The following is a 121,896-nucleotide window of genomic DNA, read 5'->3' as shown; positions in this document are numbered from 1 at the left end:
AAAACAAATCAATATAAATAAGGTCTGGTGTCTGACAATTTATTAAGATCCGGCTGGCATCACATCCACCAAAACTGGAAAATGGTGAGAAAACCTGCATTCCATGGAAATTGGTGTGAACTTTGAAAAACAAAAGATCATGAAGGGGTACAGTAGGCATCAGGAAATGAACTTGGCTATTAAACAGCAGTGCAAGCTCTACAATTGTCGATGGGCTCGTTGGAGTCCAGGCAGCGAGTACGGATAACAGAAAAATTCAGAGCACCTGAAGAAGACAGATGGTTCTGTCATTGAAATATAATATAGAAGCAACAACTTCAAAAAAAACACCTGTAAGCACACCATTCATACTGTGAAAGCCTGAGAGCTCATATACCAGAGGGTATATCTAAAATGGATAACTCTTAGTATCGGTTTCAGTTGTGAAATTGCAATGTTACTTTACCATCTGTCATTTTTCAGTTACATTTTGTTTCTGATTTTTACCCTTTCTTTGAATGAAGGAATCTGTAATTCTAATAGTTCAGTATTTCTCTTTGCTTCTGAATCTGTGTGTTGCAATTATTGTTCTTCTTGATGATAAACTATCAGAACTGTACCTTGACCCTGTTTTAAAAATATTGTGTTTGTGACTGTCATAACCTGTCTATTCTGTACAGGCAATCCTACACACAAACAGGAAAGGATAAAGTTTTGTGTTTCAGACCCTGTTGATGATGAGATCACTAGAGTTGGAACAAAGCTTCAGACTGAACAATGATCCATACTATTTTCATAAAAGTAACTATCTTACTGAGTATCTTCATCAAGAAAGCTAATAAACATGCTTCAAGAATGTCAAAAAGCTTGGCAAGAACAAATAAAAACATGATAGATCTCTGTAAGTGTACGAAAGAACTGTAGCCCAATACACCCTTGATATTTACAAATTCTTCATAATTCAGAGATATTCTGTTTAAATCTCTTAATATGTAATAAAAATAAAACATTAAAGTAGTTGCTGTTAAGGACACACACAATAATGAGTAAGGCTAAATTCATTAAAATGCTTTTTAACATACCTTTAGCTTGCAACTAACTTACATGAAGTACAAAGACATCCCAACATATGGATATCTGTTGTTAATCCTTAATAATGTACATCATAACCCCTGACTACCACTCATTGCTTGATATGCCTTAAGTGGTGCTGATAATGTTTCTTATGCTCTTCTATTCTCAGCCTAACTTTTATTTAACAAATATGTAACATTATTTTAAAGTGAACAAAATTTGATGAGGTGTTTGCCATTTGTTTTTACTGTTGGATGCAACTTTTATTCTCATTTGGCTGTGGTAAGAAAAAGAAATAATTATCCATAAACAGTGAAAACTGTTTAAATCACTCCGTTATGTGTGATTATTTATCAAATACTGAGAAAAAAATTCATTCTTGCTACTGTCAAACTCAGCAAACATGAGGATTACTTTAAAGCCTTGTGCAGTTGAAGGAATGAATAAAATTCTCTCTCTCTCTCTCTCTCTCTCTCTCTCTCTCTCTCTCTCTCTCTCTCTCTCTCTCTCTCTCTCCCCCCCCCCCCCCCCCCCCCCAATCAAATCTTTCTTATTTGCAGAGACTTACCATGCTGTGTCCTACTTCACTATTTCTTCTGTGTCTACTTATCTTCTTCTTTGTCATGGTGCATATTTGCTACAGAAGGAAAAAAAAAAAACTACAAATCTGAAAACATTTGCTTCACTGCTAACTTACAATGTTTCTTGCTATTTTATAAGCCTACCACAACTGGTGGATATGGTTTTTTTCAGCAATCATAATGTACACTGATGCCATAATTAACAAAATCTCCCAATGTTCGTTTCAATATGTTACTCTTTCCACAAGTAAATCATACATCATGTCAGTTGTTTATGTCTGATACAACTGATGAATCACTCACAATTTTTACTGCCTCAGGTTGCATTCAGCCTGTACACACAATGGTTTTGTGAAGACACATTCTGCATTCTGGAATGAATGTTCTTCACATCGAAATGTAATTGTGTTGCCATTTAAATAATAGTTCCAGATTCCACTTCCATGTTGAATAGCAGTTTATCTCTAAATAGTTAAGACTTCAGAACTTCTTATGACTAGAGTTGTTCTGCTGAACCAACAGTAAAACAGTACATACATTTATGGTCGTAACATTGTTGGTGAAGGTTCTGATACAGGAAACTATGAAAAATGAGTCTCTTTCAGTCACTTGTCTGTAACATTTCATATTAGGCCATTAACAATTTGGGATTGCGACTAATAAGTTTCAGACTACTGCACACATTGCTCCAAGTGTATGGGATATATAACCGCTATACAGTGAATCAATGTGTCACTGTCTGAATGTAAACATAAAATGGTAAATGTGTAGAGATTCATGTTTCACAGTTTCTTATGGTCACTGCAGTCAGACTTCTTCCATTTTTCCAATGGATAGAAATTTTCCTACTTATGTAGTAGGTCTCGCAGGTAACCTACAAATTCTTCACAAACATAGTAGCTTTTTTTAAAAAATATCATGCAGTTTATTTTGTACTATTTGGTCATAATATTGATTAATTTCAAAATTACAAAATGTTTGTAGCAGTCTTCATTTCTACAAAATTGTAGCAATTTAATGTATGTGATCTGAGCCATCAGTATCTGATGAGATAGGAATGATTACCATTTCAATAAATTTTCAAAGGAAATGCTAACATTGACTATATTTGCACAATAGGCAATGTTTGATAGATAAAATATATATTTATCTGTATTAACTAATTAAAATTGCTACAAAAAGCAATGTACCAAAACATTCATAAAAAATTGCCTCAAAGGGGCAATGATCAAACATATACATAAGTCACTTTTGCTACATTCAGTACACAAATTAAATATAAAATTATCAGTTAACAGTTTATGACAATATTTGAATATAAATTTTAGTCACTAAAAGATTGAAAAAAAGTTCTAACAAATGTTAGATCCCTGCCATTGTCATCAGTCGATATAATGGTGAAGTGCTAGCAGAGCCACTTCCCAAGTCTGTTAACATTTTTCACAGTTTTTAAAGCAAGAAGTCACTTGAGTAACAATCGTGGAGCATGGAGGGATGAGGGAAGACTCTGGAAAGTTCTTTCTCAATCCTCTCACAAATGCATTTGTCAGACACTTGTTTCTGATCTGGGGTTTCCTGTCATTGGGTTTAATTCTTCTTCTTGATTCGACATCTCTCTCTCATGTTCCTCAACGAAATTTATAGAGCCCGCTTTGTACCACACAATGACATCTACGAAGAAGGCACATAATAGAATTGCTCCAGTTGTTCCTGAAAAGTAATGGCCAAAGTTACAACAATTTCAAGAAATATGGAAGCAACAAAAATTGGAAGAAAATAACATCAGTGAATGAGAATTATTCCTAAGAGCTGTAGTTGAAACTTGAAATGATATCCTTCTAATGTATTTAGTTAAATGTAGGAATTGGCATAAATGCCGAAATTCTCTAACATACTGCACTAAAAAGAACAAGGTTTTTATTTAAAATACATACAGGGTGTTTCAAAAATGACCGGTATATTTGAAACGGCAATAAAAACTAAACGAGCAGCGATAGAAATACACCGTTTGTTGCAATATGCTTGGGACAACAGTACATTTTCAGGCGGACAAACTTTCGAAATTACAGTAGTTACAATTTTCAACAACAGATGGCGCTGCAAGTGATGTGAAAGATATAGAAGACAACGCAGTCTGTGGGTGCGCCATACTGTACGTCGTCTTTCTGCTGTAAGCGTGTGCTGTTCACAACGTGCAAGTGTGCTGTAGACGACATGGTTTATTCCTTAGAACAGAGGATTTTTCTGGTGTTGGAATTCCACCGCCTAGAACACAGTGTTGTTGCAACAAGACGAAGTTTTCAACGGAGGTTTAATGTAACCAAAGGACCGAAAAGCGATACAATAAAGGATCTGTTTGAAAAATTTCAACGGACTGGGAACGTGATGGATGAACGTGCTGGAAAGGTAGGGCGACTGCATACGGCAACCACAGAGGGCAACACGCAGCTAGTGCAGCAGGTGATCCAACAGCGGCCTCGGGTTTCTGTTCGCCGTGTTGCAGCTGCGGTCCAAATGACGCCAACGTCCACGTATCGTCTCATGCGCCAGAGTTTACACCTCTATCCAGACAAAATTCAAACGCGGCAACCCCTCAGCGCTGCTACCATTGCTGCACGAGAGACATTCGCTAATGATATAGTGCACAGGATTGATGACGGCGATATGCATGTGGGCAGCATTTGGTTTACTGACGAAGCTTATTTTTACCTGGACAGCTTCGTCAATAAACAGAACTGGCGCATATGGGGAACCAAAAAGCCCCATGTTGCAGTCTCATCATCCCTGCATCCTCAAAAAGTACTGGTCTGGGCTGCCAATTCTTCCAAAGGAATCATTGGCCCATTTTTCAGATCCGAAACGATTACTGCATCACGCTATCTGGACATTCTTCGTGAATTTGTGGCGGTACAAACTGCCTTAGACGACACTGCGAACACCTCGTGGTTTATGCAAGATGGTGCCCGGCCACATCGCATGGCCGACGTCTTTAATTTCCTGAATGAATATTTCGATGATCGTGTGATTGCTTTGGGCTATCCGAAACATACAGGAGGTGGCGTGGATTGGCCTCCCTATTCGCCAGACATGAACCCCTGTGACTTCTTTCTGTGGGGACACTTGAAAGACCAGGTGTACCACCAGAATCCAGAAACAATTGAACAGCTGAAGCAGTATATCTCATCTGCATGTGAAGCCATTCCGCCAGACATGTTGTCAAAGGTTTTGGGTAATTTCATTCAGAGACTATGCCATATTATTGCTACGCATGGTGGATATGTGGAAAATATCGTACTATAGAGTTTCCCAGACCGCAGCGCCATCTGTTGTTGAAAATTGTAACTACTGTAATTTCGAAAGTTTGTCTGCCTGAAAATGTACTGTTGTCCCAAGCATATTGCAACAAACGGTGTATTTCTATCGCTGCTCGTTTAGTTTTTATTGCCGTTTCAAATATACTGGTCATTTTTGAAACACCCTGTATATTTAGTACATTTTGGTAAACACATATTACACATAATTTTAGAGTTAAAGGAGTATAAATGAGACATAGAACTGACAATGAGAAAAACATGATATCGACATATTGACAATACAACTATCAGTTAGTGACACACACACACACACACACACACACACACACACACACACACACACACACACATATACATACATATATATGACCACCAAGGCCAAGGCCATACTGCAAGCAGCAGTGCAGTGGATGATGGGAGAACCAAACTGGATGGTGGGGTCAGGAAGAGACTGGGATGGGGAGGGGGAGGGATAGCAGGGTAGGGGTTGGGGATGATAAAGTGCTGCTTAGATTAGATTAGATTAGATTAGATTTACTTTCACTCCAATTTATCCGTAGTGGAGAGGTCCTCCAGGATGTAGAACATGTCAGAAAAACAGCAATACATGACAAATATTTACAACTCAAACAAATAAGCTAATGTTCCTTTCCACAGCTCCCAAGTGGAATGATCGTCATTTTTTAATGAACACCATATGAAAGAATCATTTTACAAATACTAATGTACTGAATTTAAAACTAAAAAAAGTTTTTTTAAATTTATTTATAAAGTAATAAACGTGTAATACAACTACTATAATACTTATTTACAATGAACACATTACTGCACTGAAATTGAGCAGAAGTTACAAATCAGTTGGTTCTACTGAGAAACTCTCCCTATGTTACATCATTTGTTCTTGCAACCCTCCAAACCTCAACCTTCGCTAGTCCCTGAGCCTTACCCTCCACCTACCTCTTCCCATCCCTGATCCCAATCTAGCCTACACATACCTTCTATCACACCAGCATAGTCCTTTCCATCTCTCTACCTCTCTCTTTGCGACTTCCCTCCCACTCCCTCCTTTGGATCATCACAGACTTTGAACACTGCAACTAGCAGCCCACTATTGTGTCTCAACCACATACCTGCCTACTACAATAGGCAGCACTAGCATTTTTGTCCACCACTACCCTGCTATCCGTTCCCCTCCACAAACCCCTCCTCTTCTTTACTAACTCCAGCAAGCATGTGTGTGTGTATGTGTATGTGTGTGTGTGTGTGTGTGTGTGTGTGTGTGTAACTTCTGCACCAATGTTTTCATTGTAAATAAGTATTGTAGTAATTCTATTATATGTTTATTACCTTATAAATAATAAAAAAACATTTTTTAAATTTTAAATTCAGTGCATTAATGCAATCTTAGTAAATGAGTGTTTATAAAATGATTCTTTCATATAGTGTTAATTTTTTAAAAAATGACGATCTTTCCACTTGGAACCTTTGGAAGGTACATTAGCTTATTTGTTTCAGTTGTAAATATTTGTCATGTAGTATTGTTTTTCTGACATGTTCTACATCCTGGAGGACCTCCTCACTATGAATCAATTAGAATGAAAATTAATCTAATCTAATCATTTTTCACATGGAGTCACATTACATATTTAATTTAAGAACTACAGTATCTATGGTTGAATTTATCAGAACCTTGGGCTTTTCTCCCTCACTATTTACCAGTGATACATTCTCCTCTGCTGTGATCACTATATTTAAGGGTTCCCACATGTGATTAGTGAAATGCAATTAGTTGGTTTGATTTCTGCCAATATGAACTTCAGTTGAAGAGCAGTTTGATTTTGGAACCATTTTTGTCATCTGACTAGTACTAATATGTCTCAGACATAGCAACTGTTTATAATTGGTCAGGGACTGTGTGATTGCCTAACAATAAAATATTCCTAACATAAAAACTCTTAATAGTTTATCCCATGAGCACATTTCAGAATGCATCTGAAATTGATGTAAAATTTTCAGAGATGGTGATAAAGTTATATATTTTCTATACACAAAATATTGCTGAAAATACAACATAACTAAACTACCCACTTGGTTGTAATCCATCTGTATCTAATATGTATGTTGTTTCTGGTAAGTCATCCCTTCACACTGACTTCTAGCAAATTTGGAACACTACCTTTACAACAAGAGGAAAAATCAGAACAGTGAAAGTAGTGTGGAAAAGTGTATGACACAATGCAGTTTCAGTGCTGTCTGTATGAAAAACTGTATATTATAACCATTCTGACATACTGACATGGTAACAAAGAATCTGCCCCTGATGGGCAGTCTCTCTGTTGCAGTCTGTAAATTACCAGAAATGAATTCATTTGACTGAGAATAAATAAATTCAGAAAAGTAAAACTAAACAAATTCAGGAAGTGAGTTATTACTTTCTTCACTTGTCCACACCATCAAAATCCAAGAAACACTGAACATTTTGTGTAGTATATAATAAATTAAACAAGCCATAATGTGCAAAATTAGAGATTGCAAATTCAAACTGTTACAGAGTTAACATAGATATTCACAATTCCCCACACCCTCTCTATACTCCTCAATTCAACCCCCTTGTCAAAATGTCTTAGAAGAGAAGATTGAATAGACCAACATATTTCGGATAACCATATTGCAATGACTTCTAGTTATACCAAGCAGACCACCTTCACAACAAAAGCAGTTTACTGTATTATTTTATAATTTTATGTTCTTCTGTAGGCCATATCAGCCACATCGCCAATCTTCACTCATATTATTTATCATTAAACATTTTGTGTTCACCTTTTTGCAGTTATAGTTTAATCCTTAATTTAGTAAAATTGCAATGAAATGGGAAGACATGAACAATGACCACACTTGAAAATAAAATGAAAAATGAAGAGTATGATTTCTGTATGAAAATTGTAGCAGGACTTTGATGATAAAAGAAGCATGTGCTTACAAAAAGGTAAATCAACAGTTACTAACTGTAGTTGATTTGATCCAACTCACTTCCCTATCTCACAATCTAATACAATGCATGTAGCAACAAAGTCAAATACATTGTTTACAGCTGTTCACAGATTGATCATTTCTGTTAATTTTGTATGAGTCTTCATATGTAGAAGAAACTTAAAAAAGGAAAACATATTAATGAAGCATGTATCTGTAGGTAAATGCATAGGAAAAATAAGTGATTCCATCTTCAAAACCATATCAAATAAGTCAACCATTAATCAATAAATCTCTTTACTAACCTGTCTTCAGTCAACACTTGTCAGTACGTGTAGTACAGTTAAACATATTATGTGGAGGAAACCGTGGCAAAACTATGAAATAAGTGAGTTACTAATACTTGCCATGATAAAACATTCTGAAGATATTGGCATCATACAACCGACATGCACCATTTTCACCACAAGCTGTTTCCCAAACTAGGCAAGCAGAGTCTACGACAGCTCCATACACTATAGGACACGGCACATTACCTGAAGCAAAGAATAAACAGTAGAGTCAACAATCAAACACAAATGTCAAAAATGAAGAGACAGTTCATACAGAGAGAGGCACAGAAACTTACTCATCAACAAAAGTACAGCAGCTAAGACTTGGCTAACAGGAATGAATAAAGAGTAAGGTGCGAGGTACAAGAGAGAATAAAAAATAAACAAAAATGAGGAAAGAATACAATCTGCCTGGAAATGACTGACATTTGGTATATAAGAGATCTCAGAAAAATTTTGGTGCCATTTTTCTGAGCTGTTGTGTATATCTTCAAGCCTTCCCTCATTTTTGCTTGTTTTTTCGGTCATAGTGTGATCACAAAGGGGGAATCATTAACAATTCCAATTCAACGCTACGAGAGCATACAGTTAGAATGCTGTCGTGGTTCTCTTTAGTCTCAACCTGTTGTTTCATATGATTATTTCCTTTCTCTGATAGCTTTTCTACACTATTTCCTTTATCTTGGCTTGTATTAATTTTCTTGCTATGAAATGAATGCCAGGTTTCAGGAACTAGGTGTTCACCAGGATCAGTAATCACTGTGTAAAGTGTCCTTGAGCTATTTGCACAAATTTTTATGGAATATTTACATATGTTGCACAATTTAAACCATTATTTCACTGGAAATATACATTTCAGTTTGCAGTTGAATAAGTTTTTGTGAAAGCAATATGTTATGAATAATAAGGTACAAGTATGTAATAGAAATGCTTAGTCTTTTATCTGAAATGTACTTACCAAATAGGCCAATGGCAAATTGTATGAGGCCCAAGGCCATTGCTTTGTCTCTTGGGTCAACACAGCGTAAGATAAGTAACATGCTACCAACTTCAGAGGTAGAGTGTATGAATACAAAAATTGAGAATAACAAAATATAAACTATAAATTTGTCACACTTCAAATCACAATAACCGATGTGTGCCATGGATAAAGCATCTTGTTCAGCTAATGTGTAGTTGTCTCCCTCTGGCTTCATACAGATACAATCTGTAAACTGAAAGAGAGAAAGATTTTGTTAGATCCTACAGTATTAAAAGATCAATAATCATAAAGTTGAAATGGAGTCCGTATTCTTAGTTGGAATCTCATTTCATAGGTCCTTTATGAAGTAAAACATATTATGTACAAAAAGTACAGTCAGTTACACATTCATTATGCTCAGAGTAGAATTACTATTGGGAAGTGATTTAGTACACAAAACTGTATACAGTTCTGCAACCCGACAAAAGATGTGATTACAGATATCCCTGCCTGATACACACCATACACTTCTATAGGAATTTATCCAAAATTAATTCTTTTTCATGCTATGTTGATACATGACAGAGTTTTTTCTATTATTGGATGCATTATCACAATGTTTTGTGGCAATAAAATTAAATATTTCAAGAACAGAAGAAGATTGGTCATATGTTTGTGCTGGCTTCACTACTGGATTAAAACTGGAATGAATTATTTTAAGTTTTAGTAACCCCTTCAAGCGAATTGTTTATTAATGTAAAACTGAGCTCAACCCTGGCTAGAGTAACTTTCAGGCAGGAGAGTGACAACTGAAAGGAGCAGCAAACCTTATGACGGTACTGTGCAAAAGTAAGCTTTGCCCTGCTTATAACTATCAACTGTAATAATGGGATAGGCAGTTTTGAAAGAGACTGAAATACATTTACACAGATCAGCCAGAAATTATGACTACCTGCCTAATAGTTTGTATGTCCAGTTCGGACATGAATAACAGCAGCAACGCATTATGGCATGGAAGAAATGAGGCCTTGGTAGGTTGCTGGAGGGAGCTGGGCACCACATCTGCACACAAAAGTCACCTAATTATCACAAATTCTGGGAAGGGAGCCGATGAGCTCTGATGCCACATTCAATCACATCCCAGATGTGATCAATTAGGTTCATATCTCGTGAGCCAGCATATCAATTGGAACTCGCTACTGTGTTTCTCGAATCACACTTCTGGCTGGTGACAAGGCACATTATCTTGAAAAATGCCACTGCTGTTTGGAAACATGATTGTCATGAAGGGGTGTACATGGTCTACAACCAGTGAAAGATACTCCTTGGCCATCATGGTGCCTTTCACAAGTTTCACTGGACCCATGGATGCCCATGTGAATGATCCGCAGAGCATAATGAAGCTATTGCCAGCTTGTGTCTGTCCCGCGGTACAGGTGTCAAGGAGCTCTTTCCCTGGAAGGTGACAGATGTGTGGCCTCCCATCAGCATGATGAAGACCATGCAATGCTCTGTCACTGCACTAACATGTAGTGCTGACGGTCACGTGCATATTTCAGTAGTACCTGCTAATGTCTTGGTGTTAACATATGCACACGCATGGGTCACCAGCTGCGAAAGCCATTACTTAGGAGTTTTCAGTGCACTGTGTTCAGACACATGCTTACTCTGCCATCGTTAAAGTCTGATGTTAGTTCTGCCGCAGTTCACCACCTGTCCTGTTTTACCAGTCTGCCCATCCTACAACATCTGACATCTGTAATGAGGGGTTGCCGCCCAATCCCATGATGTCTGGACATGGTTTCACCTTGGTTTTGCCATCATGTGATGAAGACACTCACCACAACACTGGCAAACACCCAACAAGTCGTCAGTTTCCGAAATGCTCATGCCGTGCCTCTGGACCGTCACAATTTGCCCTTGGTCAAACTCAGATAGATGACAAGTCTTCTCCATTCTACATGCAGACAGCACCCTCACTGGTACTACATGCACTGTGCTTGTGTCTGACTAGCAATCATTCGAATGTACTACAATTTAATTATCTGCAGATGCATACCTCCGAAAATACTGACAATGCAATGATGTTACACTTCCTTGCTGTTAAGAAATGAGAGTGTTGTTTCACAATTTCAGAGAGGAGGCCATTTTCAGAAAATAATCCTATTTTTAAGTCAAGATTTCTCAGCCGACACCTGATTGTTGGAATAATTTGTGATATTTGCATCATTGGAAAAGAACCAGGTCAGATAAACCAGAGAGAAAAATGTCCTCACAGGTGAACCCACTGGGACACGCTTACAATTTCTTCTCATCTAAAGTTATTTCTTTTTGGAAGTTATTCGGCCCACCTCATTTAAATACCTGAAATTTTTGTCTGATATAATGTAGTCTATCAGCAATGCAATGAAACTGAACAATGGAAAATTCAAGATGGAGTAACATCAGTATGGATAGGGTAGATTGCTAATTACCACATAGAGGTGGTGTTAGTTGCAGATAGGCTGCTGGAAATATTCAGCTTTTGGACTAAGTTGTCCTTTAGATGTAGAGAAAACACATTCAGTCAAGCACACACACACACACACACACACACACACACACACACACACACACACACACACACTATCTCTCTCTCTCTCTCTCTCTCTCTCTCTCTCTATATATATATATATATATATATATATATATATATATATATATATATATATATATATATATATATATATGAGGCCGCTGTTATCTCCTGATGCTAAGGCCCAACTGTGAATTTTCTGAGGTGAGCAGCAATGTAGCTGCGATGGGTAGTGGGTGTCCAGAAAATTTATGGGGTGGGAAGGGAGTGGGATAGCAGGGCAGGGATGGGAAAATACACTAGTGCTGTCTATGAGAGCATGCTGTGATGTGATGGGGACAGGATGGGCTACTAGGTGCAGCCCTTGGTAGGCTGTGCTGGTTGAGGGGGAGGGGGAGAAGAGAGAAGTAAAGAAGGGAAAAGGCCCATGCAGTCGTGTATGTGGTATATAAGGAATGTGTAGATCTGGAGTGGAGCAGGGAAGAATATAGGCAGGTGGTGAACAGGGACCAGCAAAGGTTGAGACTAGGGGGTTGTTGAGCATGAAGGACACATTCCAGTGAGAGTTCCCACCAACACTAGCTTGTCTGAACTGCACAGGTGGGAACTCTCCTTGCAACATATTCTTCATTGCCATAATCCCCTTGGCCTCAGTCTTTGCCAGTCTCTGTTCTCCACCTGCCTATCCCGTTTCCTGATGCCACTTTGGTATTACACATGCCTTCTATCCTGCCAATGTACCCTTCTCTGCTTCACTCTCAGAGCCTTACCCTCCACATCATGGCACTGCACCTAGCAGCTCATCCCGCCCCCACTATGGCCCTGCAGGCTCACACAGGTAGCACCAACATCTTCCTCCACCCCTACCCTACTATCTCTTTCCATCTTAGCCCCATGCATCTTCTGTACTCCCACTACCAACCCCAGTTAGACTGCCACTCAAACCAGATAAACTGCAGTCAGACCTTAGTGGCCAGAGGTGATGATGACTATGCGTGTGTGAGTTGTGCTTGCATGATTGTGTTGGAGTTTTCTACATCTGAGGAAGGACATAGTCAGAAAGCTGAATATTTCGAACATTCTTTTTCAATTCTGTAACCCAATACCTCCTCTATGTGGTTAGTAGCAATCTATTCTTTCCATATTGTTGCAATAAAATTTAGCTTTATATTTTCAAATGCCTTCCAAACATTCATTGTGACTAAATTTTGTGCCAATCACTTTTAATTTTTAGAATTTTGTCAGTTGAAAAAGTACTGGGAAATCCAAACTGTTTGCTAAATATATACCATTTTCTACGAGATGGGAGACTAACTGTGTCACAGTGCACTACAGGAAATTGACAAAAAGATATCTTAATCTCTCGAAAAAATTGCCATCAGTGCGCAATGTTACATTTGGTAAATGGCAAACAATGTTTTCTGTCAAGTGGAACACAGTCTTAGCATTCTGTTCAAAATGGCATCAGTCACATAAAAACTTTTGTTTATGAGGTAGTGTAACATTTTAATGACAATAGAAAATCCTGGAAAAGGATATGAAATGAACAGTTACTTCCCATACAAAGTAAATTTTAATCTAATCATAGAAAACTGTGATGGTTGTTTCTCTACTGAACTTGTTGTCAGGAAAAACATATACAAAGTACAGTGCAAATAGTTTGATTGGTAATATTAGATGGGGATGCTGGAAAGATAAAAATAAATCAAAGGGTAAAGGATTCAGAGAAAGAAGTGAGGCCCAAGGATGACAAAGTAAGATGCAAAGCTGAACATAAAACAGTGTGACACAAGAAGTGTAAAGCTACCAAAATGTAAGGGAATGAGAAATGAGGTGAAAACATTGGTAGCCAGGACAGGGGCATGGAAATGAGACTGAATAGCTGTAGGACATGAATTAATGGGGGTTGTGGCTGGAAGGGGAGGATGTTGACAGGACCACACGACATGTTGACATTCCCACCTGTATGTTTCAGAAAAGCTATTATGGTACAAAAGAGGATTGGTTCAGGATAAAAATTAATTCATTGTAAAGCAGCTGTAGAAGTCTACTGTGCTGTCCTGACCAGCAGTGCTATACAACTGGGTTTCTGAGCGCGCAGAGTTTAGGGTGGCTGTGCATGTGACTGGACACCTAGTTGATGGTTATGCTCATAGAGCTGTACAGTGATTACAACAAAAATGATAAATGGTAGAACTACGTTCACAACTGGTCCTGCTCTGATGGTTGGGTTGGATTAATTTCTGGGGAAGAGACCAAACTGCGAGGTCATCGGTCTCATCAGATTAGGGAAGGCTGGGGAAGGAAGTCGGCCGTGCCCTTTCAAAGGAACCATCCCGGTATTTGCCTGAAGCAATTTAGGGAAATCATGGAAAACCTTAATCAGAATGGCCGGACGTGGGATTGAACCGTCGTCATCCCGAAGATATGCTGATGACCAGCATAGTACAGGAAATTGTGTTGGATTCCATTTCTTCCTGTTGTTAATTTTCTTTACTACTTCAAAGCAGTGGCCACTTACTGTGTTCTAAGTTCATTAACTATAATTTGTGAATTTTATTCAGTTTCTGCATTTCTTTTAGATTCTCTTAGAAATGGGCTTAAATTTGGTATCACAGCTATTTATTTTATATGTGGTGGAGGGCCCTCCAGTTTTGTAAACAGTTTTTTTTATTATACTGTAATTATATGAGTCTATTCAGTTCTTCTCTCCTCATCACATATATATTCCTTTGTTTCTGAATGGGTAATTTAATACATTTGTGATATATAATTAGTATACACAACTACAGTCACTGCAATTAGGGAGACTGTTTACATAGTACTATAAATGTGGACTTTAGAATTTCTTGTGATGAGTAAAGTTCAAAAACATATCACACTCCAAAAGGTACTCCAAAGAAGCTATAAAACAAATATTCATATAATTTCAGTTATGTGCATAATTCATTCATGATTGTCTGTGTAAAACTTAGAAGATTGAAGGAGTAATACGTACCGAATTTATGTTTTCTTCTTGATCTTTGGTGTAATTCTGGCAACCAGCATGGCATGCTGAGAAATAGGTCCGACCATCATTTCCACAAATAGGGCTGAATTTACTTTCATCACACTTGCAATTTGTTTCACACACTGGCTTAAAGCTTGGTGTCCTGAAAGCAGAATGATTCTATACAGTTATTTCAATAATGCACTTATTACTTTTAGGTGGTTGATATTGAAATTTTTTGTATTGTAACACAGCACAAGATTGTGTTCTGAAAATCTGCGAGACAAGCTGACATTCCCGAGAGATGTATTAGTTCATTCAGGACCACTGATGCTTGCATGTCTTCATACTGGTGTAGAATTTTTTGGAGCATTTTCATACAAAATTTGCATTTAATCTTCTCCTAAGACAGCATAAATTTTTCACTCCTGCTCTAGACAACAGAGATTAAGTCTTATAATTTAAATTTGCTTATGAGTATATGGGTATCTTGATCAGATGTATCAAATATAGTGAACAGAAAGAAGAAATGTTCTTTTTTGTCTTATACTATCATAAGGAAACTCTTGACTGTGAGACAGCAACAGGAAGTAAACTGGAACTACAGACAAAGAAACATTGCTGCCTGTGGTTATGTCCATACAGCACCAATATTATAAGAAAAAACATGAAAGAGCAGAGTGCTGTGAATGTGAGCAGTATTACAGAAAAACATGACTGTTGGCAACTATAGTAACTTATTTGATAAGGCTGTTTCTGGATTGCAGTATCTTATCTTATTTTGCTACTTTTATGGTTTGCCATCATCTTTTATAAATGGTACCTTCACTGAAGAAACACCACTGTATGTGACTGTGCTGCTTCTAGATGTGAGAATTTTTTTAGCATTCTGGAACACATTGTTTTGTTGATGTAGTAAAGTATTTCTTGGATGAAATATTATCTGATTCAGTGTGTACTACCCAACAATAACTGCTCTAAGATTAAGCTCCTACAAAGGAAGAAAGATAATAAAATTTCCCTAGGCTTTCAGCCTGCCAAGTGGTTTAACTCCTGGCAGGTTTCTGCTGAGACTCCTTAGCCACTGACAAGTAGTAAATGAGGGCTGTGTCACTGAAGACATTGTGCTTATATGGCTTGGTTGCTGGCTGTAATGTCATAGGCCACTCTGCCCATACCCAAAAGTAAGACAATATTAAAACGAGCCTTCTTCAACCAGAATGAGCCACACACTGTACTAATTTACAAGCTGCTGTCTTTATAAAGATAGTTAACTGGCACTCAAATTTCAGCTGCTTCATAGAAATCATTTGTCTTTGTAAAGACAGAGGTGTTGTCAAATGTAATTCAGTGTCCCTTTAGAAAGTTGTGTTCTGTTGATTTATTGGTACTGTGTAGGTGTAAACACCTCTCATTTTTTAACTCACCTTGTTCTACAGTGGACATTGTTTGCCCTGTGTAACAGTAGCCACAGTCACAACTTATACATGCTACACATTGTGAGGCATATTATCCTTCACGGTATTTTTTCTGGAAGATGACTGATTCAGTGCCATGTATCTTCAGGAGTTGGTCAATCTTCCCTGATGCTGAGCCACAATATGACAAAATGCAAGATTTTTTCTCAGTTTTGTTTCCATGCCTCACAAGAGATGGCCTGTGATATTTGGTGGTACTTACCACCATTTTCATTGTTCACATTTTACATGTGACTCCATTCACGATGATGACATTTAAAGTCTCAACAGTGAAGTCATTATGAAGTCATTAGAGATGAAGCCCACATTCAAAATGGAAAAGGGGAAGGGAGGAAACTGGTAGCGGTCTTTTCAAAGGAATCATCCAGTAAATTGCTTTTATTGATGTATAAAAACTACAGAAAAACTAATTGTGGATGGCCAGATGAGAATTTGTGCTATGAATTGGAAACTTCAACACAAATTAAAGGATAGAGGTGCTAAAAACAAGTTCACTCTTGTTTTAACATCATCTTGAAACAATATCCTCCTTGAAAGAGTACTTCACTGACAATAAGAGTGCGGCAATTTCTCAATTGTTGACTCATTGCTTGATCCAGGCCAAATAAAAACTTTTATTGCGATTTGTTTTATGGTAACTTCTAATGTATGTGAACCACTAAAATTAGGTGTTTATATTTTATATTTTTATATTATAAGTATGAATGGCAAAAACATCTGTATTTTTTGACAATAGGATGACACACTCTGTTATTGATTATGTATGTGAAGTAGATGTACTTTTGGCCAGGTACTTGGATAAAAGATGCTGATGCAATGTAAAATTATCAGGATGATAAGGAGCAACATAAATTATTGTAGGTGAGTAGCATGTGTATCAGCCAGTGGTGCCGAAAAACAATGCAACTGTAAAAAATATTGGTTTTTTGTTGTTTTCTGTGAAGTGCTTGTGACAAACTGGTGCTCCCCATGAACAAAAACATATATTCATGGTAGATGAATGGTAGTTCCAGTGTTATATTAACTGGGTGACCGGATGGGAAGTAAAGTGGTGGATGTGATTTACACGTACAGATAAATAAATGTGGACGATTTACTCAGGAGAAAGAGCTTCATAAACTGAGCAAGTCAATAATGTGTTGGTCCACCTCTTCCACTTACAGAAGCAATTATTTGGCGTAGCATTTCTTGATAGAATTATTGAATGACCTCCTTAGGAATATCATGCCAAATTCTGTCCAATTGGTGCATTAGATCATTAAAATCCTGAGCTGGTTGGAGGGCGTGACCTTACTGGCCAAAGTATGGTTTGGCAAGCATGAGACAAGCAGTAGAAACTCTCACTTTGTGAGGGTGGGCTTATCTTGCTGAAACATAATCCCAGTATGGCTTGCCATGAAGGGTAGCAAAACACGGTGTAGAATATCATCGACGTACCACTGTGCTGTAAGGGTGCCCCAGATGATAACCAAAGAAGTGTCGTGCTATGAAATGTAATGGCACCCAGACCATCGCTCCAGTTGTCAGGCCATGTTGTGGCAGGGAACAGTCAGGTTGGTATCCCACTGCTGTCTGGGGCATCTCCAGACATGTCATTGTTAGTAATTGGGGCTCAGTTCAAAGTGGGACTCATCACTGGAGACAATTCTACTCCAGTCAATAAGATTCAGGCTGTATGTGCTCAACATCACTGCCAATGGTCTCGTTGGTGTACAGAGGTCGACGGTGGTCAGCACGAGGTGAGCTCAGCCCCTATTCTGTGAGCCACCTATTAATGGTCCTTGTCACTGAAGCACCATTTGCATGTCGGGTCGATAGTAATGATAAATCTGACACTCAAAGTGCATCTCTGATGACTCTTTGGCCTCCTCATTCTGTTGTCTCTCTAGGTCGACTGCTTACTTCTTGAACCTGTGTTCAGCTGTGGTTCACCCATTGTCAACATCGTTCAGTAGTGGCATTGCACCTATTCATATGTCGAACAATTAGCCACTTACTCTAACCATCTTCTTTGAGCCCAACTCCACGCCCTCTCACAAATGCTGACATCTGCTCACATTGTTCATGCACCTGCCTGTGAGGCATAGTTACTGCCCAACTGAGTACATGGAATGAAATTCATGAACAGTTTATGCCCTGGTATCAACATATCCCCTGTTTACTATCCTTCCCACCTACGCAGTGAAATTGCACTGCAGTGTCACACATTCATTCATCGGCATACAATTTTGTATTTTCCATTTATATGTGAATGAATAGCAGTTTATGATGATTTTGCATAACTCCTTTGTGATGCATTGTTTTTTGGATCAGAATGTACTTTCTCATTGTTGATTACATTATTAATGATGTGTAAATTTTCTAATATTAGCGTTTCCACAATATTTTTTCTTTAACTCAAGTCTCCACTGTTTATAAAATTTCTAACAGCAGATAACACAAACATTTCTCATCTATCGTGCTTTTACACCTCACACATACATTCTGACTATTCAAGTAACAAGCAAGTGCATACCAGCAGACTGTTTACAGTGTGAAAATGTGATCATCCAATTGACATACATGTTTTTTTCATCTCATACAAGATCAAAAGTTCCAATGATTTTGGTCACTGTATATTCGATTTCTTTTCTGTCTCCACAAAATCTTTCCTTAGGGTTGCTGTTTTAATTTTAGAATATGTTAGTCTCTGTAAACCCACTACTAATTTCTATCCCCTGTCTTGTTAAAGCATATCACTCCTACACTGAAGCGCCAAAGAAAGTGGTATAGACATGCGCCTTCAAATACAGAGAGATGTAAATTGGCAGAATACAACACTGCGGTTGGCAACACCTGTGTAAGACAAGTGTCTGGCACATTTGTTAGAGTGATTACTGCTGCTACAATGGGGTGTTATCAAGATTTAAGTGAGTTTGAACGTGGTGTTATAGTCAGCACATGAGCGATGGGACACAACCTCTCTGAGGTAGCCTTGAAGTGGGGATTTTGCCATACGCCCATTTCATGAGAGTACCGTGAATATCAGGAATCTGCTAATATATCAACTCTCTTAATAGCTGCAGCCGGAAAAAGATCCTGCAAGAATGGGACCAATGACAATTGAAGAGAATCATTCAACATGACAAAGTGCAACCCTTCTGCAAATTGCTGCAGATTTCAATGCTGGGCCATCATCAAGTGTCGGCGTATGAACCATTCAACAAAACATCATCGATATGGGCCATCTGATGAGTGCATGACACAATCAATGCCTTGTGCCTCGCCTGGGTCTGCCATCAGTGACATGGTACTGATGATGACTGGAAATATGTTGCCTGATCAGATGGATCTCGTTGCAAATTGTATAGAGTGGATGGACGTGTACCAGTATGGAGACAACCTCATGGACTCTGCATGTCAGCAGGGGACTGTTCAAGCTGTTGGAGGCTCTGTAATGGTGTGAGGCATGTGCAGTTGTAGCGATTGTAGTGATATGAGAGCCCTGATATGTCTAGATATGACTCTGATGGGTGACACATCCTGTCTGATCACCTGCATCCATTCATGTCTATTGTGCATTCTGACAGACATGGTCAATTCCAGCAGGACAATGCGACACACCACACATCCAGAATTGCTACATAGTGGCTCCAGGAACATTGTTCTGAGTTTAAACACTTCCACTGACCACCAAAATCCCCAGACTCGAACACTACTGGGAATATCTGGGATGCCTTGCAACATGCTGTTCAGAAGAGATCTCCACCCCCTCATATACTGACAGATTTATGGACAGCCCTGCAGGATTCATAGTGTCAGTTCCCTCCAGAACTACCTCACACATTAGCAGAAAATGCGCCGCGTTGTGCTGTGGCACTTATGTGTGCTCACAGGGGTCTTACACGATGTTAAGCAGCGTGTACCAGTTTCTTTGGCTCTTCAGTGTACATCAGTATTCTAAACTGAAGTCTTTTTGGTTAGATAAAGTTGTTTATTTATTCCCCACCAGGTCTAGTACAGTACATCTGCTATTAACATTTTGACAACTATCAACCATGCATTAGTATGATAAATCATACAGCATTTTCACTGTTGTTGGTAAAGAGAGAAATATTTACCAATGTTATTCTGTTTCTTTGACAAACAAAACCAAACCAAAATTAAATATTAGTCTGAGAAATACAAATCAAAATTTCTGTTGTAGCACATTCATAGATAAATGTTAACACTTTAGATACCATTAACAATTTTCCTTCTTACCTTCCTATTTCAAGTCCAGCAAAATCATCCATTGGACAGCCAATAAACATTAATATCCCCATACCTGTCAGAAATAAAAAGAAATAGATAACATGTATATAGCTATAAGTATAAGAAATTCATTTCTCCATCTTACAGTTAATTAATTATACAGAAATATAACATCAGAGATTGAGCTTTGCTTCTCTAATAAGAGCTGCTATGTTTGTAATATCGACAATATATTACTAACCACATTTGCGAATTTCCTCTCCTTTTGAACAGTCTAAATCTGTATTGATACTGTGTTTCTGTCAGGTAAATCTATTAATGATCACTAATTGAGCATTTAGCTATCACACTTCGTGAAGGAAAGGTACCAGTGTGCGGAAAGTTAGGGAAAACCTTTCCAATGCAGAATCATCACACAGAAGATGTTGCGAGGAAAGCAAACCAAAGACTGCATTTTACTGGCAGGACACTTACAAGCTGCTGACAGCTACACTTTTCTATCCCCTGCTAATGTTTCTGTGTGGTATTATATCCTACCAGACAGGATTGACGGAGGACAACAAAAATGTTAAAATAAGGGCTGCTCGTTTTGAACTGTTGCAAAATAGGGTAGACAGTGCCACAGGCATGATATGTGATTTGGAGTGGCAATCATTAAAGCAAAGGTACTTTGATATCTTTTCACATAATTGAATCATCATCTGTCTCCTCTGAATTTAAAAATATGTTATTCACTCCCACCTATACTATGTGATCAAAAGTTTCTGGACACCACCAAAAACATGTTTTTTATATTAGGTGCCTTGTGATGTCACCTACTGCCAGGTACCCCAAATCAGCGACCTCAGTAGTCATTAGACATCATGAGAGAGCAGAATTGGGTGCTCCACAGAGCTCAAGGACTTTGAACGTGGTCAGGTGATTGGGTGTCTCTTGTGTCATACATCCGTGCACAAGATTTCCACATTCCTAAACATCGCTAGGTCCACTGTTTCTGATGTGATAGTGAAGTGGCAACATAAAAGGACACGTACAGCACAAAAGCGTACAGGCTGACCTCATCTGTTGACCGACAGAGCCTGCCAACAGTTGTAGAGGGTCACAATGTGTAATAGGCTGACATCTATACAGGCCATCATCAGTATCCACTGCAAGTACTCTGATAGTTCAGCAGGAGGTCAGAAAAATAGGGTTTCATGGTCGAACGGCTGCTCATAAGCCACACATCATGCCAGTAAATGCCAAAGAACGCCTTCCTTGGTGTAAGAACCACTAACATTGGATGATTTGACAGGCTAAGGTGGGCCAACACCATACTGAATTCCAGCATGTTGTGTGGAGTGACGAATCACAATGTGGCAATCTGATGGCAGGGTGTGGGTATGGTGAATGCTGGGTGAAATCATCTGCCAGTGGGTGTGGTGCCAACAGTAAAATTCGCAGGTAGTGGTGTTATGGTGTGGTCGTGTTTCTCCTTGAGGGGCTTGCAACACTTGTTGTTTTGCATGACACTGTTACAGCACAGGACTACATTGATGTCTTAAGCACCTTCTTGCTTCCCACTGTTGAAGAGCAATTTGGGGTAGCGACTGCATCTTTCAACACGATCAAACATCTGTTCATAATGCACGACCTGTGGCGGAGTGGTTACATGTCAATAACATCCCTGTAATGGACTGGCCTGCACAGAGTCCTGAACTGAATCATATAGAACACCTTTGGGATGTTTTGGAATGCTGACTTCATGTCAGGCCTCACCAACCGACATCAATACCTCTCCTCAGTGCAGCACTCTGTGAAGAATGGGCTGCCATTTCCCAAGAAACCTTCCAGCAGGTGTCTGAATGTATGCCTTTGAGAGTGGAAGCTGTCATCGAGGCTAAAGGTGGGCGAACGACTTACTGAATTCCAGCATTACTGATGGAGGGCACCATGAACTTTTAAGTCATTTTCCACCAGGTGTCCAGATACTTTTGATCACATAGTATACATAGGGAGAAATCATAATAGTAGGAAATTAAGGCACATCACATCTTGTGTGATAAGATTTAGGTGTTATTTTTCCCACTGCTGTTCAAGAGTGGAACAGTTGAGAAATAGTGTGGGAGTAGTGGGCACTTGGATATGAATTGCAGAATAGTGATCTAGATGTAGATTAGGTGACTGAACCTTCACTTGGTGTCCCCCAGCCAACCATGTCATACGACTTGGCTTTTTACTGAATCAGTCAAGTAGCTTTTATACTTGAAGTAGAAATCAATACTATGAGAGCTACTATACATTTTTATTGCCAAAGATGTATAGGATGTATATCATGTTAGGAAGAGCAACTGTGACACTCTGCTGGGTATGCTCAAATTTCTCGAATTTTACAGGCATAATAATTAGATGAGTTGTGTAAGTGAGACTGTTGACACACTGCTGGGTATGCTCAAATTTCTCCAGTTTTTCAGGCATAATAATTACATGAGTTGTATAAGGGAGGAAGTAATATGATTGTTAACGCATCTTATTGCATGAACTCTAAGAATTTGCTGAGCAATTCTTTATGTGATGCAGAGCATCTTTTCTATTGCATCTGCCACTGGATACTGCTGAACATTTCTCAGATGTTTCTACATTCCCAAAACAAACCATAGCTGATATGGGGAGCTATATTAATCTTTTTTAACTCTTGAATCAACCCAACTTGTTAAGGATTCCATATCTTTTACTGATACTCGAGAATGAGATAGACGGGTAACTTATTTTGTAGGCAGTTCTATTTTAGTGAGAATATCACTTCATTATTCTAATGCAACCAATTTTTACACACATATACACTCCAAGAATAATCTCTCAGACAGATACTTTCATTATCTAACAAATCATGTATGTACATTATTACCAGTAATGGTTTTACAACACTTCCTCACACTAGATCATATCTAAGAGATACCCTTTGAAAACAATGAACCAAGTTATGTTCGATAAGTAGGCCCCCAAGCAAATCATATATCTGGCCTAACATTTCATAAGAACTTCATCTGTGTACCAGATAGCAGTGTGGAACTATTATAAAAAGTTTCTGGAAATGGAAAAAGTAACCAACTTGAGCCATTCCCTTGGTTGTCATGTGCATCTTTTGAACCAAAAGGGTGAACTGAGTTTCACGCAACTGGCATTTGTGGACTCTGTATAGACTCTTACCTGGAAAATATTCAGTCTCAAAAAAAAGTAAAAAAAAAAAAAATAAAATAAAAAAAGACTGAGCAAAAGCATCAGGACACCTGATGGTCAACATGAATCCATGACTCACCTTTATGATGGGTGAACTCTGATGGGGATAATTTCAATAAGATGTCAATGTCTGTGGAAGAATGGCAACCCTTTCTTCCTCAAGAGCTGAAACTAGAGAAGACACTGATGTTGGGTGCTGGGTTCTAGAGCAAAATCAATTCTAACTCATTCTGAAAGTGTTCTATTGGGTTCAGATTGGGACTTTGGGCATGCCATTTCATTTTAGAAGTAGTGTTGTCTGCACACTACTGCATCACAGATGCTGCTGTATGACAGATTGCATTTTCATGCTGACAGATACAATCATCATATCTGAACTGTTCCATTACTGTATGTAGTCCACAATGTAGCAAAATTTGTTTGTATCCTTCCACTTGTAGCATCTCCTTAAGCACAATAATGGGACCCACCGTAATTACGAGAAACATCCCATACTGTAACACCACCTCCTCCACAGTTTACTGTCAGCACTACAAATTATTTCAGGCAACATTCTTCAGCCATTTGTCAAAACCAGACTATCTCATGGGATTACTACAGGGTACAGCATAACTCATTTCTTCAAATCATTCCAGTCATTAACTGTCCAGTGGTGTCACTATTTACACCACCTTCAGTGTTGCTTGGCATTGACTAAAGAAGTGTGCTCCTGGACCATTGTACCACTTCTTTTTAACTTCCAACACATATTAATTGTGTTAAGTGAACTGCTGGTAGCACTTTGAAACTCACAAGTGATTCCTTCTACTGATTTCATGTGGCTTTTAATAACTCCCACCCCCACAAATGCTTGACACTCTCTGTCTGTCAATACATGAAATCTTGATTTAGCTGTGGCAGTTCCTTCAAATTTCTACTTCACAATCACATCGACAGGCAGGCAGCTTTAGAAGGGTTGACACATCCCTAAGGGATTTATTGCTAAGGTAACATTCGATGACTAGTCCACATTAAAAGTCACTGAAGTCCCCTGACTGACTCATTCTGCTGTTAGTGTGTCTCTACTGACAACACAATACTTCCTGTCTTCTTCTATATTGGCAGGTCTGCCCCTTGTGACATTGGGTGGCCAGTTCTGTATCACATACGGGTGTCTGGATACTTCTGATCAGGTAGTGTAATTTAGCAAGCATGCTGAATATGAGTCTGTGCAACTGCCCACAAATCTTTGTTAAAAACTTCATACAATCATCTTCTGATGGATCATGGGGTGATAGCTGTTACTGTATGTATATGTAGTAGATATGAGTCTTTCAGCTGTATTTAAGGTCTTATTTTCATTACTACGGATTTTGGTGTTACATTACCCTATCTTGAAGCCCCTCTATGACACCAGGTGGTGGTCATAGGGATACCAAGTAATCATTATTATAGACAAATGTAAGAAATTGATGTTCACTATGCTGAACCTGCAATGCGGTTCATGGTGTGAACAGTGGCAGTACATCAACTGGTTTGTTGGCAGAAAGTAGAAAGAGCCCATCACAGCTAGAAGTGATTTTAGTATTTTTTTAAAGTACCGTGATATGTAGAAGAGTTACTGCTTCTCTTTTACTGATGTCTGGTGTTGGAGTGTGCGTTACCTGTTTAAGTAAATCTAATGTGTCTGATTTCAGCAGTGTATTTAAAACAGAGAAAAAGCTATTACTATATTTATTTCATTACTCATTTTAATACCTACCAATGGCATAAACAATGGCAGTGAATGCTATCCAAGCAGCAACGAACCTTGCATTTGGCTTTATGCGAAGTATGAATACACCGCTGATGATGATACCAAGCCCCATCACAAGGATTCCTCCAAGACCTGAAACATATTCCACCGATAAGTATACAATATTCTAATGCACTGGAAAACCACATAAAAAAACAAAGTTGTATTAAGTATATTGTACAGCAAACTGAAATTAGTAAAGTAAACAAATGTGCAACACTATTATAAATTTGTCGAAAGAAGATCCCAAACACCTAGCAGCACTGTTGCTGGCTTTCAACTGCAAAGCACAAATGACTGCATTTGAAAACAGTAGTCATCTAATGAGCTGTGGTTGAGACAGGTGCAAGAGGAAGCCATGCCCCCATTTGCAATTGTCAGGGATCTTCTTTCGCTGACTCTACTATAGTATTCATAGTTGAGACCTTAATCATTTTCCTACCTGATATCATGTTTGCAGTATGTGCTGCTAACCTGAACTGGCTCTCAAGATATTTTGGCAGAAAGGTGTAGAGACCAGCAATTGGCAAAATATGCAGCACACTACTTGCTGTGCGGAACATCAGTATATCATTCTTCAGCAGTCGCTTCACAGCCTTTGGAAAGTCTGTATGCAAAATGAAATAATGCAGTGGTGATGGTTCATATATTTGCCAAGTTATTTATGGTACTCATGAAGCAAAACTATGAAATAAATAATTGTCATGTAATTGTAATGAAACTTCTTTACTAAAACATAATAGTACAATGATAAACTTACACAAATAATTCAAAATTGAAAGCTCAAATGAAAATAATACCTCTAATAATATTTATAATCAATGGTAGCAACAACGCAATCCTGTATTTCGTGTTATAGGCAATGTTTTGTAAAATGTATCCAATGGAAGTCAGTAGCTTGCTTGAATAAATGTTATAACTCACCTTTGAGTTACTGAGACACAGAAATAGAGTACGGTACTGTTTATTATGACAGAAGCTCAAAAGGATATAAATCTGCTTGGAAGAGCAGAGAGAAGGTACTAGGAGAACCTCACCTCACTTACCATCCATTTACATTACATCCTGTACTTTGTGGTGAAGGATTAAGGTGGAATGAGTCTGGCTGGGGTTGTGCAAGCATAGGCTTATAATTGATAGTTCCATTATTGAACAATATATTATTTGGATACCAAGTCTCTGAACTCCAATTCAATTTCAAGAATAATAATTTCAGGAATCTACTGACACAAGAGACTGAAACAATATGCCAACCCAACAGAAATACAATAAGCTTATCTCAAAAAATAATACACAACAGGACTTATGCTAAAATATGTCCATTAATTATATAAATGTACAATAATTTTGTTTGCACCTCAAATGACTGCAAAACAGGGCTCCAGAATAAAAGGCAACTTGTTTCCACCCCTGATTAACTTTGACAGTGGGTATCGTACAAAAGAATGAACCAGCTTCTGTCCATTAATAACTTTAGAAGGGCACACTGAAATAACTCAGGACAGTCTGCTGGTTCACTGTAATTATCTACATCTAATACAATCAAAACCTGGCTCCTACAGAAACACAACCACACAGAACTACAACTACTACATCGACTACAATAAAACGCAGATAAGTGAAAGATGCAATAACAGAAAATTAGATAAGCAAAAGACACAATAACATATTGCTAGTCCACAGCCATCTAACAGTTGCCTTGCCATATTTACAATTATACAATCAAAATATTACACTCTATGCCAACACAGCCTCACTGTGCAAGCCACTTGGAAGTAGTCCTGGTACAATCATACTACTCAACATCCTTATCATGCTTTCATGAAACAACAAACCTACTTCACTTATTCTGCTACACACTGCCGCATTATGATCTAGTTAAGCTAATGCTGACAACTACCACTGCTTGCCAATACCAAATGTGGCCCACAAAAGCATATAGCATTTTGTGTTCTGCACTGTATTGCTGTAATGAAAGTCTCCATTATATTTCCTCACTGATGTCTTTCCCTGGAAGCCGAGAAGATGACGCCATCTTTCACCGAATTTGACGTTGTGCATGTTACAACCTGCCATACCCAATGCTGACTGTTCTGCATTGCTTCTGTTTTCATGCTTCTTGCACTTCCTTGGCACTCTCCTATTCAGTGTTGCCACTTCCTCTCCATATAGAAGCCTGACATATTCCCTGTCACACTTTTGCAGCTCAGATCGCCATGACATTGACTCAACCATTTGCCAGCACATGCTGCCTCTGATGTGATTTCAATGCTTGTACTGTCTTGCACGACTAGCTGGTTGGGTGGGAACACCAATGTACTGCAAAATTTCAGTTTCCTTCCATAACTTCGATATTAACAATTTATATACCTTGTTTAGCAGCAATTTTTACAAATTGGAGGGTTTTGATGGTTCATGGCTGACTCATTTGAAATTTAGAGAAAGATTTTTCAGTTGTGGTGGATGATTCTGTTGTAGGTAGACTCCATGTCCCAATACGAGCTGTATGACAAGCACAGTGACTTATCACTATGTCCAGGCGAAGTTCTGCAACATAGTTCCCTCCCCGAGCATACGACAACTCTGGTAGGTGAAAAGAGGGACATTATACATTATAGAAACCTCTGGCAATGTCTCATTTGGGTATGGAACTGATTACAGTTACCTACATTATCCATTTCAGTTAGAGCCTCTGGTAGAAAGAGTATACAGATTTAAACACTGTTAAAAACCATCCTATCATTGATATCAGAGAAAGATTTTTGTAAGTTAAAGATTAATGTGATTTTTGAAAAGATGATTGAGAATATTAGGAAACATCATAACATTAAATTAGTTGTTTGATGGTCATATGGAGGCAAAAAAAGTGATTGCCAAGTCAAATTTTATATAAGCTGTCATCTTCGATGAAGAATTTGTCACTCTGGAGATGACAAATATTTATACAGTTTATGAACCATGTTCATGTTGATATGTGTTTATTGGATCTGTCAAGCTTCACATGTACCATTTTCATTTTGAGTTTGCAAAAACCCATTTTTAAGACCTTAAGTTGCATTGTATGGATGTAGACAGTTTCAATTACTGTGTGAAGCGATAAGGTGTCATCTTGAAGCCTTTAACAAGTTCAGATATGAAGCTGATAATCCATATGACATAATGACAGCTAATAATGTTATCAGTTTGATGGAAAATGTGGCAAATTAGTCATAGATTGTGAAGTATGTAGATCTACGAACTAAAATTTTCACACACTGCACAGAATCAGGTGCCAGCTACTTTTAGGCTGGGTAAGGGTGTACAAAATGCTGCCACATGAACTTTTATACAAGGACAAGCTGAAAAGCAATGTTTCCAAATTTTTTTCTGTGCTCAGTATTGGTTGAGGTATTACATATCACCTATATTTCACAGTTAACTTTTCGACTTTTGTGACACAAGTTGTGAACCTCTGCTGCTTGAGGGCTCCAAATTGCAGTGTTTAACTTGACAGGATGTAACATAACTATGTCTGTGCATGAGGAAGAGCGTGCTGTAATTGAGCTAAGCACAAAAAGTTCCTCCAACTGAAATCCATGTGCACATAATGAAGGAAACAGCAGTGCTACCTCAAAGAGTGGACAACTGTGTACAGTTGCCTATGAGACTTATTGGAATCGGATTAATGAACTCATCAGAAAAAATCATCAGGTAACGCAAACGCAGCTCTCGGGTAAATGTGTATCATGAGAGCTTGTACTGGCCATCATTGCAGAACTGCGGTACAGAAAACTGTAAATGTTGGGTGCCTTGAATGCTCACTCCTAACATGAAACAGAGGAGATTGGACATCTGTCAGCAATTTCCTTTGCATTTTGAACATGAGGGTGATGGGTTTCTTAACAACATTGTAACAGATGTAACCATTTTGATCCCAAAAACAAGCATCAGTGGAATTCTGCCACAAAGGATCTCCAACACAAAAAAAGTTCAAGACCATGCTACCAACAGGCAAAGTTATGCTCAGAGTGTACTGGGGTATTCAAGGTGTTGTGCATTTGGAATTCCTGCCTAAAGGCATCAACATAAAGTCTGCAAGGTACTGCAAGACCCTCAGAAAACTGAAAGCATGAGTTTGAAGAGTTTGTCCATGTATAGAGCACCCTCTTCCTCAGCATGACAACGCCATACCATACACAATGCTGCGACATCTGCAACAATCTGATACTTTGGGTTCACTCTCACTGATCATCCTCTATACAGTCACGACTTGGCACCACTCGATTTTCATCTGTTTCCAAAGCGTAAAGAACACTTTCGAAGACCACTTTGATAGTGATGAAGCATCACAAGCAGAGGTGGTGATGTGGCACTGTCAACAAAATCAGACTTTCTGCACTGATAGTATCAACAAATTAGTCTCCTGTTAGGAAAAATGTGTTCGGAAATAAATATGTAGGCATGAAGATTAAAGCTTTAGGATTTTAATAAAGTTTGTGTTATTTAAAAACCTTTAAGAGTTGTCACATAAAAAATTAGGTGGCGTTACTTTTCAGCATGCCCTTGTACAAAATTTGTCTGTGTAGACATGAGCTGTAGCATCGTCACGTAGTTGCCGCATTATTCTTCTCACCACCAAAGGCACATCTTCCGGTAGAGGAGACAGGGTCACCTGTTATGCGCCTCACCTATGAGGTATTGTGGAAGGATGGGTGATCCCATTAGGCAATCTCCAATAATCCCTGTCCACACACTGAAGTTGAATCAGTGCTAGCAGTCTGCTGCCACCACCTAAGGGGATTATCCATAGCCCACAGTCGTGTTGTGAAAGTGGCAGTACTGTCCCTTGTGAAGATAGCCTTACCTGTGAAAAGCATGGATGACAGAAATCACAGCGCCATTGTGGCCTGTATGACAAAATCGTTTCCACAGAGGCAAGTCCTTATGTTATAAAGCTTTGTAAGTGATACAGATAATGGCTGTTGTCGTGGACACCGTTTTCTGGCTTACCCCATGTTGGTAGGGCCACGTGCCTGCTGCTGGTACCAGGGTCATATTCTAAAATATTCAACACCTGTTCTTCCAAGGTATGCACACTTCTAACTTTCATCTTTAGCCATCCGTCTAAACAAGCCTGTCTCACATGAATGAGAAAACAGTTAGAAAGAGTATATGGTGTGGTTACTGATCAGTAAGGATACTTGTACCGAATAGTTGTGCGCCCTTCTCCATTTGCCTGTACACATGTAAAGAGCATATCATGCTGAACCTAGTTAGTATATCAGACTATCATCTCTCATTCATACACTACACAACACATGTCCACAACAGACTGACACCTGGTCTTATTTGAGCAATTTGATGTGAAAGTGGCGTGCCATGGGACTGCATGGACATTTCAAGTGATCCAATATGAAAGGGTACGATGTGGGTACCCTGTTGGGCAGCGTGCAGTGCAGGCGCAGGAGAAATCCCGAGTTGATGTGCCAGCTGCTGTGAAATATTTTTCATCCAGTTTTAAGAAACTCTGTTTGGTGAAACATTGATTCTTTCATATCTGATAGCCTGGTATCTTTGCTCAATAACGTATTCAATTTATTTTTGTCATTTGTCATACCTGCTGTGCTGCATAAAATTAAGTAAATCATAGCATGAAATTTTAAGAGTCTGCAGAGGTGAAAACGCCTTGCATAAACTCCATTTATGGCTCATTTTGGGTCATACTTTAAAGTGTATAAAATATAGCTATTGAGATGTGGAAGTGCATTGCACACATTAATATTTCCGATTTCTGTGTTGGCTGCTTAGCTTTAAACTAACTGCTCCTTAGCTTTAAACTAACCCATCTGTTGTTATGTAACAAAATACACTGAAAAGCCAAAGAAACTGGTACAGCTGCCTAATATTGTCTAGGGCTCCCTACAGCACGCAGAAGTGCTGCAATATGATGTGGCATGAACTTAACTAATGTCTGGAGTAGTGCTGTCCATAAATCTGTTAGAGTACGAGGGGGTGGAGATCTCTTCTGAGCAGTACATTGCAAGGCATCCCAGATATGCTAAATAATGTTCACGTCTGGGGAGTTTGGTGGCTAGCAGAAGTATTTAAACTCAGAACAGTGTTCCTGGAGCCACCCTGTAGCAATTCTGGAGGTGTGAGATGTCACATTGTCCTGCTGAAGTTGCACAATGGCCATGAATGGATACAGGTGATCAGACAGAATGCTTATGTACATGTCCCGTGTCAGAATTGTATCTACATGTATCAAGGACCCCATATCACTCCAACTATAGATGCCCCACACCATTACAGAGCATCCACCAACTTGAACAGTCCCCATGGATTCATGAGGTTGTCTCCATATCCGTACACGTCCATCTGCTCGATAAAATTTGAAACGAGACTCGTCCGACCAGGCAACATGTTTCTAGTCATCTAGTCACTCATGTAAGATGACGCCTGGATTGGAAACAGCAGTGAAGTGGATGCCCTGTAGTTCCCTCATGGACAACATTACTGCCCTCTTGAGCGTGGAGCTAAAACACTAATACCAACAGAACATTCCCACTTGTCTGGTGTGCTTTCAATAATCGAAACCAACACTGTCAAAGATCTGTTATCACCAACTTGAAGTGAATGTACCTTCCTTGGAACGCTCTTCTGGACATAAGACATTTTTGCTCCTTATACTCTAAGGGATCGTTCTTTGCCGTTTGTCCCCATTTCGCGAAATCACCCTATGTATACAGTATGATGTATTTGCACACTGTGTGTGTGTGTACACTCAAATCAACTTCACCACCTGTATAATATTTCACAAATGTATTTGTGCACTATGTGTCTCTGTGTACTCATATGAATCACTTGTTAAACAGCGTCATGAAACGAGGTGAGCGTATAGTGACATTAGGTTAGTTTTTTTCTACTGCTAGCCACAAGTCAGCTTTGTTTTCCTTCTATTATTAAAACGTATGATTTACGTCTCCCTGGCATATAAGCGTTCATTGCCTATGTTCTTATGGGTGGCTGGATTTGTGATTGGACAGCAAAAAAAGACGTCAGCTCGGGTTGCTCAGCGACCGTGCTGTAAGAAATTATTGTGTGAGATCCGAGAAGTTATTTCAATCGACCTAGAATGTCACCAGTGCAGTTCACGCTTGTTCTTAATGGAATTAACAGTGCGACAAATATGCTGTAGGGCTAATACATTGTCATGAAAACGAGACAGATGGAGAGAAAATAAGTAAACTGTTTACTATTTGAAACGTAATCACCGTAACTGTTAGTTCATAACCCCACTATGAGACAAGATGGTCAATACCTTCCTGGAAAAATGTTTGCGGTTGTCTACGGAACCATGACTGTACCCAAGCGTGAACGACCGAAGCAAATCGACGGCCACGAATGTCTTTTTCAAGGCTACGAAAATATGGAAATCGCATCGAGACTGTATGGGAGGGTGTGTAAGGACCTTCCAGCGAAACGTCTGCAGGGTAGTGAAAAAAACCTTGGGCAACGCGTTGCGCTCCTAGGTACATTCTTGCTTCCGTAGGAAACCGCAAACATTTTCCACGAAGGGATGAGCCGTCTCGTCTCACAATAGGGCAAATGTGCTAACAGGTAGGGGGATTACTTTCGTAATAATATACAGTTTACTTACTTTTTACCATCTGTCTCTTTCTCATTTGACTGCACATTATATATTTCGTTCCAAATTCAACACTTTAGAAATTTGTTCCAATTTTTTGTGATGTCAAGACAATTTGTGAATGTAGTATGTTCTTTTAAGGACAGAGAAGTTGATATTGAATAAAGAATTCAACTTACCAGATTTGTGTAGCTTTTCGTCTGTACACAATCTTCCTTACAAAGAAATCCACATAAATCTAACTACTGAAGTTTTGTCTTGGAGATGTGGATTGTTCAGCATCCAGATTTTTTACTTGGCTTGTATGTTTTATTTGTGTATGTGTTGCAACTGGAATGAGTTTTAGTCTGCAGTTCAAACATTGTTAATGCACCTATGTTCAGATCGCATACGATGGCATCAAGCGCAGTGAGACAGCGCTGTTTATTTTTGTAGTCAACATCACTGAAACTCCACAAACACCTACGCATAGAATACACGTTCATGAAGCGAATAATTCGCTCAGTTTCCCGCTTCATATTTAACGTTGCTGACATGCTAACGGCATGGCATCTAGCCTCAAATCACATGCAACTACTACTTTCGTGTCACCGAAGTTGGAATAAGCCGAAACTCTTTGGTTTCGACAGCGATTCTGCGCGCCGCGCTCCGCAATGGGTAGCACAGTTTCGAAACTTAGTTTCGCAACCTAGTGACGTATTGTAAACTAGCCATAACGTTGTTTTATTTTATTATTGAAAATACTGACGAAAACTGAGTTATCCTTTTCTGTCAGTAGCTCTTGTGAAGAAGGTTATTACAGCATGTGTCAAAGAAGTTGTACGGGATCCGGTGATGCAGTAAAATTATAGATCAGTTTAGAAATGTGGAGGGGCGGAAACTGGCAGCCGACGAAACACGCTCGCTCAGATTTCACTTTTCGATGCGGCGTGGCGCTGCCTGACGCTCGTCGACGAACCGGTCACGTGATGCGTCGCTCAAGGCCAAGGTCAGTCGCGCTATACGACCTTGGTGGAGGCTTCCTGGCCGAGATGTGGGCCAGAGCCGACCAGCAGCCGGAAACTGCTTGCGAGGGCGGGGCCAGGTGTTGCGCCTGTCTAGACTCGCAGTCTGCTTTTAACTGGTGGCTGCTCTCCGTTTACGCAGTCCAGCGGGTATTCTGTCTATAGGGCGAAACCTCTGCTTAGCGAGAAGTCATTCAAGCTATTCAAATTTTAAATTACTGGGAAATGTTTTGTTTATTCGCAACCACTGGGCGCTTTTCGTATTCAGGACCCTAATTCGAAAATGTTTTCAGAATGAGATTTTCACTCTGCAGCGGAGTGTGCGCTGATATGAAACTTCCTGGCAGACTAAAACTGTGTGCCCGACCGAGACTCGAACTCGGGAATGTTTTGTTTATTCGCAATCACTGGACACGTTTCTTTTCAAAGGGTGAATATTATTTGTTAAACGCGCGCGCGTATGCGTTTGTGTGTGTGTGTGTGTGTGTGTGTGTGTGTGTCTTACAATGACGGTCATCGACCGACGACCTTGCGTTCAGGCCTCACCTATGGATTTGAGCTATGTTCAAAATATTCCTATAAACTAAAGACAATCATTTAACTGTAAATGAAACTCAAATCGGACTGTAGAACAGAGACATTCTCATTTCTGTATAGATTAAAAGCGAACGAGTTTCATGGGGATATTGAAAGTGGCCATAGAGGGAGGTGGGCGGGAGGGGGGGGGGGAATCTATGACAAAACTCCACTTACAAAACATTCAAATACACGACAATTGCGTCTTGTGTGATACAAGTAACCACCATTAGCTCTTGTGACGACATAATAACAAAATGTATTATGCCCATAGATGTCCTTAAGACCTTCTTGCCCCCCCCCCCCGCCCCCCCTGGAATCTGGAGTACAGATTATTTATTCCTTACAGAACTCTCATACACTTCTACAAATGGTTTTCCGTGGTTCCACTAAACCTCTCGTTTGGCCAATTGCAGCGTTACGTGGCTGATAGCAGTCACCTAAAAAATTCAGTGCTTGTGGCGTGACACATCTCTAAACTGACCAAAATGGCAATTTTAGAGTCATTGAACCTATGGATTAATTTCTGTTGACACTGATGTGCCTGAAGATTAAGTAATCTTCATCGAAACCGATAATATTTACAAAAGAAAATAGTCGTTTCGATCTCTCTGTCAATGAAATATCTTTGTCTCTCATGTTAGTCTCGCGGTTTCACGACAAATGCCTCCGGTTACAGTTGCTACTGGTTACATTTGATCCATGACACGCTCTAGTTTCCTTCAGACTGACAAGGGAACTGATGCCTCGGCCAGTCTGACGGATCAGGATGGGAGTTTGGTTCTTCCTTAAGGGCCGAAGGGTGGGGGGGGGGGAGGTGAGGGGATTCAGCAGCTGGTCCCCTCCTACCCGTCACTCGGCACGCCCTTGCTCACAACTTCATTTCCAACAGAGTAACGGAATCTGTTTCACTGCATCGAAAGGTATACGTATCGCCGAATTTAAGTCTGCTGCTACAGTTCGACACAGGTTTAGAGAAAACAATGAAGAAAAGCAAAAGAGACAAAAAATTTAAATGCAGGTTTTGTAATTCTTAGGGAGATAGGTTCATAAATCGGCCACAAGATCACACCATTGTAATAGAATGTCAAGATAGTCACCCGTTCGACGCCCAAAGAAATCTTTACGCGTTGCAGCGACTGCTGTCCACTATGTTATGTGAAGGAGATTGTTATTAAACGCATTCGACAGCCATGATAATATGGCATCGAATCAAAACGACTGATTGTATCTTCCCGCGTACACCGCAAGTTGGCATGCAGAATACAGATTTAGATCGTCCCAACCGTGTGAGATTCGCAAATGTTACACTTGGGAACATATAGGACCACGATAAGTTCTTATGGGGAAGAAACTTTACATTTCACTGAAATGAGTAAATTCAGGACGGCTGCCACATTTGCTGTTCAAAGGAAACGAATAAAATACTTATTTTTTCGATGATTCGTGTAAAAGTTTAACGTAAACTGAGATGCATAGACAATGTAGAATTCCGTTCGCAGCAAGAATCGTTAAGAGCCTATGCTACCTAGTGCTGCTGTCATCTTTCACTCATATCGAGAAGGAATGAAGTTATGTCGCTCCACAACACTATGGGGCAGCCCCACATTTCATATGGGAATCCTAGAAAAACTTAAGAAGTAATTTCACTGATCTGGATTAGTACGAGGGTATCCATTACACAGCCACCTGAAATTCCACAGTGAAGTTGACTGAAGTGTTATGTGTCGAAGCAAACATTTTCGCGTGGAAGAAAATCAGTTCTGTGGCTGCGAAAAACAATTACTTCACCACAGGTGCGGATACGAGGTTTGCCTGACTCCACCATTTTTAGTAGTATTTCACTTAATAAGATACGGTAAATCCTCCACCGAACGCGTTAAGGAGGAGATACAGCCCAATCAGATGGTCGTGAGCAATACAGCCATTACCACATATATACCTTTTCTGCATTAAGGCAAACGGACGCTGTTTTCAGCAACATCTCTAAAACAATATTCTTCACACGGTAGTTTGAACAGCATCTCAGAACGTCACTAGCAAAGTGTTCCTTTTTATCTCATAGAAACACTTTAAAAATCTGCATATTTAGTTTATTTACAACTTTGTAGGTGCGTATGTGTATGGTTTTGCGTTATTAGGTATGTCTTATTTTCTAAAATATTTATTATATTTTTTAGAATATCGTGTATCGGAGTTGGCTGAGTGGATGGTATCCGGAGACCGTCACCAATAATAATAACATATAGCGCGCTTCAAACTTATCGTGCAGTGCTCAGTTGAAAATTTGTGAGAAAAGTACGTACAGAAACCTTTAATTTTAACAGTGTTGGAATAGTAACGAGAGCTTTGTAGTTGTGCATGTGTTACCGGAAACAGGTGCCTGCCTCAACGTACTTCCTGTGGGGAAGCAGCTTCATGGCTCGTGACCTTCACTGCGACCAAACCGTAACGACCGTCTCTCTGCCACTAGCTCGTTTCGGCGTTCAACGACAGAGTATGATTTCGCTTCGTATTTCATCCACATTTTGTCCGTGAGATGCAAAGCAAGTGCAACAGAATCAAGTAAGCAGTTCATATTAGATTAGCGCGAATAATAATTGTGATAGCGACAATAAACCTAGGCATTTCACCTGACGTGGGACTCACTGGCAACCTGATGCAACTTGTTCCCCAAGTGAAGTATAGTAAAATCGATTTCGTTGATTTTTGGACGAAATGGCGGCTACTGGGTTTAATATATCACCTACAGATAAGGTCCTGTCAAGAGAGTAAGATTACAAAAGGGAGGGGAGGGGGGGGGGGGGTTAGGATTTGGCATAGCATGAGGTAAATTCTGGAATTGATCACGTTTCTAAACAGGGAATACAAGTCTGAAGTCTGACCCAGCGGCCGTGCATTACTTCACGCAGCTATGTCACACACCACACTCGAAACTACGGAATTTTACACTACGCCATGAACAATGTTCACATCTCTTAACAATCGGTTGTAGTGGTATAGTTGAATGGTTGATAGCGATCTCGACGCTTTTCTTTCACTTCAATGGAGGTGGCAAGCATGTGGTGAACGGAATGTTTTTACTGTGCAAAACTATGCATTTTGGGCTACAAACTGATCTTTTGTTGTGTAAATACCTGTAAATGTGTAGAAAACGAGAAGCAACCAGTCAAATTTTATTGTCTTTCTATAGAGTGTAATAGTTTCGAACCAACCACTCATCGTCACGTTCCAGAATATTTACAACAGCGTAGATTTTCAGCTTGCGTTATTTTATGTTCATGTCGTGTTCTCTTGTATTGGTATGCTGACTATGTTAAAACTCTCTTTTATAGAAATTCAGGGTATACTTAGAAAAACACTTTTGTAGCCTATGCTGTCTGCATTTTCACAGTGGGTGAATGTGTGCAGCTGTAGCTGGACAGTCTAAAGCCAACTTACCTTGAATAAAACAAATGCTACATGTGGAGATTGAACATTCTGCACGACATTACGAGAAGATGACTGTCATCACAGTCACTGTGAGTACCGTAAGTGATTATTTAATGCCACGGAGGTTATTTATATTTCTCAAAACTAACAGCTTTCAGCCATTTTAATTAAAACATGTTATTGCTTTATATGTGCAACAGATAAAAATGACACTTATCTAGCATATACAAGAAGCACCGTTCATATTACAATGTGCAGGCATTCGGTAGGTGTATATCTCTAAATAAAGAAAACAAAGATTGAAAATTGTCATCAATAAAAATCCTGGAAATAAATGGACATTACCACGGCTTCCAGAATTTATTCTAGGCATAATAACTCTTAAATGTATTGCCGTTGCTCCCGACGTAACGATTTTTTGCCTCTATGATTATTATTGGCCAGAAGAAGTAACTGGACACAGGCAACTGAAATTCAGAAAATTATTTCTGCATTCTCTATTCAAATGGTACTTTCTGCATCCCAGTATATTGCAACTGACTTTGAACCTGTATGTAAGGACTGCAATTTGAACTACTATTCCCTGAGCACAATAGTATTAGTAGTAATTGTTTATCACTTGCTATCTTTACTTTTCTCCGTTCTTTTGTTCACTCACTGCTTTCTGTACTGCATCTTTTATTACACAGTCCATTCTCATGCAGTGTCCCTTCGTATACCTTCCTCAGATGTCTATTTTCTTAATATTTGCCATTCATCATTCACATAATTTACTATGACATCATTTCTTATTTGCTCCTAATAATTCACATTTTACACATTCTTCAAGTCTCACAGTTAGAAAAGTTTTAAAAGCTCCTCTTTACATCTTCGTTCTTTCCATATCTAAGCACGACAATTGTTTTAATTCTAAGTCTCACACGAAATGTATAAAATAGACAAGAACAGCTTGGGGAACAGAACCAGAAACTGTGTGAGAACTCTCGTACGTGCTTTGTCGTACTCTACAGCTGAGTATACTTGCCCTGTATTTTACTGACATTAACATACAAAAACGTAATTAAGCTAGTCACTACACAACGAGAAAAAATTATTAATACTGAATCATCCTCAGAACAGGGATCAGTTGGCGTTGAAGTGGGTGAATATTTGCTTCTTCTTCCAGTCGAAAAGAACGCGATGCCATCCGCTAATTGTGGGTCAAACGGTTCAAATGGCTCTGAGCACTATGGGACTTAACATCTGAGGTCATCAGTCCCCTAGAATTTAGAACTACTTAAACCTACCTAACCTAAGGACATCACACACACCCATGCCAGAGGCAGGATTCGAACCTGCGACCGTAGCAATTGCGCGGTTCCGGACTGAAGCTCCTAGAACCGTTCTGTCACTGCGGCGGGGGCTAATTGTGCAGTTCTGCTTGTGGAGCGCTGCAATGTTGTTAACATACACTGACGGAAAGAATACCAACACCAAGGAGGACATATGTGACTTAAACGAAAGTTGGTAGGCGCGTTTCTACATCTGAAAGATGTTATTCAAATTTCGCCGGTTTGCTTTAAGTACACGCTGTTAACAGTCGTGAGCGTTACTTTCCTTTGAGACTGGACGTTGTGAGTTGATGTTAGTCAAGAACACCTTTAAGGCGACAAAGTCGCCATTATCGATACGTCAGTGGGTTTGAACGAGGTCATGTAATAGTCAACGAGAAACTGGATGTTCATTCTGCGATACTGCAGAAAGTCTTGGCAAAAACATACCCACTTTACATGATTGCTGGCAGCTGTTGTCACGAGAAAGTAAGGTCGAAGAAGACGGGGCTCCGGACGGCCACGTAGCACTCGATATTCAGATCTGTCTCCAACCGAGCACATGTTGAACATCGTCGGACGACAACTCCAGCGTCATCCACAAACCCCATTAACCGTCCCTGCATCGACGGACCAAGTGTAACAGACAAGGTCAAACTGAAGGCCAAGAAGACAGCTGTGGTCTAATTCAGCAAAAAAGGCCAACATTATGGGACCAATTAAGATCACACAAATTAAATCCACTGGAGTTATTCTGTGCTGTACTGTACTGTACTGTACAAGAGCACCACACAGTCAAAAACACTCTATGACAATAGTGTCTGGGGCCTCACGAGTAAAATCTGTATTAATGAAATTCAACTATTTGTAAATTAATGTTATAGATGGATTTTAAGAGGAATTAGATACTTGAGATTCGTGGGCTTAACCAAGACATGAACATGTTAGAGATCGCGGTTCAGAAGCGATCAACAAATCTACATAGCAAGATTGACCAGGTCCGTGAGACGATTTGCCAGTTGGAACATACTGGCACTAGCATAGGTTCAAAGTATACATGTCGTTATCCCATGTGGCCTACAGAAATTTTAAATCACAGTTTTTGCAGGTAGGCTTATGGAACCTGTGGCTCTGAAAACCCGTCTCCAAAATGAAACAAAATGAACAAACGTCCTCACCTCTTACACGCTGCAAAGAACTGATGGTCACCCAGAGGCGATTGGACTTCATCATAGACGGAAAAAATCATTCTAGCGACGATTGGTCCGCAAAGGAGGAATCCATTGATATAAGCGACTTTCAGAAAGGGCAGGGTGTTGTGGCCCAGCGTCTGGGAACGAGCATCTCGGAAACAGCGAAGCTCGTTGATTGTGTGCGCAGCTCTCATGGGCATCTTTGGAAAGTGATTGAGGGCCGGTGAAACCACGAGTAGGCGACAGGGTGTTGGACGTCCACGTGAAATCGTGGAGGTTGAAAGCTTGCCGGCTCTGTAAAACAGAATAGGCGGCGATCTGTGGCAGCCCTGGCGACAGAGTACAATGTTGCCGCGAGCCCAAGTGTCACGGGACACATCGTTCCGCACACATTGTTGAACATGGAGCTCTGCAACAGACGAGCCTTACCTGTTGACCTAACGACATCATCGATTATAATTGCAGCAGGCAGGCGATCATCGAGACTGGACCATGGATGAATGGAAACGTGTCGCCTAGTCGGATGAATCATGTTTCTCGTTACACCAGGTCGATTTTTAGTGCCCGGATGCACCGTCATGCTGGCGAATAGCCGCTTGAAACGTGCACTATGGCGCAGATTCACGGCTGTGGGAGGTAGTGTTATGCTCCGGAGGACGTTCCCCTGGGCTTTCAAGGTATTGCGACCACCTGCATCCCTTCGTGTTTGATGTCTTCCCCGACAGCGATAGCATATTCCAGTAGAACAATTGCCCATGTCACAAGGCCAGAATCGTACCACAGTGGTTTGAGAAGCATTTCAAATAGTGCCTAATTAACTAGGATTTTTATGTCTTTAGTAATGCATTATAAGAACTAAGAATTTTAAGAAAGAAGTATTTTTGTAAACGTTCAATGTTTTGAATGTACTGCACGCCCTATTTTAGACACACAAAAGGGCAAGTTTTCAGAAAGCAATAAATACCTGATCCTTCTGTACTAGTGCTGTCCTGTGATGGGAACGGTAGTACTACGAAGGCCCAGCTGCAAATTTTTAGTTATACACTTTCTCCTCATCTAGCTAATAAAATCATCCTCTAAGTATAAGCAAAAAATTTCATTAAAAGCAAGAAGTCGAATGTTACTCTTTCGTAAATCTGTAACGTCTTATATAAAAAGATCGTAGCTCGTACCTCTTAGGCTAGGGTTCTTCTTGCCCCTGCGTAGTGATCGGGGCGTTGGCCTTCCGGAACTCAGTCTTTTAGGAAACGCGAACATCGCTTGTGAAGCGAGCATCAGCATTGAAGATACAAATACCAACCCTGAAACATAAAATACAGGCAGAGATGTTAGACTGACGCTATTGTACACTGTCGCTTAACTTAAAAAGTCGCTCAGTATATGAAAAGAGTCTGCTTCTAGTAGTATCTGTGCACTATAATCGTATGTTACATCGGGCACCATAAACAAGTACATGTATCTTTTTATCAGAACAAGACAACTTGAGGCAAGAACATGATTTCAGGGAATAGTGAATTTCAATTGCTTTCAGATCTGGAAGGATTTACTGTCAACACTTTAGTATGATGATTGTAAGAATGTACGACAACATTTCAGTTAGGCATGTTTGGCCTCGGAACAGTTGAAAATGCCCGTGGAAACTTATGCAACGTATTCCCATACATGAGTAAGCGGTAAAATTTAAGAAAATAAAAAATTAAGATTTTATGGATTGTATACCTAACTCGAAGGACTCGGTGGAGGCGAAGCTGTTTTCTTAGTTTGTGTTTATCAGTAAACGTTATATATCTTACTCTCAGCCATCAAATAAGACAAATGATTCGCTTATTTCTGTCTTTACAACACAACGTTGTAAATGTTTGGATGATATACAGTGAGGTGACAAAAGTCTAGGGGTGTCTCCTAAAATTGTGTCGGACCTCCTTTTGCCCGGAGTAGTGGCAGCAACTCGACGTGGCATGGACTCAAAAAATCGTTGGAAGTCCTCTGCAGAAATATTGAACCATACTGCCTCTATGGCCATCCATAATAGCGAAAGCGTTGCCGATGCGGAATTTTGAGCACGAAATGGCCTGTCGATTACGTCCCATAAATGTTCGATGAGATTCATGTCTGGCGATCCGGGTGGCCAAATCATTCCCTCGGAATGTCCAGAATGTTCTTCAAACTAAACGTGAACAATTGTGCGCACTGTTACCCATAGCACAAGTCCATGAGTGGCTGCAAATGGTCTCCAAGTAGCCGAACATAACCATTTCCAGTCAGTGATCATTTCAGTCGGACCAGAGGACCCAGTCCATTCCACGTAAACACAGCCCATGCCATTATGGAGTCACTACCATCTTCCACAGTGTCTTTTTAAACACTTGGATTCACAGCTTGATGGAGTCTGCGCCATCCTCTAACCCTACCATCAGCTCTTACCAACGAAAATCGGAACTCGTCTGACCAGGCCACGGATTTCTAGTCGTCTAGGATCCAAATGATATTGTCACGAGCCTAGGGGAGGCGCTGCAGGCGATGTCTTGCTGCTAACAAAGCACTCGCGTCGGTCGTCTGCTGCCATAGTCCATTAATGCTAAATTTCGCCGCACTGTCCTAACGGATACGTTCGTCGTACGCCCCACATTTATTTCTGCAGTTGTTTCACGCAGTGTTGCTTGTCTGTTAGCACTAACAACTCTGCGCAAATACTGCTGCTCTCAGTAGTTAAGTGAAGGGCGTCAGCCACTGCGTTGTCGGTGGTGAGAGGCAGTGCCTCAAATTTGGCATTTTCGGTACACTCTTCACATTGCGGATCTCAGTATAGCGAATTCTGTAACGATTTCCGAAATGCAATGTCCCATACTTCTAGCTCCAAATACCATTCCGAGTTCAAAGTCTGTTAACTCCCGTCGTGCAGACATAATCCCGTCGGAAAACTTTCCACATGAATCACCTGAGTACAAATGACAGCTCCGTCAGTGATCTGGCCTTTTATATCTAGCGTACGCGATACTACCGCCGTCTGTATGTGTACATATGGTAGTCCCATGACTTTTGTGGCCTTAGTGTAGTTACGTATTTACGTGTGTCGTAGCATCGCGTAGTAACAGATAGCATAGGAGTAGCGTTAGATACTGTAGTAACTTCGAGAGTGCAAACGCTATTTTTTCAAAGTTGAAAGCTGGTGATTGCTGGCTGAGTTGTGTGCCTGGACAAGGATGAAACTCGGTGGCAGTGACACGTGGTTTAAGAAAAACTCGGCAGAAGCGGAAAGATGGCTAAAATATCGTAACCTGTTGGATTTGGCTGTGACCGCGAATAAAGTTAGTATACTGTATAATTAAGGTTTAATTACGCTTTCCTTGAGTTCATGCAGTATCATGGTTGGAGGTTTTCACTTTTCCACTCTCCCGGAATGATGGCCTCACTTTGTGTCCAAAATTTTGATGTATGACAAGAGACGAATACTTCTGGGTAACAGCTACAACTAGAATATTTACATGTTACAGAGCGTTAGGTCAACAAACGTGTCTGTACAGCACTACTCGCGACAAATTAAGGGTCTCTGGCTGGAAATTAACACAGTGAGCGCCGTCTCACAGGTGTTTCGGTGGGTCAGGATCTGAGGAATTCAAGGGCCATTGAAGTGTAGCACTTTGAAGTATTACTTGTGCTGTTCCAGTGACTTGCGGGCAATTTGAATTCTGTGACAAGACGAATTATCTTACCGGAACAACTCACTATTCATAAGAAGGGCAGTCATCATGCATGAGCGAAAGCGATCTCTGAGCAACGATTCGTAACCAAATCGGTCAAGAATGCTTTCCACGAAGATCAACGGTTCTCTAATACGCATGGATTCTGTCTCACGGAAGCCTATTAACCAACGAGCATATGTTTTTGAATAAGAATTGTAAAACGACATTGCACACTTCAGTATAAATAAAAGGGAAATTTCTTTTCATACGGGGACAAAAGGAACTCAAGAATATGTACAACATGTACTAAGTTACAACATTTTGCTAAACTCAGGTAACTTAGAGGTCAAAGTATAGCCCTTGTCATCTACCCAATGAAATGCTTCAATGAAACATGAAGTGTACGGAGGAAGGGGATCGGCACGCCTTCCCACTCGGAAAGCAGCGAGTTAGACCGCGTGGTTAGCCGGGAGGGCAGTTTGGAGTGAGTGAAATGCGTACAGAAAGTATCTCATATATCTTAAATAGCTACTTCACTATCGCACCTTACGTAAAAAAGTGCTCAAATACTTTTGTATCTTTCTGCATCTGTGATAATAACTTCACTATAAAAAAACAACAACAAAACTGAAGGCAGTTTGACATCTATGTGCATCGGTGAAATAAAAGTCTGATGCTAGGCAACATTCAGTACTATGTTGCTCCATCCCGTGCACTGGAACATGCTTGGATCCGCCTTGCCATACTGTCCATGGTTGGATTCAACTATCCTGTTATCAAGTAGACGACGGCAGCCATAGGCTAAGTCGGACTTTAACAGTGGACAGACGGACTGCTGCTTCAGCGCCTCCATCACACTTCAGAATCTCTCTACTAAGGTCCAGTATATGTTGCTGGCTACGGGCGTGAAAATTTCATTTTTCAAGGTTTCGTTCGGAGGAAGCCGTACGCTTGAGTATTCGACGAACGTGTTCTGTCGGCGACCGAAGCACAAACTGTGTCGGAGCAAATGAGATCGAGGGATAGTAAGAGGCACTGGGACAGAACAATAGCTGCATCACCGGAGAACAATACGTCCAAGCGGTGGGACCTCGATACAATTGTACCACGTGACTGCATAATCAAACAGCGGCACATCGGCCAGGAGTAAGAGTACTTTCCTTCCGTGGAGCGGTGCTGTGGCAGCTGCCCACGTTGTGTCATCATACGTTAGTGTTTACAGTTTGCACGCTGGCCGAAACAATTAATGGCTCGGTCAAGCCATCTAGATCCACTCTGGTAATCGTTCTTGGTATTATATACATTCACCTTCAATTTGTGACAGTGTACGAGAGGCGTTCAATAAGTAATGAAACACTTTTTTTTTCTTAGGTCAATTTCGATTGAAAATGCGGAATTTGCTGTGCGACGTAGTGGCATATTCCAGCTTCAGCCCGTATAGTTTCATGAAGTTGCGATAGATGGCGGCGCTCTAAGTAGCCTTCAAAATGGCTTTTGTAACGGAGGTGCATTCCAAGAACAGAGCTGTCAGTGACTATCTTGTAGCGGAAAACCAGAGCATCGCAGATATTCATAGGCGCTTGCGGAACGTCTACGGAGACCTGGCAGCAATAAAAGCACGTTGAGTCGTAGAGCGAGGTGTCCATCATCACCGCAAGATCGCGCAAACCTGTTCGATGTCTCGCGTACCGGCTGACCACACAGCTGTGCCGTCTACAGTGTTGGAACGTGCAATACACGCTCATTCGAGGTGATCGACGGGTCACATTCAATTTCGCTCATGCCGGCCGGCCGCACACAGCTGTGAATCCTGCAGTGTTGGAACGTGCAGACACTCTCATTCGAGGTCACAGACTAACACCTCGCTGCTCAGCTGGGACGTCTCTGTTAGTAGTGCTGACACACTCGTCCACCAGATGGAGTAGTAAAAGGTGTGTCCCTCTTGGTTCCTCACCTCCTAAGAGAAGATCATAAAGGGCACCAAAGGACCATCTGTCCACGGTTGCTTCTACATCTACATCTGCATTTATACTCCGCAAGCCACCCAACGGTGCGTGGCGGAGGGCACTTTACGTGCCACTGTCATTACCTCCCTTTCCTGTTCCAGTCGTGTATGGTTCGCGGGAAGAACGACTGCTGGAAAGCCTCCGTGCGCGCTCGAATATCTCTAATTTTACATTTGTGATCTCCTCGGGAGGTATAAGTAGGAGGAAGCAATATATTCGATACCTCATCCAGAAACGCACCCTCTCGAAACCTGGACAGCAAGCTACACCGCAATGCAGAGCGCCTCTCTTGCAGAGTCTGCCACTTGAATTTGCTAAACATCTCCGTAACGCTATCACGCTTACCAAGTAACCCTGTGACGAAACGCGCCGCTCTTCTTTGGGTCTTCTCTATCTCCTCTGTCAACCTGACTTGGTACGGATACCACACTGATGAGGAATACTCAAGTATAGGTCGAATGAGTGTTTTGTAAGCCACCTCCTTTGTTGATGGACTACATTTTCTAAGGACTCTCCCAATGAATCTCAACCTGGCACCCGCCTTACCAACAATTAATTTTATATGATCATTCCAGTTCAAATCGTACCGCACGCATACTCCCAGATATTTTACAGAAGTAACTGCTACCCGTGTTTGTTCCACTATCATATAATCATACAGTAAAGGATCCGTCTTTCTATGTATTCGCAATACATTACATTTGAGTATGTTAAGTGTCAGTTGCCACTCCCTGCGCCAAGTGCTTATCCGCTGCAGATCTTCCTGCATTTCGCTGCAGTTTTCTAATGCTGCAACTTCTCTGTATACTACAGCATCATCCGCGAAAAGCCGCATGGAACTTCCGACACTGCGTTACGAGGCTGATAATGACAGCTTTTGTCGAACGTCGTCACAGGCGATAAACCATGGCTTCATCCCTTAGAACTGGAAAGAAAACGGCAGTCCATGGAGTGGTCGCACCCTCAGCCAATAAAGTCATGGCGGCAGTCTTCTGGGACTATGAAGCGTTTATTCTGTTCCCTCATGGTGTAACGATTAACTGTGAAGCGTATTATGCTATCCTGAGGAAACTGAAGAAACGAGTTCAGCGTGTTCGTCGCCACAAAAATGCAAACGAAATTCTCTATAACAACGCAAGGTCCTCGTGTAAGCTACTGGGCCTTATCCTGCATACGAATGCTGTACCCGATGGTTACAGTGAGGTGGATGGAGCGTGGCGCCCTTGGGCACCCTCCCGCAGCTTTTGCGGCGTCTCACCTGCTGGTAACCAAGGCTACGTGCCAGACGTGGTGCGCCGTCTGTGTATCAGAAAAAAGCGGCGTGGCCGTGGAATCGCAGCCGGGCCCCTATAAGGCAGGCGAGGCCGCGGAGCCACGCGGCGGTCACGTCGCCGCGACGCCCGCCTCGCACACGCAAATTACGGCGCCGGGCGTCGCGTCGCCGCCGTATCATTACCGCCGTAATGGCGCCTACGTGCCGGAAAACAAATCGACGCGCACAGCCAGCCCGGCCTCGGGTCTCTCGCAAACCAGCGCCTACCGCCCCTGACTCGGGAGCGATCCCTCCGCGAGTCGGCTGACCGCATAAACTACCTCGAACATCCGCTGTAAACGAAACGTGCGCCGAAGGGCAGCCTGAACGGCGTTGTTGGTATAAGCCTGCTGCGATTCAATACAGTATTTTGCAATGAACTTGTGCGTAACTAGAAGCAAATGTGATCACCTTCTGCATGCAGTCAATAGCTCATGAAAAATTGCTGAAAAAACACCACAACACTGCTGCGCAACGTAGTTACGCGCTGCATTTTTGGAGGCAACAAAGGGATGTGTCGACTCATACAGTACAGTCCTCTGTTAGAATATATCTGCGCGGTGTGGGATCCTTACCAGGTGGGATTGACGGAGGACATCGAAAGGGTGCAAAAGAGGGCAGCTCGTTTTGTATTATCACGTAGTAGGGGAGAGAGTGTGGCAGATATGATACGCGAATTGGGATGGAAGTCATTACAGCAAACACGTTTTTCGTCGCGGCGAGATCTATTTACGAAATTTCAGTCACTAACTTTCTCTTCCGAATGCGAAAACATTTTGTTGAGCCCAACCTACATAGGTAGGAATGATCATCAAAATAAAATAAGAGAAATCAGAGCTCGAACAGAAAGGTTTAGGTGTTCGTTTTTCCCGCGCGCTGTTCGGGAGTGGAACGGTAGAGAGATAGTATGATTGTGGTTCGACGAACCCTCTGCCAAGCACTTCAATGTGAATTGCAGAGTAGTGATGTAGATGTACATTGGCGTCCTCTCACAATCAGTTTGGCATGGGTGCAAAGAAGGTGGGCCAGTGAACTCCTGGAACTAATGGCAACGGTTTCTGTTCTCAGACTAGTGTAGGATTTATCTAACGCCTGATGATCGTCGCAGAAGAGTCTGAAGACGACTAGATACCAGTGCACATCTCAGATATGCAGTCGTACTGTTTCACCTGGGAGGTGGGCCCGTTGTGTTTTTATCAGGTGTCGTCTGCGCCTCATCGCTACCAAGGGCATTTTGAGGGCTCTTCAGTATCGGAACAGCATCCGCCAACTTACTGTTCATCCTGACAGTCAACATTTCGGCGATGGGTTTGACAAAAATCGACGAGCAGATAGCACCTAGCTAGTGCTCATCTTCCAGGAAGCAGGAATTAGTAGCACAGGAATGGCCTGCGGTATCTGTTGGCATGAACCCGATTAACACATTGCGGACGGAACCCGAGTAGTACTCACGCAGCGTCAGTTACTCAGACGGACAGCGCCCGTGTCTTGCATGTGGTGTGCGCAAAAGTTCGTAGCTAACATTGTGCCTCCTGCACTCTATAGGCTGCCATCTAGATTGAACAACGCGGGGTCTCTGCATTGTCGTAGCACGTAGTTTTAGAATGCTGAAAATCTGTACTCCACAAAAATCACTTGTCTGTGTTGATTCCCATACTTCTCTCGTCTTATACCTGTATCTTTGTTGGCACACTGCTCATGCGCTACAGAGTTATACCATTGGAAGTTTCGATGATAGCTATGTTTTCAGTGTCTTGGAGGAAGAAACTGGCGATTCTACTTCAGAAGGGGAATTTGATGATTCTCTTATTGATCTCGATTTTTGTCTGGTTGATGCTTAGGTAAGTGCTAAAAGGAACTCGATAAACTTCGGTTCGACGATAAACCAGTCTAATCTAAAAACCGTAAATTCAACTAAATACCTACGTATTACAATTACGAACAACTTAAATTGGAAAGAACACATAGAAAATGTTGTGGGGAAGGCTAACCAAAGGCTGCGTTTTATTGGCAGGACACTTATAAAATTTAACAGACCTACTAAGGAGACTGTCTACGCTACGCTTGTCCACCCTCTTTTAGAATACTGCTGCGCGGTGTGGGATCCTTACCAAATAGGACTGACGGAGTACATCGAAAAAGTTCAAAGAAAGGCAGCACGTTCTGTATTATCGCGAAATATGGGAGAGAGTGTCACAGAAATGTTACAGGATTTGGGCTGGAAATCATTGAAAGAGAGGCGTTTTTCGTTGCGACGAAATCTTCTCACGAAATTCCAATCACCAACTTTCTCCTCCGAATGCGAAAATATTTTGTTGACACCGACCTACATAGGGGGAATGATCACCACGATAAAATAAGGGAAATAAAAGCTCGTACGGAAAGATATAGGTGTTCATTCTTTCCGCACGCTATACGAGATTGGAATAATAGAGAATTGTGAAGGTGGTTCGATGAACCCTCTTCCAGGCACTTAAATGTGATTTGCAGAGTATCCATTTAGATGTAGATGTAATATGTAAAAGAAAAACATGTAGTTCAGCGTTTGTATCGCCTAAATAAGCATTCGTAAAACAACTCAGATAGTAAAGCGTAGAAAGATACGCACCCAACACGTGTCTGCAAAGCGTATTCTGATGTCAATAAGACCCAAAACGGAAAAAGTGCCGAAGTGAAAAATCCTGGTGGTGTCCAATTTGTGAAGCAGCGCTTTGTGCGCCTCAATGTTACAAAACATACCATACTCAGCAGGCAAATTACGTTCAAGAACTTTGTGTAGAAATGTTTTGTTTGTCTGCTAATTTTAATGTTTCATAATGAGATCTTTAAGATTACATAAACGAAGTTTCATCATCTCAAATGGAACACGATACACATGTATTTTATTTAGAGCTACAACTCTATGATTTTCGAAAAATGTGATAAGGACAGCAGTCCAACTGTCCCATCCCGAGTGACTGGGGTCAGCCTCGAATGTGTTACGAATGCTTGGGACCAACTGAAACTTGCAGTACATTGTAGCAGGAACGATCCTCACATACTGGACGACGTCAAGACGGATGCCATCAAAGACTGGAACAGGCTTCATCAGCAAGGACTCAACTATCTTGTAGCTTAGATGCATTTGTATGTAACAGAAGCTGCAATTGAAAACAACTGCGTATGTAACACCAACGAAACAGCCTTTAACTTGATGTAGTGTTCATCCGGGACTTGAAGGCGGTCGGATTGACCAGAACTGGTTGTCCACGAATAAATATACATAACAGCAGCTTTTAGGTTTAAATACATTAATGCCGTGTAGCAATGTTTGCAGAAAATGTTTTCTGAACGGATGAGTTCATACTGGACGCTTGACAGCTAGGCCTATGGGAAGATCAGTGTATGAGCGACTGTTGAATTGGAGAGCTCCATCATGTGGCTCCGACGGCCAGATCGCGATCAATTTTGCTGAGGCATATGCATCTTCTAGTCAAATCTTATAAGATGTGACGACATCGTGGTTACGAGCCACGACGACGTTTTCAAACCATCTAGGTGACGGTACCGCTCTCTGTGCAAAATGGCAGGGGTCACCTGGCATTGTTTAACAGTCTATAAAGCGTTTTATGGGTTCTAGCGAGGTACTTCCGGTACGCGTGTATTCCACGCTAGACACTGGCACATCGGCGAAGGTCTGTCGTTATGTGGACAAGAAGACTCAAGAATTAAATTAGAAGCATTGCCACTGTCTCACCTGCCGTCCTCTTCTCTATCAATATTACACTCCTGGAAATGGAAAAAAGAACACATTGACACCGGTGTGTCAGACCCACCATACTTGCTCCGGACACTGCGAGAGGGCTGTACAAGCAATGATCACACGCACGGCACAGCGGACACACCAGGAACCGCGGTGTTGGCCGTCGAATGGCGCTAGCTGCGCAGCATTTGTGCACCGCCGCCGTCAGTGTCAGCCAGTTTGCCGTGGCATACGGAGCTCCATCGCAGTCTTTAACACTGGTAGCATGCCGCGACAGCGTGGACGTGAACCGTATGTGCAGTTGACGGACTTTGAGCGAGGGCGTATAGTGGGCATGCGGGAGGCCGGGTGGACGTACCGCCGAATTGCTCAACACGTGGGGCGTGAGGTCTCCACAGTACATCGATGTTGTCGCCAGTGGTCGGCGGAAGGTGCACGTGCCCGTCGACCTGGGACCGGACCGCAGCGACGCACGGATGCACGCCAAGACCGTAGGATCCTACGCAGTGCCGTAGGGGACCGCACCGCCACTTCCCAGCAAATTAGGGACACTGTTGCTCCTGGGGTATCGCCTAGGACCATTCGCAACCGTCTCCACGAAGCTGGGCTACGGTCCCGCACACCGTTAGGCCGTCTTCCGCTCACGCCCCAACATCGTGCAGCCCGCCTCCAGTGGTGTCGCGACAGGCGTGAATGGAGGGACGAATGGAGACGTGTCGTCTTCAGCGATGAGAGTCGCTTCTGCCTTGGTGCCAATGATGGTCGTATGCGTGTTTGGCGCCGTGCAGGTGAGCGCCACAATCAGGACTGCATACGACCGAGGCACACAGGGCCAACACCCGGCATCATGGTGTGGGGAGCGATCTCCTACACTGGCCGTACACCACTGGTGATCGTCGAGGGGACACTGAATAGTGCACGGTACATCCAAACCGTCATCGAACCCATCGTTCTACCATTCCTAGACCGGCAAGGGAACTTGCTGTTCCAACAGGACAATGCACGTCCGCATGTATCCCGTGCCACCCAACGTGCTCTAGAAGGTGTAAGTCAACTACCCTGGCCAGCAAGATCTCCGGATCTGTCCCCCATTGAGCATGTTTGGGACTGGATGAAGCGTCGTCTCACGCGGTCTGCACGTCCAGCACGAACGCTGGTCCAACTGAGGCGCCAGGTGGAAATGGCATGGCAAGCCGTTCCACAGGACTACATCCAGCATCTCTACGATCGTCTCCATGGGAGAATAGCAGCCTGCATTGCTGCGAAAGGTGGATATACACTGTACTAGTGCCGACATTGTGCATGCTCTGTTGCCTGTGTCTATGTGCCTGTGGTTCTGTCAGTGTGATCATGTGATGTATCTGACCCCAGGAATGTGTCAATAAAGTTTCCCCTTCCTGGGACAATGAATTCACGGTGTTCTTATTTCAATTTCCAGGAGTGTATTTTGGCCTCAGCACCATTATCACCGTAATATGAACCAGCGAAAAAATGCTCCTGTCGGAGCACAAAAAAGATGAATGTACGCCATTTTCATAAAAGATTCTGGCTGAAAAGTGGGGTACGAGCTGTCTCACTCTACCTTCATCAGCACCTTTAAATTTTTCCCAAAAATTTCGGCATACAAACATATTCGCGCTCTTTTTAACATGCAGCTTACCTCTCACTCCCATAATCTCCCCTAACTAACTCGCTTGCACCCACTAGTCCATCACTGTAAGTCGCTCATACCCATCCACTTTCACTTACCCGTTCTAACTCACTCATTCAACGCAACGCATTGTCATTATATCTTTGTCTCTAACTGCCACTGTCTAATGTCTCACAGCCACCGTCTCTATTATTCTGTCCTACTGTCTCCTCTCGCCGTCACTGCCTCCCTCTTTCTCTCTTACTGCTTCTGTCTCGTTCATTCCTTCCCACCGCTGCTATCTCTTTTCACTATCGTTAACTCTCCCTTGCTCGGTGTTACTATCGAAGACTCTCTTATTATCACTGGCTCCCACCCACTTACGATTTCTCCTTTACTTTATTCCTTTCTCACTGGCCCTGTCTCCTTCATTCTTTTCCTAGCACTGTTCTTTCGCTGTCAACTGTGTGCCATTGCCACTGTGTTCCCCTCTTCCTCTCACGCGGCAATTGTCTTCTTCGCTCTTTCTACACCACAACCACTGCCTACTACGTTCCAGTATTTATCACTTTTTCGTCTGTTTTCCACTACAGCTGTCTCCTCTCTCAGCATAAAAAAGCGCGGATATATTCGCATGCAAAAATTTTTAGAACATTTTTAAAGATGCTGAGGAAGGCAGAAAGAGGCAGCTGGTACCCCACTTTTCAGTCAGGCTTTTAACAGACAAGAGGCAACGGCCTTGCCACAGTGGACCCACCGGTTCCCCTCAGATCACCGAAGTTAGGCGCTGTCGGGGGTGTCCGTCACTTGGATGGGTGACCAACCGGGCCGCCATGCGCTGTTGCTATTTCTCGGGGTGCACTCAGCCTCGTGATTCCAATTGAGAAGCTACTGGACCGAACAGTAGCGGCTCCGGTCACAGAAAACCATCATAACGACCGGGAGAGCGGTGTGTTGACCACATGCCCCTCCTATCCGCATCCTCATCTGAGGATGACACGGCGGTCGGATGGTCCCGATAGGCCACTTGCGGACTGAAGACGGAGAGCCTTTAATAGACAAGAGCATATTCACCTTCTTTGTGCTCCAATAGGAGCATTTTTCCGCTGGTTCCCTTCTTGTCCCTGCTACAGTGGGACACGTAACTCATATAAAAAGAACTGCACGGGGCAGGAAAATTCTGATCTTTTACTTATGTGAAACTGAAATAACGCCCAACTATTTGGATTTTATGTGCACAAAAATTTGGCATGTGCTTCAGTAGAACAACAACAACGATATGGGCTTCCATTAACCCTTCTGATGATAACGGAGACGCTTTACAGCATATTTCTCCGTGCTATGTCACTTTATAAACTACGTTTCCGCAACACACCAGATTGTACGGGCATATTTTATGCGTACAAGTAGGGTAACTTTGAAACTCTGTATCTCGAATACGGATAAAAATACCAAGAAAATTTTCTAGGTTGTTCGAGATCGGATCTTAGGAATATATCGTAAAAATTACAGCCATTTGCTTTGAATAGTCGTGTTTCAGTACCCGAAACCATGTTTTTGAAGTTTTCTCTGGAACCGCCCTTGAACTAAATGGTGCCTCCATAAGCCCCTTAAGGCGCGCTGTAGACCACATCTAATGCGAAAAGAACCAACCCATTTGCTCCATTTGCCTAAGATGGAGCAAATGTGTAACATTCAGATGTTGACCCTGTACTGTAGGATAGTTAGAGTAAGATGATCCTTCTGTCGGTTATACAAATGGTCTCTTGCACAAGAGCTATCCAATACGTGACCCTACCTTTCTATCACAAATACAACTCGGGATACGAACCTCTGAAGACGCCCGTTTTAATGCGCGGCGTTTTGGAACTATTAGATAGCGCCTGCGTACCGATGGTGGATCGGACGGGACAATAGCAGAGGAGCAGCCGCAGATGCTGTGGCGCTGCACTCACCGAGCCACCAGGCGCCGACCCAGCGCGGGTCGGTGGGCTTGATGTGCGGCGTGACGCTCAGGTTGGCGTACAGCCGCGTGCACAGCGACCCCAGAATGAACCCCAGCGCCGGGCCCAGGATGCGCACGCCGATCGTTATGGCTGCCAAGAGAAAACCACACAGTTAAGTTACAATGCGTCCCAGCAGCACGAGAAGCCATAGTCACAGCTGCAGTCATGGCAGCAGAGAAACGCACTACCATATGATGTCGGGAACAATAAAATGAACATTTAGTAATTTATGCAACCACAGAAGATGTAAGATTAGAAAATAATGTCTAAGGAAACAAGTACATGGCAGAAGAAATAAGTATATTAGCTATAGCTTGCAGCACTTTATTACTCTCACGACAGAAATGTCTGTGTGTGGTAATGAATGCAGATGTGTAGTGATGTAACATGCAAATTATACCATTTATGTGTGACATAATTACAGGCCTGCATATGCTTACGAAAGACCAAAAAATTCAGCGAATGGAAATATGTAGGTACCTGCTGAAGGCGCCAATTTTCTAAACACCAGCATCACTAGAGATGAGACGTGGTGTCACCAGTACGAGATTGAATCAAAAGCATAGACTATGGAGTGGAGACTTGTGAATTCTCCAGCTAAGTAGTTCATGAGACAGCGACTTCCAAGCAGAGTGATATGCGCGGTCTTCTCGGATTGACAGGATATGGTTCTATTGAATGTCTTAAAGTATAATAAAACTGTAAATTGAGAATACTACAAGCCGCCACGGAATGGGTTGAAAGCACGAATTTCGAGAGTCAGGTCAGAGAAGAAGATTAAAATGGTTCAAATGGCTCTGAGCACTATGGGACTTAACATCTGAGGTCATCAGTCCCCTAGAACTTAGACCTACTTAAACCTAAATAACGTAAGGACATCACCCACATCCATGTCCGAGGTAGAATTCGAACCTGCGACCGTAGCGGTCGCGCGGTTCCACACTGAAGCCCCTAGAACCGCTCGGCCACACCGGCCGGCCAGAGAAGAAGAAGAAGAAGAAGAAGAAGAAGAAGAAGAAGAAGAACTAGCGCTTGCAACACGAGGGAGTTTAGGGGACTTCAGTGTTTAGCATCCCGTCGACGTCAACGACTGCACACGGTAACGCTAGGCTCCCCAACGGACTTGTGACCGTGGAACTCAAGGAAAAATTTGATTAGACTGTCCTACCAGATTCACTGTACACTTACGATTCAGTATCTTCAGATTTCCACCTCTTCTGGCCTACGACATGGACTACGTGATCGACATTTTCGAGACTCAGATGCTATCATCAGAGCTATAAAACAGTGTGTATCCTCAGCTGCTTCACTTTTTTTTTTTTGCGAGCACGGGGTAACTAATGGTGGTAATATGGGGAAAGCTGACGGTTTGTATGCCGTATGTTCTCTCTTTAACGGTGTTGTTGTACTTTCTGTATCTGTTGTAGTTTCCACGACAATAAGTGCGGGGCATTAGGTACGGAATGTCTCTCGTTATACCAGAATAACATTTTTTCTTTTTCATTTTGTGAATCACAATAGACTGTTTTCTTTTTAAATTCGATATAGAAAACACAATGAATCAGGAAAATGGGGCAGTAGACACGAAAGTTGAGTATGTTTTGAACTCAAATGTCAATAGGTCCAAATAGTCGGATGTAAATGTAATTTCGGCAGTACCACAGTGGAGAGTTATAGGGCCATATATGATATAATTTCAACAGCAGTATTTCTTTTCTTCCCTCGAATTGCAAGGTGGAAAGAGTTTCCTGTAGACTTCCGATTAGCAGTTAGTCAGAAGATTGTTTGGTAGACCACTGTAACCTATTCACTAGACCCTGTATTTGCATACAAAGAAGTGCGTGGGACCAACATGGACACTGAAGGTATAAAAAGAAGGTCAGAACGAATGTTCGAAGATTTGTTTGACCCATTGGAGTGCGCTACGGAGAAGCTGAAAAAGCTGAACTGGGAGACACTTGACGATAGAGGAAAACTCATGAAAGTTTACTTACAAAATTTCAAAAACCAGCTTTAAGCAAGGGATTTAATAATATACTATAAACCACTACGCATCGCTCCCGTAAGCAAAATGAAAACAAGGTTACACCAATTACAATAAGCAGAGGAACGTTCGAGCAACCATGGGACAGGAAGAAGTCCGAACAAGTGGTACAGTGGGAAGTATCCTCTGCCATGCACTTCACGTGGACAGAGTTAATATGTAGATGCAGAAGCGTCTGTCCCTAGAGGACAACTACACCACAGGTAAACAGTGGTGAGGGACAGAATCGCCGGCCACTCACCGAAATAGAGCGGCGACTCTCTGCTGGCGACGTTGTCGTCGATGTAGGGGATGCCGAGCGTGTAGACGGCCGTCTGCCCCATGCCGACGCCGAGCAGGCTGACGAAGAAGATGGCGAGCACGATGGTGGTGTGCTTGGACTGGATGCGCTCCTCGGGCTCGCACGCCGTGACGTTGGCGGGCGAGGAGGCGAGTAGCGCCGTCCACGCGTTATGGCCGCCGGCGTCGTAGCCGAACGGCAGCGTCGTGTTGGCGTCCGCGTCGGGCGCGCGGCACACGTTGGGCGTGAACACCTCGATCGGCGCGCCCGACGCGCTGCTGTTGCGCCCGAAGTCGCCCACGCTCGTCGACGCCACGCCCGCGAACAGCCTGCGGAACCGAAGCGCCGCAAGCTCGAATCGATCCTCGTCTAATATGCCTCTGTCGACGAGCGATCGACGCGAATGATTGGAGTCGGAGGATCAGAGTTCGATCCTAAGTACCGGTAAACAATTTTCCCTAATGGAAAAAGTGTCACGGGGCCCTGTCAGTTGCGGAGAACAACTGTCGAATTACTCGAAGAATAAAAAATAGCTTCAGTTTTTAAACCTGAGATTCACGACCAGTGAATTGCTATGCGGACTACATGTCCTTCCTACATCTACATCTACATACATACTCCGCAATCCACCATACGGTGCGTGGCGGAGGGTACCACGTACCACAATTAGCATCTTCCCCCCCCTGTTCCACGCCAAAACAGAACGAGGGAAAAATGACTGCCTATATGCCTCTGTACGAGCCCTAATCTCTCTTATCTTATCTTTGTGGTCTTTCCGCGAAATGTAAGTTGGCGGCAGTAAAATTGTGCAGCAGTCAGCCTCAGAAGCTAGTTCTCTAAATTTCCTCAGTAGCGATTCACGAAAAGAACGCCTCCTTTCCTCTAGAGACTCCCACCCGAGTTCCTGAAGCATTTCCGTAGCACTCGCGCGATGATCAAACCTACCAGTAACAAATCTAGCAGCCCGCCTCTGAGTCGCTTCTATGTCCTCCCTCGATCCGACCTGATAGGGATTCCAAACACTCTAACAGTACTCAAGAAATGGTCGTATTAGTGTTTTATAAGCGGTCTCCTTTACAGATGAACCACATCTTCCCAAAATTCTACCAATGAACCGAAGACGACTATCCGCCTTCCCCACAACTGCCATTACATGCTTGTCCCACTTCATACCGCTCTGCAATGTTACTCCCAAATATTTAATCAAGCGCTACACAACTAATGGAGTGTTCAAACGTTACAGGGTTCTTTTTCCTATTCATCTTCATTAATTTACATTTATATATTTTCAAAGTTAGCTGCCATTCTTTACACCAATCACAAATCCTGTCCAAGTCATCTTGTATCCTCCTACAGTCACTCAACGACGACGCTTCCCGTACACCACAGCATCATCAGCAAACAGTCGCACATTGCTATCCACCCTATCCAAAAGATCATTTACGTAGATAGAAAACAACAGCGGACCTACCACACTTCCCTGGGCCACTCCAGATGATACCCTCACCTCCCATGAACACTCACCATCGAGGACAACGTACTGGGTTCTATTACTGTACCGCAGTTCAAATGGCTCTGAGCACTACGGGACTTAACATCTATGGTCATCAGTCCCCTAGAACTTAGAACTACCTAAACCTAACTAACCTAAGGACAGTACACAACACCCAGCCATCACGAGGCAGAGAAAATCCCTGACCCCGCCGGGAATCGAACCCGGGAACCCGGGCGTGGGAAACGAGAACGCTACCGCACGACCACGAGATGCGGGCTTACCGCAGTTCGATGACGCCTTGCATGAAGATGAAACTGCAACAGTCCGCCAATAGGATGCGTCATAGGGTGGGTAATGCATTGGTTATCGCTAACGCTGGCCTTGTAACAAGACGTGGCATGGTGTCAGTGTCTATTGTGGTGTACAGAAGGCACTAACATATCTCGCATAAGATTGCACGAAGGACCTAAGACTTCTTTCACTACTCAACAGAACACGGAGTGTGTTAGACTTATTTAAGAAATATTATATTTTAAGTTCCTGGTAGAGTAAAGCCGTGTACTGGTTTGGACCGAAATACGGAACCTTAGAATTCGCGGGAGATGATGTTATCGTCCAACCTCTCGACGTACAATCAACGACACGCCCTCAGAGATTCAACTCTGCCAGCTTCTCCTATGTTAAAATTGCACAGAGGTTCTCCTGTATATGGATATGGCGGTTCTTGTCAGCTGTATTTTCACTAACCACTGTGCTATTAGAATGAGATTTTCACTCTGCAGCGGAGTGGGCGCTGATATGAAATTTCCTGGCAGATTAAAACTGTGTGCCGGACCGAGACTCGAACTCGGGACCTTTTGCCTTTCGCTGGCAAGTGTTCTACCATCTGAGCTACCCAAGCACGACTCCTCACGCCCCGTGCTCACAGCTTTACTTCTGCCAGTATCTCGTCCCCTACCTTCCAAACTTTACAGAAACACTCCTGCGAACCTGTAGAACTAGCACTCCCGAAATGGCTCAAATGACTCTGAGCACTACGGGACTTAACATCTGAGGTCATCAGTCACCTATAACTTAGAACTAGCTAAACCTAACTAACCTGAGGACATCACACACATCTATGCCCGAGGCAGGATTCGAACCTGCGACCGTAGCGGTCGCGCGGTTCCAGACTGAAACGCCTAGAACCGCTCGGCCACAACGCCCGGCTAGCACTCCCGAAAGAGAAGATATTTTCCCGAAAGAAAGGATACTTTCTGTAAAGTTTGGAAGGTAGGAGACGAGATACTGGCAGAAGTAAAGCTGTGAGAACGGGGCGTGAGTCGTGCTCGGGTAACTCACATGGTAGAGCACTTGCCCGCGAAAGGCAAAGGTCCCGAGTTCGAGCCTCGGTCCGGCACACAGTTTTAATCTGCCAGTAAGTTTCACTGTGCTATTACGTGACATAAATGCCACACTCATTAACCATCTGCTGGGTCTACCAACCCATGAATTTCCAAACGACCTTTCTAGGAAATGGCATAAGTCGAGAAATCTAGTTCAGTATTTTAGGATACGAAACAATTTAAACACATAACAAAAATGACGCCACACAGATAAACAGGGGCTGTTGAATTTGGTGTGGAATAGACTGAGGGCTGTACGTGCAGGATGCCCTCAAGAATAAAAGAGGCAAAAATGGTTCTGAGCACTATGGGATTTAACTTCTGAGGTCATCAGTCCCCTAGACCTTAGAGCTACTTAAACCTAACTAACCTAAGGACATCACACACATCCATGCCCGAGGCAGGATTCGAACCTGCGACCGTAGCGGTCGCGCGGTTCCAGACTGTAGCGCGTAGAACCGCTCGGTCACCCAGGCCGGCAATAAAAGAGGACTCGACAGCTCATTCGCCTGTGGCTATGAAGAACATGGAGAGGCTGTGGAACATTTAATCAAACAATGACGCCGCCGCCGCCACCACCATCACAACCATCACCACCACCACCACCACCACCACCACCACCAACAACAACAACATCAAGGATTAAGCCACTGATGTATTCTGCTCTTAGGTATTTTACTCTGAATATCTTCTGTTTGGTGGACAAATATTTGTTCTTGCTCGTTTTGGATTATAGTTCAGCATCGACTTTGGTATTCTGGTTTCTTGCAGTCTTGTTATAAGCTCTTTCGATTTATTCACATTACTTCACTATTTCTTATTTAGGTGAACTATGTGTAATCGTATCCCGACACCTTCATTTCTCTTTTTATCCAATAATCTATAGGCCGCTACCATCTATAGAAATCTCATCTCTGTTCTTTCTCATCTTATTATTCGTATGTGTCCTACATTCACATCCAAGAATGATCTCTGTGAAAGTACTCTAAAGACGCTGTAGATGCCACATCTTCACACTCCAAGTCGCTGCAGCTACTCAGGTGTAAACCTCTATCCGAAGTCTCTCCATTGTAAGTCTGTATGTTTATGCTTTATACAGACTGTAACAGTCGTCGAAGTGTTGTTGAGCGAGTCTTGAGGAACGAACTGAGGATAGGAATCCGTGTCCGTGAACATAATTATACGACGACACAGAGCGCTGAAGTTATGGGATGAAACGTCTGCCGTTAGGCCATCCCATCGGCAGCAAACGTACAGTTGCAACACTGACGCCTCCACCCTCACTGCTCGTAGCCTTCTTTATAGCGTTGTAAAGACAGGTGTGGATATAGTTAGCTGCTGTCTGACGGCCTGAGTACTGTCAGGTCCATTGCTAGGTGTTCGCCCTGCGTTCCTTCGGCATTACAAACTCATGTTGTTGCCCAAGGGATGGCCAACGACAGGCGTTTCCCTCTGTAACTTCCATTCCCTGTAGCGCCGTCGAATTATGTTTGTGGACATGGATTCCTATCCTCAATTTGTTTCTCAATACTCTACAAACCTGCGACGTTCGTCAGTATGTTTTAGCCATAACCCGCAAGTACCTGTTCTTCTGATGTATGAAAGAAAACTAACACAAAAGCCTAGTGAAATGAATTTACACCTACATGCCAGTCTGAAATTCACACTTAAGTGCCTGGCAGAGGGTTTATCGAACCAGTTTCAGACTATTTCTGTATCTTTCCCATCTCGAAAAGTGCGCGGGAAAAACAAACACTTAAATCTTTCCGCCCGAGCTCCGCTTTCTCTTGTTTTATTACGATGACCATTTCACCATGTGTAGGGTGGGCGCCAACAAATATTTCTTTATTCAGAGGAGAAATTTGGTGATTCAGATTTAGTAGTAAGATCTCGTCTCAACGAAAAATGCCTTTATTTTAACGATTGGCACCCCAACTCATGTATCATATTTGTGACTCTCTCTCCCCTATTTCGCGATGATACAAAATGAGTTGCCCTTCTTTGAACTTTTTTGATGTCCTCCGTCAATCCTATCACGTATCCCATACTGCACAACAATATTCCAGAAGAGGTCAGACAAGCGTCGTGTAGGTAGTGTCTTTAGTACACCTGTTGCATCGTCAAAGTGTTCTGCCAGTAAAATGCAGTCTTGGTTCATTTTCTCGCAACATTTTCTATACGACCCTTGCAGTTTAAGTCGTTCGAAGTTGTAATACGTAGGCCTTTAGTTGAAATGACAACTGTAGGATGCAGTGGGCTGAAGTTTTGCTCAAATATCATGTGGGTTCCAGGTCTCACGTACTTCCCTAACCTAATCAAAAACATTGCTGGACAGACAGTGTTTCGCTAAATCAGCCTTGAACCAGTATGTGAAGGACAAAGTTGTAAGGGATGGGAAAGAACCACTGTGGCTCAAATGTCGCGTCTGGAATTAGCTAGGAAAGCAAATAGAGCTTGGTCACAGATTTAAGCGAAGTCAAAGCCCAGTCAATAGACAAAAGCTGGAAGAATAAGAAATGAGTGTAACGAATACACTACGAGAAGCTTTCAGAGAATTCAAAAGTGATATCTTCTCAAATGATCTGACTAGATATCGTAAGAAGTATTGGTCGTACATACAGACAGTAAACGGATTGAAATCATCTTTTGAACCACTTATTGACCATAATGGCACATATGCGGAAAATGGCAGAGGGATGGTCGAAATACTGAATTCGGACCTTCCGAAGCTCTTTAATCGCGAAAGATCGTAATATGGTTGCTTTCAATCATGGCACCAACGCCAAAATAGCATGTATTGAAATAAGCGATCGCGGAGTAGAAAATCAACGAAAACTGCTGAACATTCGAAATGCAACTGGACCGGATTAAATACCTTTGGGGTCTACAATATTATGCGGAAGAAGGTTCTACCCTTCTTGCAGTTACAAATGAGCACTAAGAGAAAATCAGAGAAATTAGAGCTCAAACGCTCATAGCATTTGTCAACCCAGAAACAGCGTTCGACAACTTAAAAGCATGGAAGACGCTCGAAATTCTCAGGAAAATATATATGAGCTATATTGAAATAAATATAATATATGAAATGTACAAAAATCAAGAAGGAAAAACAAGGATGAATGTAGGCTTTCTTCTCTCGTGTTCCATGTGTACATTGAACAAATAATCACGGAAATAAAAGAAAGGTTCAAGAACGGGATTTAAATGCGAAGTGAAAGGATACCAATGAAAATATGCGACTATGACATTATCTTCAGAGAATGTGAGGAACAACTGCAGGACGTGTTAAACTGAATGAACAGTCTAACGAGGAAACAGTATGGATTGGGAATAAACCGAAGAACGATAAAAGTGAAGAGGAGTAGGAGGAATGAGATTAGGAACAAACTTGTCATTCAAATTGGGGATCACAAAGTAGATAAAGTGAAGAAATGCTGCTACCATGCAAGCAAAATAACACATGACGGACAAAGCAAGGAAGACACTAAATACGTGCCAGTGCAAGCAGAGGGGACATCCGTGGCCAAAAGAAATTGACATCAAACATCGGCCTTAGTTTGAGGAAGAAACATTTGTGACCCTACGTTTGGAGCAGAGCATTGTACGGAAGTGAATCACGGACTATGTAGAAACCGAAAAAGAAGAAATCGAAGCGTTTGAGATGTGGTGCTATAGAGGAATGTTAAATATTAGATGGACTGGAAAGATAAGAATTGAGTAGTTTCTGCACAGAATCGGCGAGGAGAGAAAGATGTTGGACGGGCAGGGTTACAGGACATGTGTTATGAAATTTTGGAAATTTGTGGTAAGTTCCTATGGGACCAAACTGCTGAGGTCATCCGTTCCTAGACTTATACACTACTTAAACTAAATTACGCTAAGGACAACACACACACCCATGCCAGAGGGAGGACTCGAACCCCCAGCGGGGGTAGCCGCGCAAACATTGGCAAGATGCCTGAGACCGCGCGGCTACCCCGCGCCGCTGTGTGTTACGACATCGAGGAATAACTTCCATGGTACTTGCGCGAGCTATAGAGGATGAAACTGTAGGGGGAAACAGAGATAGTAACACAAGCAATTAATTGAGGACGTTAAATGCAAAAGGAAGAAGCAAGATTAAAGTTCAACGTCTCATCGACAGGGAGGTCAATAGTTACTTAACATGAGGATAGCGAAGGAAATGGGCCATGCCCTTTCAAAGGAACCATTCCGACATTTGCCTTAAGCCATTTAGGGTAATTTCCCTAAATCTATATCGCCGGATGGGGGTTTGAACACGCCCCCCCCCCCCCCCCTCCTAGTTCAAATGGCTCTGAGCACTATGGGACTTAATATCTGGGGTCATTAGTCCCCCAGAACTTAGAACTACTTAAACCTAACTAACCTAAGGACATCACACACATCCATGCCCGAGGCAGGATTCGAACCTGTGACCGTAGATGTCTCGCAGTTCCAGACTGAAGCGCCTAGAACCGCTTGTTGGCCACTCCGGCCGCCCCCCCCCCCCCCTCTCCTCCTGAATGAAAATCTAGTCCGCTAAGCCCTTTCCCTCTACGCTCGGTGACACTGGATGAAAATACTACGGTGAGGTGAAAAGATTGGCACAGAAGGGGAAATCGTGGCGGACCTCATCAAATCAGTCAGAAGACCGACGAAAACGAAGGCTTATCGGAAGTCGTTCATCTGACGCACCTTTCACAAACGGAACAAGGGGTACCAGACGTACCCACCACCATCACGAACCGTCAGGTGCATTGCATCTTATAATAGATGCAAATATACTACAGGTAAAAAGCAAACGCGCACCCACCTGTCGTTGGCCTCTATGAGCTTGTCGCCGAAGAGGAAGTGCGGCAGCGAGCAGGTAAAGGAGGAGACGGCGAAGAGCACCATGCCCCAGGCGATCCACTTGGGGCGGTGCCCCTGGCCGCCATAGTAGGTGAGCAGCAACGACGAGCCGATCTGTCCGATCTCGGTCGCGCTCATGATGATGCCCGTCGTCTTGGACTGTATCTGGAAGAGTTTCTCGATGGTGGTGATGACGCTCACGAAGTAGGTGTAGTACATGCCCTGCAGCACCCACGTGATGCAGAAGGTGACGAGGAAGGCCTGCTTGGAGGCGAAGATCTGCATCCAGCGCGGCGCGCACGGCCCGATGCCGCAGCGCAGGTCGTCGGCCGCCGTCTCGGCCGCTCCGTCGCCCGCGCCCGCCGCCAGCGCCGTCTCGTCGTCGTCGCTCATCTGCGCACGAGAGCAGAGCCCGTCCAGGAGGAACACTCCACACAAAGAGAATGTGCATTGTACAGGAGGGCGAGCGTGCCCGTAAGGAAGGTGCTACTGAGCACAACATCGCGGAATTAACAGGATACGCTGCGCGACAGGATGAAAACTAAAGTAAATGGCGGTACTAACAAACACGGGCGTTGCGTGAAATTTGAATTTAGTTACATGAGGAATTAATGAAAAAAATTACATTTCAAATACGTTTTTACTAATATGACAATATCTCATAGTGAAGATTGAATGTCACCAGTTTGTCTCGCATACACACGATACGGCAAGGAAGGTATAGAAGCGGAGCAGACACGAATAGTGACGAATCGGGCCGCAATTGTTGAAATCAAAAGACAAAATGCTTTTACAAAGCGCAGATTGTTATGGTGCAGTGCCCGCAAACAAACACTTCGGAAACGGCAAGCTGGTCAGCTGTTATCGTGCTACATAACGTCAGTTGCGAATGGGCACGGGATCGTGGACACTGGGCAGTGGATCAATGGAAACCTGTCACCTGATCATGTTTGTTCTTACAGCTGATCGATGATCGTGTCTAGATACGCCGTCATCCAGGAGCATGACTGCTCGAAACATGCACCGCCCCACAGACGCTACCGGTGGTGGGGGCAATATTGTACCATGGGGTCGTATCATCTCAGCTCCACAGGACCTGTGATTATTGTGGACCTGCTGCGTGCCTTCATGCTTAATGTCCTCCCCGACGGGGATGGCATGTTCCAGCAGGATAACTGTCCATGCCGTAAGGCCAGAATCGTGCTACTGTGGTTTGAGGAGCATAATAGTGAACTCTCGTTTATGTATCACCCACCAACTTAGCCTGATCCGAACCCAAAAGAACAGATCTGGAACGCTATCGGGTACCATCTCCACGTCCACAAACTATCGGCCCGTAATTTACGGGACTACGTGGCCCGTGTGTAGACTTCTGATGCCACATACCTCCGGAAATCTACCAAGGACTTGTTGAATCCGTACCAAGCAGAATTGCTGCTGTACTGTGTTCCAGAGATGAGCACCACTCTGGCAAGAAGGTGGTCATATCGTTTTGATTCACCAGTCTCTATGAAAGCACGCTAGAAAAAAAATTGTCTCCTCCAGGAGATGGTTCAAATGGCTCTGAGCACTATGGGACTTAACAGCGATGGTCATCAGTCCCCTAGAACTTAGAACTACTTAAACCTAACTAACCTAAGGACAGCACACAACACCCAGTCATCACGAGGCAGAGAAAATCCCTGACCCCGCCGGGAATCGAACCCGGGAACCCGGCCGTGGGAAGCGAGAACGCTACCGCACGACAACGAGCTGCGGACTCTCCTCCAGGAGACACCAAGGTAGACATCAGTGTGTTACAGAGTGGTTGGCTCATTTATTCCAGCAGTCAGCCATCCGCCGCCAGTATCTGCTGTCTTCTTTTGATTATTACCACAGTTTTTTTTCTCTTTTTGCTGTTTGTGTCACCAGGGCCATCACGATCTCTTGTTATTCAATGTCCGTTTCTGCCGTTCCGCTGTTGCTGTAGAGGATATTAACGATCTACGGCCAACTACAGTAAAAAAAAAAAAAAAAAAAAAAAGAAAAAAGTCCTTGCATTAGCCGTCGGCAAAACCTCGCTACTGTGCTACGGTGAACTGTAACAGCCTTCCACAACTGCCCTAGCGCTGAATGTTTCTGAGAAATCCGCAAAGGCAGGAATGGAAGGGCATTCTTCCATCTAAATCGTTTAGCTGCATATCTTCGAGATTCTGAGGACGTAGAGGTGCATAGCAGTTGGGGACTCGACCCTCCACTTGAAGTTGTACAGGACCAGCAACCCGCAGCCATTCCCAACGTGCACACTTACAGGGCATTCTTGAGGCAGGAGAAACAAACTGACGGCTCATGAATAATCGTACCACATTTCAACCCATCGGCTCTTTGTGGTGCATAGTCTCTCTGTGCGGAAGCATGGTGTGACTGAGTCACACTGCTCCTAGCTTGGACAACTCTGATTTGCGCCACGTTGACAATGATGACAGTGGAATTGTCTTGTAATGTCACATACTAAGAGAACAGCGACGAGACAGGAAACCAACGACAGATGTAAAAGAGTAGGAAGAGTCAAAAGGTGGGAAGGGCAGCAGCCAAGCCGCACCACCACCGAGGGCAACCATGCCCCCACCCCCCGTGAGTTGCAGCGGGCGACGGGACACCCCTCCAACCTTCCGTTGACGAATCTCGACAAAGTGTTACACAGAGGTCGTATCTTTGGCTAGAAAAATGTGCGCCATTTCCCTTTAGATGAAAACTGTCTACGAAAGACAGTAGTTGGTTACGAGTTTGAGCAGTATAAGAGGACGTGCCGAAAAGTAATACCTTCCAATTTTCTCTGTGAAAAAAACTTAAAGCTTTTTAAACAAATCAAATTTTACTAACTTCTGCATGTTTATTTTTCACGTCTACATATTTATTTCTCAACATAGTCACCCTGGTGACGAACGCATTTCTCCGACGACATACCAATTTGTTGATAGCGTCACTGTTGAATGTTTGACTTTTTTGACGGAGCCAAAACCTCACCTCTACTTGCACCACTTCATCACAATCAAAGTGCTTTAGAAACAGGTGAAAATCGGATGGGGCCAAGTCGGGACTGTACGTAGGATGATCGATGACAGTGAACTCAAGGCGTCAGATTATTGTAGATGTCGCAGAGCTCCTACGTGGTCTGAAGGAGCGGGTGCTCCACGTGTGGGCAAACTGTTCTGCGGTTAGAAACTCGATTGCAGCTTGCTGTTTCTCACGCAACGGCATAGTTATGTTAGGCTACACAGTGCCATATTACACGTTACGATTCGGAGTCCTCTAATGGCAGGAGTGTTGCAACTTGCGTCAACGAAACGAGAAATTCAACGGGTGGTATGCATGATATGTAATACCTCAATTGATATTGGAACAGAATAAAAAATTCGGAGGCATTACTTTTCAGCACGCTGGTAGAAACGGCCGGCTTATGACGGATTCGGTCAGCGATTCGTTGTTTGGTCGCCCAAAAACTCAGTGACAGCTGACAATGAGCGTCAGATTTGCTAGATTTAAAGGCCGGACACAAGTCAGACGCTGAATAAGTGGTTTGCAGATGGATACGAATTGATATGTCTGGCAGCCTTAGCAGAACAGGAGAAACGTCCCTCGAACTGACGGGCGACGCACTTCACTCATGGGGGATCAATTGCCTGTATTTATGTCGTGTGTCGTTACTACTGCGACCAAGGGGCGAATTTGTTGGCGCGAAAACCCCGGGAAAATCCCTCTCGTGCGGAATCGACATGTCCGGTTGAATGTGACCCTATAAAGGTTAATCATTATTGCTAACCTGACTGCATAACAAACTCTTTACTGTTGGAATTATTTTCTTCGCTTAGTAACTGCTGGCTCAGTAATCTGTGGTCCCAAAGCTATGTGGAAGATAAGAGATCTGCCAAGGGCACAGTTCCCGCGGAGGATGTGGATGTCTTTTAATATGTATACCCCTCTTCAGGGTGCCCATCTGTATTACTTTCTTAATGGCGCCCCTAAGAAACTCGAAAAGAATATTTAATATCTAAAGATAAACCCTCTGTACCATATGGTGTACGAGAGAAGACGACAAAAGCAAGCAAAGAACTTCGTGGACAGCTGAAATAAGACAAGCAAGAGCACCTATCCTGTGACGCAGGTATAAGGAAATAAAAGAAGCTCTCTGATCTGTCTCTACTCAGAAACTGAGAAGAGAAAAATGACCTTGCCTGAACCATACCATGTATAGATCGAAATTCCGAGTCCGGAGCCGTATTTCAGAGTCTGCCAAGATAGTAATCAAGCATCTGTGGTCGTATTGTGTCGCAAGTGGGATAGTACAAAACTGCGCGGCTTCGCATGTGTTACTCAACTAGCTTCTTGCGAAATCGGCATGAAATCAAAAACGTAGTAGATTTGGCCAGCTTACATAAGGTGTTTTCGTCGTCCTGGGCACGGATCGACGTAGTATGACTCAGCTGAAATCCATGGTACGTACGGTGACGAATAGCAGTATACAACTTTTGGGTAACTGTAATCAAATGACTGACATCTAAAACTTGCACATCACGGTTTGAACAATTCCAGAGCAAATAATAAAATAAAGAACTTTATCAGTAGCGGTAATATCTGTCACACGTAATTAGCGCTACACGTAGACAGTCGAAGAAAGCTCTAAACAGTACGTTTACTGGACGGCGAATGTAACATTGGGCGTAACAGAATCGCAATTGTTCTCAATATGTATCAACAATTTTAACGGATAAGGCCAGGTAGCGCTCTCAGAATGTTCGCTTGTGATATTCTCTTCTACAGGGGATTATTGGTGTCTCACATTATATTCATGATATTATTGGTGTCTGGTATTATAAGGAAATACAGAACGATGTAGACAGTGTTTCCACTCTATGAATTGAATAGCATATCTCTTTAAATGATATGTAAGATAAGACCCACAACAGAAAGGAAACGTTCAATATACTTTTACAAAACATTAGCTGTGAAGTTCTAAAACTGTGATAACGCATAAATATATATTGATGCCTACTGCGGAGGAATATGAAATTAATTTTAACACATAAAATCTTTATGTCCAATGTAGTACGTGAAGCAATAAAGGCCATAATTTGAAGCCATATTGACCATTAATCGACAGTGACTGTTTCAAAAATATGAAAAGGTTCCGAAATACCGCTACCAGTCACAAAATTTGTCGACCACTAAATTATTTATTTGGTGACATGTTTCGAGGTGATACCTCATCATCAGGCTACAGTGGCATTAAAAAAGGAAAAACATTTAACATAAGTGTAAACAGATACTTTGGAAAAAAGCTCGAGAATGGCCATCTTGAAAGAAATGGAAACGTTCATCCACGAAAGTGGACGTCCTAAATGAAATGACAGAGTTCAAAAATTCACACTTCTTTACGAATTTCAATACTCTTAAAATAGTAAGTACTTGACATTAAGGTTACATGTGAGTGTAGATCCCAGAAAAATCTTTGTAATTCTTAAAATAAGTTCTTATAATGTCATTGTATTATAAAATTGTCACAGTCGCTGATTTTGTAATGTATTACGCCAACCAACACCAGTAATACAACAGCAAGACATGCCGAAGACCTTGGAGATATAACAAGGGGAGTTGTTATGACTTCACAAACTTGAAACCGACAACCGCCATGTTACTACGACCAAACATTAGCTTCTGGTGAAAGTGCTGGATAAAAAAAAATCCTATCTTGCATCATTTATAGGGGCACCTGTCATTCCGTTTATAGACTAAAGGGTAGAGGAATCACATTTCATTCGTAAATGGACTCATTCAAGCGATAATTTTCTTTTATGTACATGAACATTAGTTGCGCTGGTTGCTTTTACTGTAGTAGTTTTATTCCTGTAATTTAACTTCAAATTGCAAAATATGTTCTCAGGATTTTCGCGAAGAGGAGCATCAGTTTCCTCATTCCGTGTTAAGAATTCTGGATTACGAAAGCAGCATTTTCATATCAAGTACTTCTCTTCGTGGTTATTCGAAAAATGTAACAAAAAGAAAGTTACACTAACGAGGGAAATGCGCCGTATTACTGGATCGTCTGAAAATGCCTTCCCGACGTTGCATTACTCACAAAAGCACGGTAAAATTTACTATTTAAAACAGCTGTTGCGCGCATTCGACAGAAATTAAGAACAAGAAGCAACTGTCTGCTAATGTTTTGAACAAACTAATATGGCGGCGCCAGCTTCAAAGTAACGTACACCTTCTCCCCTTCTTACACCTCCTTAAAGAAGACATTGCTACTGACAACACCAGGGTCGACATATCGATAGTCAAATCTAAGCTATCCTTGTTTTGACGGCCATCTTGTTTTCTGCACTACTGATTTGTCTTGTGGTATTGTGTTTTAAAGTCACCCTTGTGATGTTTGTGAATAATGGTGAAGAAGTCCAAGAGAGCCATAGAAATAGCACTACCCCAGCATCTCACTTGAAGACTACCACGCCACAAGAACAAAGTGAGTGATCGTTTTATAAGAATAAGGTTATCCTCCTCTCTCCCTCCATAGGATGATCACATTAGTCATGTAAAGAAACTTTAGTATCTCTGTACACTTATGTTAAATGCTTTTGTAATGCCGTTATAGCTTGATGATAAGGTATCACCTCAAAACATGTCGCTAAATAAATAATTTAGTAGTCAACAAATTCTGTGACTGATAACGGCATTTGATAACCTTTCCATAACGAAGACCATCTTGTATAATCGATTTGACAGACTATGGAGGACATTTAAAATGGTTTTCTCATTTAGAAATAACATCGAAGCTATGGACTCGCACGCAAAGAAACTAATGTAACGGTAATTATCAGGGAACTTTATAGGGAATTTTGAAAAGAAAGGTAACGGTGGTCTGGTAAAACTACGTCGTGTAAATTTAGAGTAGTGGCTTTTGAGTCTCTCACATAGGAACAACGAGAATAACATAAAAGTGATCTGAGTGGCTAGAGGAATTATAGACACTAATTATCCTCTTGCTCTATAGGCGATGGTATGGGACAGAACTGGGCTAATATTAGTACGCAGTACCTATTGCAACGCTCTATAGACGGGCTTGCGGGGTATACACAGGGTGTCCCAGGAGGGATGGTCAATATTCAGGGCTAAGGCAGGAACGCTCGTTTGAAGCAAAATATATACATTGATATATGCCCTATTCAGAATGGTCTCCGCGGCAGAATACGTTTAATGTACATATGTTTTTGGGCGCGCACTTCCGCCAACAGCTGGATTGGCCGTGGTAGTACAATTAACTAGGTGACAAGATCACCAGACCTTAACCATTAGATTGTCGTTTATGGGGTTGGATGAAGTCTGAAGTGTACATTTTTTAGGGAATAAGCAGAGGCACTTAGACAAGCTACTCATGTTCTCCTACGAGTGAACAAATTCGCTGAAGTTGAAGGTGAGGACATTCGAATATTTGCTGTGAACAGAATAACAACTGCAACGTGACATGTAAGATAATGCTAAGAGGTGATTGCACTTAAAAGTACGTATTTTTCAGTTGATGCTTTGTAAAAAGCATGTTGTAAGGTTTACTAACTGTTGTACGTGTGTAAACCTGAAAATGTATTGAATAATACAGGAAATGAATAACAACGTACATTAAATGGATTGTATCTCGGAAACCATAAAGAATAGGGCACACGTCCATATGTCGTTTTGGGCTTCAAATGATAGTGCCTGTCATAGCCATGAATATTTACCCTTCCTCCTCGGACACCCTGTTTGTGCATGTAGAGGAACGGTACTATCTATCTCGGAAGGGTGTACTACTGTTTCGAAGAACGCCTTGCAACAAAGTGCATTTGCGTGACAACCTCTCGCTCCTGCTCTTTGAGAGGGCATGGTAGGTAGCGCCGACGCGTGTGAACACAACTGAAAGACCGCGATTAATGAAATTGCATCTCATTTACTAACCAGCCCTTCTTATGTCTAATCCGTTTCTAAGTAACACAACAATGTAACATCATTTCCTCAAAATATATGTGGGAATAATAAGCACTGAAACAATTTACGAGATGGTCGATGCCCGTCCGCGGAGCAGCGGGAGAAAACTTCATGGGTTCAGATGACGTCTCGGTTTATGCGTTGGACGTATATTCGAAAGGAACCGCATTCAAATCCTTTACGGGTATAAATAATTTGCTGTTACAGTGTCACCGAGCTCCTTCAGGTAAATGAAGGGATGGTTGCTTTAAAAAGGCCAAGAACGATTCATCACAAACTATGGTCCCTAAAGCTTGGTGACTAGGCGATATAAAGTGAATCTCTAACGAAAGAAAGTATCTGCCTGTCTACTATATGATGTCCCCCGCATTAACGTTCGACGGAAACAAAGGCTGCGCTACGTGTGCAGATCCGCAGAGCTCGCAGTATAACGGCGTGAAGGCCATCACTCTGCTACCCACAACACATGTACCGTTGTCTGTCGCACACCAACGCTCCCCAATCCCACGCGTCCTCCACCTCCGGCTTCGATCAAAGAAGAAAAGATTGCTTGTGGTGATGCTAGAAACAACACTTCCGGTAGGCTTTAAGGATCTAGGGTCACAGAAGGCTACTGTGCTCCGTCCCACTGCAGCAATAAACTCTTCACGTGTATGAGACGTTATGACAAGCTTCATGCTTTTGGTGCATAGCGACATGTGATAGTTCAGATGTACGAAAAATTGCAGCAATGGTCGTGTACTTCCTAAGGTATAACAGGAAACAATAATTGGGTGGTTGGTTGGTTGGTTTGAGGGAGGCGACAAAACAGCGAGGTAATCGGTCCCGTCGGATTAGGGACTGATGAGGAAGAAAATCGGCCGTGCTCTTTCGAAAGAACCATCCCGGTATTTTCCTGAAGCGATTTAGGGGAATCACGGAAAATCTAAACCAGGATTGCCGGACGCGGGTTTGAACCATCATCCTCCCGAATGCGAGTCCAGTGTGCTAACCACTGCGCCACCTCACTCGGTCATAACTGGAAACTAATGACTTCGTGAAATGAAGATGATACCAGTAGCTTCGTTGCATAAAGTGTATGCGCAGACACATTAATCATTATGCTTATTTGAAACTTTCGTTTTAAGCCAGGCTGTTTGAGAAAGTATTGTATTTGAATTAAATGTAAAGTAAGGTCTGTGCACAAGCCCGTGACGTGGCTGTTGGCATGACAGCAGATGAAGCACAGCCATTCGTGGCCGCTACTCTAACAGGGGGGAGGGTGGCGGACCCATCGCCTTCTACCCCCGGGAAACAACACTGGCAGTTGCAATTACAAATAAAATACCCTCTGGCTGCGAGCATGACTTGATAACTTTTCTTTATTACATGGTCGATTTCGAGAATTCCATTTCCATCTTAAGACGCACCTTAAGAACACATGTGATCGATGTTAGGCATTACATTCCTAATCACAGCTGGGTGCCAAGCGAATGGGAGATGTGCAAGCCGCACATCGACACCACCACACCGAAATGACACCTCACTGCTGGACAAGGCTAAGAGAGGCTATTTTACCTACAATTCGTAACATATACGGATGCATTCCAGCAATCTGCTACGATATACATGAAATGTATTCGCATTTGCGAATATGGATTACCATCAGCTGCATAATGGAATAACAATACTGAAAATTTTGCCGAACAGGGACTCGAATCCGGATTTTCCGTTTGTCACGAGCGGTCACCTTCCCTTTTGGCTGTCCGAACACGAGTTAGGACTAGACCAAAACTTTAATACGTCGTCAGCCATGTGTCTATAACCTGTGTTCGTACATCTATTATGAACATTCCCGTACTTCTAAGTCGCTTGCTCGGTGTCGGCGGATAAATACATTATTGCAGTGCCAGTGTTATTCCGAATTACGATACAAAGTTCCTTCGGACATTTGAATTGAATATATCTAAGTAAAATTTGTTTGGCGTTAGGTTCATTTTATTTTCTTACATCTTCCCAACAAACGTGTTAGTTCGTTTATACAGTTAAAATAAAGCTAAAATGCAACTTTTAGGTTTTTAATTGGAAAACTACTCCAGAACACTGTTTTTGTGGGTTAATTAAAAATTTCCTCAGTTAGAGCTCGCACCACAGGTTAAGACTAGCGATCTACAGCTCCTAAATATTGCTCTGTTTGTGTGTTTTGATAAATACGTCTCTTACCGGAGCAACCACCACGAGCAGTGACACACTCCCTTCCTGAAGTAGAGCAGGAACTGAGATTTTCAGGTGCCTATAGTTCACCATGAATATGTCGATCAGAGGGAAACTGTCACGTCAGACCCGACTCCCACGAGCAACAACGTTGACAGGGATTGACTGGTGATTATAGAAGATATTAACAGTGGACAGGCGAACCACAGAGCAGAAAATCACAGCAGAATTCAAGACTGGATAACAACAACAACCGGTAAACAACCATGCCACTCCGGCCCTATTCAGGCAGATAGTGGGAGGTACCCTCGTATGGAGAATGTTTGCATGAGACGAGGTGGGGTCCATGATAGTAAGCCATAGCCTATTAGCGGCAAATGATACAGGAACATACTGTTCGATCAACTGAATCACTTTCTTCGCTGTAGCTTCTCATCTGCAGTACCACGGAAATTACACTGAAGAGCCAAAGAAACTGTTATACCTGCCTAATATCGAATATGGCTCCCGCGAGCATGCAGAAGTGCCGCAGCACGACGTTGCATGGACTTGACTAACGTCTGAAGCAGTGCTGGAGGGAACTGACACCATGAACCCTGCAGGGCTGTCCATAAATCTGTAAGAGTACTGGGGGGTGGGGGGTGGAGATCTATTCTGAACAGCACGTTGCAAGACATAACAGATATGCTCAATGATGTTCGTGTCTGCGGAATTTCGTGGCCAGAGGAAGTGTTTCAACTCAGAAGGGTGTTCCTGGAGCCACCCTGTAGCAATTCTGGACTTGTCGGAATGCACAATAGACATGAATGGATGCAGGTGATCAGACAGGATGCTCAGGTATGTGTCACCTGTCAACCGCATCTAGACGTACCAGGTGCCCCATATCACTCCAACTGCACACGCTCTACACCAGTGAAGAGCCTCCACCAGCCTGAACAGTCCCCTGCTGACATGAATTCATGAGGTTGTCTCCATACCCGTACACGTCCATCCGCTCGATACAATTTGAAACGAGATTCGTCGGACCAGGCAACCTGTTTCCAGTCATCAACAGTCCAATGTGGGTGTTGACGGGCCCAGGCGAGGCGTAAAGCTTTGTGTCGTGCAGTAATCAAGGGTACTCGAGCGAGCCTTCGGATCCGAAAGCCAATATCGATGAAGTTTCGTTGAATGGTTTGGACACTAACACTTGTTGATGGCCCAGCATTGAAATCTGCAGCAATTTGCGGAAGGGTTGCACTTGTGTCACGTTGGACGATTCTCTTCAATCGTCGTTGGTCCCGTTCTTGCAGGGTCCTTCTCCGGCCGCAGCGATGTCGGAGATTTGATGTTTTACCGGATTCCTGATATTCACGGTCCACTTATGAAATGGTTGTTGTACCCAATCGCTCGTGCGCTGACTACAACACCACGTTCAAGCTCACTTAAATCTTGATAACCTGCCATTGTAGCAGCAGTAATTGATCTAACAACTGCGCTAGACACTTGTCTTACAGTCTTTGCCGACCGCAGCGCCCACTCTGCCTTTTTACATATCTTTGTATTTGAATAGCATGCCTATACCAGTTTTCGGCGCTTCAGTGTATTTTCTGATGTCTTAACACACGTCCTATCATCCCATCTCTTCTCCTAATTTGTATTTTATTCACATTTCTTTCTTCGCCGATTCTTCCGTAAAACCACATGTAAAAACTTAGAGTCTCTTTTATTCAGTTTTCCTGCTACCCATGATTCACTTCCATACAATGATGTGATCCGGTTGTACATTCTTCCGAATTCCTTTTCTCCTGAAACTTCTGTTTATTTCATTCTTCCTTTGTGTGGCCAATGTGTCAGTAGTTGCTGCTATACAATTATGAAAGGTATTTAAATCCGCCTGCGCAGCTACCTCAAAATCCGTATTTATATCACTATACACCTTCGTTTTACTGATATAAAACATAGTTATGGACTGCAATGTTGATTTGTTTTCAATTTTAATTTGTTTTCCAGATCTAAAAATGATTCAAATGGCTCTGAGCACTATGGGACTCAACTGCTGTGGTCATAAGTCCCCTAGAACTTAGAACTACTTAAACCTAACTAACCTAAGGACATCACACACATCCATGCCCGAGGCAGGATTCGAACCTGCGACCGTAGCGGTCGTGCGGTTCCAGACTGTAGCGCCTTTAACCGCTCGGCCACTCCGGCCGGCTTTCCAGATCTAAAAACAGTTCGTTAAAAAATGCGCTGAGGTGTGCTTTTTTCGTACGGTATTCTTTTTCTGATTTTCTCCTAGATCAGGAAGTTTGTCGTCTCTTCGCCCATTTTAAGGTATTCCTTCGTTTGACACTGATGGTTTTTGCCTATCTCACGTTGATTTGCAACTTTACACATCTTATGACGTGAAATACTACGCAATATATCATCACGAGTGGTTGTTTTGAGACTCCTGACTAAACGTATCACTTGTATTTTGTGTGTGTGTGTGTGTGTGTGTGTGTGTGTGTGTGTGTGTGTGCAGTGTTGCCAACTTAACAACTAGTTTAAACTTTCACTTTATCGAAAAATATTCTCTTCTTCTGTGGTTTTTCATATGTGTAATATGTAGTTTTAATTATGCTCGTGTCTATTTATTTAATATGTAAGTGAAATGAAAGGGTAGAGTGGGAGTGTTTCTTTGCATTATTGATTCTTCGATGAATACGCTAAACAGAGGATGAGAGAGGTTGCATCCCCGCCTTTAGTCTTATTGTTCCCAATTTTTTTTCTATTTACCCATCCTTCGGCAAAAGCGTTGAAGTTACATATTTTTACGCGTATTTCAAACGTCTTGCGCCAATTCACGGTTTTAAGGTCAACAAAGTGTCTTTGTTTCTCTTGAGCCTTGCTTCCATAATCAAGCGTTATGTGAGAACTCTATAGTGTATTCACATTTCCTGTATTCATTTAATTTATTGATGCTATCAGTTTACATGACCTGTTCCCAGGTTGCCTGCTGAAGGTTTTATAAACACGTAATGGTGTTATATAAGTGTATATGGTATTATGCTTAGAAATTTGATATTTTACGTGTCGTATAACAAACAAAAAAGGTTGATCACTGAAAAAGGATATAAATCTACAATTTATACTCCAAATATAATATGTAGATACCTTCACGCATATTTAAAATTCTAACATAAACACTACCATACGCTGGATCCGTGCCGGTCTCGGTAAAAACCGGAGGTACAGCATCCTCTGTGCTTGTCAACAGTTTCTATTTCTACAACCAAACTGACCGTCAAGTTACTGATTTCAGTGGAAGACTTGAGCGCAAGGATCAGATAATAACTAAAAGCGAAGTTACGACACAAAGATTTTACAGAATGATTGAATGTTTCATTCAGCACATGGTAATTAAAAATATTTATCGCTATTTCAGTTTCCACATATTGTCATTGTCAAGCACTCTGAAAGCAAAGAATCACCAAATAAAATACGCTGTAGTTACACTGAAGACATGAGGCTATTTATATGGGATGTTAAGGTCACTTTACAGCGTTATGTTGCGAGATGCTGGAACATAGACAAAGTTCCCAGCGGTCTGAAACCGAATACGTAAGGTGCTGTAAGTGTAACCGTTGTTCCACGAACCATGTCATGCAGGATGTCCGTGACGTACCGTTATGCAGTAAGAATTCCCTCAGTCACTACTAGCTGTGACCTGGAGCCATATCCGATGGTTCCCCGCAACATGACGCCAGAGGTAATACTGCTGTGGCTTCCAGAAACAGTGGAGGGATGAGATCTCTCCCCAGTGGACACCATACTCGCCGACGATGGTCATCCATGGTAGTGCGGAACTGCGATTCATCGCTGAACACAATGCGATGCCTTTCTTCAGAAATTCATGCTTTCCCGTTCCCAATGCAGCCGTTTGTGTTGTGCTAACGTCAGGCTACTCAGGGGACAGTAATCCCCAAGTCCGACTTCTGCTAGTCTCCGACCAAAAGTGCGGGATATCATAGAATGCTGCTGGGAGACCTTCGGACAAAAGGCGCAGATATGAAGAGTTTACAATGTGCTTGGGGCACAGTATGGCTATCCTTCCTTCCGGTGGTCACATGTCGACCGGAACCTTGACGACGAGTATTTCCGCCCTCGAGCTCACATATAGTCCAGCAACGGGACATAGTCACTTCCTGATGCCTCATAAATCTGGACACTGCACGAGTCGGGCTGCTGGTCAAATGGACGCGCACAAAGAGACCTCTTTCGAATTATGTAAGGTGTTGGTAACGCTATCTCACAAAAGTACGTGGCATCTCCATGTCGCTCACAGTCATCACTCAAGATCTGACGCAGTGTTACACCGCTTTTATATCTTACCAGGACTACTACAAACACTAAACAAGAACAACTGCAATGCTCTCTGGTGGTCGTTACGCCTGTCGCAGGGAATTGCAGCAGAATTTACATACCTGCCGATGGTGTGCAAAGTTCCTTCGAGATCCGACCTTGTCTTCTATGTGCTCACTTTTTTTATCAGGCAATGTATGTAACATTAGTTGAAAATTCATGCATTGGATGATAGACAGTACCTGTGTACACGAACCAATGCAGAAACCCAGTTTCACGAAAATGGAAATTGTCCGTTTCTTGCATTCAGGTCTTCAAATTTTTGTGTGTTCTTGTGTGTACTGTTGCGAACAGCAACGTAATGCTCGAGCTGTTTGCCAAGCAGGCAGCGCTAAGCGAAGCATTCGCGTTTGAGGCGCGTTCCTGATTCGTGAGGCGGACGGCGTTCCGTGCCGCCGCTGCACACACTGGCTGAGTGTACTGTACGGCTCATGATCTCAGCGTGCAGAAAGTGCCCGCGGCTACTGTTCTGTCACGCCGCCAGCAGGAGGCGCGCCCGCTGCCAGGCTCGCTTTTCCCTTTTATGCAGAAAGAGTAGCCGCGGCGTGCGCCGAACGACCTCAACGGCACCGTGGTGCATGTCGAACAACGAAGCGCGTGCAGCAACAGAGTCGGCGCTACAATAAGTGGAACTAGCTTCTCGATGCGACGATGACTTCAACGATTTGCCCTTCATTTCACAATACCTTGTAAATAGAGAAATTTTTTAAGAATTGTTTTGGCATCTGTGTGGAGAATATATTAACACCTTCGTGTGCTCGTGAACTGATGCACCACTTTACATTGGGAGACATTTGTTCTGTTTTTGTGTTTGAAATGCGTACGGTGTATTATATATGCAACTGAACAGCGTGGTTGAGTGCAACGAGAGTGTGGGTTGCGTGTTGCTACGCGTGAGTAAGGAACTGACGAACTGACAGGCAGGCAGGCGGCAGGGCTCAGAGCCAGCACGTAGCCTGCTTTTCCCAGAGAGTATCACAGCCGCCAGAAGGATCTCCTTCGACGCGCTTCTATTTCTGTTTTACAAGACGCAGGAGACGAATATTAATTTTGGCCCAAATAATTAGTGCATACTGTAGTGGACAGCAAGTGTACATCACGTTTACTCCCCTTGGCGCTCATGTTCTGGGAAATTAAAATTTGTGCCAAACCCAAGATTCGAACAATCGAGTGCCACTACCTCGCAGCGATTTTATCATCGTCGCGCAGGTGGGTCAGCAGCAGTGATTCTCGAAAACTTAGCAGGCTTATAATACAGATGACTCGGGAACCAGTCGGTGAAGAATTCTTCTGAAATCCTACTCTGTCCAAACAAGTTTATGCAAAACCTTCATCAAAGTAAGATATATGTTATGGGACTTGCTAAGGTATCGATAAGTAATAAACTTGCAACAGAAGGTGTACTAGAAGTGAGAAACTGTAGTAGACGACGTTTAGAGTAGTACAGGAGAAGAGAGTAAACACAACGAGACAGGGAATGGTGGAGTACTGCAGCAAACTTGTCTTTATAAACGTCATGAAAATCTGGTTAAAAATTTGTGAGAAGCAGATCTATTCTGACTAGAAAGTATCCTTCTCGTACAGGTCATACATTCATAAAACCTTCTTTATGCTATATTTCACACGTTATGTAACATATTTTACAATAATGGACATAGGGATCACGTCCAAAGTTTAAAATCTGCTAAATGATGAGCCGGCCACAGTGGCCATGCGGTTCTAGGCGCTACAGTCTGGAACCGCGCGACCGCTACGGTCGCAGGCTCGAATCCTGCCTCGGGCATGGATGTGTGTGATGTCCTTAGGTTAGTCAGGTTAGTTAGGTTTAAGTAGTTCTAAGTTCTAGGGGACTAATGACTATTGATGTTAAGTCCCATAGTGCTCAGAGCCATTTGAACCATTTTTTTATGTTGTACATGAAAATATTTGCCATGGACTAACCTGTAACACCGGAAGAAAATGTGATATGGTAATGATGAGGGAGGAAGTGTTTCGGAGTAACGTTGGCACTAGTTCCAGTACAATCAATTATTATTCTATATACTAGTATTAATGGCCCTACTGTAGAATGTACATAACTAAATACTCCAAATGATATTTTTAAAATAAAATACACAGATAGAAAGTAAAAATAAACATTAAAACACAATCCTGGCAATGGTGACTGTTAGTAGTATCATTTACAGAGTTATCATTCCCCGTATAACTGTAATTGAAAGATGAAATTAAACTAAGAAACTAAATTCTGTTTGAACAGGTCTCGGAAGGCTCAACGGTACCAATCGACCGCCGTGTCACCTTCAGCCGATAAGCGTCACCGGATACGGATATGGAGGGGCGTGTGGTCAGCACACAACTCTCTCGCCCGTTGTCAATTTTCGTGACTGGAGCCGCTGCTTCTCAGTCAAGTAGCTCCTCAACTTGCCTCACAAGGGGTGAGTACACCTTGCTTGCCAACAGCTCTCGGCAGACCATGACGGTCACCCTTCTAAGTGCTAGGCAAGCTCGACAGCTCTAAACTTCGATGATCTGATAGGAACCGGTGCTACTCCCGCAGGAAGTGCAGATATGCGTCACATCTGTACTTGCCGCGGGACACCCTGCATTCCTACTGGAAGACGTGCCGTTGGTTGTACAAAGGGTAATGTGGCTACTACATGATGGTAATCGAACTCAGTGTCCTCTCGAGTGTTGAGGTAGAACAATAATACATGCACAACATCCCCACTTTCCTTGTGTGCTCTCTTGTGTCCTTCACTCATTGAAACGTACAATATCAAAGCTGTTTTATCTCCAGCTTAAGTGGGTGGACCTTCCTTGGAACGCATTTCCGACCACATGCCCATATGACTTTTTCCTCTTATTCTCTCAGGGATCGTTTCCAACAATTTGTTCCTACTGAGCTAAATCATTCAGTATAGAACTGATTATGTTCCCATCGATTTCTTTTTTTGTATCCGAAGAATGTCCTTTGGGTACAATATTTTTGCAGCAAGAAAGAGATGCAGACGTCAGTAATCTAGGTAGCTGACTTACATTACCCAGAACTGCAAAAGGTGATTCTTTTTCAGTGGCGAATATGTTAAGAAGTAGTTCAACGACTAACTCGTCTTTTGTAATAAATGTTGTAACATACAATTTCCTGGCCGTGTCAGTAGTGTCTGTCCTTAGAAACTACGTACGCCAGAGCTAGTTTCCGATGTTTGCATGAGCTGGGCTTTGTCCAGCCTGGAGATCTTTCCGTAATCCTCCTAAATGGGTTGTGGGGTTTTGGCCTGCTGTCCTGATTTCAAGGCAGGGTAACTTTCTTACGATGACTGGTGTTCTCCACCACATGTTTAAAATAAACTTCGAAACGTCCTGACAGAAAGCACATCTTTGCTAAACACTTGTTTGTAGGGAGCAGTAAATGGCTAATGGAAATGCCTGAATTCTATTCGTGATACTGCAACTTCTTAGGGCTCGCGAAACTGATGTGCAAAGTTGGCCAGCAGACCTTGCAGGTTATAGAGGTGTATTTCTAAAGTCAGTAGCGAGTGATCATCGGTGATACAAGCTATTTTTCTAATTCAGGAAGCCTGCAAGACTGAAACGGCGTCCCGAGCGCACACGTCGGATTCTGATAGAGACAATTCCTGTTCTTTGGGCAAGTGGTGCGATTTGGTGGACAAGAAAGAGTTCGGGAGACAGATGTGTCACAGCGAGTGTCGGAGTCAGCAGCTAACTCGAGATGGTGTAGCTTAAAGGTGATGGACTTGGCAAGGTTTAATTGAAGCCATTCCATTTGTTTCTGTGGAAATTTCAGGAGAGGTGTTTCATGTGTCTTTTGGGGGGTGATTTTGAACTGTTACCCTGGTTTTGCTTTTCTGGAGATTATCGGCGAAAGTTGCTAAGGAGTCAGCCGGAAACAGCGTATGAAGTGTCAGCGGTGTACATGCACTGAGGCGACAAAAGTCATGGAACAGCAATATCCACATATACAGATGGCGGTAATATCGCGTACAGAAGGTAAAAAAGGGCAGTGCATTGGGGGAGCTGTCATTTCTACTCAGGTGATTTATGTGAAAAAGAATTCGGACCTGATTTAAAAGACTTTGAATGCAGAATGACAGTCGAGTTAGACCCATGGAAAATACCATTTCGTAAGTCTTAGGGAACTCAATGGTCAAGAGCACTGCCTCTCACCATGGACAAGGCAGTGGCCAACGGCCTTCACATAACGACCGAGAGCAGCGGTGTTTGCGTAGAGTTGTCAGTGCTAAAAGACAAGCAACAATGCGTGAAGTAACCACAGAAATCAATATGGGCTGTACAACGAACGTGTCTGGTAGGACAGTGTTGCGAAATTTTGTGTTAATGGACTATGGCAGCAGACACCGTCGCGAGGGCCTTTGCTAACAGCACGGCATCACCTGTAGCGCCTCTCCTAGGCTCGCTACCAAATCGATGGGACTGTAGATGACTGGAAAATGTTGGCCTGGTCAGATGAGTCCCGATTTCAGTTGGTAAGAGCTGATGGCAGCGTTCGAATGTGGCGCATGCCACGTGAAGAAATGGAGCCAAGTTGTCAACAAGGCACCGTGCAAACCGGTGGTGGCTCCATAATGGTATGGGCTATGTTTACATGAGATGGACTGGGCTCTTTGAGCCAACTGAACCGATCAATGACTGGAAATGGTTATGTTCGATTACTTGGTGATCATATGTTCCCAAACAACGATGAAAGTTTAATGGATGACAGTGCACTGTGTTACGTAGTGCCACAATTATTCGCAATTGATTTCAAGAACATTCCAGACAGTTCGAGCGATTGATCAAGCCATCCACATCGCCCGACACGATTCCCATCGAACATTTGTGGGATATAATCGAGAGGTCAGTTCGTGCACAAATTCCTGCACCAGGAACACTTTCGCAATGATCAATGGCTATAGGGACAGCATGTAATGGCACTTGAATTACATAACCATTACGGCATCTCACCTCAACCTCTCGATACCAGCAATATTCTACTGTATTTCTGTAAAATAGTTAACATATTTCTGTGACAATATTCAGATTTGATTTCAAATGTAGAGGTACTACGATACATCGATATCTGTATATTGCAATGATATTATTCTTATGTGTATTCTTTCTTTTGTCACTATGATCATTGACGTACTTGTAACGCTGATTTTTGGGCGCATAAGCGGTTATTAGAGAGTCAAGCTTTGGTCGTCATGTTAAAAAGACGCAAATTGTAGTCAGTTCATGAAATGTGAACTTTAACAGTGAGGAAGATATTTTCAAGTATGTTTTATATTGTGAAGTGATGTTTTGGAAGGAGTTACGTGATATTGCAACAAAAGTAATAAAAAAGAAGTGTAACTTAAATTCGGAGTGCTGATTACTTTTTTTTACATCACTGTAGTCCTAACTTGCAAAAGTTTAATCTTCAAGAATGGTTTATGAAACACATCTATAAAACTTTTGAATATCGCAGAATAACACCTAGGCTTCTTTGCATCCGAGCTTGGAATCATCACTACCTAGATTTTCGGCGATTGAGCCGTGAGTTCACAACGAGACCAGCGTGGGAAATACGAAAAGATGAGTGCCTAGTTTATCCATTATTTCAAGAAATGACTTTATTAACTGTGCTCTAATGACACCTGCCACATCATATATCTTTGTTGTTGCCCGAAAATGCAATATTTAGCAGCGTGAGCAACACTACAATCATAATTAATTTTTGACCTTTGTTGTGGTAGGGTTGTTAGAAGCATAACTCAAAATTTCTGCAGGAGACTCCCATGTCGAGTTGCTGCACTATGCTGGGCAAAAGAAAACCTGACACCATGTTAGGTGGTATCCCCTTGCTTTGTCACTTCAGAGTAGTCCAGTCAAGAGGCAGGATCTCGAAATTTTCCTGAGAGTCTCTCCGCGATATTTTCAGAAATTTTATAAATTATATAACTCAGTACATATCTCGAAATATCTCTTCTTATCTTACCGATTCCTAAACTTTAATATACGATGATTATCAATGCAAAGTAGTTTCAAGCCCTATTATTCCTTGGAGCGTCCATTTACCCCATGGAATAGCTTCTCTGTTATCTATGTTTTCTCTTATGAAAAGAATGAAGGAGATCTTGCCGATTAGCCGTGAAAGAAGGAGGATGTATATGTATGTATTGTTGAGCTAGTCGCCATCTTGATATGATTCTGTATGAGAAGGAATTTAATACATGAACTAAACTAAAGTAAGTGTGTTCGCGTATTATTTAACATTATTATTGACAGTGTCTGCTTACTACGCTGTGTTGCACGGGATCAGTGGGGAACGTCTGATTTACACTGGACGAACCTGCCGTTTTGTATGCTCAAGATATCCTGTTACTTCAAATAAATAGGCTAACACGATCTTACCAGCAGATCTCCGGTCTTCCCCATGTGATCACCGAAAGTTAATAATTATTACAAATGTTTTCAGGAGATCGACTGACAATTTACGTCGCACCGAGACTTCGAAATTGCTTCACGCCTTATGGAATTTAAGTTAAGCTCAATTTAATCAGGATAGGACAGTATTGAACTGTGTGAATGTTATAAGCCTGCTTTGTGAATGAAAATTCCGTTAACATACGCATGTTTTTACTATCCTGATCAGTGAAGCTAAATCAGGCCGATGTGAGAGAGGTTTTTAAATTTTTTGAATACCACAAAAAAATATTAAATAGGTACAGGGAATTTATTATTGATTTCGGAGTAGTGAGAAAGTTTAACTATGTTTCGTGGGTCAAAAATGAAGCTGGCGACACTCATTTTACTCTAGTTTCAATAGCGTGGAAGTGTAGAGGATTGACCTTGATCCGCAGATAAACTTCGGGAGGAAGTGCACGGAGCAGAACATCGCGTTATTTGCACATGCTTAATAGTGGGAATACTGGCCGCAGCCACGAATGGCACTTCGCGCGACGCTACCGAAGCTCCATGGACAGACGAAAGGCACTTTTCAGTGTTCCCAGGCACCATTGTCTTCTTACCTCCTACGTCCTAATGGAACTTCCTGTCTGGCTATTGTAGGAGCTGGGAGGACTCACCAGAGGCTCGGCGGCGGGCTTGAGGGCGTGCCCGTTGGCGGCGCCGTTGTGTGGCGGGGGCGGCAGGGCGGGCGCGCTGCCGTTGGCGCCGCCCTTGCCCGCGGCGGGCTCGTCCTGCCAGAGGTCCGCGGTGCGGCCGATGGCGCCCTTGAGCGCGGCGGACGCGTCCAGCGGCGTCAGCACGTCGAGGCCGCCCACGCCACCCCCCAGGCCGTCGCCGCCGCCGGCGCCCGCGGCGCCGCGGCCGTACCGCCCTCTCCACTTGCCCATCGCGGCGCGCCGGCGCTCGCCGGCCGGCCTGTGCTCGCCGCTACTGCTGCAACACAAACCAGTGAGCACATCAGTTCAGCCCGACCTTCCCAAAGGCGAGGCGCACGTAACATACAAGTAAGTATCCGGGAGCTCTGTGGGTCTAATATACACTACTGGCCATTAAAATTGCCACACCAAGAAGAAATGCAGATGATAAACGGGTATTCATTGGACAAATATATTTTACTAGAACTGACTTGTGATTACATTTTCACGCAATTTGGGTGCATAGATCCTGAGAAATCAGTACCCAGAACAACCACCTCTGGCCGTAATAACGGCCTTGATACGCCTGGGCATTGAGTCAAACAGAGCTTGGATGGCGTGTACAGGTACATCTGCCCATGCAGATTCAACACCAAGACATATGTTAAGACCTCAGGAAATAACTTCGATCGTGCTAGAGGGATCTGTAGAGACTAAAAATTGAAGGGGAAAACATAGTTTGGAATACATCTAATAAATAGTTGAGGACGTAAGGCGCAAGTTCTACGCTGAAAGCAAGGGGTTAATACAAAAGATGAATTCGTTACCGGCCGCATCAAACTATTCAGATAACTGACGACTAAAAAAACCTACAAAACAAAAAGCTCTAAAACGGCACAAAATCAGCATATACGTAACACTGACGAAAGGAACTTTATCTCCTTTCTCCATATAACACACACACACACACACAGACACACACACACACACACACACACACACACACACACACACACACACACACAATACCATCATTTGTCCTGTATGTCAAGTTCAAATAGAAGGTCCCTAGCAAGTAGACACACAAATCGTCCACAATTTTTTGTTTATGCCACGTTTATTCGGAATTAATCTATTTACGAGAAGGAGATAAGTCCTTCCAGCTAACAGATTTCTAGTTAATTGCTTTTCTTCGTCAGTCAACCTTCATCTGTACAATTCACAAAATGAAATGTCGAAACGGCTTCAGTCTTAAGAGGCTACGGGGCAACAGTCTCTTTTACTCCTAATATGCAGATCGATATGATAGCTTTATGCCGTGCAGTTGAGGAGAATAGCGCATTAGTTACCATAGTGAAGTCAAACGGACGAGAGACGGATTAAAATTCCTATCATCAGTTCTGAGTCTTGTGCCCCGTTGGTCAACAGAGCCACTAAAGACAAACTATGTGGCTTTTTTTTTGACCTCTTCGAGCTTAACTAATGAATTGTCTCCAGTGTTCTTCACGTCGATGATACATCAACTCTCCTTGTTCGACTTCTTCTGAGCCAGGTGTGCGTAACATGTTGTGCTAGTTAATCTTACCACAATAGTCATCGATCTTCAGGCTCTCTTCGTTTCTTGCTAACTGATGGTAGTGGTCCGCAGGTAACGAATATTCCAGAACGCGTTTGTTCACCATGTGCAGGAAAAGATTTAAGAGAATTTGTCTGAGGAAAAGTAGCGCAGTGGTATGCCATTTCGGTGAGTGATGCCCTTTCGGTGTCAAACTGCCTTACTTTATCGAATTATCCCACTTAAAAAAAAAAAAAAAAAAAAACTGACGTGTTGCATGTGCTGTACAAAGTTCAAATGGTTCAAATGGCTCTGAGCACTATGGGACTTAACATCTGTGGTCATTAGTCCCCTAGAACTTAGAACTACTTAAACCTAACTAACCTAAGGACATCACACACATCCATGCCCGAGACAGGATTCGAACCTGCGACCGTAGCAGTCGCGCGGTTCCGGACTGAGCGCCTAGAACCGCTAGACCACCGCGGCCGGCCTGTACAGACAAAAGAAGAGCGAAAACATGCGGGTCAGTTCGACTAGAATAAGAAATTGTAGCAATTGTCACAGAAGTCACTATAAGTAATTCAGGGAAATAATAGAAAACTGTTTTATCTTCCATTTCATGTAATAACTTTACCCTATTATGTCTCGGTCTTTCCTTGTGCAAACATGTTCTACAGATTTCCCTCATTTTGCGGCACCGCCATGCATTTCTCTTAGTATTTCATTAATCACATTCGAAAGAAACGTAATGATGGAAAAATTTAATACACTGTTTGTAAAACTAACGTTACTGAATGAACATATGTACAGGTCACGTACTATGCATCTTGTAATTTTAATTCGCTAAGGATGACCTGTTAGATGTAAGAGAAGGCCCGATTTCAGGGGAAATAACTTTCGTTCATACGAGTGAAGTGTGAGTGCGAAGGAAATTAGAAAAAGCAGAGCGTTAAACGCAATGCTGTCTTGTACAAAAGTCGTGGTTCTTTCAGACGAAATTAGAAATGCTTCCTTAGTGTCCTCTTCAGGAGTCCGTACCACTTTTAGTACCGAACATTATTTACACAAATTAAATCGTTTCTGTAACGAAGTAATTTTAACTCTTGCCGCGTCCTCTTCCATAGCGACGGAGCCTAAATAAAGCCGACTCGGTCTGGTGACGAGATTTCCAGGGAGATTTGACCAGTGCAGTAATTTCTCTGGGTGTAGCCCCTTCGTTATCATCGAGTAGGGCAAGACTTAGAGTCACAGACACTGCGGGTTGAGTTAGTGCGTGAGGCCGGTCCCGGGCAGCCGCGGAGGCTGTCTACGTGCCTGCAGCCGTTGCTCTGCTATCTCGGACAGCTCCATTAGCCGCCGCCTCGCCCCGGCTGGCATGGTGAGGCCTGATGGGAGGGCAGGCGCAGTACGTCTCCCGGATCCTTCCTATCTCAGCTCAGCCTGAGCGGCGAGCGTCCCATACTGTGACCTCTGTTTCCACACGTCTCGGGAAGGGACAAGTTTCTAGAAAGGCACTAACTTTTCGTCTGACAATGAGTTCACTGCTAACGAGATAAACTGTGACATTAACTTATATTTACTCAAACTATAAAGAGGCGCCTTTAAGAGACCATTTCATTTAATATTTCTAATTGTCGTTCGAGGATACCAGTTGTTTCAAACATTCACATCTATTCACTTGGAAGTTCTTTTCAGAGCAACGTAAATCATAGACAAATGTTTAGACAGCTTCTAGAAATGACCGTTGTCTCTACTCGCTTTCCTGATACATGTGCTTTCGGTTACAATATGAGAAAACGTCACATTTTGGATAATAATATCATAAACAGTGAGTCTCAAACATGGAACAACCACCTGGTATCTAAATTTTCAAAACAGTGCAGATATGTGTAATTCTTTTCTTTTCTTTCTTTCTTTTCCTACCGCCTTTATCCCGCATTGTGTGCAGGGTCGGCAGGGTTAAGTACGGAATTGGCATGGTTAATTTTAAGGGGTGGCCGGATGCCCTTCCTACCGCCACCCCATACCCCCCAGGACGGAAGTAGTGTAACCCAGCTGTCTGCGTCTAGTGTAAATCGTGAAAGAGTGTGAGTGCGTTTCAAATGTCTGCGAGTCGTGTAAATGAGGCGGGACGTGGGGACCAGTCCCGTATTCACCTAGTAGGACGTGGAAAATCGCCTAAAAACCACATCCAGGCTGGCCAGCACACCGGCCGTCGTCGTTAATCCGCCAGGCGGATTCGATCCGGGGCCGGCGCGCCTACCCTAGTCCAGGAAGCAGCGCGTTAGCGCGCTCGCTACCCTGGCGGGTAGTGCAGATCTGTGTAATAGTGTGTCTTTATCTTACTAGTTTCCCACCCCGAATGTTTGTGTTTCTGTATCACGTGACGTAGAAACTGTATTTTTGACACTGCATTAAGTTTCGAAGCTAAACATTTCACAGAACTTCTGAAATGAAGCAACTAATCCCCTCTAAGGCTAGCTGTTTTCAAAGTAATATTGTTGAAGAAGTGTTTATAATTTTTGCTCCCTGTTCTCAGTTCCTCTACAGCGTGTTGTAATCTGTGTAAAAGACACAATGTATGATGGTTTGTGCCTTGAATCACACTTGTTTACTGGGAATCACCACGCGAAGTGTTAGCACCTTAGCGCCACCGTCTTTGAGTAGCACTCAGTCTGTGACTCCACTAGAGGCAGTCCCAGCAGCCCACGAGACTCGCATGCACGCTTCTCACATCGACCAGCGACGCATCCCCTCCTTCTCGGTACTAAGCTTCTTTTGCAATTATGGAATTCACAATAAAGTTGCAGCGGTCACATTTAAAACACACACAATGTGCTCATCCGAAACATGGAACGTTAACGACACATGTAGACTACGCTTCCGGCCACAATTCCAAACAAAAACGGATCTCACAAACCACCAGTTACGCAATAACAGCCATCCCTGAATCTTCAGACTACTTCGCTGTAAGAGGGAAGTCAACGCATACTATGAGCGAGCACCTAGAAGAAAAAAGGGCAGAACACTTGGGAATACAGAAGAAAATTTGGAAGCCTCAAATTAAAAAAACATTTTCGTCGAAAGAAAAAAATTAAGAAAATATCTGAAGAGGATGTGATATTATTTAGCCTCATGACTCATACGGAAAACTTGTACCTAATGATGGCGTATTTTATGTCTGAAACGATACCGTGAAACTACGGTAGAAGGTTGCTAAGAAATAGAACCACGATATCAAAATACGATACCTCCCCAATTAACATTCGTAATTTCTCTTCTCCAACCAGACTGCCGCACTTTAAGGTAGAAATGGTTCCCCACGTTGTACATAGTATGGTTACTGCACTCTTGTCGTTGTTTTGACACTCACGGGCGATTCTAAGAGATTTCAACAACAATCGAGTGTAGATACCGCTGGCCGTAATAGGTAGAAGACTGGTTCATGTTAGGGTTTCTACCCTTCCGTTTTGCCCATTGCCTGTCTGGGACAGAGTGGAGAGAACAACAGAGCGTAGTACTGCAGGACAGATGCAGCAGGAACTACTGTGCCTATTGGTCTCCTTCGTGCCCGCCCAAAAGCGACGACAACCGCCAACCTCCGCTCACGACTCGGCCAGAGAAGGGCGCGACGACGAGCCATTTGGACGCCATCAGTATGCGTCTAGCGTGCGCCCCGCGTGAGACGGAAGAAGTTGCCTTGCCAACGAGCGGAAGCCCTATGCAGACTTTCCAGCATAAAGAGCCAGCGGTAAGACGCGGGAGGAAGCTACAAACACACCGATACCACCATCGGCAAAGGAATTACCACAGTATTCAGTTTCTCCATCTTCCTATACTACAAATGCTCTGCATGCTATTTGGAAGTTTTTAATATTGTGTAAAATATTACTGCTGCCACTTTTGTCGACTTTTCCTCTTGACTACGGTGTGTTCCCAGGCACCCTGTACGTTAGCATGCAGAAACCATTTCGTATAGTGTTGCCATTTGAACAAATTCATTTTCATTAATCCTGTTCAAGATTCAGATAAGGTAACAATAGTGGTTTACTGTTACTGCTGAACGCCGAAATATGAGCTGTAACTGTTAAACAAACGTCAGGTTCAAGATCTCTATTTCCTGATTGTCACATGCAATTTATATCAGTACATTTGTCCGTTGAGGACTACAGAAATCCAGACTGTAATAAGTATTAAAAAAAAATTGAAAAATAAATTGACTTCACCAACCACTCACATTTATCAACAATGTGCTACTGCGAATTTCGCAATTTAAACTCTCATCATCAAGTACTTACAATTGCGGAATCTTGATTAGCGTCGATTTGTTGAAACACATGTGCTCTCACCGTTTATGAAGTATCTTGCCATATAACTCTACCTGTATGAAGGACGATACTTTGTTTCATAGAGCGAATCCGACGAGTTCAACTGTTTATCAGCTCAGAAGTGCATCTCATACAGAAAATTTCACTTTTGTGGTTAACAACCTGAATACAAAAAAATGAATTACACCTTTGAAACGTTGGCCAGAGAAGAATGCCTTTGATCACGACATAGTGTTCATAAAACAAAAATCATCTTGATGATTTTTGTTTTATGGACATTATGTCGTGATCAAAGGCATTCTTCTCTGGCCAACGTTTCGTCTTCCGATGCTGGAGACATCACTGGCTCATTTCGGATTGCTGAGCTTGTATTTGCTTTCTCAGTCGTTATAGCCTCTGGTTGTGAAAGTCTGCATTGTGTGAATGTCTTCATCCCTTTCAAATCCGAAATTACTGAATTCCTGAATTCTCATCAGCAATATCATGTGGCAGATTCTTTTTTGTATTTTCTCACTCTCTCTCTGTGTAGTGTAAGCACACACACACACACACACACACACACACACACACACACACACACAGAGAGAGAGAGAGAGAGAGAGAGAGAGAGAGAGAGAGAGATAAACACAGTTGCCCTCCGAAAGCTTTCAGGCGCATTTTCTCTGGTATTTCGGCAGATAATTCCAATTTCATTTTTACAATGTGTACCTGGAATCATCCTAAGCAACGTCTACTCATCCCGCCTTCTATACGATTTGTAATGTCGACGGAAAGCGTCAGTTTGTTTCCCGTTACGAAGAAATGATACTTAAAGCGATACTTTACGTGCCCATTCGATGGAGCGTATCAAATTAGTCTAGTGCGATATTCGTTTTTATCGAAGTGTTTTAACAGATGTAGTAAAACACGATGAATAACCAGTACTCTAGCAGCAACAGGACGTCCCTGGCCGTCGCCGACTGCTGCCGCCATGCAGCACCGGTGCTTGGTTTCTGCTGTGGTACTCAGTTTATTCTTCGTGTATATTTTTCTGTCTGGTATACAAAGTTATGTTACTCCCGCTTCCTTCAGATTTTCTTTTACTACAGCAGGTCATTTTATCGTTTCAATTTTTGCATTACTGCAAGTTTCTTAGAATTCCACAACCTGTCCAGTTAATCTAGTTGGCTCCATGCTTTTAATATGTCCGCAGAATTTTAGCCTACATTTTTTCACATCAGAATACATGTTAGTATTGTATTGTATGCTAACTAGGGGCCTGGAAACGACGGAGAGGCTCCGTCCCCGCCGCAGACGCAGTGGTTCCCAACCCCAAGACGACTACCGCAGTCCACTTCACCCCTTAGCCGCCCCACGGCCCACACCGAACCACTCTTTCACGGTTATTGTGCGATTCGGCCCCCGGTGGGTTTTCGGATTATTTCTGATGAAAACCTTTTTGTGGAATCAGAACAATTCATTTTTAAGAGTCTTTTCTAGTTGACCTGAACATTTTCTGACTTGTTACTATGCGTGTTTTGAATGCCCTTTATCGCCGGTTTACTCTTAGTTCACAATCTTCATTCCTCCAGGGATGTTTTATCCGGCTTTTTGAAGGAATTTGGTTTTGGTCAGCTTTGATGAACTTACGTTTGAGTTGTTCCCAATGTTGTTCTTGCGTTTTCGATTTCCTTGCTAGTAGCAGTGAGTGAATTTTACTATGTCAAATTTAGGAGTACTGACATCCTTTTGCTGAATTTTCGGGTCTTTAAAGGGTGTGTGTGTTGTCCATAGCGTAAGTTAGTTTAAGTTAGATTAAGTAGTGTGTAGGCTTAGGGACCGATGACGTCTGCAGTTTGGTCCCGTAAGACCTTACCAAAAATTTCCAAGTCAGACACGAAGTGGAATTTGGTTAAATGAATAATCCCTTCTGTTAATTCTGCCGTACCGAAATCAGTTCTCTCTGTCTTCACTGCAGTCTTCATTGTCACCTTAGCAATGGGGCCTCACAGAGTTCTATCATCTGGGACAGATGAACCCTGGTTTTTTCTCGAAACTGTTACTTTTCCCCACTCTTAAGGGTGGCATGAGGAACAACTTTTGTTAAAAACAAAACCTTCACTGACGCTCCACCAGACGTGGGACCCTAAGATTTCACAAAAACTAGCAGGGTGTAACCAGGTGGGCTGCAGTAAATTGATGAGTGATTTTCAACAAGGACACCTGAAAAATGAGTGTGTCTAAGAGGGGGAAAGAAATCTTAGAAGCGAATCAGGAACTTAAATCTTGCTGGATATACAGAGCAGAAGAGTGGATTTTGGGCAACACACAAGGCATACGCAAGCCGCAAATTGACTAGACCGAGCCGCCTCTCAGAGACATAACCAAAGGACGCCTAGCATCGCCAGGGAACGCCGACAGTCTTTGTCTAACAAAAGCTGTTGCCCATGACGTGGTCTGTCACCACTAGACGGCTGATGCAGAGATTTTGAAACTCAAGCTTTGCATTAGTTCAACACTACATAACAGTCTGTATCCAAATCACACTCAGGTTCCGAAACGAAGGGTAGGATCCGACACGCGTTCGGCATCGAGGTCTCTGGGATAAGGATGGTGAAGGCCATCGGCCTTGGCTTTGCGGGAAGAGCCATCACAGCATTCGGTTAAACAGATTTTGTGATGTCGCTGTGCCGTTTCTTCCGAGCCAGAGGTTCTTTGCAGCGTCAGTCTGATGGGTGCGTATTAGGGCTGTCATCTGTTTCTCACCACCACAAATAATTAAACGATGTCGGGCGGCAGAGGTAATACCATTCTCATGACATCCGTTATTATCCTCGATAATGTCGTAATGTGTTTCCTGCAGTTACAGTTAAAGTTAAGCAACGAGAAAAAAAAATCGGGTAATGTCTTCCGCTATAAATGTCATTATAGTTTGTGAGCCTTGATAGAAAATCAAGAGGAAAATTGTGAGACATGTGAAGCTTTACTTTTGCTATTTTTCGTAGGAGCCATTGGAGAGTGGAAACAGCATCTTTAACGTTGTCTGTTAGGCTCTTGGCATTCCACTTTTTGTCGTCCACCTCGTTTCCTTCTGTTTGAGAATCGGCGCTGCGGAATGGTCTAGTATATACTTTACGAAATACTTCAGCTGGAACGCGTATTAAATTTATTTTGATATGCTCTGCCGAAATGTTATTATCTTCCTGAAAATGGTGGGCAATTAAGTAATTATTGTAGAGCTCGATCTTATAGTTTCCTCCATTTGTTAAGAAAATTTTCAAATGGAACATTCATGGTCAGTAACGATCATCAATGAACGTTGATTAGCATACAGTATTGCCGGATTTCAAATTGTGTTCATGTAAAGCGGAGGGAATGTTATTCCCGTAAATGTTTGGTGGAAAAAATGTCTAAAACGATTGTATTACGCAATTTTAGAAATTATTCGGGGAACTGCACAGGCAAAAACGAAAACATCCCATATCAATTACTTCAAACCTTACCTCGTGATACATAAAGAGTAAAATGGCATTACGAGTAGAACCTGTCCTTGCGTGCACATTTTCACAGTCGTTTATCTCTAGACGTATTTTTATAGTTTTCATAGCGAGTAATCATTAAAAAATGTTGTAACCTCTGCTTCTACGTTTTTCGTTTTTTTCAGTTCCCTTTTTGCATAAAACTAAAACTTAAAAAACACAAGTAGCAGTAAGCCGCAAAAGCGAAGTATTCTTCTGTGCGTAGTGTTGCTCAGCGATTAATTCGGCTTATCGTCCATGCCCTTCTTGTACCTGATAGTTGTTGCTGTTATGAAAGTAAGATTTCCAGTGTTGTCACTGTTAATGTTTGTTGGTACGACTCCAGAGTGCCGAGCAAGTTCCCTGTTTACCCTCAGTGCGGTGGCGTTTAAATGTTCCCATATTCCTCAGACAGCATCATGCTGTTTTGTTATGTTTATGTATCTGACTGCCGCCAGAGATTCTAATCACAACGCCTTAACGAGTGGCAACAATCGTTAAAAAGCCGTTAAGTGCCTGGAGTATCGGGATATCATTCGGAGTGCTAACGCGGAACTCGGCGATGTTGAGGAGAACAGGGCATAAACGGCTTCTTAGGCGCACCGTGGATAACACATAGGCAAGTCCAGCTTTTATAAATAACATAAAACTGTGTCTCTGAGGTCTCTACTAAGTGTGCATCTAGACATGCAACCATTTAATTTACAGGCGTACTTGCTTCTGGAGTTGTATCAATGGTATGTATCAATTACTGAATACTTGTTTTGTTTGAGAAGCTCTCTGTAGAGAGTCAGCCACAACAGCGGTCACGTTCCATTTCTTCTAAAGTAATAATGGGCAAAGGCCGAATTTGTAATGCAAGCAACAAATCAGAGCGTAAAGAAGAACAGGAACTTGTAATTTGTTAGTCTGAAAAATAAGTGATGACATTTCGTCATTCGTACTATAAGAACCTCAGCATCTATTGCACTTTTTTTTTTTTTTCCACCGATGGCTCTAAATCTGCTGATCGTGTGGAATATGCCTTCACATTCTCTGTTGGCATGGAAAATCATCTCCTGCCAACTGCATGTGGTGTGTTTACTGCGGAATTGATGGCAATTTCCCAAGCCCTTACCTTTCTTGAACAGTCCCAACTCAACCGCGTTTTGTTTTGTACGGACTCAATGAGCGGCCTTCAGGCTCTTGACCGGTGTTTCACCCGCCATCCCTTGGTCTCTGCCATCCATGACCATCTCGCTGATTTTCACCGTGCTGCTTGTTCCGTTGACTTCCTTTGGGTCCCTGGCCATGTGGATATCCCAGGTAATGAGCTTGCTGATGGTTTGGCTGGGGGAGCAGTCACGTACCGCCCCCCCCCCCCTTCCCTGTAACCCCTCCTGTGTCGGATTTACGGCTTCATATCAAATCCCACTCGCACAATCATGGGCAAACTCTTGGGAGGCTACCTCCCAGTCTAATAAACTTCACGCGATTAAGGTGACACGTGTCCCGTGGCGTTCTTTCTTCCGCCTCTCCCGAAAAGACTTGACCAACCTGTGTCGTCTCCGCATCAGCCATACCAGGCTGACCCATGGTTTTATTTTGCACAATGAGCCACCCCCACTTTGTGGTTGTGGAGCCTTCCCGTCAGTAGCCACATTTTGGTGGAATGCCCCCTTCTTTTGGCTCTGCGTACTAAGTACAGACTTCTCTGCACTTTAATATTGGCGGACGATTCCTGGATGGTTGAACTGGTTCTCAGTTTCCTCCATGAAAGTGGTTTCTATTTTCAGTTGTAAAGTTTTTTATCTCTCTCTGGAGTAGGGGCAGGGCGGTGAGGGTTGGAGTGTACCTCACTGTAAGCTGTGTTTGGAGATTGCTGACTCCCCTTCCTAGCCAAGATCCTCTTTTTCTCCATTTTACCTTGTCTTTATCGCTTTTTAGATTTGTTTAGTCTCCTTTTACAATACGCCCTTTTACACTCTAGTTGTTGAACGCTTTTGAATAGCAGGTGGTCTTGCCTGTACCGCATCAGAAGTGGGATATTTCCTGCCTTGGGGTTGACCACTTACTGATTTCCCTCCTTTTCTTTTTACCATTGACAACACGACTGCACTCTTACGTTTTTTAGCCTTTTACCTTTTATCGTTATGACTCTTCTGAGATATACAACCGTCCGAATGGACCACCTTTGAAACAAGGGACTGATGACCTAGCTGTTTGGTCCCTTCAACCCCAATTAACCAATCCGCATCTACTTAATTACTATTTCTGAAGGTGCTTGAACGTAAAAAGCTTCAAATGTCCAGTAGTTACACACTTTATATTCGAAGCTTGAGCACAAAACGCTGTGCAGTGTAAAGAACAATAACTGAAATGTTAATACTTTTGAGTTTGTCTGCCGCATGTAGTGTAATATTTCTTCGTTAGTGTCTTTCAGATTAGGAAACGACAGCAAACTGTTTTAGTAAGTATTTTAAGTGCTTGAAATCTCTAGGAGAGATACGGTTTAAGTAAAAGTTGTAGGTGGCAAAGAAGGTCACTAGTGGCCGTGACTTTGAACGTTATTTTCAAGGTGATTTTGGGGTTTAAGTGATTTTCTTAAAATGGGGACCCTAACATGTAAGATCTGGGAAGAGCGGAAAATTTTATGTGTAAAATCATGCATTATTCAAGGTCATGGCAAGGTTCAGTGAGGGTCAAACAAATATGTTTGTAATTCTAGTAGGAGCTAGCTCGGAGTGGAGGAGGGATACAACGAAAGCCGGCCTTTGTGGCCGAGCGGTTCTAGGCGCTTCAGTCTGGAACCGAGCGACCGCTACGGTCCCAGGTTCGAATCCTGCCTCGGGCATGGATGTGTGATGTCCTTAGGTTAGTTAGGTTTAAGTAGTTCTAAGTTCTAGGGGACTGATGACCTCAGATGTTAAGTCCCATAGTGCTCAGAGCCATTTGAACCATTTTTTTGTTTTTGTTTGATACAACGAAATACAATTTTAAATACAAACTGGAAGGGGAATAAGGGATCACGTATCATTACCAATAACCATGATCCTAGTGTAAATCATCGAACGTCATTCGAAGGTTGAGTTTTATTTCATAGAAACCCCTATTTGTGACATCGGATTTGGAAAGAGATATTTGAGATTTAAGTTTTAATTATCGTGTTTATTGCGAAAAATAAATACATCACTATGTACAAACGCTATTTTGCGATTTTCATGATAGAACCAACATAAATAAAATATAGACCATTGATTTACAAGTCTTTGAGTAAGCCCGCTCGCCTCTCATTTCTCGGGATGCCCTTCTCAGTTTGTATCTAACACTGTATTTTTCTGTATCACGTGTTCCTATTTAATCCCTACTACAACTGGAAACATATTTGCGTTTTTGACTCTCACTGGACTTTGCCATGATCTTGAATAATGTATCATTTTATACACAAAATTTGCCTCTCTTTTCAAATCCAAATCTTAAATCAAATGTTAATGTTCCCATTCAAAATACTTTAACCCTCATATCACCTTGAAATCACGTTCTAGGTCACGGCCATCAGTATAAATCCGCGAGCCTCTTTGCTACCTACAACTTTTATCTGAAACATTTTACTGTGTATGATTTCTATGCTGCGTTATTGCCCACTATGGATGAAAATGGTCCATCCTGCATGTAAACGACTTGTCTTTACACAGGGTGGTCAGAAACGGTCTGGAAAGTTTGTAAGGGTGTTGGAGTGTACGTTGTTGTGACAAATAATCGTTAAGAAAAAACTTGGACACGTTGCGTGGTTTCCGAGTTAATTAGAACTGTAATTAGCCAATAGGCCATAGCACGCGCAAATGCAAGTGACCCGCTAGAGGCGGTGCCGCCAACAGTGTGCTTTGTTTAGTTTTCTAAAACAAAACAAGAGATCGATACAAAAATTGGGAATGGGACAGTAGTACGGATGGATCTCGAGCTAAAGGCTGAGCAGTCACGCGTTGTCATCTACGTTGTAAGAACGACTAACACTAACTGTATCTTTCAGACCGCTTGCATTTTCTCGCGCAACAGCATGATCGGCTAATTAACTCTGAAACAGCACAACGTATCGAATTTTTTTCAGGACAACGTACCCTGCGACACCCTTACAAGCTTTTCAGGCTGTTTTCTGACCGCCTTGTGTAGCAGTGTAGATAGGAGAGCAAACAAAGGCGTCCAACATAGGACGAGCAGAAAACCTTTAGAAAGTGTACAAACTAAGATGGACGTACGACAAGAACAGAAATACTTCAAGACAGGCCAAACTCAGGCAGTAAATTTATAATCTGCACGTCAGAAACGACCACAATTAAAGCATCAGGCATCACAGAGGGAAAAAAAAGAACGTCAAAAAATTTTTGGAGCAGCACACAGTGATAGTGTATAACTGATGAGACTAACCAAAGAACTATATGAACACACAGACAGACTCACAGATACGATCGGAGAACGCTCCGAGCCAGCATTCGATGAGACTCAGCCGCTGTTTTCTTCATATTGAAACAAAACAGTAACACCTCCCGCAAATGACGAGAATTAGGCTCGTAAACTGACATTTTCAATCAAGAACAACTTTATGATGCAGACACAAATCGACTAATGTTTGAATGAGGTTATGTAGACCAAGGTCCAAGGTTTCTTTCGACCGCAACATACCGTTGTCGCCACCTATCGGCAAACGGCGGAAGCAAAGTTGTACACCTTGTAATAATAATAATAATGAAAGCCCTACTTGGTCGTTCTTCTATTATCGAAGATTTTGTCCTGACTTTAGAATATTCACCATCTTTATCTACAGCTGGACTGAGCTGGGTAGCGGAGTCACCGTTTGAGAGAAACTTGGCATATCCCTCATTTAAGAAGAACAAACGTCCATCAGTTGGAATTCGATCGTGACTGGATCGTAACCTAACAAGACTGTCGGATACAGCTCCGCGATATCACATGACCCTCATGCGAATGTGAAATCGAGAGGTTCAGGAGGGCTTTGCTCAACGTCATGAAGGATCTGAACAGCATCACGCGACTTGTGCCGCAGAGGAAAGACGTATTGTCCCATCGTCCTTGCAGAATCGTACAGCTATCATTTCTAGCCAGACAGGTATACACACAGTGCGACGACTTCTGGAACACAACGGACTGTCACCGCTGTGACCATTGTTGTGATTCCTTTCACGCGACAGCAGAGTCGCGGTTTGACCGTGGTGCCCTCAACAACTATGGACACGTCAGAGGCACCATGTCATATTTTTAAAAGAGCTCCAGTTTTGCGTTCAGCTTTAAGATGGACTTATTCGTGGGCACTCGTCACAATCGTACGGGTCTGGCGTGATGGTATGGAATGCCACTGGGAACACAGCATGATCACCTCTGATAAATTGCACAGCAACCATTACATTTTTGTCGCGGCGGTGGCTGAACGCTGTTTTCGAGGTCTCTGTTACGTTATTTTTGAATAAGATAATGCAAGATGGCATGTTGCCCGTGCTGTTCTGACCTACCTCGACGGAGACGGAGCTCTCCTATTGCCCTGGCCAGCGCGTTCTCCAGATCTCTCAAATACTGAAAATACCTGGTAATGGGTTTTCGACAAGCTGTCACGCCACTGCTTGACAGCAACTGTGATTGACGATATCTGACATAGGTGTGATACAGCCTATAATAACGAACCCATATCTGTCATATAGGCTCAGTCTCATTCGACGCCCAGCAGGGTTAGAGCCATCGCTACTGCCGGAATTGGTAAATCTGTGTGTACACCCTGGCGTTGTAGGTGCAATGGCCAGCAGTGCAGATTCAAGTAAACACGGGCGTGGTGACAGCCTGGTGCAGAGCTCGGCTTTAAGCCGCACCGTTCCTCAGTCGGTTGGCTGAAGAACGCCGCGGTGCAGGAGGGGGCAACGGCCGTGGGTTTTGTAAGGAGGACGGCTGCGGCTGCGGAAGCGTCGGCCGTCCACGTGGAGCGTCAGCAGCCGCAGCCGGCACCGCCATAGCCGTCTAAATCGGTGCAGCGGGAGAGCTCCCTTCTCCCGCCCCCCTCTCCCACCCCCCCTCACCGAGCGTCTCGCCACCAGCGCCGTGCCTTCCGCCCCACCCTATCCCGCGCGTTCCAGACTCCTCACTTCCTCGGCGTCTGCCAGAACGCCGCCCCACCCCCTCCCCCTTTCCAGGAACAAGGGCACGCCTGCTGCCACTGCTATCCGGTGCCCTATCAACACAACAGTCACAAACAGTCACCAACTTACGGGAGTATGGTCAACATTATTGATCCTCACGAACCTCTTTATTACCGTGCTTCCCTGTTGTAGAAATCACATTAAATTAGAAGGGCCAGTGCAGATCAATGTGGGACGAGCAGGATTTCCGTTATATTGCGGACACTTTAACGTGACAGCTGGCGGCGAGCGTAAACAGACGAGAACTTATATCCATAGCTGGAGAGGGGATGGCCGGGGAAACAACCTCCACGCCTTTCTTACACCTAGCCGCAGCATCACAATATGCATATCACATGATCAATATATAATAATAATAATAATAATAATAATAATAATAATAATAGTCGAGATGATAACAAAGAAACCACGCAATGAGGCGAACAGAAATTACATTTTTATTCAAAGATAATAATTACACTGAAGTCAGCGCAATTTATATTGGTCCCTTGGAATTACAGAGGGCGGGACATAGTTCTTAATTGGGCGTGTGATCACTACGGACTGCAATGCAAGCTCTGCAGTGTGCTCCCATTCTGCCCACATGGTTGTTAAGGAGTTCTTGAGATAGGGAGTTCCATTTCTCCAACAACGCGGTTGACAGCTGCTGGATGGTCCTCGGTACAAGCGTGCTCGGAGGGATTTAAGCTGAGCAGGCCACTCCATTCGCCAAATATCCTTTCGTTCCAAGAAAACCTCCACGTGCGCTGTTCGTGCGATCGCGCATTGTCATCTGTAAAAACGAAGTTAGGGTCAAAAGCATCCCTGTAAAAGACGCATAAGTGGAAGGAGTACAGTGTCACAATAATATTGTCCCGTCAGCGTACCGTGTTCAAAGATTTTGAGGTGAGTACGCATATGCAACATTATGCCTGCCCGCACTGTAACACCTGGACACAAAAACGACCATGTTCGATAATGTTCCTGAACGCATTACGTGTTCCTACTCTTCGCCATACGAAGTACGTCCAGCACTGTCTATATGTAATGGTGTGGGGCGGCATAATGTTGATCTCGAAATCCTTGAACATGGTACACTCGCCGTTCAATGTATTGTGACACTGTGCTCCTTTCCCAGGTTCGTGTCTTTTACGGATACATTCGGCCCTTTCTTCATTCAGCACGTCCACAAGCACCAACTTTTTTTTAGCACTTTTCATCCCTTCTCCTGAAGGGAGAAGGCGGGTTGTTCTAGAGCTTATCTATTGCCCTTTATCAGCCAGTGGTTACAATATTTATTTTATTTATTTCCAATTTTTCATATATTTGATTACATGCTATTACTTTATATTCAATATTCTTAGTTTTACATTACTTTTTAGCGAATTTAACAAGATAAATGAATTAACAAGAGAAATGAAAATAACAAGATAAGTGAAAATGACATAACAAGATAATTGAGAGTGACATAAAGATAAATGGAAGTGACAAGTTAACCTAATGGGAGATTCTTACAGTATATACATTTATTTTTACTTTGCTATTACTCCAAGATAATGCAAAGGAAAGAAGGAAGGCGTTAGGTTCATATGAATGGGTAAGAGCGTGTTGCTTAAGTTTAATTGTGCTGGTAAATGGTGTTGTGGGTGGTATCTTCTAACTTACAGCTAATCTTACAACTAGTGTTACAGGTTTCCTTTCCGGTTTCGCAGTACTTGGAGCTGGTTGCTACAATGTTCCTTGTTACCTTATATCTAGTTTTACATATTCTCCTTTCCTGTTATACCAGTATTTGGAGCTGGTTTCTACATTGAGTCCTGAACTTATCTACGATTGCCTGCTTAGATCTACTGTGTTCAGTGTTATGAAGTGTGTTGCGTGTTGGATGCGGGGGCTGTTGTGGTGCACTAGGTCGTTCGTTTCCGTATTACCATCTTTCGTCTAGGTGGGGCGGGGTAGTTTCTCCTTTTGTCAGTTGCGTCATCGTGGGTGCTAAGTCGGGGAACTCGTTCGATGTATTTTGCGCTACTGTACGCAGTGAGTAAATGTATTTAGTTTTCGGGCGTCTCGTTGTGTGTGGCTCGGTCGTCAGTATGTCTTCCATGTCGGGTCGTTTTGTAGGATGTGTGAGCCATATGTTGCCCTTAGTTTTGCCAATCTAGTCTACTGGTGTTACTCCTGTCGTTTCGTACACTTCGTCGCTAGGGGTGCGGCACGGTAGTTTGGCTATGCTGCGCAGTGGTTGGCGTTCCCTCGAGTACAGTCTCCTTGCCAAAGTCTTTGGTATACCGCCCAGTGGCGAAGCGGCGTATTCGTAGATTGGTCGTATGTACGACTTGTATGTGTGTATGGCTGTCCTGGTGGAGCAGCCGTACGGTCGTCCTTGCACTTGTCGAATGATCAGCTGTCGTTTCCTTGTTTTGTTGAGTGGGTATTGTAGGTGGGTTTGGTAGTTCAAGTGTTCGTCAAGGTAAATGCCGAGGTATCTCGCGGTGTCAGTCTGTAGCGGCTCGTTCCGTAGTCGGAGTGTTATGTCTTCCTGTTTCTGCTGTCGTTTTTTCGTCAGGTTGCGGTGTTGGAATAGTACTAGTTGTGTTTTTGACAGGTTGGGTCGTATTCTCCATTTTGTCATCCAGGTGTCTAGTTTGGTCAGGTATTTTGCCGCTTTTTTTGTATGACGTCAGTTCTGAGTCCCATGCACCAATAGGCGGTGTCGTCGGCATCCAGGGCAATTTTTTCGTGCTGGTTTGTTGGGGTCTTTAGGCAATTTCGAGGATGATTCCCTTGAAAGTGCACGGCCGACTTCCTTCCTTTTCCATGGGAATGACGATCTCGCTGTTTGGTCCTCTCCCCCAATCAACCAACCGAGCACCAACGATCATCCACCAGTTTTCACCGGCGCTGCTGGAGGAAGGAACGCCCTACGACAAAACCGCTCACCAGTCTTCTGGCCAGGATAGGAACACCTTGCAGAACGTGCATTGCCGTCCATGGTGATCACTGATCATGTAGTCTATTAAGAACCATGTCCCGTGCGTTGTATTGCCCATTGGAGCATCATAAATCGCGTTGCGTTCAGTGTAATTATTGTCTTTGAATAAAATTATCATTTGTGTTTATTTCGCAGCGTATTTCTCTCAGTTACCCCATGTGCTATACTATAGCAGTTTCTTTATATGCATCATCCAAGGTTCGTTGAGCTATGTTACTTGGCAGTGAAACGTCATGCGAAAGATACTTTCGCCCTTAGGTTTTTCGTACAAGTGTAGTACACAGCCTTTACTTTCAATTACTCCAGTTTAACTCCCTGCTCTATCCTGTGTAAGTATATTTTCCTAACGTACTGCTGCAAGTGCCAGTACAATATTATGCCATAAACTAGTTGTCGGTGTGAGCCAATCGGCTGCTCTAGTGATAACAAATATGTACTGAACTGGGAAGTATGGAAAGCTTAAGAATTTTATATATTGTACTTGAGAAAGCCTGGGAATACTCACCACCTGGACGTAAGCATGCTCCGCGCCACAAAATGTTTAGCGAGAACAACCTGACTACAATCAAGCTTCCTGAGAAAACAGGGCGCACGTGGCTGACGGCTGTAATTTCTCTTGGAAAGCAAGTGCATCGCGTCGCCACCTCGCTTGTTCCATCTTCACTCTCACTGCTGTAGGTAAATGAGAGAGAGCGATCCCGCGTACTTCAGTACAGTTTAAGTACATCGATAGCTGAAAGTCACATGTGAAAGTTGATCTGCTTTGATGGAAATGAAGAGTACATAACATTTGAGAATGCTTACCAAAAACAAAAATAAGGATAAAAAGTAAAAAATAAAACTTGGTTTAATGGCTAGAAATACCTCGATGATCGACAGAAATATCGTAGATGTAGTATGGCCATACTTTCGGACGTATCCACAGCTGAAATGTGTAGGGTTGCTTTGTTCTGATCAAAATGTTTACTGTCAGTCAAATATATTCTTATTTCCAAACGCTTTGAAAAAATCAGATCATTAATGTCGTTTGACAGATGTCAGCTATAATACGCTTAATGTAACATTTGAAATTTTGCTGGCGAATCAACTGTTTAAAAAGGTTTCGGGCTTGCAGGCGGTCGTCATGAACTTCATTGCACGATATTTCGGCTGGATAACTGCCAGCCATCTTCAGATGAGCCGAACAAGTCTTCGTTTGGCTCACCTGAAGATGGCTGGCAGTTGTCCAGCCGAAATATCGTGCAATGAAGTTCATGACGATATTTCGGCTGGATAACTGCCAGCCGAAATATCGTGCAATGGAGTTTACGACGACCGGCTGCAAGCCCGAAACCTTTTTGAACGTAATATGCTTAGTTCAGGTGTGTTAATTGCTTCAGGTCTATGAATGGGATCCTTTCGTCGGTCTTTATGTACTTTTCAGAGGATACGCTGATACGTAATTCGAAGAGGAGAAGTTAATATGTTGTACAGTGGCTCAAAAGCTTCTGGTCAAATGATCAGTATGACACGCCGATGTGAAAATTTTGCCTGTTATTAAAATATAACAAAAAAAGGGGAGGAAACATATGGTCGGGCCACGTACTTCCCTTCAAAGACATTGTGTTGTCACATTTGCAAGTGCATATAAATCTTCCAAAAGAAATCAGCCGGACTTGATGGGTCATACTTCTCTCTGCACTAAAAAGTGTATTTCGGCCACCAATGCTCAAACTAATTGTGGAATGGCATACACAGTTTCGACTCACTTAGTCATTGTCAGCACCTCATAAATACTTTTTGACCAGTGGTTGCGGCAAAGTTATTAAACAATTTATATGAACATCGACTGAAATAAACTTTATAGTTAAAACAAATAATCTCACTGATGCTCCCTGCCAATACCATGACAAAGATAAACAACTTGTCTCACTGTTATAAGGGAATGAAACTTCTAAGAAGATATTGTGTCCGTTAATGGTAAGATAACAGTTGTGAAACGAGAAATTAAATTAGGAGCACGAACTAGACGTGTCATGGTAGATGCCTGATTATAATATGACGTAATCTGGACAGTCGTTTTGTGGCAGGGCGCAATGATGCCGCACACAGATACGTTTCCCTTTCCTTCACAAAACTACATCATCTGAGCTTTGCTATTAAAACAGCATATGAAATAACGACGGAAATTGTTCGCGGACATGCATTAGGTAACGATGTCCAGCGACTGCTTAGCGGAGATATATGAGAGAGAGAGAGAGAGAGAGAGAGAGAGAGAGAGAGAGACAGAGTGCGTGCGTGCGTGTGTGTGTGTGTGTGTGTGTGTGTGTGTGTGTGTGTGAGCGCGCGCGCACGAAGTTACAGAGTCAATAGCAGTTACACATTATCCGACACCTGTTACGAGCGCTGGTGTGTGTCATCCGTCTGTCCGTCTGTTTGCGTCTACAAACTGAAAGCTTATGTCGAAACATATATGACAGTCAACGTTTCACGTGGTAGCTAGTTACTGGTGCAATAAGAAAACACAACTTGAGGCTCCCTCTTCACTCAAGGAAGACAATATCAACTGAGGGGACATTTTTCCTATTCCATAGCAGAGTACTGAAGGCGATGAAATTTTGTGCCAAATCCGCTCCGATAGCTATGCGTACTATTACAGCGTTGCTTACGGACGGGGAGGCGTGTCGGACCCGTATAGAATCCGCCCGGTGGTGCAACGGCCAGCGCGGATGTCGTCGTGTCGTTTAGAGGTGGATTCTCACATTCGAGGAAGTTAGGAGAAGCTACTAAACTCTAGGCCGACACGACGTGTAGACTTCTGTTTACTATGTGCAGAAGTCTGTCGAACGCGCTCTACTTCTTGAACGAGTACAAGCGGGGCGACCTGTAGATTAACCCTTACGTAAACAGCCATTTTCTGGAGGCTGCTTTGAGCTGTAGAAGGTGCTGTACCACGCTTTGGGCGAAAACCGTGCCACACAGTTGTGACTGAATTTCTCCTTTTGAAACGGAAAACGCCTTTTGTTGCTATGTAACCGCCATCTCAACTCGGCGCACGTCCGGCAATGAAGGGGCAAACGAGCTGCATTGTCCAGTCACATTACTATGACCTACTGACAAAATACGTAACAGTCACCTTTTGCAGCGCGGAACGTTGCGAGACGTTCAGGAAGAGAGTCAGTGAGGTTTTGGAAGTAGCGACAAGGATGTGGAGCCACGCCGGCCCCAGTTTCGTGGTCAGTTGCGCTAGGTTTCTCGGATGAGGATCCAAGGCGCGAATAACTCGATCGAGGTGGTCCCACAGAATCTTGTTCAGGTTTAAAATGGAACAAATGGCTCTGAGCACTATGGGACTTAACATCTGAGGTCATCAGTCCCCTAGAACCTAGAACTACTTAAACCTAACTAACCTAAGGACATCACATACCGGAGGCAGGATTCGAACCTGCGACCATAGTGGTCATGCGGTTCCAGAGTGAAGCGCCTAGAACCGCTCGGCCACAGCGGCCGGCGATTAGGTTTAAATCCAATGAGTTTGGTGGCCACGCGAGTATAGTAAACTCCTCTTGGTGCTCTTCTAACCACACACGTACACTGCGAGCTGTGGCACGATGAATTGTCCTGCTGGTAGATGCCATCGTGCCGAGGAAAAGTAAACTTCATGTAGAGGTGGACATGGCCCCCAAGGATAGAGTCATACTCGTGTTGATCCATTATGCCTTCCAGAATGACAAGTTACCCCTGGGGACGCCAAGAAATTATTCCTCAGAACATAATGCTCCCCCCCCCCCCCCCCCCCCCGCACCATGGACCCTTCCGACAGCTGTTTCAGGGAGTTTGCTTTCGGTAAGATGGAACATGGAACATCATTCATCTGAAAAGGCTAAATGTGGCTACCCAGGGTTGTCCAGCTGCGGTATTGGCGTGGAAATTCAGACCTTCGTCGCAGATGAACAGCAGTCAGCATGGGTGCGTGGATTGGATTGGATTGTTTGGGGGAAGAGACCAAACAGCGAGGTCATCGGTCTCATCGGATTAGGGAAGGATGGGGAAGGAAGTCGGCCGTGCCCTTTCAAAGGAACCATCCCAGCATTTGCCTGGAGCGATTTCGGGAAATCACGGAAAACCTAAATCAGAATGGCCGGACGCGGGATTGAACCGTCGTCCTCCCGAATGCGAGTCCAGTGTGCTACCACTGCGCCACCTCGCTCGGTCATGGGTGCGTGAAACAGGCGCCTGCTGCGAACGTTCGCTGAGCGGTGGTTGAGGGGACACTGTTTGGTAGCTCCTTGGTTCATCTGGACGGTCACTTGCTCAACAGCTGCGAGTCTGTTCGACTGTACACATCTCCGCAGCCATCATTCACTCCTGCCATCTATGACCCGTGGTGCCCCACAGTTGCCTCGTGCGCCTGTTTTGGATTTGTAATGCTTGTTGTATTTTAATCACTGCGGCACTCGAACTGTTTATAAACTTAGCCATTCTGGAATTGCTTCCACCCTTGTACCGAAAGCCAATGGTCTGAACTTTTGGACGTCAGATAAATTTCTCCGTTTTCTCCTTATGAAAACGACTGCACTGCCTTTCGGGTCTCTCTCGACACGCTTTATTACACACGTTTTATGTACTCTGCAGTTCTGGTGTTGCCATCGGCCGTCTGTGAATGGTTATTGTATGCTGACGACCAACATTGGCGGTAGTCACATTAATGTGACTGGCCAGTGTAGTTGCACCGAGGGAGAACCCTTTCGGGAACCTCGAGAACTGATAACTTACACTTCGCGCCCGGATAGATTCGATACGTAAGTTACAATTTACTCCACACTCGTATCTTCATTTACACAATGTCGTGTGAAATCGGATGAAACTTTTTGAAGCACGTTGAATAAAACGTTGCGATCTAGCCCTCGTCCGATCAACAGAAATAAATTTTTATTTCTTCATAACAACGCCAACCCGCCCTCTCATGACGTATATCCTCAAGGAAAGCTATGATGGTATTTTCAAGCAGTAGATGAGCTACTTCCGTACATGTTTAGATGAATGAAAGTTCTATTCTGCTGTGAGGTTTTGTGCCCGAAGATTATTATTTACGATAGTGAATATTTAACATTCTAGTCGCTTTTCCCTATCTGTTTTTGTGAAAAGACTGGCACTTTAAACTCATGATTGGACTGAAGGATTGGTGGTAGTCAGATTAATTTTGAAAATAAACAAAAAACTAAATAAATATTTTAGACTGGACACTAACTGAAACGGACGTTCAAGGGATCGGCCTTAACATATCTGAAGGAACAATGCTAGCAGTCGAGTAATCCGATTAAAGTGACCAACCAACGGTCATACAGAGTTGGCGGGATACGTGTGCTGGCCTAACCTAAGCGAGCCACCTGGTAAATCGCCTCCCACAGTGAGCCTCCGATACTGGCCACTCGGCCTTGTATATAAATGAGTTTCATATGTAGCAGCGGACACATATTTCGCGCTAATCTTAATACGACATCCAGGTGCTAATAACCGGCAGCGCCGTAGCCGTCTGCCAGATTTGTCCCTTGCCAAAAGGGACGCGGCGCGCTGCGAGGATTTACTGCAAGGCAGCGACTCTGGAGAGTCGATAATTACAGGACAGGGAACCTTTTAAGAGTGATTCGGCAATTGCGGATAATCTGGCTATGTTACTTACAGCATGCGGCGTTGCCGCTATCCAATGTGCGAAAAACAGGTGTGGTATATTTGGATGTCTATCTCGTGATTTAAGTTAGCGAACGTGCTGACGCAGTACGACTGCTCACGCGCAGTTTGGCAGAAAATTTATTTTACAGGTGAAACTGGAGAGCGAAAGAAACGAAATATAAGATGAAGACAGCTAGATACGGTGAGAGATTCGGCGTAATTACTTTTTCATTAACTGGCCGGAGCTCACTAAAAGCAAGAGAACTTACGACATTGATAAAAGGAAAAATATTAAACTTTCAATGACGACCTTCCGCAGGCATTTAAAGCTGCAGTAATGAAGGAAGAATACGACTGATGCCAAAACTCAGTCTTTTTTCTGTGTAGAATCCTTGTATAATGACAAGGAACAGAAGGATAAATTCTGACAGTTTGTCAGAATTTTCCGTTAACAATTCCGACTTCGAGACTGTATCTCGGCGACAGTGTCTATTTATCGTGCACATCACGTAACGTATCTCTACTATACAAAAAATAGAGAGCATTTAATACCGCACTAACTGTCCGCCCCTGGTAGCTGATTGGTTAGCGCGACGGAATGTCATACCTAACGGCCCGGGATCGATTCCCGGCTGGATCGGAGATTTTCTCCGCTCAGGGACTGTGTTTTGTGTTGCCCTTATCATCCTCTTTTCATCCCCATCGACACGTAAGCCGCCGAAGTGGCGTCAACTCGAAAGACTTGAACCAGGCGAACGGTCTACCCGACGGCAAGCCCTAGCCACACGGCATTTCCATATACCGCACTAACTCCGTGATCAAGCCCTGAAGACGATGCATTGCTAATCGGCTGCCGTGTCATCTATGGCGTGGAAGCGCATGAGATAAGCACAGAGCTCTCCCAGCTGGTCGAATCTCGAAACCGCTACTTCTCACTAAGGCAGCTCCTCAACTGTCCTCACGAGTCTAGTCGCACTCCGTTACAGTCTTCACACCTAGGAAAAGTCTCAGGCAGCACTTGAGGTCGGACACGTGTCCTCCACAGAGCAATCGGATACGCTAACTGCTCTGCTATGGAAGAAAGGGAATTGAATCTCACACACAGGCATGGACTTAATTAAAATCAGGATACGGTAAAAAATGATTTGGATTGTTTGAGGAACATAAGCTGCAAAAAAGTAAGGAAACAGATTTAAAATTTAACGTTCCGTTATTATCGATATCATTAGAGACGTAGATATTCCCCCTCCCCCCAAGAAAGGGTCAAATCCAAACTTCCAACGAAAAATTAAGTTGCTGCTTTGGCGAAAATTTATCAACTCACAGGTTTCCTTTTTTTTCCCACCATCAGTCACCTTCAGAACAGTCGTAAAGTTCCACAACCATCATATCTAAAACTAGCTGGTGTAATATTCTGCAATATTTATTATTTGTTACACGAACCGGTTTTCGGCTGTTACGCCATCGACAGGTACCTTTGTACTTGATGACAGCGTAAGAGCTGAGAAGCGGTTCGCGTAACAAATAATAAATATTGTAAAATATTACATTAGTGTTGTGTGTGTTTCATGTTTTCGGCTGTTACGCCATCATCAGGTATCTTTGTACCTGATGATGGCGAAACAGCCAAAAACCGACTCGTGTAACAAATAATAATCATTGTAGAATATTACACCAGTGTTGTGTGTGTTCCATTCATAATGCATAAAATATTTTACCAAGAATCGACGGAAGAGTCAATCAGTGCAATTAATTTTATTGTTATTTACTTTCTAAAATAGCTTATATTCTTCTTCAGGGTTCAAGATATCTCCACACCGAATTTCATGGAAATCGATTCACTTAGAGTTTATTATATTAGTATCGATTTCGGAATGATACTGCATATCCATATAGTTATCCAGGAAACGGAGAAGTCACTGGGCGCTTCAGGTAAAAGTAGGAGAATGTGCGCTTCTGGCTAAGGCGCCAGTGCGATTTTCAATATCATGCCCCTGTATCTTCTAATTTTCAAGAATATGAAGATGACAGTAGCAAACATGTACGCATTCCAGGTAATAAGGTGGTAAATCATCGACCACATAAAATCGAAAACACTGCTGATAGACCAAATAAAACGCGATGAATTAATATGTATTCTTTAATGAAACAATGTATTCTACTGAAACAGATTTAGTTTCAGGCGCTTGCTCACAGATAATATGGGATTTTTATCGGCAGATGTCGGCTGGTGTGTCGAGCTTCACATAAACTACTCATATTCTTGCGATCATAGAGCTTTATAAAAAAAAGATATGAAACGGTTTCACGTTACCTCAAGCTTTTATCTAGCTCAGTGTTTTATATTCATATAGTTTGGAGTACCTTGTGGCATCCTGCGTCACACTCGATGGGAAGGAATCACTGAGATAAACGATGGTTCAAATGGTTCAGAGCACTATGGGACTTAACATCTGAGGTCATCAGTCCCCCAGAACTTGGAACTACTTAAACCTTACTAACGTAAGGACATCACACACATCCATGCCCGAGGCAGGATTCGAATCTGCGACCGTAGCAGCAGTGCGGTTCCGGACTGAAGCGCCTAGAACCGCTCGGCCACAGAGGCCGGCAAACGATGAATTGTATGAAATTTGTCTTTCTTCTAAAAGAAAAACCCTACCTTTGGTCATGCTGGACTAGCTTCAAACGGTGTGCCAAACAAATGTTGGATTTGCCCAGTAATATTACAAAATAGCGACGACGTTCGATTTTCATCATACAGGCTAAGTGGGGACAGAAGGACACGGTTTTGCCTGAAGTGGAAAAGTAAAAATGAAAAAAGAAAAAAACCGACGGCAGAAGAGTATAGCGAAACAAGTATACTCTGGAAATTTCAGCCACCTAACTTTCACATTCAAAGTACCAGGATTTGGATGCTGCAGCATCCAAGATTTTTCGTTGCTTTTTTTATTTTTTATGACTTCTTCCAAACAAAATCTTGTGTTTCAATAATTTTTACAGACTGCCAACGAATGTCGGAAACGAAGCCAAGGTCGGCCTCGACGATCCCGCGAAAGATACCAAGAGTGAATAAAATTGTACAGCAATTCCTGACGTTGGAGAAGTGTCCCGCAATTCCAATATGCCACCCTACTGAATATCTGAGATCACTGCGAACAACGAAACACAAGTACCCATAGTGAAAAACATAGAAGATACTGTTCTGCAGGTGTCTTCATGCACAAAACTGTTATTAAAATGGCACATGCGATGGGTACTTTGCCAGCTGAATGATATCTTAAGTGATGCATTTATTTGTGTGGCTTACTGCAGATAAGTTGCAGTCTGGCGTCAATACAGACACGTTCTTATCACAAGATAAGGATCGTCTTTGACCTTGGCCTAGTCTCTGATATCAATGCTGTTGCCTGGAGTTCGTAGTCTTGTAATTAAAGTCTGTGACTGTAAGAAGCTCGAAATCATTAGTATCTGCTGTGAGTGGGGAGAACACAGTCCTGCAATAGTTTGTCGCACCACTAATTCTGGGATACTATGCTGTTGTTATTGCAGCACCGCTACAACTCTCCAACAAACACACGCCCTACACACAGACTATTCATGAGCCTACGAGACTAACTTTATTCCAGTCTCTTTATCCTATTATTCACGTCACACTCATTTTCAGCGACGATAAGTAATTTTTTGCAGTTTTCTGGAGCACCTGCAGTACGCCAAGATATTTTTTCTGGAAGCGACATATTCCGTGTAGATATAGCTGCCAATGAGAAATATCCGAACAACTCTGTTTAGTTAACATATTATTTTACTCTGCAGAAGACAGTCTATTCAAATCGCGACAGTCAAAAATTACAGTGATACGCATCTCTAAATTATGAGTTAAAAATGAAGTAAGTTACTCATTTTCTTTCACGAAGTTGCCCAACTTGGCCCTTATCGCATAACAACGCAATGTAGTTTTCATTTGTGTAAGTAAAAAGAAATAGTTTTTTTTACAGAACAGACCTTCTGGTAATACAAACCATTCATGAAACTGGTCTACCTTAGAAATCTAAATATTTAGCAAAGCGCCGCATTTTTAGCAATCGTAACATTTATTTATCTCCGGTAGCTTATAGCAAAAACAGATTCTGTGTTTCATAAGTGAGAAGCTCGCTGCGAGCGAAATGTCGGGAACTTACTTTTAGTTATTGACCTTCTTTTTATCATCACTATTGTAGCTGTAATTTCAAAGGGCAGTTGAGACACATTTGTGTACTCAAAATGATACTACGTACTATATAAGAGATACAGACATTTGCTACACTTTACATATGCCTTGTAAATACAGAATAGTTAAGCGTGACATATGTTAAAAATTAACGACTTATTGTGAGACTATAGATGGCCATAAGTAGCGATGAATATCTGTGTCAAAAGCATCTGCCGGACCCGAAAAACGAGAGACAAGGATTCACGTTAAGAGCCCCGTTACGGCATACACTTGTAACTTGCCCAAGTATGTATGTTTATAATACTACGCCGTGTCAATTAAGTTCTATTTTACAATTTCAGTGAGCTCACAGTTTCAAATTACTACACTTTTGCGTCGATTACAAACTGTAACTCGTTTGATTTTATCCTTGACGAGACGGACATGAACGTGATAAAGACCTCGATAGAATATTTACGGAACACAAGATTACTTGATTGTGATTTGTAAGTATTTTGAGCCCAGTGGACGAAGGAGTAAATGGATTTGATTAAGAACACATTTTCAGACCTCACAATCAATTGGGAATATTTAAGTAATCAACGGCCCATTAGCCAGTGTGGCTACGATTTTATATCACACGATTTGCTGTCAAATGTACAGTTCGGCTTTAGAAGTCGTTTGACAACTGAAAATGCTAATTCTCTTTTCTCTATGAGGTACTGGATGGGCTAAACAAAAAGTTTCGAACTCTTGGCGTATTTTTTGATTTAACAAAGGCATATGACTGTGTTGATCTCACAATATTGCTCCAGAAGCTGGACCATTACGGAATAAGGGGAGTAGCTCACAATTGGTTCACCCCTTACTTTACCAACAGGCAGCAAAAGGTCATTATTCACAATGTTGATAACGGCTGTGATGTGGGATGTGAGTGGGGTACTGTCAAGTGGGGGGTGCCCCAGGGATCAGTGTTGGGGCCGCTCCTGTTCCTTATTTATATAAATGATATGCCCTCTAGTATTATGGGTAACTCTAAAATATTTGTGTTTGCTGATGACACTAGCTTGGTAGTAAAGGATGTTGTGTGCAACATTGACTCGGTTTCAAGTAGTGCAGTACATGACCTCAGTTCATGGCTTGTAGAAAATAAACTAACTTTAAATCACAGTAAGACTCAGTTTTACTTCGACACGTAAATTAGTCTACTTTGCTTATTTTCATTCACTTATGTCGTATGGTATTATGTTTTGGGGTAACTCTTCCCATTCTAGAAGGATATTTTTGGCTCAGAAACGGGCGGTTCGGGCAATAAGTGGTGTGAGTTCACGAACCTCTTGTCGACCTCTGTTCACGAGTCTGGGTATTCTGACACTGGCCTCTCAATATGTATATTCCTTATTGTCGTTTCTTGTTACTAATATTAGTTTATTTCCAAGAATAAGCAGCTTCACTAGAAATCAAACCTCCATTTGGATCGGACTTCCTTAACTCTTGTGCAAAAAGGTGTGCAGTATACTGCTGCATCCATTTTCAATAAGCTGCCACTCGAATTCAAAAATCTTAGCAGTAATCCACGCGCTTTCGAATCTAAACTGAAGAGTTTTCTCATGGGTCACTCCTTCTATTCTGTCGAGGAGTTCCTTGAAAACTTAAGCTGATTCTCATTGTATTGCTGATAGCGTTTGCTTAAACTTATGGACTGACTTTTTTTCAGGTTCATGAGCATTTAGTTTTATCTGTTATTACTTTTATGTTGTAAGTTCATGTACTGACACTTTCCATGACCTTGGAGATTTGCTCCTCAATTTGGTCCTACGGAACTTGACATGAAAATAATTAAGTAAACAAATAAATGAGAATATTTTATCGTTACTCCCGTTGGTGTCGTCTTCAATTGCAGCCGGGAGGTAACCATATGCTGGGTCGATGCGCGAGAGAACGGGGAATAGTTGACATCTTCTCCGTGCTTCAGGTCGCCCCGTGTACTCACTGCAGCTATTCTTTGTCCGCTGCGACTGCGTCTCCGGTTGCTGGACAAATTGGCTGTCGAAAGGCATTCGTATTTCTTTTTCCCTCTTGTATGCTACGACTGATGAAACGAATCCTACATACAACAGCTGTGTGTCTGCTTTTGCTGCTGAAATGGACTCGGCCACGCAGCAGCTCAATTCAGCAGCCTTTGCCGCGATTTCGCGATGGCCTTGGGAGCAACCGGTGCCGGCCGCGGGCAGCGTATTTCAATTCCAGCGAACCGGAGGCGCTCACTCTAGATGGGCAGATTGTGGGTGTCTCGTGGCCACCGCCAGCACCGTAATTACGACACTCCTCGGTGATGAGTAACGCTTGCTTAATCTCCTCGCAGATTGCCGCTATAATAACCGCTTTTCTTCTCAATAGACCATTTTTCTAGTTAACAACCGTCTTTTAATCGCACTTCTTCAATTTATATTGCTGAAGTAACCGCCGAAGTCGGAATAAATTAATTCTGACTCAGCAGTAACGACCGCACTGATCTCAATAGTTGTGCGAAATTAAAATTGTGTCCTGGCTGCAACCAATGGTCGGGTCAGAAGTAAATGTCTGCTTTCGAGGTTTGATGCCAATAGAGAAGTCCACGCTTATTACGCTATGGACACCAAGCAACGAGCAAGTGGTAGCTGGTGTCCTGTACGAGCTCGGTATGGCTCCTCGCAAGCGTTTCTTGTGCTACTCGAATGCGCGACGGCAGCGTATGTGCGTGTGAGACGATGACTTGCTGGGACAATGAGGCGTGTTATAATTCCCCCCGCGGTGTGCTCCCGGTAATAACGGGCAGGCCGAGTCGAAACCGCAGCATGTCAGATGTAATTTCGATTAGATGCAGACCGGTTTTGCAAATGGGAAAAAAAGGGATAATGGCCGTCCTCCAGCGGCCGTGTAACTAGATACACCTCAGTTCGGATACTGCGTCCCGGCCAGACGCAACGGGCGGATCGTGCTCCAACTCGTCTGCAGAGGTGGATAATTTAGATTAAAAAAATTTCAAAGTGCTTGCAAAAACCAGAAAAGACGCTACTGTGCCACAACGTTATAAATATTGAGGTTGAACAAGACAGCACTATAATTTTCTTGTCAATAAATACAGAGTATCAAAGGTTTCTGGACCGCGTAATTTTGATCGTTATTCCTTCTGAAGAAGATTCTTGCGAATTAACACTGTTGACGCAACTCGATGACTACAGTGAGATCGTCTTTGTGCCATTTTGTCAAATAATGACATTGTAGGAGAATGGTTATGCAGAAAAATCAATTTTTGGCTGGTTGCTGCTATGCACTATAAAAATTCCGAGTTCGTCATTATGTTGTGATATCGATATGTCATCTACGCGTTATCGATTCATTAGCTAGTTTTCTTTCCTCAAAAATGGCAGTAGGAAATCGTTATTTTCATCTTTTGGAGCTGCGCAGGATTAGCCGAGCGGTGTAAGGCGCTGCAGTCATGGACTGTACGGCTAGTCCCAGCGGAGGTTCGAGTCCTCCCTTGGGCATGAGTGTGTGTGTTTGTCCTTAGGATAATTTAAGTTAAGTAGTGTGTAAGCTTAGGGACTGATGACCTTAGCAGTTAAGTCTCATAAGATTTCACACACACACACACACACACACACACACACACACACACACATACATCTCTTGGAAGACAGTCGGCCATTCTCCATTATAAAATAAGAAGGTTCATGAGAAAGATGACTCCACTAATGTGAATAACTACCTGGCTAGCTTCATTCTCCGCATCATTTTCCAAAATTTTTGAGATTATGTGCTCGAAGATTTTCACACACCTTTGTGGTAATAGAATACTCAACGGGGATTCTCTACTAATGCAGCTATTTATGCTTTCAGTGAGCAGACAACAAATTTTTATGATGGAATACCAACAGTTGGGATGTTCTGCGACTTACTGATGGCACTTCATTGTACCAGTCACTATATTCTATTAGAGAAGTTAAATATTCACCGGTTACACGATTCAGGAGATGCCTTGTTTGATTACTGTTTAAGAAAGAGGATGCAAACAGTTGCACTTGGGTGTTTGAGTATCACTACCAGGACGCCACATTATCCTCATGCAGAAATCATAATGGAGGTCCCCCAGAGTACGAGCATGTGATCAACAACGTTCTTGTTCTAAGTTAATGATTAATGGCTGTATTTGAATCAGGAGGTAGAACTGGTTCTTTTTGCGGATGACAGAAGCATTATTGTCAAGTTGATCAAATAAGTATTCACAGGGAAAATAGCTAACACTGGTGACCTGTTGTTAGTCTTCAACCATTTTCCCGTCATGCTTGTGTTTATTTCATTGGAACACAAGTTCGCTCATGACTAAATTTAATTTGTACCTGACGGAGAAAAGAAGGCAGTCATTTGAATGACTAAAGCAGCCGGAAAAAGCGACTACGACAGAGATGACGGAAGGCATAGTACGTGACTGGGCGTTGGCTGCGGCAGACCCTGGTAACGTCTAGTAAGCCGAGCGGACACGTCCGCCACTCTGATGTCAGTGCGACGATATGATGCATCCCGTGGATATTCACACATTACGCACGTTCTGTTCACAATGTCCGATCACCTCAATGGAAAGTCGCTGTATAACGAGCTGTGCGATATTCAAATATTTCGCAGCCATCCAGATAGGCACTGGGGTTTCTACTACTCTCACGGCATTCGTCAACATTAGTGAACAGTGCTTTTGGCAGTAAAAATGCTAGCTCGAATCATTGTCTTTATCCTGTATAGAGTGTGGAAATATCGTATACAAAAGACGTTGAACACATCATGTACACTACATTTGAGACAGCATTTCCTGTTCGGCGCGCCTAGCAAACTCACTCCTTTCATTCACACAAAGAATTCAGTTCCGTTATCTACGTCCCGTTTCGACAACTCTTGTCACGATTGTTTTCCTGCGAACGTTGAAATCCTGGGCTAACCATGAAGTCACAAAGTATCACTTTCATTCAACCAACCACAGCACCAACACCATTATTCAATAAGTATTACTTAAGCGATCATGTTAAGAGCGTCTGTTTCAATAAAATGGTTCAAATGGATCAGAGCACTATGGGACTTAACATCTGAGGTCATCAGTCCCCTAGAACTTAGAACTACTTAAACCTAACTAACCTAAGGACATCACACACATCCATGCCCGAGGCAGGATTCGAACCTGCGACCGTAGCAGTCGCGCGGTTCCGTATTGAAGCGCCTAGAACCGCTCGGCCACCACGGCCGGCTCTGTTTCAATATCATATGCTGTTTTTTTTCTTAGTTATAAGTATTTAGATAAATCTCGATGGCCGAAGAGCAAGTTTTTGCTTACGGGCAGCGTACCCCCAAAAGGGAGGATCAGGGCACAATCTTGTAGCAACCAGACAAGCGTCCACAGAACAAAGTGATTCAAACAAACAGTAATGCATAATCTGCTACACTGATAAAGGTTCTTAGATCTCATAATGGTCAGCTTTTGGCTTTTATGGCGCACTGTCGTAACTTTCTAAGCGCAGCAACTTTCTAAACACCTGTTAACCACTTGTCGATTTCATGCTCAAACGATTACAAAATAAACGGCTACAAAATAGTAATTGCCACTAGCCATTAACTTGGTTCTGCGGGGACGGCGCTGTGGTCTTCAACATTAGTCTGCGCGATGTCATACAGACTGTGCTATTTATACAGGGTGTTTCACAATTCTTATTAGAGGCTTCTAGGGGCTGTAAAAGTGACTTAGTAGATAAAGTTTTGATAAGGACCACAAGTCCAGAAAAGTATCGTTCGGATATAAAAGGGAACGAATCACTTACGCGCGCATGCTTTGTGTTTTCATCAGGAGGGACCGCCAAGTTGTTGGTGACTCCGTCAGTTACCTATCTCTGCACCCGTAGCAGACACCCGCCTGGTCCAGGCGACGTCAACAGTCAAAAAGAAAAAAGGTTTAATGCCCTGTTGGTAATGAGGTCACCAGTGACGGAGCTCAGTCTCCGTTGAGGCAAGGAAATCAAACGTGCCCTTTCAATTGAACCGTCCCAGAATTCGCCGTAAACAATTTTTCTCAATCGTTTAGGGCGAACGCTGGGATGGTTTTTCTAAATCTTGGGAAACCTAAATCTGGATGACCGCCGACATCCCGAATGCTAATCCAGTGCCTGACCACAGTGCCAACTCGCTCGGTGGCGGCCTAAGGAAGAAAGACTGGCAGGAAAGCAGTTGCACAGTTGAGGTGTCTGCAGCGACGTGGATCATGACCACAGACCAGTGTGTGAGCGACTGACTGATCGTACAACTCAAGATCATGTCCAGTTGCTACGAACCAAGCACAGCCTCCGTTGCAGGAAAGGGGTTCCACAGGGTAATGCCGAGAATGTCGCCAGTGGAAGGAACTGTGATATTCAGTAGACCATCTTCTCTGTAAGCGAGGGACGAATCTTGTTAATCACGAGAAATAAATTTGACACCCCCGTACATTTAGGTAGGAGGATTTCACGGCTGAGAGTAGGCAGGTTCCAGCGCGGCTAACGAAAGCCAAAGACCAGTTTCCTTTAGTATTTATGAAGAGTGTCGTGAGCGCCCGGATTTGACTGTAGCGCACAGAGGGCCCAGACATGAGAAGCCGTGGGAGTGAAAAGGCCGGCTGTTGAATGACACTGAAGGGGCCGAACAGAGGGTCCAGTGTTGGGACCGGGTGTGAGCGCGCATGTAGCCCAGGGAGGGTCGCCAGTAAAAACACGTGGCCTCGCCTTCAAGG

General features: G+C 42.9%; 1 protein-coding gene across 1 annotated transcript; it reads right to left on the bottom strand.

The window, feature by feature from the left end:
• Positions 1-2,535: 2,535 nt before the first annotated feature.
• Positions 2,536-86,901, bottom strand: LOC126184451 (solute carrier organic anion transporter family member 74D-like). The gene is made up of 12 exons (XM_049926844.1): positions 86,718-86,901; positions 65,018-65,448; positions 57,286-57,653; positions 54,950-55,090; positions 41,794-41,922; positions 25,922-26,086; positions 25,447-25,572; positions 20,496-20,559; positions 14,785-14,938; positions 9,209-9,464; positions 8,326-8,454; positions 2,536-3,344 (listed from the first exon to the last, which is right to left on the bottom strand). The coding sequence occupies exons 2-12, from the start codon at positions 65,446-65,448 to the stop codon at positions 3,181-3,183; spliced, it is 2,127 nt and encodes a 708-aa protein (XP_049782801.1). The 5' UTR covers positions 86,718-86,901; the 3' UTR covers positions 2,536-3,180.
• Between the last annotated feature and the right edge of the window lie 34,995 nt (positions 86,902-121,896).

The sequence above is a fragment of the Schistocerca cancellata genome, chromosome 1 (genome assembly GCF_023864275.1).
Source record: "Schistocerca cancellata isolate TAMUIC-IGC-003103 chromosome 1, iqSchCanc2.1, whole genome shotgun sequence".
Classification (NCBI taxonomy): domain Eukaryota; kingdom Metazoa; phylum Arthropoda; class Insecta; order Orthoptera; family Acrididae; genus Schistocerca; species Schistocerca cancellata.
The sequence above is the reverse complement of the archived record's forward strand: the minus strand, read 5'-3'. Positions and strand labels throughout refer to the sequence as shown.

What these genes read in the sequence shown, in the direction of transcription:
- LOC126184451 (XM_049926844.1), bottom strand. Translation starts at nt 65,448, where the DNA reads ATGAGCGACGACGACGAGACGGCGCTGGCGGCGGGCGCGGGCGACGGA. An exon ending in AGAGTCGCCGCTCTATTTCG is followed by an intron (nt 55,091 to 57,285) that starts GTGAGTGGCCGG and finishes TTCTCTTGGCAG; the next exon opens with CCATAACGATCGGCGTGCGC. An exon ending in TACTGCAAACATGATATCAG is followed by an intron (nt 25,573 to 25,921) that starts GTAGGAAAATGA and finishes AATATGTTTCAG; the next exon opens with GTCTTGGAGGAATCCTTGTG.